This window comes from Lepisosteus platostomus, chromosome 20 (genome assembly GCF_059453375.1).
Source record: "Lepisosteus platostomus isolate fLepPlt1 chromosome 20, fLepPlt1.hap1, whole genome shotgun sequence".
Taxonomy (NCBI): Eukaryota; Metazoa; Chordata; class Actinopteri; order Semionotiformes; family Lepisosteidae; genus Lepisosteus; species Lepisosteus platostomus.
Window position 1 is genome coordinate 17,614,290 of NC_142630.1, and position 136,253 is coordinate 17,750,542.

At 39.8% G+C, this 136,253-nt stretch overlaps 4 protein-coding genes and 1 long non-coding RNA gene across 14 annotated transcripts; 4 read left to right on the plus strand and 1 right to left on the minus strand.

Moving 5' to 3' along the window:
- Positions 1 to 8,791: 8,791 nt before the first annotated feature.
- zdhhc1 (zDHHC palmitoyltransferase 1) lies at positions 8,792 to 25,213 on the plus strand. 3 transcript variants are annotated; one of them, XR_015928758.1, is made up of 12 exons: positions 8,796 to 9,622; positions 10,520 to 10,738; positions 11,389 to 11,564; positions 12,429 to 12,530; positions 13,179 to 13,303; positions 13,685 to 13,840; positions 14,951 to 15,072; positions 17,949 to 18,034; positions 20,609 to 20,723; positions 21,205 to 21,310; positions 21,557 to 24,170; positions 24,822 to 25,213. XR_015928758.1 is itself a non-coding variant. In XM_088614413.1 (12 exons), exons 2-12 carry the CDS (start codon positions 9,620 to 9,622, stop codon positions 22,087 to 22,089), a joined length of 1,743 nt encoding a protein of 580 aa, XP_088470539.1. In that variant the 5' UTR covers positions 8,796 to 9,169; positions 9,352 to 9,619; the 3' UTR covers positions 22,090 to 25,213. The 3 variants fall into 3 exon arrangements, 2 of the variants coding, with proteins under 2 accessions (XP_088470540.1, XP_088470539.1); XM_088614413.1 differs by having other exon boundaries at positions 8,796 to 9,169; positions 9,352 to 9,622; positions 21,557 to 25,213; XM_088614414.1 differs by having other exon boundaries at positions 8,792 to 9,622; positions 13,194 to 13,303; positions 21,557 to 25,213.
- Positions 25,214 to 31,292: 6,079 nt separating this feature from the next.
- Positions 31,293 to 39,584, plus strand: tppp3 (tubulin polymerization-promoting protein family member 3). 2 transcript variants are annotated; one of them, XM_088614419.1, is made up of 4 exons: positions 31,293 to 31,553; positions 35,260 to 35,459; positions 35,821 to 35,974; positions 38,931 to 39,584. In XM_088614419.1, exons 2-4 carry the CDS (start codon positions 35,272 to 35,274, stop codon positions 39,120 to 39,122), a joined length of 534 nt encoding a protein of 177 aa, XP_088470545.1. In that variant the 5' UTR covers positions 31,293 to 31,553; positions 35,260 to 35,271; the 3' UTR covers positions 39,123 to 39,584. The 2 variants fall into 2 exon arrangements, with proteins under 2 accessions (XP_088470545.1, XP_088470546.1); XM_088614420.1 differs by lacking the exon at positions 31,293 to 31,553 and adding an exon at positions 31,560 to 31,697.
- A 145-nt stretch (positions 39,585 to 39,729) lies between these two features.
- Positions 39,730 to 51,949, plus strand: LOC148644705 (uncharacterized). 4 transcript variants are annotated; one of them, XM_088614415.1, is made up of 9 exons: positions 39,730 to 45,467; positions 45,745 to 45,937; positions 47,192 to 47,285; positions 47,664 to 47,761; positions 48,214 to 48,329; positions 48,438 to 48,489; positions 49,532 to 49,890; positions 50,822 to 50,986; positions 51,122 to 51,949. In XM_088614415.1, the coding sequence occupies exons 1-7, from the start codon at positions 45,222 to 45,224 to the stop codon at positions 49,600 to 49,602; spliced, it is 870 nt and encodes a 289-aa protein (XP_088470541.1). In that variant the 5' UTR covers positions 39,730 to 45,221; the 3' UTR covers positions 49,603 to 49,890; positions 50,822 to 50,986; positions 51,122 to 51,949. The 4 variants fall into 4 exon arrangements, 3 of the variants coding, with proteins under 3 accessions (XP_088470541.1, XP_088470543.1, XP_088470544.1); XM_088614417.1 differs by having other exon boundaries at positions 49,580 to 49,890; XM_088614418.1 differs by having other exon boundaries at positions 39,730 to 45,937.
- A 5,023-nt stretch (positions 51,950 to 56,972) lies between these two features.
- On the plus strand, positions 56,973 to 61,168 carry LOC148644706 (uncharacterized). Of its 2 annotated transcripts, XR_015928762.1 has the most exons (5): positions 56,973 to 57,123; positions 57,255 to 58,260; positions 58,533 to 58,614; positions 58,723 to 58,767; positions 61,069 to 61,168. It is a non-coding gene; the product is annotated as an uncharacterized LOC148644706 (long non-coding RNA). The 2 variants fall into 2 exon arrangements; XR_015928761.1 differs by lacking the exon at positions 57,255 to 58,260.
- Positions 61,169 to 62,218: 1,050 nt separating this feature from the next.
- Positions 62,219 to 117,756, minus strand: plekhg4 (pleckstrin homology and RhoGEF domain containing G4). Of its 3 annotated transcripts, none has more exons than XM_088614433.1 (24): positions 117,604 to 117,756; positions 108,446 to 108,643; positions 104,483 to 105,425; positions 99,622 to 99,840; positions 98,929 to 99,052; positions 98,680 to 98,773; positions 95,195 to 95,281; positions 93,584 to 93,700; positions 92,971 to 93,069; positions 89,506 to 89,654; positions 84,847 to 84,985; positions 84,327 to 84,449; positions 83,831 to 84,022; positions 73,077 to 74,062; positions 69,074 to 69,323; positions 67,621 to 67,710; positions 66,971 to 67,195; positions 66,526 to 66,696; positions 66,212 to 66,392; positions 65,807 to 65,923; positions 65,199 to 65,447; positions 64,044 to 64,243; positions 63,385 to 63,446; positions 62,219 to 63,235 (listed from the first exon to the last, which is right to left on the minus strand). In XM_088614433.1, the coding sequence occupies exons 1-23, from the start codon at positions 117,604 to 117,606 to the stop codon at positions 63,408 to 63,410; spliced, it is 4,995 nt and encodes a 1,664-aa protein (XP_088470559.1). In that variant the 5' UTR covers positions 117,607 to 117,756; the 3' UTR covers positions 62,219 to 63,235; positions 63,385 to 63,407. The 3 variants fall into 3 exon arrangements, with proteins under 3 accessions (XP_088470559.1, XP_088470557.1, XP_088470558.1); XM_088614431.1 differs by having other exon boundaries at positions 103,061 to 105,425; XM_088614432.1 differs by lacking the exon at positions 63,385 to 63,446 and having other exon boundaries at positions 103,061 to 105,425.
- Between the last annotated feature and the right edge of the window lie 18,497 nt (positions 117,757 to 136,253).

Consider the following 136,253-nt stretch of genomic DNA (forward strand, 5'->3'; position numbering starts at 1 on the left):
CTGTCTTGTGAAATTTTCTTATTTATTGTTGTAGTCTTCTTATTTATTGTTATTGTCATCCTGTAAAGCGCTTTGAGAAGCCACCTTTAAAGGCACTATATAAAATAAAGTTTATTATTATTATTATTATTATTATTATTATTATTATTATTATTATTATTATTATTATTATAACATTTATATCAGACTGAACCTCACACAGCTGGGACAGGTTGACTTCAGAAGAATAAAAAAAATATATTAAAAAGAAGATTGAAGGATTTTTACTGAAAAAGTAGAATCAAAGCAGACTTTGAGCTCAGTTTTTTTTAACAGAGAGCCAGAATATAACCATTGAACTATCATATGGATTGCTTTGGTGTCGTATTACTTAGAATACAGAATACTGTTCTGCCCTGGAATGACATCTTGTTCAGTTTATCTACACATTGGTCTCCTGGAATGTTTAATAACTCGACACAGTGAGAGTCAGAGAAGGGATGCTCACAACATTTATATCTCCCATTAACAGTAGCAACTGGCAATTGAAAAAGGATCTTTTATGATAACCATTAAAGACTTGGAAATTAAAAACATGAATCACACATCAAATACCAAATTCTGACATACTGTATGCTTCTCATTTTGTTTCTTAAATTGTTCCATTATTGCATATTAATATGTCCTTTTTTTGGCTGGCTGATGTTACATTTACTCTTCAACAAGAGAAACCTTTTATGTTTTTAATATGTTTTGTGTTTTATTTTAATAATGAAAAATTGGTAGTGAGACAAAGATTTCCAAAAGTCGTTATAAATCTTGTCGCATACACTTGAAAATTCAGAGAGAATAAGCTGAAATCCCTCAGACATCCCTTTCTAGGGCTTAGAGATAGAGATAAACAGTTGCAGCCTCAATATGTACTGTAGAGAAAAATGCAAAATTGATGGTCTGCATATCTTTTATAGAGGCTATAATTAGCATTACAAATTATATCATTTGAAAAAAAAATGTTTTTTGGGGCAATTTTAAATCTTGCCCACCTAAATTCTATGTTCTAGATACATAATTCCTTTGGGCAGGCCAGTATATTATAATCTTAATGACTCCTGTGTTGGAGTATTGACCTCTAGGTGAGTACAGTTGCCTCTGCTTACAACATGGGAGTTCCCCATGGGCTGCCTTGCTTTGTGAGGAGAGTCTGAAGGGTTGGAAACGAAATGTTTACATATTTGCAAAAACTCATAGCAGTCAAAGCTAAAGTAGCCACAAGAGAAAAAAACTACATCTGCAGGGTGAGGAGGTACTGTACTCATTATGAGCACTAATGTCCTGCATCAGCTACGGTGTTTGAGCCATGCTAGCTTGATCTTAGATTGCTATAGTGTGACGAATGGGTTTAAATTTGTAATGGATCAAAAAGCAAGACCTCCAGGAGGTTAAATCTTCTGTGCGAAACACCCAGTCTCACCCAGTTCTGGTGAAACACCCGTTCTTTGACTGTCAGATGAATTGAATGTGCCCTGCTTTCAGGATTCCTTTGGCCAAGGCTACTGGTATTTACAGACTGTAGAGGGTCATTCAAGGGTGCCACACAGCCAGAAGCATGATTGGTGAGGAAAATGACTAAGGAGAAGTTCTCTGTGGATTCTCAAGGGCTTGACACAGTCTAGGAACTCAGTTTCTACATTGCAGACATCAGCAGCGGAAACAGTAAGGCCCAGTTACACACCATGATGTGGCTGGCAACAAGACATCCCACAGATGTTCAGGGGCAGTGAAAGAGCACGACCCAACAAATGATATGTGATTCTTTAGTCATCACGACTGTTAAGAACTGTTGAGAAATCCACAATCAGTTAATTTCATTGTAACATCTGATTTCATTTTCTTTAATTTTTAACACACATCAGATATTCTTCGTCTGCCTTAAAGCTGTCATTATAACTACAATATTTTGCATTACAGAGACTGTAAAAGGAAGGGATTTTTTAATGTACTGTTTTAACACTGTGCCATCATCACAGTGTTTCCTCTGCTTCCCCTGGCTGGCTGGAGCTGTTCTAGTTTGTGTCCCAGACATACCACATCTCTGTCTTTTACTATAGTTTTATTATGATTTCACCAAGCTTTACTGCACTTTACTCTTTTATCATTTTTATTTGTAGTGGTATACCAAGCTCTTCAGATTTAATTGAAATGAATGCTTGTTGTTTGTCTAGGAATGGTGGTTCATTTTCCAACTCCAGGGAGATAAATGACATGATGGAATTTTTTATAAGCAATGAGACAAAGAGCAGACAACAAGAGTTCCTTTTCTGCAAAGTTGCTTATTTACTTTGCAGTTCCACAAAATGCTTATCCTTTGTTCTTCTTTTTGTATATTATTAATAAAAGGACATTTTACTGTATTAGATGCTTGGATGCCACTTTGTTATATATGTTAGAATCTATATACAGTACATATTCTTAAAACATTTTAAAATACAAAACATATTAGTTTTACCCCCTAGTTACTTCAAAGAGGTTAAGGAGGATAGCCAAGGGCTGCAAGGCTAGATTATTATTTTTTACCCAACACATGGCATACTGATGAACATCTGTTAATTTAGTCATGGGTTGCTTTCAAAACCAGAGAGCGGTGCATAACAGCTCTTGAGAACAACTTGGCGATTTTCTCCTTCACCTCAATCCTGGAACATGCTGCACAGATACACAAGACAATCTTTTTTACAGTGGCAAAAAGCCTACTTCCCATCTTATTGGCCTTGTATGACCCAGTATTAATCTGTGGTTTAATTAGAAACACAGGGAGCAGCTGTGTACTCTTTGATTATAATGAAAGCTAAAAGTCTGCGATGAGAAAAATAAATCAATGATTTAAATGAAAATACAGCCCTATTGGACTTTTATTAGGTGCAATGAAGTAAATGCAGAGTAAGCAAATGTGAGCATGTTGCTGCTATGATTGATAGCAATGCAGGAGGGGGAGTTAAAATCTGTCACACATAAATATTGGTTAGATTTATTTATTTAAATCCTACTTTGATCTCCAATATGCGGACATTTCACAGGAAGCCACACAATTTCCATCACAAATTCTAAAATTGAAAGAAAATTTTGCTGGGAAATTGGTTTTGACACCACATAAAAACAAACATGTTTGTTTAATATGCATAGCTTGCACTTACACAATCTCTGTCACAATAGCAGGTCACTTGCACAAGCAAGTCAGCACAGCTGCTAGAGCTGCCAGAAACAGAGGCTGTAATGAACATTCAGGAGGAGCGCTCCCCAAATGTCCCTCATTTCCATTCACCTAAGCAGACCTTTCAATATCAGACACCATTTCCAGTGCGTGATGCTTTTTTTCTGCACCCTCTTCAACTCATAGAGGCTCCTTGGCTCCTGCCAGGAGTGTGAGAGAGCCTTGTCCCTCCTAGCCAGGCTGCTGTTTGCCCAGAATCTAAATCAAATCTCATGGCTTCCATCAGCCTGTCGTATTGCGGATTGTGGGGAATGCTGGAACCATACTGTATTCGTGTGACTCTACAGGTGGCAACATCACTTATTTATAAGTGAGATGAGCCTTTTCTTCCAGATTCTGGCTGTCAGGTTCTTCGTTTTACCTATAAATGCATGGATTAAACTAATCACATCCAGCACCTGGAGCAATCTGATTGGGAATATAACTCACCAGGGAAATTCAAATTGTTCCCTTCGATAGGATGACTGGCAGGGCTATTGAGGTTAATTAGATTTGCATTGCACTACTGATGAAAAGTTCTGGGACTGCCAAAATGTTAAATTTGTTTAAAATCATTGATCATAAACTTTGAAAAGTTCCAAAACTTCCTGGGCTTCCAGAGAACCTATAGCAGGGTCCTGCTGCCAAACATATCAGTTGACAACATATTATTTTTTCATATTCAGCAATTGGGGAAATTTTGCTGCTTGGCTCAGGAGCAGCTTCTGAGGCACAGAGGGGACAGTGAGACCAGTTTTCATCTGTTAAGAACTCAAGGACGTCATGTGCAACAGAACACTTTTCACAAAGCGGTTTAGAGATGCTTTAACAAACCCACATAGTTTTAACCAAGCATTTGTAATACAGTGGCCACCAGTGATGCTTGCATAATCTCTTTTGTCATGCACACTTACCCTACGAGCCGCCTTAGTCCACCTTATTGAGGAATTAAGAAATGTTAAACTACTCTTCTTTAATCTTTCTTGCTTCTCGGCAAAGAATTAAACTGTTCACTTCTTGTGTTCCTGCAAGCACCACAGGATATGTGCTGATTTAGCATGACTAAACATCAGTTAGAAAACTGATCAGCAACACCAGGAGAGTGAATCATGGCTGAGAGCAGGACTCCACACATGTCCAACTGGTGCAACTATGCTCAACTTGCCTGCCAGCTCCGTTTATCCACCAAGAAATGGAATCAATCCCAGGATTAACTGTATAATTGAAAGGAAACACGATGATGTGCATCCAATCTTTTAGTTATATGAACTATTCTATTCCCAAGCTATTTCAATTTGGGGGAATTTTTCAGTCCCCTCGGGAGGCTGTGTTTGCTGCTGTTAAGAAGGTCACAGCAAAGCTGCAGAGGACAGATGTGTGCACATCACATGTCACTCATCACATGTGACTCATCACACATCACTCATCCCACGTCACTCCTCGCCCCTCACCCGATAACCATAGCACGGCTCTGACGAGTGTGCAGCACTGCATGATTGCAGCCTTGAGTTTCACAGAGCTGATTTCGCCATACCAAAAGGGAAGGTGGATGTATAAAACACAGAATCATATTTATTGCAAATGACTGGACAGATATCGTGCTTAATACTGTTTTAATATTAAGCATTAAAACATTTCTGGTTAAACAGGACAGGTGCAGGGGGGTCTTTCTGGAGGCAGAGGGTCCAGTACAGACATAAGGGCCTCACACACCTCACAGTTTCCTTTCTTTGCTCTCAAACTGCAACTCTTGCTACCAGGATTGTGGGATTTCTCACATTTACCATCAGAGTTCCAGTCATCTAAAACAGCTGTAAAGGTGGTGACATCTGCTGGTGACACCTGTGTATTGCAGGAAAGGTACATCGAAGGAATCCGTCCCATCGTCTGTCTGACTCACCTACGCTCTGTCTGCCTGACCCACCACAACACAACATTCTACATCAGTGTCTCTCAACCTGGGTCATGACAGACAGCTGTGTCTGTTGAATATCATTCCAGTCAGTCTAGTTATTGGCACAAGTGGGCCAATTTAACCAGCTCTTCGGGTAGAAAACATCAGCCCTGGAAGAGCCGTGTTCTTAAGGAAGTATGATGAATTATAGGCATGTAAATCACCAAACAAATTTAAAGTATACCTGTTCACCTAATTTACATACATCACAGTGGGTAATCCAGTTAATTTATCAGTTTAATAATGCGGCACATATGTGTGTATATATTGAAATGTCCAATTTTACTGTTAGTACCAATCGATATTAAGGATGAACTCAAGTTTACTGAGAACACAGATGTCATTGTGAAGAAATCCCAGCAGCCCTTATATGGTCTGAGAAAACCAAGTTCCTAATGGAGTACAAAAAGAATTCTTTCAACATTTTATAGTTCTTTTATCAAAAGTATTTAAACTTTTTCTTTAGTCTGCTGGTTCAGTTCAATCAGTCAAAAAGACAGAAACTGCCTTCAAAATGTTGTGACCCTCAGCTCTAAAGTCACTGGTGAGCCTTTCAGACCCCTGGCACAGCTGTATGCCCAGAAGACCCTGAGGAAGGCCTGTGCCCCCATCAAATACCCATCTCACATCTTCCATCAGTCTTCTGGGCTTTTGCTTTCAGGAAGCTGGTTTCTCTGTCCACAGTGCAAAAAAAATAGCAGGAAATTTAGCTTTGCTCCCGAGGCCATTAGGCTCACAGACAATGACTGTAACTGTTATTGGACCGAGCCCACCACCATAGATGTGCCTGTACTAATACCTTCCTAACACCACACACTGATACTGTCAACCACTTGTATGATCCATTTGCTCTTACTGTATGTGCACTGAGGCAAGAACTTGAATTCACTACAATATAGCACATGCAAATACGTGTACTGTGTACAGTGTACAGTGTAATGCAACTAGAGAGCAAATAGAGGTCTACTGGTCTACAAGTATTCAAGTCAGCATGGACTGACAGCCTACAACAATATAAGAAAGCCCTATATAGAGCTCGTTCAGTCTACTACTCTGAACTTATTGAAACCAATAAAAATAACCCTCGCTACCTATTTAAGACAATAGCTAATCTTACAAATAAGACCGATTCTATAGTACCATCTAACTTTAGTAGTGACAATTTCATGAACTTCTTTAACAATAAAATTAACAACATTGGACTTCAAACACAATCAAATAAGCCACAAAGCAGTCTGGTACAGAAACAATATGTGCACCTCTTTAGTGTTTTTCAATTAGTTCATGAACAAGAATTAATTATTAAGACAAAGTCAACAACCTGTCCACTAGATCCCATCCCCACTCAACTAGTCAAAGATTCCCTCGAAGTACTGGCAGGACCTATAATTAGTATGATGAACACGTCCCTTTGATCAGGCGTTGTATCTGATCAATTTAAGGTAGCGGTTGTTAGACCGCACCTTAAGAAGCCAAATTTGAATCCACAAGTTCTTAACAACTACAGGCCTGTCTCAAACGTCCCATTTCTATCTAAAATTCTTCAGAGAACAGTTGTGGCCCAACTTCAATCGTATCTGGATTCAAATAAGATACTTAAGAAATTTCAGTCTGATTTCTGCCCAGGCCACAGCACTGAAACTGCATTAACATGAGTCGTAAATGATATTCTGTTAGCTACTGACACAGGGAATGCAACAGTGTTTGTGCTTCTAGATATTAGTGATGCCTTTGACACGGTTGACCACTCTGTTTTATTACACAGGCTTGAGTTTGAGGTTGGCCTATGCGGAACCGTCCTTAAGTGGTTTACTTCTTTTTTTCACTAATCATTTTCATTCTGTTCAAATATCTAATAATTGTACTGCTTCATCAATGTCGCCAGTTCAATTTGGGGTACCACAGGGATCAGTGCTGGGACCAATATTGTTCTCTCTCTACATGCTTCCGCTAGTTAGGATAACATGAAAACATAATATTAACTTTCATTCATATGCTGATGACACTCAAATATACATTTCATTTACACCTAACGACTATTATCACTTTAGTTAATTGCATTAATGAAGTAAAGACTTGGATGTGTGAAAACGTTTTGTTACTCAACTCTGTTAAAACTGAGGTTATGTTGTTTGGAGGCAACAATACTGATAGGACTACTATAACCAGCACTTAACTCAGAAGATTTAAAAATGTTCCTCAAAGACTCAGCACCTACCCTAGGCATCATACTAGACTCTGTTAAAACTGAGGTTATGTTGTTTGGAAGCAACAATACTGATAGGACTACTATAACCAGCACTTAACTCAGAAGATTTAAAAATGTTCCTCAAAGACTCAGCACCTACCCTAGGCATCATACTAGACACAAGGCTCTCATTTAACTCTCATGTTAAAACAGAATCAAAAACATGCTTCCTACAGTTAAGAAATATTGCAAAACTAAGGCAGATTCTCTCCACTCAAAGACAGAGAAATTAATACATGCTCTTGTATACAGCAGGTTAGACTACTGCAATACCCTACTATCAGGGAGCACCCATCACTCTTTCAACACCTTACAGTGAATTCAGAATGCAGCAGCTAGAATTGTTACTAGGAGCAGAAAGTACGACTATATAACAACTATACTTAGCTCTCTTCATTGGCTTCCTGTCAGGTACAGGGTGGACTTTAAAATCCTTCTACTTAGAAGGCTCTCAGAGGTCAGGCACCTGTCTATATAAAGGAACTTTTTAATGTATACAATCCAAGTCGCCCGCTTAGATCACAGAATGCAGGTCTTCTTCATATTCTATGCATTAACAAGAAAACAGATGGCAGTTAAGCCTTTAGTTACAGTGCCCCTGGCTTATGGAACAGTCTCCCACCCCATGTTCGGGATGCAGAGTCAATCTCAGTATTCAAATCCAGACTGAAAACCTATTACTTCAGGCTAGCCTACTCCCACCTTACATTATAGCCTGCTGCAACCATGGCTGCTGGTACTGCTGTACATGCCATTGTGTGCCTCTGTGTTGGTCCACCAGGTAGATACATCTGTTCTGACCAAACTATCTTATTCTCAGGCTGGGCACCATCTGAGTTGGATGCTGCATCACTGCCATGGATCCAAGAGGGACATTGTGGATATAGCTGTCATTCAGGAGGATTTTGCTGGTCTACAGAGATCTGCATGGAGTACATGATTCATTTCCAGAGGACATGATGGAAGGTTTATTACCTTTATTCATTTTTTCATTGTATAATGTTAGCATACCCAAAGGGGTTGGGCGGCCAGTTGACCTTGGACCCATAGAGTTTTTTTTCTCCTTATTAAGGACTTTTTGGTTCCTCTCCTCCTTTGTCTTCTGGTCTTTCTGTTCTGTATTCACAACATGTATGGTCACTTGCTTTGTTAAGTGCCTTGGGGCAACCTTGTTGTGAAAGGCACTTTATAAAAATAAATTGAATTGAATTGAATTACTGTATATAGATTGTTTACAGACTTATCTAACAAAGGAAAAATAAACTCACCAATACATCAAATTAATGCTACCGCTTCTAGTAACTGTATTCCTGCTCTCCTCTTTTTCCTAAATTTGGCCTCTAGGCTTTTCCGTAGCAGCTGATCCGCAGCATCAGCACAGATATACTGTAGCTCTTTCCTTTTTAAATGGACGTGTTACCATAGATATCGTGACGCTGCACTATTGAAGACGCGTTTCCCGGGAGACAGGGTGGTGGAGGCTGGAGGGGTTCATACGGAGAAAACGGAGATGGAGGCCTGTTGCGGGCCATTATGACGGCCCTGCCGATGGAAACGGTCGTCTGAATAAAAAGCCCACGTCTGCACATCAGCAGATCACCGAGGGTGAGACCGGGAAACCCGAGAGTGCGCAGCCAGAGGGATTTCGGGGGGTATTGTCTTAACGTTCAGAAGTAACTGCTAAAACGAACAGGACGGCAATGCTGTAGCTTTTTAGTGGAACGGGGAAGCATTTACTTAGGTATGTGCTTTTATTCACTAAATACCGTGCGGTCAGCGAGTGACACCCCGCAGTCCGGGCCAGCTCCGGCTCTGTGACATTTCATGCGTACAGTGTGATCTTCAAAAACAAGGGGGAGCCCTTCCCCTTTTAGATGTAGCCAGCAGGGTGCGTCAGGATGAACTGAGATTTATTTTCCTTAGTGAGAACAGCGTGCAATGGTGGGATTGTAAAAAAAAGCTACAGCGACGTAGGATGGTGAGAGCCCGACACTCGGCCCTGTTCTCCTGCGGATCCCGAGTCGGACTCCACAGCAAGGTGTCGTAAACCATGCGCGAAGGCCGCTAAGAAGAGGAGCGGAGGAGGAGAAGCGGGGTGTTTCGGGAGTCAGGCCTTGATGAGGAGCCGTGAGGTGTCGTGGGCCGGGATGCGCTCCCACCCCCGTCCCCCGCCGTCCCGCTGTGCACCCTGATGGTGAGTCCAAGCGCCGAGAACCATCTTTAACACAGTGTCGCTGTCGTTTACGAGTACAGTAAATCCAATACTGTTGTTTAAACCTACGAAATCACATCTGAGTTGCATACAAGACCCTTGTTTTTCCACATTAAAAAATTCGAAGTCCGATAGTGTGTTGTAACAGGGCCGTGTTCAGAAGAAGCAGTGAGGATTGTGGACTGGTACCTGAACTCATGTCGTCCGGACCCAGAGATTAATACTGTTCTGTGGTCTGCAGGTTAGGAATGAGACTGGTCCCCGCTATATTCCTGTGAATTGATTAAATCGAAGTTTTATTTTTGTGTTCCAAGGTTTTAGTTGAGTAAATGCTACATTTGGCTTCTCTTCGGTTTGTACACCCCAGTGCACAGTGATGCAGTGTCTGTTTTATATCGACAATCATTCAGATTCTAAAAGAAATTATTGAAATTATAAACGCCCGTGTATTTTGACTAAAGCAAGAAACGGATGCATTTTGAAGAATTTGAATGGTTTCAGCCCATTGGCCTGGGACCCAGATGCGCTCTGTTCTTCAGGCTGCTCTGGCAGAACTGCGAGTTTTCATCATTAAGAAACTGCTGTCATTGCTTGTACTGGGTCTGCCTGCCTTACAGCAGTCTCTAAACAGTTATGCCATAGAGAATAATAATTTAAAAAAATCTCTCCGCAATAAAATTTAATCCATTTATTTCTGAATCCTGTTGCTTTACAATTTCACAGTCAAAATGCACTTTTGAAAGGTACTCAAGATCTCTACTCTGAAATTAACCATCTTAATTCTTAAATAATGTAATAAATGAATGCAAATAAGCTCCACCCAGAGCAGAACTTCAGGCTGGTAGCATTAGAAGGGGACTCTGAGCTCCTCCTCTCCAGATGAACATCTGCAACAGGAACCCCAATCGCACAGCCCCAGAGAAGGAGGGGGGGCCGTCTTGCCCCGAGCTGCCCCAGTGCTCTCGCACCAATGGCTGGAGCTGGCCCCCCCACCCCTTCCAGCTGCTGGCCTGGCTGCTGTACGTGTACTTCGCCGTCATCGGCTTTGGCGTCTTCGTCCCTCTGCTGCCCTCTCACTGGATCCCAGCGGGCTACATCGTATCCTTCGCTGCTCGGGCCGGGCCCAATCCGCAGTCCTGTTCATTGCTGCACCTGGAGATTGATTTGTAAGGAAAAAGGTGCTGTTGTATACCCTGGACCTGAGAGCAGTTACTAGCCTGTTGCCCTCGGGATGGTGCTTGAGGGTGATGAACTGTGGTAGACCACAGCAGCAAGGAAAATAAAACTTGTATGCCATCATTAGAGGAACAGAGTAAAAAGAAAAGCATGAAATACAGATAGAGTTTTCCTGAGATTAATGTTTTGGAATTCTTTGCATTTCTGGAGCCCTAAAGATAATAGGAAGCAGCAGGACTGAAATCCACACCCAGTTCGCCAGTACCTGTTGAACCAACAACAGACTGGAAATCTGACCTCAGCTCCAGGACACTAAGGTCAGATTTCCAGTCTGTTGTTGGCACCAGAGCAGGTGCGTTAGACTGAGGTTTGCAGTCAGTCATGCTGTCCTATGGCTTTGGCAGGTCTTCGCTCTGTAGAAGGATGAAGAACTTCAGGCGATCATAGAGATAACTGATTTTGGTGGAATTAAAATACACAATTTGCTAAACAAAATTTAAAAAATTTAAATTGAAGCTTTGGAGTTGGAAGGTCTCCTTTAGAGTGTCTTTCCTTGACCAGTTGTTTTCCAGTGTACGGGTGTGATGTTTGTTTGCCACCTGTGTGTCCATCTGACTGCTGTCTCCATTGACCCTGCCGACCGCAACGTTCGTGCCAAGAGCTACAGAGGTCCAGTGCCCGTGTTTGATCGCAGCAAGCATGCCCACGTCATCGAGAACTGCCATTGCTACCTCTGCGAGGTCGACGTGTAAGTACAGGGATGCAGGTGTGTTATATTTACATGTGCAAGGTTTGACCCCATCTTATTTCCCTAGGTTTCTTTTCCCTTGTGCCTGTTCTGTGCTGTGTGCTTGGGTACAACTAGACACCCTGGGACAGAGAAAGGAAACCTAACAACTTTTAATAGTATAAGATGGCAGGCCTTCACTGCTGGAACTTGTAATTCCAATGGTGGAGTTGCAGTGATTATTACGTTTTAACAGATTTGATTATAATTAGATGCTGGTTGCAGAAAATACAACAATTAATAGTTCAAAAAGTACCGTGGATGCAAGATACAAATAAAATGAGCTGTTATGTTAAAATGATAAATTACAAGTAATTAATAAAAGATTTAAGTAATGCTGTAATATGAAAAAGTTATTGACTACTGAGCCACATGACAATAACATAGCACAATTATTATTTTTTTTCCCATATAGTTTTCAAGAAGTGGTTGAATGGACAATGAGTGTCTTGTTTAGTCGGCTTACTGTACAGAGCCTAGTTTTCACATACATTGTTTAAGTTTTGCCAAAGAGATGTAGCCTTTGGTAATCTATAGTGCTACTACTTGGGGGGAAAAAAGTGAAATTTGAGTTACAAGAATAAGGGTTGCAAATGAGGAGGTTATGTAACTTTCTAGCTGGGTTAATTCACCTTAGTTTTGATTAAATCTTATTTTTCTTTGTCAGAATAAATGGTGATGTATTGATGAAATGAGGAAAATGTGACATATCAGTTTAATACTACTTTTGTTGACAGAGAGGTACTACATACTACATGTTGTCCTGTTATTGGGCTAGCTGTGTGTTCACAGACTTGCTATATTCTTCTGTGTCCTGTTTTGCAGGAGTCCGAAATCCAAGCATTGCAGTGCCTGTAACAAATGTGTGGCCAGTTTTGATCACCACTGTCGATGGCTCAATAACTGTGTGGGCAGCAGGAATTACTGGTAAACAACTCCCCCAACCACTGTTTGAATAAGAACCTTTTATTTGAAATACTCCTTCACAGGCCCCATCTTACATTTTTCACTGCCTGAAATTTAACAATTCAAATTTAGATCCAGCTAATAAAGCACTGCAGAGAATTAGAATTATAGGAATTTACTGAGTTATTTTTCCACTTAATTTAGATGTCTTTCTAATAATCGTATTTGAAAACATCTGTTTCAAATATTGCAAAAACTCATATTTTAGAAAAAAAAGCCCATCTGTTTGGCATACTGACACTGGAGAATTGCATTAAGCCAGGGAGTGGCTGACTTTCTTGGGAGGATTGCGGACCGACCTCTACTCTGAAAGAACCTGGTCACACAGCGGCTGCTGGGCAGTGTGCAGAGTGTCCTTGCACTCTTGTTATTGGTCTGTTGATTTCATCCAACAGTGTCTTTTGGTATTGGCCTCTGAACAATAACCAGAGGTATTTATTTGGAAAAATATGGAAGGCGCCAGTTGTTTTAAGACTTGTCCAAGTTTACATTTGCAGTACCTTTTCTTGTATTTTTTTTGTAGTCTGACACCAGTTTGTGTTCAGTAGCCCTTTTACCAGACTGCTCCTGTACATGTTTATTTACATCATCTGCACATGTTTATTTCAGGCTCTTCCTCAACAGTGTAATCTCGGCCCTCCTGGGGATATCGCTGGTTGTCATTATTGCCTTTTATGTGTTTGTTGAGTTCTTCTTGGACCCTTCGCAGCTTCGCTCTGACAAACATTTCCAAGGTATGCTTTTGTGATGGACAGCCCTCAGTTATTCTTGGTCATTAGGTTGTTAATGAAACTGGAAGAGAATCTCTGACAAATACATGAAAGACGGGCTGTTTCCCACAGGCTGTTAAATGGATATTATTTATTTAGAAAGCCAGGTAGATATGAATTCCTTTTTTGAGCATTTTTTCTTATTTTTAAGTTTATTTCTCATCATTTTCAATAGTGAAAGACAAGAAAACAATGAATACCAAAAGCAGCAGAAAGTGGAACATTACATATTCATAAAAAGGGAGAAAACATATTTCTAGCTCTGTAGTTTCCGTGTATCCTAGTGAATGGGAGTCCAGTCTCTGTGCTCTGACAGCTGTGTGCTGCTGTGTGTCGGCCCTGCAGTGCAGAACGAGTCCGTGGTGTGGTTCGTGTTTCTGCCCGTGGCTCCTGTCTCGACAGCAGGACCTGCCATCCCTGCCCTGGCTGCCATCACCATTGCTGTGGGCCTGCTGTCCGTGGTCCTGCTGGGACACCTGCTTTGTTTTCATATCTACCTGAGTGAGTGCGCAGATATGCATACTCCAGCAGATCTTGATAGTGTGAGGGTCCTGGGCACAGTTTGCACAACACTCTTAATGTCTTGTGTAATTGCCCTGTCAGCTTTAAATAACTACCGATAATATCAGGTATTGACGATATGATATTGTTTCTAAAAATCTGTTGTTAACCAGTCTTGTAACATTCTTCTTTAAATGATTTTGATTTTGCACCATGCTAGATAATTTATATAATATTTTGGGAAGTGGAAATAAAAATACAAAAAATGTTTTCCCCCCGATTAATTCTTATTTGCTGGTTCCTCAATTTATCCCAGGGTAATGAATGTCAGCTAGACATTCTCTCTAGCCACATGGTGGAGAGCTGCTAACATTAAAGTTGAAGGATAGGAACCCACAGTGCAAAGCATGTCCACAGGGTGGCAGCATACAAGCAGGTTAACAATGAAATTAATAGGTTTTCAATAAGAGACAGTTTGAGGATAAAAAATGCTTTGCCCATCATAACACTTCATTCTCTGACTGCAGTGGAATCCTAGGAAAATCTCTTCCAGCCATGGATGCAATTGGGAGAAGGTGTTTTCTAGGTTTCTTACACACTGCTGAGAGAGTGCAGGGTGGCACAGTAGATTAAAGTAGGGAGCTGAATGGCCCCATCTCATCTGTAAATGTTCTTAGTGTTTTAGATTTAGGCATCTTATCTTGTCACCTTGTGTGGGACTGTGTGTAAGTAAAGGAACCACAGGTCTGTTTCTCTATAAATTAGTGTGGAGCAGAGATGGAACACTCCCTCCCTCTTCTTGCTGTTTTTGCGAACTGTCTTTGCTACCCATTATTAACAATGCTAACATTCTTTAAAAATCTTCATCCCATTATATACAATGTAGACTTAAGGTCTGCAGAAAATAATTACCATAAGTGTGTTTTACTTCTAAACTCTTAATATTTCAAATGAAAATGATAAACAGATTGGGGGTGCACCCTGATTGGATTATTTTTTAAAACATTAAGGTTAAGTAAGAATTTTATGGTGATAGTAAGTGTTAAAGTAGACATGATATTTTATTGGAGAGGCAGTGAGAACATCTGTATGATTTATTTTCCTGCACAGTGTGGAACAGGCTGAGTACATACGAATACATTGTTCGTCAGCGTCATCGGCAGGAGACCAGGGATTTGGACAGAGAGCAAGTGGGACAGGACTCTGTGCCTCCAAAACTGCAGCCAATCAAGGTATGAACCTGGCACTCGGAGTGGAAACCAGGCATCATAAAAACAAAAATACTATTGGCACCAGGTCTGAACCTCCCTGTGTTCCTGTAGTGACAGGGCATCGTTCCTCCAATATGCAAATTTACCAGGCTTGTTATATTTCAGATAGGGAACAGAAGTAGCTTTAAGAGATGACTGTGTCCTGGTGGAGTTTTGGACTGAAAGGGTTTTTCTGACAAATACTACTTGTTAAGTCAAAACCTTTTTGCAGTGAAATGTCTGCAGCACAACCTGTTTTTGTTTGCTCATACATCACATTACATTAGTCATTATGGATACTAGTGAGCAGGAAGGGCCACATCTCGTCACAATTTGTGGGATGTCAAAATGCGAGTTTGTTACAACATGGCAACTTTCAGGACTTTCAGTTCATGATTTTGTGTTTACTTTGAAATTTTTACATTTTTTTTTCTTAACGTCAATGAATTTGTTTTGTTACTAAGATTTAATAACTGGTCCGAGAAATTGGGACTGCAGTTCCTCTTTAATGCTGACAATGATAGTATTGCAGATGACCTTATTCAGTTACTAAATGACTTCAGTGTTATCACTTCTGCAGTATGCAGTAATGTCATGTATTATTTAGCTGTGGTCCTTGAGATTGAGTCGAACTGTAATAAAGCAGCCCTTTCTGAAAGAAGGGTTCTCACCTGGAGGACATGCAACACCGCTGAGCCTCCTGCTCTACTGTGTGTGAGCTACATAATACTCACATTCTGAAAACCCTTTCTCCACATCACTGCAGTCTATTGTAAAGATGAAAGCACTGTTACCTCCAAACACATCTCCTTTGAAGATAAATATTTAGCTTCTTGCTCCTCTAGATAGAGTAAAAAAGATAAAAGTAAAATATTTATATCCAGAATAGACCCAATTAAAATTTCTAAACTGTTTCACATTTTATTCTTAAATGTGACATTCTCTGAAATGTTGAGAATAGCTTGCTGTTGAAAAGAGGTCACTATTTCTTGCGGATCAAGTTTCACTCCAATCCTCCAAGCCACAGCTTCACAGAATTCATATCATTGCTGTTTTTTCATGTGTGATCCTGCCAGCTGTCATCTTCTCTGCTTTCTTCAGCTCATCACAGCTGACTTGAAGAAAAATCAAGTACAGATTAAAGTGATCGGATTTTTTAATCTGAGCTGAGTTTGAGCTATACTGAAATAAATGTGAAATTGAATAGCCGGCGTCTTGTTGGAGCAGCAAAGACTGTAAGTCTGTAAGTAATTAGAATAAATAATACAGTAAACTATACAATCAACTGTACAGTCTGCCAGACGTCAGTGTCCCCTCTCTGCACTGGCCATAAAGGGCATTACTGTTGAATGATTTTCTTCTGAAGATTTTTGTTGAGTAATGTACAAAATGTTCTGTGAATAATTTGATGAGAGTATAAAGTGTGTGGTGCCTCTCCAACAGAGGCTAGTGATTGAGAGGCTTTTACAGACTCATGACTAGTTTGGTGTAATCTCTGGTGATTTTGTGGTTATGATCTTGGAAATGAGATCCTGTGGTCTTCAGTGCTCTAGCACCTGAAGTTAATTAACCGTCTTCCTGAAGCATTTCTGTGGAAGCCCAGCAGTTTGAGGAAAACCTCAAATAAGCGCCAAAAGCAGAGCTGTTGAATGTAAATGCAGAAAAGGAGAATTAAGTAACACCATGAGCTAATTTCCTTGCCAGGGGTTTGTAGGCTTACTGAGCCGGGCCACTTCCAAGACCTGGCCATCATGGTTTCCAAGTGAGTGTCTGTCCCGGTATCTTCAGCTTTTATCAAAGGACAGCTTTTCAGACACTGGAGCTACAATTCAAGGAATATTCATATTAGGTCATATATAGCTCTGTGTATAGTGTTATTCACTCTTGTCCTTTTCATCAGATAATGAATTGAGTGTAAAGATAGCTACTTTATATTGTGAAGTTTGTATACTTCACAAAATGATGACATTTTAAAATTGTCCTCTTCTTTGCACCTAGTCTACACACATACTATAAGTTTTTCAGTTACTCCGTGCTACTTACACTGCAGGTAAAAAGGCAACTTCTTCTGCTTCACATGCATTGAACTAAATTATTAATCAGGTCTAGTTTGCATCTATTGGGTTAAACAAGTGACTCTTTAGGTTCTTGTCTTCTCCATTAAGAGAATCAGTGAGTTGGAATTTTTGGGTTTGTTTCGATTACCTCACTGTTGGCCTCAACAGCTGTCATGTTTATTTTGGCATGCTGAGCACATGATTCTGTGAGGCTCAGCAGAATCACGTGTGAAGGTGTGACAATGCAGGGAGTTGTCATTGCTAATGTAGTGTTTACCCTTCTTTCTGCCTTCTGAATCCAGGCATGTTTACATTTCTGCGAGTTGTGCTTGAATAACTTACCTGTTGCTGTAGCAACTCACTGTTGGGCTTTGTCTAAAACAGTTTGTGACAGAAAGACCTTTGAAGTGAAAAGGGTACCACATGGAGAGCCACCTGTGCTTGTCATGTCCACGGCTTTACCTATTCACAAAAGCATTGTATTAACAACAAAATCATGAAACTGACATAGATATATTAAATTTATATACTGATATTTAATATGATGTATAAAAACACAGAGTACATTATTAGTACTCTAATTCTTTTACATTCACCACATCTGTCACAATTGTTTTTATTTTGTTAGCAGAGTGTTCCACATTATTCATGCACTTTGCTACTGCAGATATGGGACATTGTTTATTTTTTATTGATTGTGTGACACTTGTTATTGATGGTGATGGTGTCACTGGAAGACACAGAAGGCAGAAAGATGCTGCTGTAGGTTTGTATTTGAAGTTTGTCTTCTCTCTCTGCCAGGACATTGTTTACTCAGGGACATTGGGGTACACAAATCCTGAGATTGAAGTGGAAGACCCAGCCACCATGGTATCCACAGAAAAAGAGTAAGCAACTTCACTTGAGTTGGAGTCAGATTGTCCCGAGTGTAGGGAAGAGGCAATATTTTATGGCTGAATTATCTAACTTTCTAAACTGAGAAAACAGTTATGAAAATGTCTAGTTTATCTAAGCTCGTAACTGGCAGAATATATTTCCTCTTTCCTTTAGCTAATGACTGAAATAATATTAGTGTGTTTGGCTATCTTGGAATCATGTCCTTTCCTGTGATTGTTTGATTATTTTATCCATGTGCAATTGTAGGGTCTCTCTGTGTGACATGCAGGAGCCATCCAGTGGTGAGACCAGCTGTCGTAGTAGTTTCAGAGAGGGCAGCATGTCCGGGCCAGCCAGGGTGCCAGTGCGTGGCAGGATGTAGTGGGGCCCTCAGTGCACAGCCTAACCCAGTGAACCGCACGGAAGAGCAAGCACGAGAGGCAGTGCAGTGAGCTGCAACAGTGAGATAGCAGGATAGAAGGAAGATATTTGGACCAGCCATGTTGGGTTCCCTGACTTAAACACATGGGGCAGAAGCATTCTCCTTTTGTTGGAGAGGTTTCAGGGATGTTTTAAAGCCTTTCTCTGCCAGGGAATGTAAACACGTTCCAATTTTCTTGGGTAGCAGGAATATATATTCACAGTCGGTCCCTCATAAATAGAAATAAACATTAGAAAATTTAATGTGGTCTTTGTGTAAGGTTAGATGCGAGCTGAGCATCAGTGGTGCACTCTTGTTTTTTTTAGAAAATAAATTGTGGCCAAGCAGTGACAGTTGTTCCACGTTTTTAACTTCCTGACATTTTTTTTTGCGAGTGCTTAAAGTGGACTCTTGACTGGTTCTACAGTCTTTGGAACCTAAATCCAGTGCACAGAAAGCTAGTTAGATCTGCACAGTAAGGGAAGCATATCCAATGTACAGCTAAAAATAGGATTTCTGTCCTCCCTGATGCTTTTCTGCTGTCTCTAATTCCAAAGTATTTCACTGCATTATAATTAAATTTCAATTTTGCAAATCCATTTTGGATTTTGGGACTTAAATAAAACATTAAACCACACCTTTTCACGGTGGAAGCACAGTGTAATGCATGGTGTAACAGTTTGATGTTTTTGTGAATTTGACTTTGTTATTTTCAAGGGGGTGTTCTAGGTTTTTAAACCCAGTGTGTAAATTGAGCACAAATACAATCTTTCTGTCCTTCAGTGAACTGCACTCTCTAGACTAGTTTGAGCAAGTTGATTAAAATGTAGTAAACAGTAATGTTTAAGCATTCACAGTTATTTTGTCACAGTGATTAAAAATAGTTTCTTTGTTGCCTTGGTGACCGTTTTCTTTACAAAAACAGCGCAAGCAAAATCAAATTCTTTTCCCATGACCCGAAAACACAACTAAAGAATAGAGGCTGCACTATTTCACGTGACATCAAGAATAGACTATTGTTTCTATTATTGAAGAATAGACCCATACAGAAATTTAAGTTATCTTTTGCAAAAACGCAGATTGTACAAAGTATTTGAAACCCCCGTTCTGTCACACTGTGTCACACTTCATGTTTGGTTGGTTTTTTTTCTGGGGCTTGTGAAACATACTGTATGTAACTAGCGGTCCTTTCTCTGCATGCAGAGAATAATTGACCAGTCAGTCCAGCCTGTATTGTGCTCATCGTAAAAGTGAAGCATCACTCTTAGTCCCATTTGCCGCAGTCAGCTTGGAGTGAGAAGCTCTGAAATTCATATTCAACTGAACTGTGGTCTTAGGTGTGAAGAGCAAGAGTGCCAGAGAATAGCTGTTGAAACTCAGCTAGAACAAACCTGGCCAGAATGTAGAGCCCTACTTAGACTAGTGCAATACAGCCAGGATTTACTACCCTGTTTGGTTTGGCTGTTAAGTGGGTTTACATTACAACACTGGGAGGCAAGCATTAAGAAGGCTTTCGAATCCTCGTGCTGGGAAAATATTGGTGTTCAATGAAATAGAATTCTGTAGTCTACCCGCCCATTCATGTGCTGTATAAACAATTGAATGTCTTGTACAGTATGGACACAATATACAGCACTTCTTTCTAACATAAAACCCTGTGAAAAATTAGGGGTTAACAGTTTGAATTGTAAAGCTATCCTGACTGTGGGTCCACATCTGTCACTATACAGGGACTGGTTTTACAGGTTCCTACAAACAGTGTTTTTTGTATCCAGAAAGAAGAGTCCTTATCTCAGCACAGTGCCCCAGAGTTGACAGGAGGCCTCTGTCCTGAAAGAGGGTGCTTGCCCTCCCCAGAACCAGATTAGACAGACAGCCATTCTGCTTTTACAGTCACATCTGTATGAGACTCTACAGTAGGTTAAACCTAAAATAGGGCAGCTATTCTAGCTACTTGTTATGTAATGCGAGTCCAAATACTGAAACTAATTCCTGAACCTGCTTACTGACTGGATCAGGATCCTAGTAAAGGGATTTTTTTATTCTTTGGAATTCGAAGACTGGGATTGGGATATAGAAGCACTGAGCTTCCTTCCGAAAAGTATTCTCGCCTGTCTTTTCCTGTTAATATTCTGCTGACTGTCACTTGGCTTTGGCTCTCCAGGTTTTATGGAAATGGTGTTGTAAGGACCTTGGCCAGCAGGAAGGCTGAGGAGGACCTGCTTCCTACCATCTCTGTGGAGCACCAGCAGCCCCCTTGTTCTCACAGACGCTCTCAGGTGAGAGGGCTAGAACCCACAAGCAGTTGCTCCTAGGCTGTACAATCCAGAATTCAGCTTTAATTTGAGATTGTATTGGAAGTGTTCTTTTGTCAGTAGTAAGAGGTACAAATTGACCAATGCAGTTCTTTTTTCTCCATCTTTGAGACAGATCAAACAGCACTGCTTACCTATAATGTAAAAGTACAAGTATTGCATGAGCCTAGTTTCGAAGTGTTCATTAACTGAAACCACAGGCCTACTGTTAGATAAGGAATAGGTATTCAAATATTCTTTTATTCGGCATTTCGTCACCTCTTGAATGTTGCAAATCCAGCCACGTTGTAATTCCTCCAGGGAGGTATTTGAAAATGTTTGTTGTTCAAAGCCTTTATTGTGCAATAAAAAGAAAATGTGTTCTTTGACAATGAAATATAAAATATGATTACACTGATTTTTAGAAATAATTGAATTGTACATTATTTCTCTTTTTTTTTCCTAGAAAAAGACAAGGAAGAAAGTGCACAGAGTCCCAGTAGAACTGGCCAGTGACAGATCTGTGGAGAACAGTACAGGAAGAGCCCCAGCCGGATCTCCATCGGAGCCCGGTAAGACTGTTTATTGTGAATAAGGCACTCAGCCAGCATGCTCACAATTATCGCCATTAATGAAGGGTGGTGTATTCCTCTTTAAGTTTTACTTAAACCTCCACAGAATGGCACTTTTGTATTTCAGTTAACTCTGCAACCCTTGGTTGCTTTGCTGTGGAGTGTGAGATTTATTCCAGTGTGTAACTAGTGTTCGATGGAATCCCAGTAGCCTGTGTTGTGTGTATCCCTCCTATTCTCCTGTAGAGCCCTGTGTTGGTGCCGCCACTGTGGTTACCCCCCTGAGCCAGCGACTCCCACTCCCAGCCTTTCCCCCGCGGGCTGCCCTGCCTCTGCTGGCCCCGGTGCAGGCAGCCGGCCCTCCTGCTGAGTATCACTCTGACTCTGCAGAGTCTCTGGAGGAGATTCCTGTGGCACAGGCAAGGCTGGGCAGCGCTGCCATGGCTGGCTACAGCTCCCGTGGTGACCCTGGTGCCACCTCCTCCCAGCAGACCTTGCAGCCCAGCATCGGTTCCCACGCCAGGCTGCCCTCCCCACAGCCCAGGAGCAAGAGGAGGGAGCCAAGGAGGCCCCTTGCTCAGCAAAGATTTGAGCTTTTGCCTCACACCCCCAGCATCTTCATGAGCAGGAGCAGCGGTCAGCCCGGGGTCCCCCCTGGCCCCGTGGAGGCCCCCACATCCCATGGGAAACGCAAACGGAACAGTAGGAAGGGCCCTGAGGGCCCTGGAGATGCCTGCAGCAGGACAGACGCAGCCCTGGCCCGAGGCAGCGCAGGCTGAGATAGTGCAGGAGTAAGTGGGGCTGCAACAGCCAGCCCTCTGGGGGATTCCTGCACTAGGCTGGTGATGTCACTGAAGTGCCAGGTCCAGTGAGACTGCCACAGCCTATGCAGACATGAGTTCATTGTGCTGTTGTTAATTGTGAAGATGAGGATCTGAACTTTGCTGTGGACTTCACTGACAGCTCTTCTTCTTCTCTACTGAAGGACTGAACTGCAGCCACCTGCTGTGATGATCTGAGTGACTTTTGTTGTTAACTCTTTTCCTTTTGTTACCTCACACAGCAACATTGTATCAAGACAATATTTTTAATAGCATATATTTTAATGATATATTTTTATTTTGTTGATTTTTACCAGTTCAATGCCAAAGGTTATATACTGTGCAAAAGCTTTTGATAAAGGCACTACCCTGTTGTGTGTGAAGTAATAATTTACACTTTAATTGGTTGGGAAAGATTATGCCATGCAATACAAACTTTATTTAAAAATATTACCTTAAACCTTAATTTACTTCTCTAATTGACTATTTTACTCTTCTAGTGTAGCAACGTATCTCCTTTAGTGTCTATAACTTTTTTCCAGGGAGTGTTTTTTAATATTTAGCCTATTTAGTTAGTCTTGTGCATCCGCGTCACAGTTCTGTGTGCTATTCTGGACAGGTAAGGCAGGTCACTGCTGTTTCAACAGGTCTGTTTCATTGACAGTTTATGGAGTATCCTTCTTTCACTACTGTGACAACTATTGCACTGGAAGCTTCAATTCAGTATTTAAAATGTTTGAGAAAACATGCCTATTTGTTTTTAGCACTTCCATGTTAATATATATGTATACTAGCCGAGAAATGTTCAGGGCTGATAATGCAAACAGATGGAATTAATTTAAAAGAGTGGCAGGTGCCTCATTCTTCTGTTTAGTCAAAACTTTGTCCACGTGGTTGCAGTGTCTGCAGGCTGCCTCTGTTCTTGTAACACATTGCCCTCTGCCTGTCTCTTAGCACGCGTTCCTTTCTCACTCCAGGAAAGACAAAGGCTGTTTCCTGTCCAGAGAAGAGGTCTTCTAGAGTCCAGATAGAGACATGTTCTTAGAGACTGAACATGGGTTAGAAAAGTTTGCTGTGCAATGTAGTAAAACTTCTACCTCTCTTGTCCAGTTCACACAAACCCGTGTGCTCTGTATTCTGACCTGAAATTGAAAGTTATCTGAGTGTTGCAGATACATGCATGGTTCAACACCATAGCGGATTTTCATTTTTGCTTGTTTTTCGATAAGTCTAATTTGTAAGTGTGTGCTGCTGCCCATGTGCACTAAGTCCCTAAAAGGCCAGAGTACTTTGTACTTTGTACTTTGTTCCAATGTAAGTTCTTAACTGCTTAGTTTCTTAATTGGTCACAGATTGTCTCACTTGGTTTCTAGTAGCAGCTGGATGAACAACACATATAAAACTTGAGTAGACCTGTGTTCCAGGTCAAGATATTAGGTGCCTTTATATACAGTAGTTACATAATTTCTGAGGATGTATTTAACCACTGTATACAAAGGTGTGGCGACATAAATGTTTGCTATACTGTAGATCCAAACAAAAAGAAAATCAATTGTGATTTAATCCAAGTAGTTTCTTACTGCTGTATATTTGTATTTCTACAATATTAAAAAGTAAAGCAATATTAATGACAGAAAGACTATGAAGATTCATGGAATTGTTTATCATAACTGAGCATAAGCAAAATCCAAACCAGTAAATAACAGTTGTCCATAAATAACCAGAAATATTAATCTCATCTTGTGGCGAAGGCCATGGAGACTGCCTGAAGTCTGTGAAAGTAACAGGATGTGTACATTATTTCATTAAAGGTGTTTTCTTCCTTGTAGGAGCTGAAGGTAGATCAGGGAATGATATCTGTTATTAACATGAGTTGTTTTGTTTGGGTCCTTTTTGGCCCAGTTGTGCTGGCTGGCTGCAACAGAACTGCTTAGCATCATGGGAGCACAGTGCGTTGCCATGGCAAAGAAACACCAGGACATCATAACAGCCTCAGGTCAGGATGCATGGAGGATCTGCTGTTACAGACTCTTTGGAAGGTATTTTAACAGCTATCGATAACCAATGTGTTGAGAGTCTATAACAATCCGTTAAATACCCAAATGTGAAGTCATTAACCACTGCTAGCCACGTGTTGGGAATCATTTTAATATTCTGAAATTGTGTTTTATATTGTTGTACTTTAACCTGAATTTTGTAACTAAAGATTTTTTTATACAAAACAGCAGAATATTTGTAATGTCTGGTACCCTGCTTTTACAGGATCCGGAGACAAAGGAACCTTTTCTTTCCAAAGCATTCAGCCTCCTTTATGAATAGGTCCATTGTTTAATGATTTTAAACATTAAAATGAAATGTCTTAATAAGATGTGAAGAATGAAATCATAAAGCTTAAAATATGCTTTTCTGCCCCTGGTGTATGAATAAAATTTTAAATCCTTACAAGGAATATGTGTGCAAAAGCAAACATAGTCCAGAGATGTGTGTCCTCTGTTGGCAAGACAACAGGAACACTAAGACATTGTTCTTGGTTGGCTTTAAAATGGATATTTCATAATCGATAATATTTTAAAAATTCCTATCAAAACCACTACTTTTTGTTTTATCTACCTATTTGTACAGATATAAGCTATTTAAATGACTTAAAATACTGTAGCATAAAGGTTTTAATTTTTTTCTATTGAAGCAAGCAAGCAAGCCTGGAAGCTGTGGAGATCTGAAGAGAGCTGTCTTGGATTACTATGTTTATCATGTTCTTAGTAAACATTGGGTCAATAGAATTTCGGTGGTGTGTAGCTGGGCCTCTCTGCTCATTCCCTGTAATCTCCTGTCCGTCCAGTCGAGGGCATTGCGTTGTTCCTGTCTGCCCAGGCAGGCTGTGACCCTGACCTCTCTTCTTTGAGGCTCTAGGGAACTTCAGTACGAGTAACATGTTTCGTAATGTCAAAGACTTAAGTTTTAGGTTTCAGTTGTGTAATTTACTTTATACTATATTTGCACTATGAAATGTTAATGTAAATATTTTTGTATTTACAGTGTAATCCTCACAAAATGTTAACAACAAAATAAATTTGTATTTGTATGTTTGTCGCCTTCAGTCCTTCATGACATTATCTCCAACTTTCCGAACAAAAAGCTTTAATATTACCAATGCACATGTGTTTCTAGTCAAGGGAGCATATTCGGTCAATAACTTTCTAGTTATGTATCTGATTAGTGTACCTATTTGTGCACACATAGTAATAGATGTGGTAATTGCAAATGTTGTTGCATGTTTCTTCTCTTTAACACGTTGATGATCTCAGTCCTGCCAGAGTACCTACTCTCCTTGTGTCCCCCAGGGTTCTGTCTTGGATACTCTATTTGTTCTCAATTCAGCTGATTGGATCTTAACTAAAACTAAACTGCACATTTCTTTAAGCTCTCTTGCACAGGCTCACTCTGGTTTTCAGAATAAAACTGAAAATCAAATTGTGGCTCATCTTTAAGTGCTTGAACGGTTTAGCTCATATTACACCAGGCAAACTATTTATTCCCTGCTCGTGTGCACCTTGTTTTTGCTCTTTGGAATTATTTTTTTCAGTTGCTAAAATGAGACTATGAAGCTTAGAAGATTGTGCTTTCTGTTGAGCTCCAATCCTATGGAGTGATCTCCTAGCTCATCTTGCAAGTCTGTCAGAGCTTTTAAATCCCATCTCATTTTGATTCTGTTTAATTTTAAATTGCATACCCAAGTTTCTTATTGTCACTTTTAATGTTGACTGTCCTCAGTTCTTGGCATGTGAGAGTGTTATCAAAATAAACATTTCTTTGTTCATTCTGGTTCTGACGGCTGGCTTTTGACATGAGGATGACAAAGACTACAGGTGGCGGCTGTGAGAAAGAACTCATTTAGTTTGAATTTTTAACAAAACAAAACTACTTTTGCACATAATGTGAATGCCAGCCTAGACATGGACATAAAACTGAAGGTCATTCAGGAAGTAAGAAAGAAATCATCCGTTGTCCCCATGTGCTGCAGTGGAAGAGATCCTGGTAAATACAAGAAACAATATCCTGCTTTCGTGCAACATTCTGTCACTGCTTTCAAACCACAGACAAGTATGTGAAATTGTTTTTTATGAAAACTATACTTTACACATGCATGCAGCATACTTTCAGGATTAAACAAAATCAAACCAGACTATTCAGTGCATGTTCTATTAACTAGCATGTTTTCTTAGAAACAGCATTTGTCTGGAGAAACTGATCAGTGCTAATTGTTTTCAAGGAGCAGTTTCATACAGTTGAAAATCATAAACAGAACTTCGATTCTTTTTCCCAGCCCCAGAGAATTATTTATCATTACAATAGAGTATAATTATAATTTTGATGGATCTAAACCTGCAGTCAGGTTTTGCAGTCTGAGTTCTGCACCTCGTGTTGCCTGAAGGCAGGTACTGTAAATGTTCCCTCTGTCCCGGGTGCTTGCTTCTTTTGCTTTGTGGTACGGAGGTAAAGCTGCTTACTCAACTATACAAACACAGTGTGAAGATCCCTTGCAGTCTCACAATTGAGCACCTGCAATTAATCACAAAGAACAAAGGGGGGCATTAAGAGCTGTGTGCATATTTCTGTACATTCGGCACAGTAGCGCATACAGGTGGCTCACAGTTGGTATTCCTAGGTTTCATTCATTTACAATAAGATCACAACCTGGGAATCTATCCAAGTAAAAAAGTGTTTTGTTTTTTTACTGATGTTTTTTGGGTCTGTATCAATGCAAGCAATCGGGAGCTGCTCATACAAGCTGCGTCTTACCCTCATACCTGAGCACAGTGTGGAGTGGAGGCACAGACAGGAGTTAGGGTCCTGTTCTGCAGGATAGTGTACATTAGCATGTTTCTCTCTCCAGCCTTTACTGTGTGTTACTCTTCTTGACTTACTGTATATGTGTGAATTTATATTACTGTATATGGACATTTTTCTGAAAAGGAGTTGACTTTTTGGTACAGTATATATCTTAACTGTTCCCACTTCTGATCATTGTCACGTTGAATTTTATTTTATTCACAAGGTTTTCTGTTGCTTGTGTCCCAAAATAGTCTTGTCTGGTCTTTCTCTGTTATTAAACAAACAAAACCAAACGTCCTTCTTGTGCCTTTCAACATTTTACTGTATGTGGTAGAGTTATTTCTGAATGCTATAGTAACCAGTCTTTGGGGATTCACACAGGATAGTTTTGCTTCTGTCTCTGGTTTTGATATCTCCTCCTCCCCCTAATCCAATCTGTATAAACAAGGCACATTTTCAGTGAAATGACTCTTACATTGATAGGCCAGGACATTTCCCATCAGAAAACAGAAAAAACGACAATATGAGATTTTTCAGATCTGAGAATAATCTGAGAAACAAATCACTGCACTTGCACTGTCATCGGGGAAGAGAGCGCTGTACAAATCGTGAGTTTTGTTTCTTTGTTTTCCTGTCAGGAAAACAAATATTTTTTTTTACAGTGAGAGAATTCAGGGACCGCTCATTCACTAGTAGTCACTTGCTGCCCCAGATTTGTGGCACTTTCTCTCTGAGGTGGACAAAGCTTAGGGCTGCGCTCCCCAAACACTGTCCTCAGGGTCCCCACCTTTGAAACTGTGAGCCCATACTGAGAAAGTGCCGAATGCCTCCTGTGGTTTGTAACATTTGCAGAATGTTCTGATGGCTCTTGGCTGGCCAGAGCTCTGTCTGACTGTGGGGCTGGTTGTGAATCCGAGCTAGGGTGTACTGTGGGCTTGGTATGCGGGGTTCTCAGAGGGACAAGCTCCTATCTCCCCACACAACTCTGTAATCGCTCCTTAAACCAGCTGGTCTGAAATGCCCATTTGCGTATTCCTAGTAGTCAGTCCAGGTTTTAAGAACAGTTCATAAAAGCTAAGAAGACAGTATTAAATGGCAGTTTCAATATTATTGCTGTAAAACACGTTGAATGTGTCAATTTCAAGTGCTGTTTGCCTTTCAAGTGTCTATGTGTTTTGCTTGCTGGAGATCCCAGACTGGTTTGTCACCTATATGCTCTCACTGGTAATACGATATGAAGAGGTGTTTCGCCTTGCACTGTTCGCTCTTCAGAAACGGCCGTCCAGGGTTGACATGTTGATATGGCAAAAGGGCTCATGTTTCGAGCCTAGTGAGTATTTTAAGTGGCAACAGGATGTTCACAGTTAAGAATAAACATAACTTTTGCAGGGACAGAACGCTCATGCCTGCACTGCAGTGCAGACCATTGCCTGTGTCTCCAAACCTATGAAACACTTGGTGGGTTTATTTTCCAGGTGCTTTGAATAATGTGCAGTTGTATCATTACACAGCCTCACCTTCTCTGAAAGCATGCTCAGGCATGGCAGTGGGTAAGAGAGGCAGCTCAGTCTCTTCGGATGTTATCAGTTTCTGTTCACAGAGCAGTTATAACTCCACAGTGATCACAGTGGCCTTGCCTTAAAGAATTCAAGGTTTTATCACCCAGCCTGTCAAACACCTCAGGGGTAAAATCAACAGCTCTGAACTGCCTCTGTGCTAGGTTATTTTGGCCTATTTTGTTTTACTCCAAGCAAACTGGCTGCCAAGGGCAGAGTGGACATACCCTGGGACAACACACTGCGTGGGACACAAGAGACGAGGGGATCCTTTATAAGATCAGATTTATAAAATCAGATGTTTCTTCTGAACGTCAGCAACCAATCAGCTGCACCTACCACTGACTTACACTGATGGTGTTTTTTCCTCAAACTGCTTGTCTGACTTTTTTTGAAGTTGTATGTTATTTTACTTCTGGTTGTTGCTGCTGCTGTTCTGTGTTTGATTTTGGTGATTCATTTAATGTCTTTGTATTGGAGCGCACATGCAAATAAGTATTGTACTTGTGCGTATGACAATAAACTTAACTAAACTTTCTACAGTTGTACATGCCATGGCTCTTTAAGGTGAGCTCTCTGCACTATGGCAGCATATGAAGATTGATAATCAACTTTTCTAGTAAAAGTCAAAAGAAATGCCCTTATTATTTTTGTATTGACTGCCTGGCAGTTTCCAGAGACAGAATTAAAATTTAATTTCCTCCCCTCTTCTCCCTAAATAACATTACCAACAAACGAGAAAAGCCTCTGAAACATAAAACTGAGAGCGCCTGGCAGCGATGTGAGCTCTGTTTGTTTTTGCTGTTGCCAGAGTTGTGCCGTCTTGAAAATCCTGAGCACAGATAGGGCATCTGACAGAGAAAAAGGTCGCTGCTGGGCTGCTCTGGTCATCAAAGAAAAATCTGCTCTAAATCCAAACTCACTTCAGAGGTGAGAAAATTCAATTACATATTTCCTACAGCATAAACAAGTAAAAATTACTTTACAGCTGCTGTCTAGATGTGGCAGTATAAGGCACTGTATTTATGTATGACTTTATGGGCTGTTAAGTTGGAGAGAGATTTCCATCCTTTTCTAATTGGATCCAGGGCTAATTAAAATATATATCTATATTACATCAGACATAGTAGGTCAGAGTTGGCTGGTGATTGCTGCTTGTGTGTGCCATACATACAGGGAGAATAGGCCATGGTGAAGATACCCCTAGACCTGGGGGAGAGGAGAGAACCCAGGCTGGTCAGCTGCCCAGGCTGATCAGAGCTCTGAGGTCCTGGGCACATCGCGGTGCTGTCTGGAGGCTGAGGAAGAAACCCCTAGAGATGGGACAGCTCAGGCAGCCCAGAAACATCAATAAGTGATCTCTGCATCTCCGACAGCCAGTCGCAGAGGGAGGAAGGGGTACAGTCCAGCTCCTCATAGTTTCCCTCAGCACATAGTGATATAGTTTACAATGAAGGAAACACAAGACTGAAGAGATTATTGGATGGTAATAGGTCTTTTGTCTGTTGTCTTGCACCATCCTGATGTAAAAGCTGAACTGCTGATTTATACAGGCCAGACAGGTGGGTGGAGAGCTGCTCATATGGAATTAGGATCTCTTTCAACATTCTTTCAGACAGGAAATCCCTAATAACCCTTTTATGTTTTTTTCAGAGACCGGCATCTCAAGTCCTGTTGTTCCTGTTTGTCTTCAGCTGTTTCCTTGTTGACAGATATGATTCTCTGTATATTGATGGAGCTTTAATGATGAAGTATTAGCCTGTTTTGTGTTGCAGCAAGGAAATACTAAGGGCCAAAATGTTACACTTCACTGTACAGAGCTGAGAATTCCTGTGCTTACTTAAAGCCCATGTACAGACAATTTGAAGACAGGAGTAGAATTCCCTTTTCATTGATATTGACTCAATGGTGTTTATACCTTGATTGATTATACTATAGACATTTATTTTTATTATATTCTCCCAAAATAATACGATTGCTGTTTTGTTAATGGTCATTCCACACAAAATGCCAACTGTAGTCAGTGTTATTTGGTCCCCACCACCTGAGACAGTGAGCTGGGTTAAACTTGGGATTGCAGAGACTCTTAGCAATTTGGAAAAAAAAAACATTATCTTCATTATAATTATATTTCTATATAATACGTTAAGAGGCATTAGAAAATACAAGACACGAGTACTGAAACCAAAAGCATTTATTGCAGATAACGCCTCTCATCATATAACCTATCCCATTGCAGCAGGTGTTTTTTTATGGATTAGATCTGAGATTCACTTTGGCCCCAGTGTGCTAGTGTCCCATGGTGAAATTTCTGTATTTTTGCAGCTCTGCAATTGTTTTGCCAGGATCACACAATGTTTTTATTTTGCTTTGCGTGGTTTGTTATGGCCTTTTTCTTGGTTTACCTCTGAAGGTTTTACCATCCCTGTACTTTGGTTGACTACACTCCACCATGCTTTTTTTGTGGGATACAACAGCAGACGTTTACATGACACCTGCGCTGTGCAATTGACATGCACTTAAAGGGCTGTTGACCTGAGTGCCAGCTAGCAACATGAGACAGAGCTGGTTGTTCTCCAGCTGCTGCAGAAATGTTCTCAGCACATGTGTGCTGGGTTACGCTGTTCTGTTAAGATTCCCAGTTGAGGCTATAGGCATGCTGACTCAGGCAGGGTTTTAGTGTGACAATTAAGGTGCAGGAGGACAAGGGAGAACCCCTTGTCCTCCCTTCACATAGGCAGTGCCTCCGATGTCTTTGTTAGCACCCTTTAATCATGCATAATGCACTGAGTTACTTCGCTAAAGAGGCTGCCACTGCTGCTCTGATAAATGACCTTGGTCACTCAGTTGTAGTGAAAGATTTTCTCTTTTTTTATTGCACTCCCTTGATGTTAAACAGGATGTCTCTATGGATACAGGAATAAACAGAAGATAACAAGCCTTCAGCCTTTAAAGCACATTTCAGTATAGAGGACGCAGGCAGGCGCAGAGCAGAGAGAGTTTGTGCAGCCCAGCTGTAGGAGCTTTGCAGAGGTAAGAGAAGCTGCCTGCTTGGCTGCAGCAGTCCCTTTTTCTCTAGTTTGGCTTTGACCAGACACATGCATGTGCTCAATGAGGCTCACTGCATGATCGTTCTGCAAAGTGCAATTCTTTTTTCTTCTTTTGTAATCAAGAAAGGTGAGCAATTTGTGTTCCGGATTTGCAGGATGACTTGATGAGCTGTGCATCTATAAATATGAAACATGGGAACTGTCGTTTCTTTTCGAAGATTGTAAGGCAGCAGCTTTAAATATTGTTGTTTACATTCTCATGGTTTTGCCAAAAGAAGTGTGATTGAGAAGACGAAATTGGGCAATTGTTGTTTGTTATTTTTTGGAGGTCTGGGGTATAGATTTTAAAGGCAATAAATTACTCTTGTGTCTTTATTTTTTTGGTATGATTTTGGGAATTGTCAGAATTTGTTGAATTTTTTAAAATAATATTTAAAAATATTATACTTTTTTATTTGAAAAATATTAAAAACAGGACTTACTGGTTTTTAGGTATTACTCTATGATGTTTGTATAAATGCTAGGAATGTTTATGCAACTAAACTTCATTTCATAAAATGTTCTATATCTGATACAATTTAGTGTTAATCCTACTTTCCCAGTCCTGATATATTTCTGAGCCAAGAAAATAGCTACTGTATATGAAGATTTTGATAAACTCAAACAATATCAGCAGCAACAGAACTGTGTGTTTTGGTAAACTATATGAAAATAATAATTCATCATAGTTTAAATGACAAATTAAAGTCCCTTTTGATCTTCAATTGTTTTTCATGTCTTTGTTTTGCTTACATGATGTGTTATCATTGATTACCAACTGGACTCAAACAACAGCAAAATATTTTTTGCTTGATTTTCTAAATCTTTCTTGTGGTTCTACTGGGAGGCTCCCTCTGCTCCACAGAGAGGATTAAACAGATATTGGTTGTTACATATTGAAAATATACCGAAGCTCTCCATTATGAAAAATACTGAATTTTAAATAGTTTGACCGGCCATAAAAAGTGCACTGTATATGTTACCATGATTATTTTTATTTTTATATGTTTTCTACTCCAATTCACAAAGTGGTGAGGGTATCTTGTAAACATCTGTATGGATGTTTTTTCATCTGAAATGTTATTAAGAGTTTGTGCTCAATTGTGGAATTTTGGAGTTAAATTAGAATTGTGTTTTGTATAAGAAGGCTGGCAGGGTGAACTATGCGAAGACTTATGCTCCAGAATATATGTGCAGTGCAGGTGCTGGTGGCAACTACCACTCCACTACTACTCCACTTGAGATTATCCAGGTTATTTTGGATAAAATAAATACTACTCCACTACCACTCTGCTGCCACTGCACTACCACTCCACTACTAGCCCACTGCCATTCCACTACCAGTCTACTACTACTCCACTGACACTCCACAACTACTCCACTACTAGTCCACTACCACTCCACTGCTACTCCACTACCACTTCACTATTACTCCACTGACACTCTGCTGCCACTGCACTGCCACTCCACTAAATGTCTACTACTACTCCACTGACACTCCACAACTGCTCCACTGCCACTCCACTACTCCACTGATACCACACAACTACTCCACTAGCACTGCACTACTACTCCACTACCAGTCTACTACTACTCCATTACCAGCCCTCCTAACCCTGTAACTTGCAGTGGGAATGTCAGTTTTTCACTGATATATTCTGGGCAGACATATAACACCATAGGAACAGAAATGTTCGAGTGCTGGAGCATAAAAAATGACATTCACAAAAGAACATTATAAGAAGAAGATAGATAGATAAGACTTTATTGATCCCGAAGGGAAATTGATGTGCATGGATTCTTACTCCTCACAACAATCTGCTGTATTCCTGGAGGAAATCTAAATTTAATCTTCCACGTAGATCGCCATGATGCCATGAAAAATGAGATGAATGAGAATTGTGTAATGGGCCACACTGTGAACTTGAACCTGCAGACAGAACCTTGCACCACGTTACACGTTACGGAAGCCCAGACCCCCCCCCTCCAATACAAATTTACTGAACAGAATGACGAATGAACAAATCCCATTTAAGATCCATAATAAAATATTCAAATATAATTTGAATACTGAATAGAAGATTTTACACAGGCCCCAGAATGTGTAAATGAGGGTTAACAAACATTAAATTGATGTGCAAGCTAATACAGTGCCTTACAAACAATTTCCCCTTTCAATGATGTTCCATTTTGTTGAATTACAAAAAATGCCTACACAGTTTTTTAAAGTGAATATTTTAGTTAAAACTTGAATGCTCATACAGAACTCTTTAATGGGTGAAAGCAAAATCTACAAAACTAAAACATGTTACTTGCATAAGTATTCACCTTCTTTGCTGTGGCAACCCTACATTAGTTCAGGTGTGTAGAATCATTGTGACCAGTCACACAACTAGCTGGAATGACATCTGTCTGTGTACAATATTAATATACCGTACAACTGTTCCAAATAATCTAATTCTGTATAAATGTAATAAGACTGATGAGCAGGTTCTTTATTCTGCACCAAAATATTTCAAATGTTTACATGTTCTTTCCTTACTAATTCGTATGTTTTCCTTGAAAGGCAAGCAATTTGAATAGCAAGCAATTTGCGGCTTCACAGCAGAGTGCTGAAACAAACCACATTATTGCTCTATTTCTACTTTTTTGGATAGAAGAGAAAAAGTCCCTAATGTTCTAAGGCAAAATTACATTGATAATGGTGATCTTTGCTTTTCTTTCTTTTATGTGCTTTAAGTTAAAAAAAATCTGAGTTCCCTGGTGACCTGGGATAGGTGTGGAACTGATTTGGAGTAGATTTCCTCAGGGTTAAGCAGAAAAGACCATCAGCGCTGCCTTCATATAACACTACATGCTACAAAGTTGCCTTTTCCTATGCAGAATTTACTTCTAACATTTTACCTGTTGTAAGCTTTCCTTCGGTTCACTGATGCATGTTTGAAATAAAGAGTAGGATTAAATATTATTCATATGTTGGCCCACCAGGTAGATACATATGTTCTGACCAAACTATCCCAAACTATCCTATTCTCCTCCCCACATGTCTGGATGGTGCCCGGGCTGGGTACCATCTGAGTTGGATGCTGCATCACTGCCATGGATCCAAGAGGGACATTGAGGAAATTCTCTGAGTAATTCTTCTCAGAGATAATTTGCTGTTGATAATCAGTCTTCTCTGACATCTCAAGGCACAGGTCCTTATGAAACCGTCTTAGCAATGTCCTCATTGTCTAGAGGGATTCTTTGGATTCTACTGGAGCTCTCAACATGAGAGATAAAAAGAGATTCCAGAGAAAAGGCAAACCCTTAACCTTATCTGATTATACACAAATACAGGTATCCTGCTCCCCGGTCCCAAGATTCATCACTGCACATCCCTCAATCCTCTCCAACATCACTTTTTGCAGCTTCTCCTTGGATCCATTGGCCTTATCCTCATGGCCAAAATGTTGTTCCCTCACCCATGTGAGCCAACACCATTTCCATGATTGCCTCTCACTATGTCACTGTATGTTACATACAGTTTCTCTCAAGATGCTGGGTATTTTCCTCATTTTTCCTTTTTGTGATGTGGAGCAGAGACCCTTGTCATGTGCAGTATTCCAGATGTGGTAGTAATTATTCTAAATGACTGCCTTGTGTTTCAGAGTCAACTCAGGATGGCTGAAAGCACGGACATGGCCCTGCTGCAGGAGGCCTTCAGGAAATTCGCCATTCATGGGGATACCAAGGCCACAGGCAAGGAGATGAATGGCAAGAACTGGGCCAAGCTGTGCAAGGACTGCAAAATCATCGATGGCAAACACGTCACCAGCACAGATGTCGATATCGTCTTCACCAAAGTGAAGTAAGTCTGGTGCTGGGATACGGACAGCAGTGAGCATCAGGATCAAGCAGTTTTTACAATGTTTCAAGGAAGCCCGGTATACATTACTTCCAAAGGATAATCACGCTGTGACACTTACAGTAGGTATAGATCATAACCTCAAAATAAAACCATCCATACGATTATATCATGAAGGAGTCTCTTTTGTAATAATTTACTGATATTGTTGCAGATTAATGTAGGAGTTGTACCTAACACCATGGTCTTATTTCCACGGTGTGCTTTAATCCATTATTGTTGAAGGAATTTTTTTCACTTTTTGCTGCTGTGTTAAGTGGGATCAAGGCATGAGGAGTTGTTGCGTCCTCTTTTGAACTGGTAGGGCAAAGACAGCCCGGGTCATCACCTATGACGAGTTCCACAAAGCCCTGGAAGAGTTGGCCCCCAAGAAGTTCAAAGGTCAGAGCAACGAGGAGGCACTGAAGTCCGTCTATAAACTGATCGAGGGCAAGGAGCCAGCCAATGTGGGGGTGACGGTGAGTTGGCAGGTTTCTCAGGGAAGGGTGGAGATCATTGCATTAGTAGCAAGTGTTATCCACTTGTGTTTCTTGGTGCCCTCTCTCTTCTTCTGTACTCATTGATATTTGTTCCCCAATGTCTCCTCACTGTACCAGTTGAGAGCTTGTTGTACTTGACATACCGTGAGTGAGCTGCCTGACTGCTCTCTCTACACTCACTGAGAGTTCATGGCTTGGAACTGCCACATGCTTCAACGAAACAACAGCTTGACACAGATTTCAATGCATTTTACTCCTAAAATGAGGTTCTGTTGTAGGAAAGAGATAATTACAGTATATCTAAAGAAAGCAACACTGAAATATAATTATTGTAATAATGTGACTTGTTTTCTGGATTTAATAAATCAATGAATAACAATCAAGATTATTTGAACTGTGTGTTAGTGTGGCAGAAGCTCTTCCATTAATATTCAAGTGTTCTGGAGTCGATTATTCTACACAGTACGATCAGTTTCTAATGAAATGTGCACATGGAAGAATCAGCCTCAGTTCCTCAGGGCCCCTCTTTCATACTTCCTTACTTGCCTTGAATATGAAAACAGACTTCACTGGGTAGGTGCTAAAATCCAGACTTTCAGACAGTTATTTTTCTTAGTGCTCTACTGACTAAATGAGATCATTATTTGGAAATAAGTGGTGCTAAGGTCTCTGTAAACTGAAAACAGTGTGGAAATGAACAAGTATAAACCTACATTAACCTAATTGTGGTCATGAAATTTGGTGCTACACACAGCAGTAATCTTCACCAGCAAAACCATCTGTACCTCAGCAGGAGGGTCAGTTTACTAGATTGCTGAAGGAGCCAGAGGATCTATGCTCCCACCACAGACAGTGCTGTCTCTTCCCGGCTAACTGTTGGCACAGTGTGTGACACCAATACTAACAAAGGGCTTCTTCACTATGACCATATGAATTGTTGCTCTTTCAAAGTTTCACTATTTAAACATGCTCTACAAACTTTCCTAATTGTTGTTTCACATTTTATTGTGTAACAGCTAACTAGGAGAGTTCAGATGAGGATTGGGATGAGCTCAGAACTGCATTCTTAGTGTTTAGAATATTTTGGTATTCTGACAGGTGTAAGGAACACCTTAAGCAAAACCTTTTCTTTATTTAATCTAAATCCAGTGCTTAAGTTTTTAAGTGGAACAAGTGTTCAGTAACAGAGACTTTCATGTCATTTGCAAAGGTCATAAAAGGCGCTATGCTCTTAATCCAGTCACAATGCAATGAAATACTGTAGACAACGTGACATTAAAGATGAGTGGAAATAAAATATAGACTGACAAGTACGACTGATGTTAACAGGAGGGTGGCACTCTTGATACTCTGAGTGGGACATTTCAGTTTGTACACATCAGTATACAGTATATTCTCAATACAGAACATTGTCAAGAATAAACTATAGAATTATAAATCCATTTCCAATCACATTTCAACACAACATATGTGACAAGATGATGGTGCATTTACTTCTGCTTAATGAGTCCTTGAATTCGTTCGCCTCTGCAGTTTGAGTTTTCTCCGGATGCAGTGGGACATGCCAAGACGCTTGTTGATTTCACTTCATACCGCTTTCTGCCATTGTAAAATGATGATTATTAAAACAAAGCATGATTAAATAATGTACATTTGCTATTATAAAGAAGGAACAGGAGACAAAGGCTTAAACAAAAGTTTTTTTTAAAGAGGTTTCAAGGACATGTGTTTATTACTGGGGGTTAAGCTCTTCAGTATTTTGCAGCTGTTGTTAAGTATTTTCTAAAATGAGATTCCAGCAGATCAGAAACAGCTGTTGTAATAAACACCTCTCATATACAGAGCTTCATTGAGTGTTCTGTAGGGCTTGGATATACCAGCAAACACAGAATCTGCAAAGGCCCGGAAACACAGGCTCTCACTCTACAGGACCAGACAGAGCTCTATGTCCTGAAGTGTTTTGTGTGAAGCTTTCTGCCTCTGTTTTTCCTTTCAGTTCATTGGTATAAAATAAACCAAAAAATTGACAAAACTAATCATTTAAAAAAGGAATATTTGGCACAGGCTGGGATTTGCTTCGAGCTCAGCATAAGTTCCGTAATTGCAGGGAGGAAATTCTGGATGGTTTTATGTCAAGCAGTTAGAGGTGTCTGCCTTCTGTCTTCCTCTTTGTGCCTGTCTCTCTGTCAGTATGGTTTAGGATTGTTAGCTGATGCTCTTCCTTGTGTAGCCATATGGTGATGTCGCTCCTCTAGGGTTCTGGCTGTGTAGGGTGGGCTCAACCCCACCACCTCCATCAGAGCCTTGGAGTTTCACCTCAGATTAGAACAATGTCAGCAGCACAGCTGTGCAAGGTGGTTTCCTTGTTTCCCAGTGTGTTAAGGCTTGGCAGCAGACCTCCATTGTTTTTCCTAACTCCCCTTGGACATGTTTCTCATGATGGCTCTCACACCCTGGTTTGGTGTGTCTTCAATTCAAGAAGAGGTTTTTCTTGAGCTCTTTGAATATGATACAAACATTGCAGTTTGTGCTATTGTTTGCAAGTTTGCAAATAATTGCTGCAGATATACAATATGGCAGGAGGTAAGTGAAACTTAGCTAAATAAGTAAGGGTAGTAAATGTTTTTTTTAGCCATTTTTTATAAGCACACCTCTTTCAAGTCTATTGCACCCTCATAACCCCCAGGTCAGTTATAGTTAGGGTGTACTGTTCAATGAACTAATTAGCTAATCTCTGTACCTGTGAATGCAGGTGAGCAAGCAGGTGATCATACTTCTGTCCCCAGGACAGGTGCCTGGTGTGACGGCTGGTTCTCTTGTAATTAGAGCCAGGAGAACAGAGAGCAGGCAGCCCTCTGGGAAAGCCTGAGATAAAAGGTGCTCTTTTAAAATAAACAGAGAGTCACGACAGCCCACCTCTCCGATGTTCCTCCAGAAAACGACAAAGACAGGCGCCGTGGACAGGCTGACAGACACTTCGAAGTACACGGGCTCCCACAAGGAGCGCTTCGACGAGAGTGGAAAGGGAAAGGGCAAGAGCGGCCGTGAGGACCTGGTGGAGAAAACGGGCTACGTGGGCGCGTACAAGAACGCAGGCACCTTCGACGAGAAGACCAAGGCCAAGTAGACCGAGCAGAGCCCAGTAACACCTCCTCGCAGGGGCAAAGCATTACTCTCTGTGTTGTCATGACAGCTCTCTTATGGACGTTTACTGTGGTGAATCTGGCATGTCTCAGTTTTCCCCGTGGTGCATTTGCTGTGCTCCATCGTGATTTCTCCCCGCAAGGTCACTCTTCACCATCCCTGCTGCAATTCACTTGACTCCTGCTTCTCTGAGCTGCATCTCAGTAAACTCTGATAAGAGGGCAGAGTATTTTCTGGATATGTCTTAAGAGATTTTTATTGTACTGGGATGCACATTGATTTTTAACAAAATATTCTGCCTTCATAAAGCTTTCTTACATTTGTGTATTCTAACGCATTTTTTCTTTCAAGCTTTACATTATATTTTTGTAACATGGGTGGTAAAAGAGTACTGGAACTGGAACAAATAAAATATCAATAAAATGAACCTGTTATTAAAGGTAAAGACTTTTGTAGAAATAGCAATATTTTCATTTAATTTACCATTTATATATACAGTAGAAGTCTTTAAATTAAATTTGTGGAGGCAGTCAAAGAATTAGATGATTCAGAAATTGAAATGCTGAATCAAACACAATCCCAGAACCTGGGATAGAGAAGGCTGAAACCACATTGCTGAAGAGCTCTAGTCAGAGGACCAGATGTTATTTTTAAAAAATACATGCAATCTGAAGCAGTAAAAACAAGAAATGAGTGCAATTAGGCAGCAGAGCAAGCCCACTAATGACAAGATAATTGGTTAATCATGCAGGTCTGACTTTGTCCACAAGCTTTTTTCTGTTTTAATTTAAAGAAGGAACTTTCCACAGACACCAATAGTCACGCTCTTGTCTGAACGTTTTTTAGTTTTTTGACATTTGAATCGCAATAAAACAGCCTCCGTATTGTAGTCGTACAGACCTGGCAGCTGCCCAGTAGGATTGCTGTGTGTCTCCCAGCCTCAGTACACTCACACACTGAGGGAGGAGAGGCTGAATGTGCAGCTCTAAGGCTTAGGAAACACCACAATCTGCTTCACCTACAAAAAGATTATCTCTTATATAAACTTGGTTTGTAGCTTCAGTTTTTCTCCATCATTGCAGAATTTGGTATTCTGTCTGCATTCTGTTTTTTTATCATTTTGTATATTTTTTGCATGTACATTTGTGCAGCTTTTTGTTATTGGGCATCTCTGATTGACTGTAGAAACGAGGACAGATCTGCTGACATCCTTGAGCAGAAGGAGTACAAAGGTCTGTCTTCCTCACAGGCCTATCAGAAGCGCTGTAAATGGAGTGCCTGCAATGGGTGTTGCGACTAGCAGCCCCATCACCTCACACACTCTGGCAAGAAACAGGAAGGCAGTGTGGGTCTCTGTTGCCATGGCACCAAACGATTCACAAAAACACTCCAGCACCTGGCTCCAGCAGGCTCTCTGTTTGTAACCAAACACACAACCTCATGGCAACGCTTGTTTGGCCCATCTCCCTGGAAGCCCTAATCAAAAACAGATCTATGCTAAGGCAGCTCTTTCAAGTTCTTTCTTCCAGCGTTTTCTGAAGTGCTGTCACAACTTGATGAATGATATTATAGAAGATCTACTGTGCTCTTGTGGATTCTATTCCTAGTTTTTCATCAGCCCTTCAGATTTGTCTACTAGGTGGTAGTGGTGGTAAATTGTTTGATAAATTACATGTTAGATGTACGGGGCCAGACAGGCTTCCCTAAGTGCACAGAAATAACCAGCTCCACATGTCCACCACAAGACACAGAGAATAGACATCAGAATGTAACACTAGCCATTTAGGTCACTTAGACTAGGCTGCCAGTGACCTTCTCTGTTTGCAGTGGAATAATTAAATCTAGTCACTTTTGGAAAACACAGAGGCACTGGATTGGCAAACCAGGAAGGCGTTTGGTGATGGAGAATGTGTTTGAGTGAGTGTGCATCTACTTCGTAAGGTTTTGAGTGAGTGTTTCAATTATTTTTTCTTTGTATTTCCACCTTGCACCACTTTTTAATTATTGATTCCTAATCAATTGGAATCACCAAACCCTTGACCAGCAGCAGTAAAGGGCAGCTTGCTCTTGTTGTTTGCAACATGTCTCAGAACTCAGGGTTCTCTACTTCATCAGACTGTGTCCAGACGGCACTAGCAGAAGAGCTGGAGTGTTGGTGTGCGTGTGGATACTGCTGTGATCAACATCGCAGGCTTGGCAACTCTGCTGCAAGGTAGAGTGAAAGCAGTGTGGCTGACGAACCCAAAGTTATACACATGCTGCCTGGGAATCTGGTGGGGGGCAGTGGCAAATCTTGATTATCTGGCTCAAGCTGCACTTCAGACAGGCTACCAGACGTTAAACCGCACCACAGCAGGACGGCACAAATCCCTATAGTGGCAGCAGTGTTGTTGCAGTGCACAACCACCTACCTCCCACATACCACTGTCTCAAAGTTGATTTACATTTACATTTATTATGGTATGGAATGTCATGCTGGAATGACTGCAAAACCTCTGTGCATAACAACTTTCTTCTTGTGCAAATTTCATCTGAGTCTTCTATCGGTGGTTTTCCTGCTGCCTGGGCATGATTTCTTTCCTTCTGGAGTAAATGCTGCTAGTTCAGTGGATAGTTACTACCAAATACAAAGACTGTGTCCTTCCTTCAACTATAAAAGAGAATTCAAACACACAGAAAAACAGAGTATGATAAATGGTTTTCTACATCTTAAATTTGTGTTCTAGATTGAATTTAAATAATAGGAATATTATCACACATTATAATAGTCTGATCCTCACATTGTGATTTTTTCTCTCTCTATTTAGAGAAGAAAGTTTAACATTACAGTTAAAAATAAACTTAAGGTAAAAATAAGAAACAGTATTTTCCTAGTTTTATATCATAATTAAGATAAAGCAAAATCTTATTGCTTTCTAACTAGTTAATGGAACAGTCCAAGTATGTATCAAATGACCTAATTGGTTTTTACTTACTTCAGCCTTTTCTTATTTATTCTGGATAAATTTATGATTAGAACATCAAACTGCAGTGATTTAAATTGTGCCTCATAATCGATCGTCTCAGAATGAAATCAGCTCATGGCCCAGAGCCTAATGGCCTAACATTATAAGGATTTTTTAAAAGAAAGGATTTTTAATGTGTAATTTGCTTACATTTTCCATATTTAATTTTTACTTAAACAAATCTTTCGCAACTAAGGAGTCAGTACCTTAAGTGTTTTCCCCCACTAACCTGCTGAAAGTGTTTTGGGGGCACAAGTACATTTCTGTAGTGCAAGAGCTGAAAACGAATGGTTCACAAGACCATTTGAAATGAACTTTTTATATCATATATGACAACTCAAATCAAAAGTTGTTAACGAGAAATAATTTGGTATGTCTGATATCACACTAAGAGGCCAAGTAAGTTAAGAAAAAAGGTTCCCTTTCCATCCTTAGTGCAGAAAGTGGAAGATAGTTTAGTTTAGTGCTTGACGCTTCATGTCTGGTAGCCTTGCAAGAGCAGAACCCCTCACCTGCTGTAGTGATGAGCCAGACCGTTGAGTGCTTCTCTCTCAGAAACTGTGGAGCAGTGGAGTTACTGAAAGCCCACACTAGCTCACACATGCTGTGGCTCTTGACTGCAGGGCTAGTCAGGAGGAAAAAAACATTAATAAACAGCAAAGAAAGGCATTTGGAAGGCTTAATGAAATGAGTCTCTGTAAGGTGGTCTACGATTCAAATTCATCTCTGTTTTCTTAGAATTTGAGTTCTAAGGATGATAATCCTGCCAAATGTATCCTAAAGGGTGGAGGCTGCATGAAACGTATGAAAGAATTAATTTTACTGGCAACACAGCCTGCATCTGAGATTAATAATAAATATTCCCAGGGTAACTACTCAGAGCCACATCTGTAGCCACATCGGTCTGGAAGGGTGGGAGATAATATTTCCTTCAAAAGACCACCCATGCACACACTACATAGACCATAGTATTGAGGTATCTATGATTTCAAAACCAATATAAGAAATTCTTGTTTGAATTTGGCTCTATAGCACTGTGGTAGCACATTAATACACTGGAGCTGTCCTGCAGCCGTTGTTACAGTGTACACAAACTATGGCAAAAGCAGATTAACAAAGAGTAACGTGGTTCATCCCAAATCTCCCGAAAACTCCTTCCTGACTCCTGCAAGTGATCCATAAACTCCCTGAAATTGCCCCCAGTTCCCAAATTTTTCTCAAATCTGCTAAACAAGCCGCATCTCTGTACAAGGAAAGCAAAGTGAGATTATTCAACTGGACTGGTGAGTTATAGTATCTGTAGTGTATTGCACATATATTATAGTGTCTATCAGCGAATTATTTAATTATACAGCTGTGACTTTTTTACAAGGGGAACCCCTCCGGTCCGCAAGTTTTCTTTCACGGGAGGGACGACCCCACCCGAAATCAATTTTTCAAAGTTGGGATGTCTAAAATACTGGCCCCAAATTGAAATTTACAAAAATACTTGAAAATACCTTTTACACTTTCTCAATTTCAAATCCACCAGAGCGAGGTCACACGCCTTGTTTAGAATCCCAGGTACCACATCCTACATCCCACATTCCAAGGTTGGTGTGGGTTTCCCAATTTTCCTACTTATTTACTTCTCTGGTGTAGGACCTCCACAAATTTTTAAGACAGGATAGCGACAGATTATCGTCATTGTAGGATAACGGTAAACACATTCATCTCATGTTAGTGGGGAAGAAAGGCTATGAAGTTTGAGTTTATGAACACGCGTAGAACTCGTATTCCGTTGCTCTTGTTTCCGGCTTTGCTAGGGTACTGTTTATAGTAAAACACCGGGCTTGTTTGAAATGATGGCAGCTGAGCTCCTGTGTATCAGTGAGGAGTGGGTGATTGATAAAGCGCATCTTCCTGAGGGAACAACTTTAAGTAACGTAACACCGCTTTCTTGCGCTACATATGCAATCATACTCATCTTAATTTTATAAAGCACTATACGATTAAAAACAAACACGGATACAACGTAAAATAATTTAATTAATATTGTAACGCTCTCGGGTTCACTTGGGTATATGCCCTCACCACTGCCGCCTCAGGTCGGCTGCTGGGGACTCGAACCCGGACCTCCGGCGTCACTCAACAGGGACCCAGCCACATGAGCCAAAGGGAAATCTCCCCTCAGGCTGGCGGCTGCGGTCCCTGCTATTCACAGGGAAGGGCGGTGACTTCACCGCGCTGGTAAGCCGGCTCGAACAACCTGCAGTGTCCGCCGTATGCGTTACAATATATAGTATACAATTTAATTGAAATATTTTAGAGAACGCCATTTGGAATTTAAAGTTTCATATTAATTGGGTCTTTTTTTATATTTTTTTATACTAATCATAGTACAATAACATATTTTGTATATAACATATATTGCCAGCAGCCATATCACTCTGCAAGTCACAACTGGCAACCTACTGAAGCCCAGCAGGTGTGAGCCTGGTCAGTACCTGGATGGGAGACCTCCTGGGAAAAACTAAGGTTGCTGCTGGAAGAGGTGTTAGTGGGGCCAGCAGGGGGTGCTCACCCTGAGGTCCATGTGGGTCCTAATGCCCCAGTATAGTGAGGGGGAAACTATACTGTAAACAGGCGCTGTCCTTCGGATGAGATGTCAAACTGAGGTCCTGACTCTGTGGTCATTTAAATTCCCAGGGCATTTCTTGAAAAGATTAGGGGTGTAACCCCGGCGTCCTGGCCAAAATTCCCAATGGCCCTTACTGATCATGGCCTCCTAATAATCCCTATCTATGAATTTGGCTTAATTACTCTGCTCTTCTCCCCACTGATAGCTGGTGTGTGGTGAGTGTTCTGGCACACTATAGCTGCTGTTGCATCATCCAGGTGGGGCTGCACACTGGTAATGTGGAGGGGATCCACATTACCTGTAAAGTGCTTTGAGTGGATTGTCCAGAAAAGCGCTATAAAAAATGTAAGCAATTATTATTATTATTATATTTGTTTACATCCACCGTTGTACTAAAGCTCTGAATCACACTGTGTACATTTTTTATATTCCTTGCAAAAAGTGAAGCTGTATAATAATGAATACACAGTGGCAATGGATGTCTGGACAAATTTCAAAAGTCATATCTCATGCATTAGTTTTGAGGCTCTGCGCCAGCAGAGCTGTTTTGTCGTATGTGCTGATTCCTCTTGCAGGTGCAGTGCAGTCCCTGTCTTTGCAGGGTTCCTGTAGTGAGAAGATTCTGGAGATTAGAGAGGCTTTCATCAATTGCAGGAACCTTTGCTGGCTGGACCTGTCCCGCAATTCCATAGTAAGCCTGGAGGTAAAGAAGCAGGAAATGTCCTTCCAGACTGCAGGCTCCAGGTGCAGACAATAGTCACATCTGTTCTCCTTCAATGCTGAGAGCCAGCTCTAAGCAGGACAGTTTTTCTTGAACTGCATTGGATCTCTCTGTCTGTTTACTCTTAATTTATAGCTGTGCTAATAATTAAAGTAGCTGCAGTAGAACTGCAGTAGGAAAAATAAATGGCACACAAGATTTACTGTATTACTGTTGCTGTTGGAAATCCTTGACCATGACTGTCAGTTTCCTCTGGCAGGGTGTGGAGCACTTGATTTCCCTAGAGAAGCTGAACCTGTACTTCAACAATGTGACCACTCTGGAGGAGGTGTCTCGCCTGCAACAGCTGAGGGGTTTGAGAGAGCTGGATCTCCGACTGAGTCCCGTGACCAGGCCAGGAGAAGAGTACTGGTGCAGGGTGCTGGCAGTGCTGCAGCAGGTGAAGAAGCTTGGTATGGCTCTAGATAAAGCTGAACTGCATGTGAGCAGAGTCTTGTTTCTCAGTCAGCCACCAGTGTTTTGTATAGTGTGTCTTCACACTGATCTACAGGTGTGTCACTGAATTAGGCCTCAGTAATTAATAATAATAATTGCTTACACTTATATAGTGCTTTTCTGGACACTCCACTCAAAGCGCTTTACAGGTAATGGGGACTCCCCTCCACCACCACCAATGTGCAGCATCCACCTGGATGATGCGACGGCAGCCATAGTGCACCAGAACGCTCACCACACATCAGCTATCAGTGGGGAGGAGAGCAGAGTAATGAAGCCAATTCATAGTAAACATGGGAAAGGTACACAAACATCCTAATGAAAGTGGGAAAGGTACACAAACATCCTAATGAAAGTTTGTACAGTAACAGCAGTTTTTGGTCAAAGTGGTTTAAAAAGTAATAAAGCAGGGACAGACAATTGTAAAGCTTTGAAAGGTATTTTCATTACACTAACAATTGCAGTGATGCACTAACCCTGGGAAACTATGGCAAAACAGTGTAAGTGTATAACATACGCATGGTAAAACAATGAGAAAACTGCAGACATACACTTTAGGTATAGTAAGGGTGTCACAAGGGTAAAGTATAAAAAGAACCCAAGGCCCAAATAATTTAACTCAGTATACAGTATAAATGCCATTAGCCTGTTAGGCTATATAAATAGCCATTAGCTGTTCTTTCTGTAGGCATCAGCTAGCAGGAGATCCACTGGCATGATTGAAGCAAACCTTCCTATTGTGCTCCTGATATGCCTTAGTGGCCTCAGTGAAGTGAATGGGAGTTAGTTAAAGCACTTTAACATGTGTAACATCACAAGTCACAAGCATGATTATTACCTATAGGTGATGTAAATGAAATCTTTTAATTTTTTTATTTAAAAAAAACCTAATCCCCTTTGTAAATGTTTTATTTTCACCCATATTTGACTAGGAACTTGTATACTCTAAAGTGAGCACCGGGATTGGTCCAGGTTTACTGATCTCTAGTTTACCTGCTTTTCTACTTGGCTGGCTAAAGCCGTATCCCGTAGCTACAAGGAATGTTATCAGAACTGAAGGGAAACTCAACTGAGCTCTTACTTCTTGGGGTGGATTTGGAAAGACTGATTCTTTCCAAATTCTTCTGATTCTTGCAGTCTTAAGCTGACTGTATCTCACATAGTTTTAATTTATTTCTTTGTTTGTAGACACGTGCTGTGTTGTTTTTCAGATGCAAGGCCAGTGAGGAGAGCTGAGAGAAAGGCAGTAATGTCACTCAGGCAGAATGAGGAAAACATTCAGTCCATTGTGAAGGAGACGGGGAGGTAAGAGAAGTTGCAGGAAGATGGAAAACTGGAGGGTGGATATTTATTATTTACTGTGACAAGTTTATCTTAGACAGTTTTTAGGATTGTAGAAAAATATTTAGATTATACAGCTGCTGATCCTACAGTGATGTGTTACATGCAAAGATAGACCTTCTCTTTTTTGCAAAACAATAAAAATGACACAAAAGTGGAAAAATTAGTGCTGCTTAAACATGTATGTCAGAGTGAGTAATATACAGATTTTAAAGACAAAATGTTTAAAATGATTTGAGCAAGATTTTACAATAAAGCAGTTTTAAATGAATCTTTGTGTGTTGGTTTTAAAGCCCCATAGAAAAAAAACTAATTGGATGTGACACTGCTGTCTGTTTCCAGCACCCAGACAGACACCAACTATCCAGCTGAAGCAGCAAGCTGGAATCCAGAGTTTAAGAACAAAGTCAGATGGAGTTCTGGGCTAACGTTTCATTGTGGTAAGGAATGAGTGTGCAAGTGTGTTCATTTGGATGACAGTAGTAATGAATAACTTTAAATGAGTTTACCTTGTAATGGACAGTTTTATTTAAGTTAAGTTATGTCCAGATTTACACACAATGACTCTCTACACACAAGAGAAAATGTGCATGTGGCTGCAAAGTTCTCTCTTAATTAGGAGATATCAATTAGAAGATAAACATTCTTAACCCATTTTGTGGAAGTTTTATATCATTCTAGTTATCATAAGATGCGAAAAAGATGTCCTTTACATAATGTGCAAAACAAAAGTGGGGGGGAATGCTTCTGGACTATGGTTATACTGTTTACTGCTTCATTCATATTTTTTTATTTTTTTAAAATCTCACAAAGTACTAAAAAATACCCTTCTTCTTTATACTCTCTCTTCAGTAGTGATGCCAACTTGCTGCATGTCATTTCTTTTGATCAGTGTTCAAGGAGAAACCCAGCAGCTCTGGGCAGCCAGATGGGACCCTGAGCTCCTCACCACATTCCCACGCACAGAGCACTGTAGAGCACAGCCTGAGAGATGTGAAACATCACAGGGTACAGTTCTCCCATATTGTCTTCAAGATGGAAAATAAGACTTATCTGTCATTAAATGTAAGAAATCTGTCTTAATTAAAATGTAATGTTTCTGTTTAATTTCCATAGGTACAGGACTTGCAATTTTCTACTGAATTTAAGTGCAGTGATTTTCAAGAGGGTGAGTTTTTAACATTGAATTTAATTCAGTTTATTTTTATATATTTTTATATTGGTGGTGGTGGAGGGGACTCCCCATTACCTGTAAAGCGCTTTGAGTGGAGTGTCCAGAAAAGCATTATATAAGTGTGAGGAATTATTATTAATTATAATTATATAGCGCTCTTCACAACAAGGTTGCCCCAGGCACTTAACAAAAATGTGTGACAGTACATGACATAACATTACAGAAAGAGAAAAAGCCAGCAGACAACGGAGGAGAGGAAACAAAAACTGTAAGGAGAAAGAAAAACCTCAAGGGGTCCAAGGTCAACTGGCTGCCCAACCCCTCTGGGCATGTTAACATTATACAATTCTAAAAAAGTACTAAATGTGGAGTATCAAGTCTTCCATCATGTCCTTCTGTGTGCCAGTACTCATCAACATAGGTCATCTTTTTTTGGATTATTGTCATGTTTTGGATTATTGGCATGAACTGTGGTGTAAAGAATGTGAAGGTGGAGTGAAGAAAACCCTAAAAATGTACTCAACTGGATCTCGAATTACATGCCATCATATGATTCATTGCTGACAAGGCAAAGCTTGTGGATAAGGAAGGAAGGACAATTAGCAACAATCAAAACAGACACACATTTTGCACATTACCATCTGATTTAAATATTGCAATTGTCATGTTTTCTTGCCTGTATTATTCTGATCAGGAGTGAGTGGGAATCTTTTGTGCCGTTGGTGTTACAGACCTCTTGCTTCAGGTTAAAATCTAAACAAATTAAGTGGGAGCAACATTGTGTGTAAATGCTCGTTGTGGCAAAGAATTAGTTAGGAGAGAACGGTGAAGTAATTATAGTGCTTTGTCACTCTGTTGCATTATTGGGTTTTCACTGTAGTTGTGCAACACAGTTGTTACAACGGAGGAGCCACTGTGTTTTCAGTTACCAAAGTGCCTGCAGTGTGATGGGTTGGGGTCTCCTGTGTTTGGGCTGGTATGGTGTCCCAGAGCCTTGTGGCTGGCTGGTAACTGACATATTAATGTTGTGTTGCAGAGTACCGGCCTCTGCCCTCACCCACCCGCTCCTCTCTGCGGTCTCCAGGTAAGTCGCCCTGCAGACCATAGGAGGGGATGCGTTGACCTTCGCTGACAGCCACATAGAGAAGGAGGTGGCTTCTTCCAGGTGTTCCCCCCAGACCAACAGGAGAACAGCGGGCCTCCGGTCACCCACTGCAAATGGACAGGAGACCACGGGGGCCGAGGGCACTCAGACAGGAAGAGCTGCCCCTGCTGGCAGAGGATCCAGGGCTTCTGACAGCTGTGCTGTACCGCACTCTGCCTGCAGCTCCCTGACGCACCACACTATTACTGTGGTAGAGCCAGGTGCCAGCGGAGTGAACAAACCACTCTCAGGTTAGCAAGATATCCCTGAATGTGTTCAGCTGAAATCACAGTGTAATAGAAAGATCATACTGCATGAAAATTGCTTGATTATATTTAGAAAAAGATCTACAGTAGCTTCAGGAATAATCATGTTAAAAGTAGACCCAAAGTCAGAGTGCACTGAATGCCCAAGAATAAAACGCAGTCGGCATATTTACTTTTGGCCACAAGAGGGAGCAATATTGCAGATACCTACAGAACAATCAACCAAACATTTTTTTACAAACGTTTTCTTCTACAAAAACAGTTCGATTTTTTTAGGATTGTATATTTTAGGATTAGTATGTTATGCATTCAATATAGAAAATATACATTGATATCACACTGTTTTTCCTTTTATTTGGTGACAAACAATTAAATCCCAAATTCATATCTGGGATTATTTGAAAATACAGTATATGGGAATGGTGGGGGGGGGGGGCATTGGTGTCCTTTCAGAACTAATTGAAAATATTTACAGCACCTGGTCACTAAAAACCTAAACAACTCAGACTCAATAGAGGTAGCTCAGAATTTGCTAACCAAACCCAAGGCTCACTGACTACAGTTCTTTCAGCTGTCAAGCCTTCTCAGCTCTTATCCAGATCACCTTCACACAGGTCATAGCTAGTCAGATTTTAATTATATTATGGAAGAAGGTAGCTCTTTTGGAGAATAAACTTCCTCATACAATTTAGAAGACTAATGAGATTAGCTCTTGATAGTTCATCTCTCATCTCTGCTGTCTTGAGCTCAGCTCCTGCTCCACAGAGCAACTCTACCCAGCTGCAGAATATCGTGTCAAAACGGGGAGAAGGAGCCTTTCACATTCATTTCCTCTCTGGATTTTGAGCCAGAATATTAATGATGATGTATTCAGAATGAAAAAAGGGGGATCTTTACTTTATTTCTCTTTTTACAGACCTGTATGTTTCCATGCACCTAGAGGATGCGGCTTCTTCCAGGTGTTTTTCTGAAGGGTTGTCCCCGAGACAACACTGGTTGTCCAGTGTGCTGAAAGAGAATACCAGCTTGCGAACTCAGATCAGCAGCACCCAAGTTTCTGCCTTGTCTGCAACTGGAGAGAGTAGGTTATTTTTTTAGTTTTATTCCTGATATTATTAGTATACTGCTTTAGATTACTATTTCTTTATTCAACCTCAATATTGTTATATTAAGACATCCTTATTGTTATCGCTTTCTGCCACCTATGTGTTTGTAGACAAGCTTCAGGAAGCATACAGAGGGCTTAGAGAGCGCGTGGGAACCGTGAGCGAAAAGATAACTCAATCCCACAAGCTGGAGGAGGCACTGTGCCTGCTGCGAGTCAGGTAGACACTGCTCCATTAGAGGGTGCTGGAGCTGAAGGGAGGCCATACTCATCTAACTCTGCTGCCCTTCTGTTGCAGATCTCTGGTGTCCACAAATGACTACCTGTTAAAGCAGCTGGAAAGAGGGAGCTCTGGGCAGGATATAGACCATGTTCAGTCCTGTTTGACCTCTGACCTCAGCAGAGCATCTAATGGACTGCAGTCCTCCTCTGCACAGCACAGATTACCCTCGCCGAGTCAATGTAGCTGGCTTAGTGCCCCTCTCTGACAACCCTCTGCAGTGGCTCTTCCCAGAACACCCACTGTTGTCCTTGTGCTCTGGAGGTGCAATGAAAACGTTTCAAACCTTTAGTCTTTGCAGTTCAGTCTAAAAGTTTAAGAAATGGAACATTGATTTTGGAAGATTTTTATTTATGGAATTTTTTTGATAATGCTTAATCTATGTAAATGGAATTCAACAGTTGTGAGCTATTAACTATTTTTGTACCACTATAGTCCTGAAAAATGGAAAGGACTCATTCTGATTTTGTCAGTAAATGCCCAAGAAATATGATTGGAGTGGGAACAGTGGGACTGATTAATTCATATTCATTGTTTAGTATATTAAACATACAATGAAGTAATACAATACGTTTCTATTTTTCAGGAAAGTTGATATTTTATTTATAACAGATGTAATTTCACATGTGTTTAACATAATAAAATTACATTTTATATTAGTTTTGTGTACTTAGTGCACGGTAGACCCTGCTCCTCTTGCTCCCAGGTTGATACATCACCAAAGCAAACACGATTCACATCAAATGGGCATCTGGAGAAACAACTGAGCTGGATGTAAGTGCCATCACCTATAGAATAGTTTAAGAAGTTTTTTGTTTGTGCATCCGCAGGGTTTTAGCCCTGGAGACTGTAGCACTGAAGTAAAGAAAGCAGTGATTATTCCTCTCTTCAAATAGCAATCAAGATTATGTTTCTAGAGATGTATTTTTAGTTTTCTTGCAATTAAATATATAACGAATCATAGTCACTTGTAAAACTGAAGTTCTGTGAAATGTCAATCACACATCGGTGGGCATTCAATATGGAGTGGTTTATATCATCTGGGAATTGCCGTTTTCGCTAGAAATTATTGTGAAACCAGAAACATTTTTTCTGAGAGGCAAAGCAAGCATTACAGCAATTTCTACAGCAGGACTTCCAGATCCTGCCGTGGTAACACTGTGTTCTGCATGGATTTGATTTAGCTGGGGTGCTATTTAAATAACCCTGTATAACACTAGTGGTATGTGTAATGAGAACTGTTGTATTGGGTGTATCAGTGATTTTAATGTTCCTGCAGAAGTCATTTTTAAGAGGGATTGCCTAAAACATGGATTTATCTAATTCTAATTTTAAAATTATATCTTAAAAGGTGCTGTATAAGAAGGTTCAAAACATCGTAATTGAAGGGGTTCAAGCTTCACAAGTCCTGTGCCATTTATTTATCTTGGTATAAGTACTGCTTAACTAATTAATTGAGCCAAAGAAAGGAAGAGTCTCTATGACATAACATCATAACGTAACGTTTTCGAGTTCACACGCGACAAAGGACAAGGGGAGACAAGATAGTGAAACAAGCAATTGCTTTATTCTCCCATCAAAACCAAAACCACCAGAGCATTTACACACACACATAAGGGGACACGTACACAGCGTTAGGGTGGTAACTCGTTAACAGAAGACTACACACTTACAAAGCTACACAGGACACTTAAACTAATATAACACTATTTACATAAACAGGGTCAGCTGCTGGTCATCGTGCTGACCCTCAGACTCCCCCCGGCTACAACTCCAAGCCTGCTTCGCAGGTACCCTGAGTGCCTAGGTGCGCTTCCTCCTCACCACCGGGCGAGGGCGCTACAACAACATCAATTTATTAGCCCTATACAATTTATTGCATTAGGAATTAGTCTTTTCGCATTATATTCATACTGCTAAACTGGCATCGTCGTGCATCTCGGAAATAAATCTGCTGTCCAAACAAGCAGCATTTCTACAGCTGACGCCCTTGCAACAGGTAAAACACTTCGTAAATAACGAACTTGATTAGTTCTTGAAATCTCATAATGGTCGGCATATGATTTTCCGATAACCAGTGAGAAAGCGACCACCACAAAGATCCATTAAAAACGTTCACTTTGGAGTGATTTACATACCGTTGAAATAGTAATCTCGATCAAATGCCATGGGTGAATAACAATTTTACAGCAAAAGATCTGTAGATGAATTTCACTGTTACGTAAAATAATATCTGTTTAAAAAGGCTTTAGATAACCTGCAGTCTGGAAAGCACTTCGAGCACTGCGTGCCCGTCCGGTGGAGATCCAGATCACAGAGAGAGCAGCTCTGAATTACTGGAAAACCCGCATCTGCAACACCAGGCAAGTGGAGCCCATGCGGAGCCCAGCATCCACAGGTGAGCCTGCAGGGTTCCAGGGGGGCCAGTGCGAGAGCGAGAGATCTGTGCCTGTGTATCTAACCTTTTCAAAATTTCCTTTACATTTCTCTTAAGAACGTTTTTCAATATCAGAACATGATATGAATATTTAAGAGGAGAGGAGGAGGTCTTTTGCCATAACTGTGCTACTTTGGTTACTGGCTTCTTATTGATGTAATGAGAACCCTGCACCCTGGCGTATTGGCTTATTGCAGCAATATCTCTGGACAGCTTTTGTCAGACAAGCATGTGGTAGAAAGTCAAAGTGCAGAGTACAAAGGTGCGTTGAGTATCAAAGCAGTGCAGTTATCTGTTAAGGATGCACACTGCCGTAGAGTAGAAGCTGTTCTTAAGTTAAGTGGTCCATGCCTTAACAGTGCGGTACCGCTTGCCAGAGCACAGAAGGGAGAACAATTTGTGGCTGGGATGGTGGGGATTGGGCTTTATTGCGACAGAAGATGGTATGGATCTTACTGATTGATGATAAATCACATCCTATAATCCTCTGTGCCGTTGCCACAACCCTTTGTAGTGCATCTCTGCCATGCATGGTAGTACTGCTGTACCATACAAGTGATACCACTAGTGAGGACGCTTTCTATGGTGCTGCGGTAAAAGTTCATGAGTGGCTGCTTCCCCATACTGCATTTCTTTAGGCACTGCAGAAAGTGGAGGTGCTGTTGGGCATTTTTCAGACTGGCTATAGTGTTGTGAGACAAAACCTAGTCAGTGGGGATCTGCAGACTGAGGAATCTGAAGCAGCTGAGAGTTTCCACTGTTGAGCCCTTGATGTTGATTGGGATCTGACTTCCTGTGGATCTCCTGAAGTCCACAATAGTTCTTTAGTCTTGTCCACATTCAGGGTTGGGTTGTTGTCAAGGCACCACAATCACTCCTATATGTGAACTCATCTTTGTTATTGATCAGCCCGATAACTGTGGTGTCATCAGCAAATTTTATGATGTACAGTAGTTGCTGCTGTAAGTGGATGTACAGTCATAGGTGAACAAAGAGTACAGCCTAGGGCTGAAATGGCAGCCTTGGGGAGCTCCAGTTAGTGGCGAGTTAGTTTGGGGTAGTTTGGGGTAATGTATGCCTTGTAAGAGCACTCGAGTGAAACATTCTTGTTTGTTTTATTCCTTTGGGTAGTAAATGATGCTGTTCCCCTGGGGCTGGGGGGCACTCCGCTTCTGGACAGTGACGAGGAGGTCCACTTCTGTTTCCTGCTCCTGGACCTGGTGAGACAGCACCCAGGCCTGGTGTCCCAGGGCAGCCTGCTGTGGCTGAGCGAGGACATCGCCCTCTTCGAGTGTGGCAGCCAGCAATTCAGATTCATAGGTTAGTCCCGTCTGTGGCCTGCTCCCCAGAGACCGCTAGGCAAGCAGGGACAAGCAGGGATGCAGAATGGCTTCCTTCTGTTTGCTCACTGTGCTGTGGTTTCAGGGTTCAAAGTTAAGGTGCCATACAGTGAAGATTTAATTTGAAAGGTTCTATACCTATTATAAGGTATAACGTATTTTATGTCTATATAATCTTTGCCTATAGTTTGTGATTAAGGTATCTCAGCCACATTATTCTGAAAATAAGCATTTTTTATGAAACTGTGGAATTCTGGAAGCAAGATTTACTATTGATACTTATTGATATAGTATTAAAACTGGGATTTCAGTAAAATACTCAATATATAGCTGCTAATGTTCTTGCCAAATAAGATCATCGCAATGTGAAAAAAGAACAAATGTTGTAATGACAATGCCAGTGAATTTGAGACTTGCTTTTTGTCAGCAGTCGAATAGGAAAATTCAACTGCTAGTTGAATAGTAGGTTTCTTACAATTTTAATATACAATAATTTTTTTAGTCTGTGTGAAAATGCAATTTGGTTCTCTAACACTCTAGTTTAAAGGTTGCAAAGATATATTTGCAGATATATTTCCCCATCTATGAATTGGCTTCATTACTCTGCTCTCCTCCCCACTAATAGCTGGTGTGTGGTGAGTGTTCTGGCGCACTATGGCTGCCGTCGCATCATCCAGGTGGATGCAGCACATTGGTGGTGGTGGAGGGGAGTCCCCATTACCTGTAAAGCGCTTTGAGTGGAGTGTCCAGAAAAGCACTATATAAGTGTAAGCAATTATTATTATTATTATTATTATTATTATTATTATTATTATATTGTAAATGCATTATAAACAAACCAATAACATTAACCATCATAAAGAATTTCTACAAAAGAACGATTAACTTTTTTAAATAAGATACCAGGAGTAAAAGTTCAGTAAACCTAGAGGAGTACACCAAGGGAAATTGATTTTTTTTATAAACCACGTATAGTTATTCACTTATTCCCTGATATTAAAATGGCAAAGTTAGTTTATTATTATACAAATTATTTTCTTCTCTTTCTGTTTTGTAGAATATTTGCCTACAGAAGGAGACTGGTCTACTTGCGTTTCCCATTTTACAGTTTATACAGTTATTAAAGTTTATGCTGGTACTCACTGGTATGCAACCTGCCTGAAAACACTTTTGAAGGTACACAGCTCAGAACTCTCTAAAATATATCTTTGTCAGACATCATTACTGTTCACATGTTCATTGATGTAGGTGTGAGCATTTGCTTGCAAAAAAGGGATTTCACTTTCATCTTTCTTCTGTTGAGAATGGGCTGATAAAAGTTCAGTGTCATGGTAAACATACTTAAGCATGGATTTATTGATTAAACAGTGTATAGACATGGGTGGTTTTCTTTATGTATTAAGTATAAAAGGAGAACTAAATATGATTTTTTTCTCCTTAAGTATCCAGAGCTGTTGTCAAACTCAAGAAAAGCATTCTGGATTGTGTATGGCCAGAGCCTGTACATTAAGGGGGATGGGCAGATATTCAGACACATTCTCAACTTCCTCAGGACAAGCCAATTGCTGCTGCCAGCTGAATTTATGTACAGTACAGTGTTCAAGAGATAATGTTAAGCTTCTTCATTACCAAGAGAAGGCACCAATATCCTTTAGATCAATGTAATGTGAAGTTTTTTCTATAGACATCTGAGAGAAGGTATCAAAAAAAAAAGTTGCATCAACCATAAAATATAACTGAGTATTAATTTAAGTGTGAGTACTAGAGAAATTCAAGCTTTGTGACAGGCATTAGAAGTTCATTAAAAAATTGATTTAAGGTAGCAATCTGCAGAAATATCTATAATATATCTATATAATATTATAGAAATATCTATTATAAATAATATAATGTATATTATTATTTAAATAGAAAATAAACTTTAGATTTCAGTATGCATCTCCTACTGTATGTGTCTGATCTTGCTCTGAAGGGAGTGGCCTTTGCTTTGCCATGAAGTAGAAGAGTTCAAAATCCCTGCCCTCTCAGAAGTTCTGGATCAGTGCTTTGCCTACAGGTAAGAACAGATTCTCTCACTGCATCACACTCAATAAGCTGGGGAAGTTTGCTGAGAAGTCTGATTCAGGTATTTAAATGCTGATGCCTGCTCAATTCAAGGTGTAACTGTTGAACATTGCATTCTTCCAGGGCCTGGAGTAAAGGAAGGGAGTCAGGGAGTGAATAGCTTTTCTCCTCTGCTGAATCACTTGTGTTTGATGAAGAAGAGCATAAGACGCCAGAGTTTACTTGTGAGGTACTTGGTAAAGAGGCTCTGTTTTCTATGGCATAGCCTGATTCTGTTTGTGTGAACATCTTTAGTAGTTCTTGCTACATTAACTTCAAAGTTTTATTTTCTCTATGGATAATTTTTTTTTATTTATGCTGCAGTTATCATATAGCCGAAAGTCTGCAAAGAGTCATTGATGGAGGTCTGATCTTTTTCTCCTTTGTGGGACTTTGGTCTGTGGGCTGTAAGAATAATGAAATACAAGACGGTTCTGAGTGACTATCCACCCTCATGCTATTTCATGATTCTTTACAGGGAGATTTAAATGACTACAGCAAAACAGAGAAGTGTAATACTTGTGATACTCACGTTATAGTAGATAAAGATGGAAGAGCCAATCCTTCTATCTGCACAGGCACCTGGTAACTGAAAAGCAGCTGTGGATTGGAGAGCCAAGTGTGGAGCCTGTGGACAATGAGCAGCACAGTCCCAAAGAGAATACTTCATGTAAGAGGGGAGGAGAGTGCCTATAGGAGAAGAATTATGATGATCTCCCAGCCCCTCCCAGTTAACTTAAAAAAATAGTTGAAAAAAGGGATCTTAGCCAATGTTTTCCCCCAATGTTTTCTATAATCAGAAGTACCCTGGGTGGACCCTCATACAGAACATTAAACCAACCTGACAAGTGTTTCCCACCTGATCTGGGAGGCCCTGTGATGCTTGGGATTTCAATTCTAATTCCAAAACAGACATTAGAGCAGTGTCCAGGCCGGGGTATTGAAAGCACCGAAGGCACTTATCTTCCAGTGCAAGCAAAGCAGTTCAGAAGGAATCAGAGCTCTGTGGTTGTTCTAAAGACATTGCTGGAACCGCATGAATTTATGCCGAGAGTCTGCAAAGAATAAAATAATGCATCCAAAATTAAAGGTGAGCTTGAAGCTGGTTAAAACTGCCCTCATAACTGAAAGATGTTGATAATAGTCCTTAATAGGAAACACTGACATACTAGTGGAACCACTGTTATTACAGAGTGAGCAAAAATCCAGTTCTTAAGTGCCCTCTACTGGTATTGTAGCTTCTTCATCTGTGCAGAAACGTCTGAAAGACATTTAAGATATTTCACAAACCAGTTTGCCAGAACTGTATCTTACCCGTGTGCACACATGGTTGTTTTCAGCCTCTATTTTTTCTTTTCTCAGGAGATGTTGGCAGGCCAGCTATGAAGGTGCCTGTGCCAAAAGGCTCTGTCCTGCGAGTGGAACACCCGCCTGTCTTATTACTGTAAGACACTGATGTGCATGTTTTTTTAATGAATACATTTTTATAATTGAATTCACCACCGATGTGTTAGTAGCCTCTTTAGCTAATCCAGATTATTGGTTTCTTTAGTTTCGTTCCAACAAAATGGCAGAGCTGTGAAGAAAGACACTGAAGGTAAGTAATGTCTTTTGGTTGGATGTACTTCGAGCAGTTTTCCTGAAGAGGTTTTGTAGGTAATTTCATGGGTCTTTCTGTCCTGTCACGCTTGTTCACTCCATTGTACTTCTCAATTAACCAAACTTTAATCATTAACATATAACATTTATCATAAATAATGATGAAACCGAGTAAAAGAAATAGGTTAAGGTGCCAGGACAACAACCTCTCCCTCAACGTTAGCAAAACTTAAGGAGCTGGCTGTTGACTTCAGGAAGGAGGACACACCTCTCAGATGAAAAAGCATGTCTATTGCCTATATATCATTGGGGCTGCTGTGGAGATGGACAGCAGATTCAATCAGCATTCACATCAGCATCAATCTGACTAATTCCATAAGAGACTCAGGAGATTTGGTATGTTTTCAGACTCACAAATGTCTACGGATGCACTATGAGCATTCTCACAGTTTGGCATGGCCATTGCTCAGCTCATGAATGTAATAAAACTACGGAAGGTAGTGGAGACAGATGAGGTCATCACTGGTACAGAACACGCTTCCATCCAGACCGTCTTCACCACACACTGCCTCAGAATGGCAAACAATATAAGCAAGGCTCAAAACCTCACTGGGTATGCACTTTTCTCTCTTCTTCCTTCTGGTAGAAGTATAAAAGCCAGGTGCCTTCCTTCCTACAGCCATAAGACTAAACCCCATCTCTTAAGTCCTCCCACCTCCACTTACACCCCCACTGCCTTTTGCACTAAACTCAAAATGCTGCCACTAATTGAATTTACTATCTGAATTCAGTTTAAAATTCTAGCTGCTACCATGTTCCTTTATCCTTTATTTGAGTGGCCTGGTAGCACAGTGGGTTTGACAATAGGAGCGCTATTTAAGAGAACTAAGTCCAATACCTACTTAGGGCAGAAGTTTTGGGGCAGTGCGGTGGCTCTGTAGCTAAGGATCTGCACCTGTGGCTGGACGGTTGCCGGTTTGTATCCCGCATCTGGCAGAGGAATCCTACTCCGCTGGACCACTGAGCAAGGCCCTTAACCCCAGCTGCTCCAGGGGCACCGTATAAATGGCTGACCCTGCGCTCTGATTCCAAGCTTCTCTCCTTCTGTCTGTGTGTCTCATGGAGAGCAGGTTGGGGTATGCAAAAAGACAAATTCCTAATACAAGAAATTGTATATGGCCAAATAAAGTGTTATCTAACACTTTGTGATTCCACCTATCATGTGAAGAAAACACCCAAGTAAGCATTTCATTGTACTCGGGTACATACAGTACAGCAGTAAACTTCAATGTACAGTATAGAACTCAGTGGGGATACTGAAGATGTCATTTTGTGTTAGAGGGGGTCTAATGGCATTTTGTGCATAATTAATCAATAATTGTTGAGCATGTTTTTGTTGTTGTAATGACTCTTCTGCAGTTTATCTGCATCTTTATCTCAATGAACCCATCATTGAAAAGTCAATAATGTCAATAAAGAAAATGGTGGTTAACCCACAAGCATGTGAACTGTATCCGATGGCTTTAAAGAAACGCAGAGGTCACATGACCTCTAGTATAAATTGCAACAGGTTTCACAACTTCTGGAACACAGTGGGGGGGTCACATGATCTTCATTGCTCAACACAGCAGAGGTCACATGACCTTTAGAAATTTTAGGATATTAAAAATATCAAATCAGAAATATAATGTATCTACTAAATATGGTTTATACTCTAATAATTAAGCATTTATGTAGAAGTCATTTGAACACGTCTATTTTGTGCAGAAAGTAAAAGCAGCTCTGTGCACTTAACAAATATGCCATTAGGGGGCACTGTTAACCCATTTTCTTTCTCTTATTTTCACCCCTTTATGATAAATTGGGAGCCCCAGCTCTCTTAGAGGTCATATAATCTCTACTGCAGCCACAGAGACCTATACAGTGTCCCATACTGCTATGATGTGTAGTAGATGTTGCATGACCTCAACTGAGGTCACATCTTTAGTTTGTGCTTATCTTACCTTGCAGATATTGCCTTCTTGTGTTTTAATTTGACTTATGAAGAAATGTTGTGTGCCCGCAAATGCCATGCCTTTCTGACTGGAATCATCTTGGATTCAAAAAGCTGAAGGACTCCAAGCATTCCACTATAAATTTTTTTAATCTTGTACATTTCTTATGGGTAAGATCAAATATCAAGAGATCTCCAAAACACTTTAATAAAATTATATTATAAAATTATAAAAATAAATGTAATAATTAGATCTTAATTCTAAGAAATGTGAATAAAATTAAGGCTTTTTTTTCATTTAACCAGACACATCAGATTGACCCAGAGGTGTTTGTAGCTCAGCTGATGAAAATGTCTTGTTTTAAGCAGCAGAGACACAACAGAGGCAGAGTGTTAAAGTGGGTGAAGGTGAGACGCTCCTGTGTTCTCCTTTAGTCAGATAACTGTACAGAGGCTCAGTACAAAGTCCTGAGACTTCAGTTTTACACAATTCAGTTTGAACAATTGCTCTAGTTGCTTAAAATGATATAAAACAGAAGTGAGACTAGAATTTTATGAGTTTTTCACACATCTCGAATGCTAATCACCCTGCAGTAGTAGTGCCTAGGTGATCAGCAACACTCTTGACATACTCCATGTGCACTTACAGTATACCTGTGCACAGGTTTGTTCTTTGGAGCAGTAACTGCAAAACAAATCTTACTGTGGAGTTTTCTGTCTTGCATAGATGTTGCCAGAAACAGAAGTCAACTGCTCGTGTGTTTCTGTGTTGTCCCTTGCATGCTTTCAGTACACAATTCCGTTTGCAATGAAGTATATGCTTGAATGGAGATGGTGAGGAAGGATCACTGTCGTTCAGTAATGCTGTTTCCTGAGGAGGATCCCTCACATACGCACACTACAAGATTGTGGACAGCACCCACCTGCACTTACAAAGCGTCCTGACTGCACAAGATCATTCCTCCAAACCAGGGGTGTAAAACCCAGGTTCTCAAAGCTCTTGTGTCTAATGGTTTTTCTTCAGTCTGAGTAGTCAATTAAGTGCTTAACCTAATTTTTTTTTAAATCAAAGATTTACTGTACTGTATATAGGATTTTTCATAAGGTCTTTTTATAGTTCCTTACACAAGACATTATCTTTTATAAAGACAGTTACATATAATTCACCTCAGAACCTGGATAGAAATATTAAAAGTATGCTGAAGTACAAGTAGATAGCTGCGTCAGCATGCGTAGGCTGCAAAGGAACAGGTAAAGGTTTATTCTATGCTGAAAGGAAAAGTAAAGGGACGTTCAGATGTGATAAACCCTTACCTGTTCCTTAAAAATCTGCAGCTAATTAAACAATGAGGCCAACTATGTAACAGAGAATGTGTATGGAAAAAAAATCATAAAACACCAGGCACACTTGAGCTTGACCCCCTGCTGCAACCCAACTTTGGGCCCAATGAAAATATTATATTTTTTAACTTTGGTACAAAGCAGTTCCTCTTTATTTAACGTCTGAACATTTCATGAGATTAACAAAACTGGCACTTGCGTAAATATTCACGCTCAACTATAAATGGAAATTACATTTATTTTATGATAAAAAATAGCACTTCAGTGATTCCCTGCTTTGCTGTTAATTACATGTAAAAACTGCAGCCCTTTTCTCCCACTCACTAACCCACGAAGCACCACTGGTGCAAATTATCTTATTTCTATTTACAAATAATACATTTCTGAATTTTTTAATGTTGCATTTTTCTGAAAATCAACAATAAATGATAATTAAAGATTAGCCCTTTGTCATTTCACACAACAGTTTTCTCACTAGAACAGTGCGTCACTCTGCTGGAGCTGGTGCTGCAGTTGGACAGCTGTGCTCTGCCTTCCTGCCTAACTGGACCTACAGGAGCAGTGTTTCCAGTCTGAGCTGTAAGGGTTTAATATTTGAAAGGTGATAAACTGTTTCTACTGTGTTACCACAGTATAAACTTATTTACAGTAAAACAAAGGTTTGACCATAGGTCATAAGAAAGCAATCATCATTTAAAAGACCTAAAAAACAGTAATGAAAATGCTTCTTACTAGACAAACTGCCATACCTTCCATAGTCACTGAAGCACTTAAACCCATTTTAATTGGAGTGCATTCCCACCTTTTAAAATGGCAGCCTGCAACACAAGTGGTCAACAACAGGCAAGCAGTTCATAACTGCATTGTAAACAGTTACTATTATTTACAGATTTCAAAACTGTAAAGAATGCTCATTTGAACCAGTTACAGTAAGATAAATTAAAAATATATTTTAAATCAGTTTCTGAACCATACAATAGCTATGAAGCAACTCAAAAGTGGCTTTTTAACAGTGCTATTTTCCAGCTATTTCTGTGTCCATCTGAGATGAGATGTGCAGCCACGATGGGGAAAGAACATTTTTTTTCTCCATAAGGCAGGTCTTCAAATTGAAAGCAGCTGGCGATTAAACCTAAAAAATAAAAAATTAAATTGATATTTGAAATCCAGCACAAAAATAATTACAAAAACATTTAAGTATGAAGAATGTATCAATTAATACATTTGTTACAATACACATGATATAGCCTCATAATAGACAAAAGGTGTGTCCTCACTTACATAATAAAATAGGACAACAGCTCTCATACTATTGTGGATGGGCTTATGATTTGGCCTGTTTTCTGCAGATGGAAGGAGAGAAGCATTAGTTATTAATATGTTATTTGAAGGTTAAGTGTATTTAGGAGGATTTGTAGCAAACTTGGTCTGTACTGGATTTATGCATGAATAGCAGTAAAGATCATTAACAGAAACATAACCTTACTTTCCTTAAGGTTAATCCTTGTAAGTATGTTGATTCAACTCTGACAGTTATTCCTCAGATGTATAATTAAGTGTTTTAGTTGTCTATAATCAAAAATAATTTATTTGGCAGGAAGTGCCTTTGGTTAGAAGTGAATTGAACAGAGACCAGCAGCATTAATTGTTCAGAGGCTTGGGTTTTCAGTGATATGAAATGGTAGACAATACAGCCTCTCTAAAACATCCTGCTTACATCCTAAGTGCAAAAATTACCATTATTCTCCCTTCATGCACTGTGAACAAATGTCATTTACTCTATATACGCAAAACCAACCACATCACGTATTCCACGTTTCAGTTAGCTAACATTAAATATAATGTTGTTACAGTATTAACAGTAATACAGATAACCCAACAGTCAAAAATGCAAGTGACATGTGCCTAAGGTATCAGGAAGTCCCTGGTAGTGGACTCACAGCTGAAATATACTGGCTGTTGGTGAAGTGGGGTTTGTCATCCGCAGGGGACGCCACACTAGAGTTGCAGGAAGGGTCGAAGGGAGAGCCTGGCTCCTCGGACAGGGTCTCGGGAAGGATGTTGGACACGCAGCCACTGTCTGAGCCACTGGAGCCGCTGCCCGACATGCAGTGGGAGGACGACCCAGAGCTCTCTGTGGCTGGAAAAAGATGGAACAGTCGCTGAACCACAGCACCACAGTCACAGAACCATCACAAACAGAACAGGTCCTATGTCCAAACACACTACTTGGCCTTCCTCAATTACTCCCAGCTTTGGAAACAGCAGGTTATACTAGCCATTTTCAAAACAGAGACATTAGACTAGAACTCAGTAGTTTGTTATGCTACTCAAGACAATGCATTTGTAATTGTACATGTTCCTGAATGTGAAATAGATACATTTCTGTTATGTCAAGATAAAGCATTTGTTTGTTTCCACATTACAGTGATAAGTTTTCCCATATAGAGTCAATGAAGGCCCACAGACTCTTCTAACTACTATACCATTAGGTAGTTGATGAAAACCTGGCTTTGGACACCCCTTAAAGAAGAATATTTTTTCAATGCATCCATAAATATTTAACCTAGCTCTTCTTGAAATTTCAAATTTTGCAAAAAGCATTCCTCCTACCCCATCATCATCTTTGAAAAAAATTACTAATCATGAATACAAATTTTATATTTGATTTTGTTTTGTTTGGCTAGTGCACACCATGCAACAGACAATCTTCAGATGTCTCCCCGGGCAGCTGCGCAAGAGTTCCTGCCTTCTCCTCTTGAGACAACAGTGTGCATACTCCTTCCCCCTCCTCTCAAGACGGCGGTGTGCGCACTCCTGTCCCCACTACCGAGACGGCGGTGTCCGCACTCCTGCCCCCACTCCCGAGACGGCGGTGTGCGCACTCCTGCCCCCACTCCCGAGACGGCGGTGTCCGCACTCCTGTCCCCACTCCCGAGACGGCGGTGTCCGCACTCCTGCCCCCACTCTCGATACGGCGGTGTGCGCACTCCTGCCCCCACTCCCGAGACGGCGGTGTCCGCACTCCTGCCCCCACTCCCGAGACGGCGGTGTGCGTACTCCTGCCCCCACTCTCGAGACGGCGGCGTGCGTACTCATGGATGGCTGGCTGCTGGTCTCGTGCTCCAGCTCATCCTCCTCAATGCATGTGCCGATGAAGGGTCGGTCCCCGGGTAGCAGGGTCTGACTGCTGTACATATGCAGGTTGAGGGGCCCTAGGAGGGAGGAAGACGAGGACCCACAGACGGATGGGGGGCTGCTCACAGAGGAGGGCAGAGGAGTCCTCTTGAAAGGGTTGGAGTGATCAAACAAAGATACTGCTATTGATGCCCGTGTTCTGGCTCCTAAAAAACAACACATGCAATATAGAGACATTGGTACGGTCACTAGAACACTGATGTTGGTGTTCAACTGCTGTGTGCAACACCCTTAAATTCAACAAGAACTGAAGAAGACAATGAAGGAAATGTAGTTCAGTGTTTTTTGTTGTTATATGATTTTGAAATTAAATGAGAAGGCAATGCAATATTAAAGTTTAAATGTTAAAATTCAATATTTACATGTAATATTTTACAGAGTACATTTTCTCTATAAAAAAAAGACCAGTACAGACCAAATGCAAAAAAAGTTGACGAGAAAATGAAGCAAAGTGGATCTTTGTGAGCTCGTTCATCAGTCAGGCAACTGCTTATTCTGCACCAACCTCTTCCTTTCATAATGTAATCAATGGCTCTGTCACTAATGGCAGCTTCACTGGGTTTAATATCCAGATAAGGCTTGTTTCCCACTCCCATGGACACCATCTCCTGCATTCTGATTTCTAAAACACATGATAGGAACAGCCTTAGACTCCATAAGCTACAGACACTAATACAGTAGAAATGTATAAAAACTAAAGTATAGTAATATTATTGATTTCAATTCTCATCATTTACTAATCATTATAGTCAAAAGCTAAATTGCAGAATTTAGCCGACATGAATACTGATTCTTCAAATCACTTATTAACAAAGCTTCTCAAATTCAACTGGATTGAAGTTTGTAGCTCATATGAACGGTTAATAGAATGACAACATAAAGATAGTAGAAATTGATTATTGTTCATTACCTTTATTTCTGGTGGCTTGCTGCCAGAGGATTTTGGCGATATCAGAGGTCCATACATGTTTGATCTGTGCTGTAGCAGCCTGTAAGATGTAGGCTTGATTCTTAGAAGTTCTTCTTCTGAACCATATTTCAAACCGCAAGCCGCTGTCTCCAGAGTTCTCAGTCAAACCCACATCTGCAGTCTGCCAGGGATGACATCACAGTCTCACTCAGTAAAATTACAGTTTTGGCACAATTAAAAAACAACAAAAAGGTGTATATGGGGAAAAAACTGTGTGAAGTGCTTTTAGGTCCTGGAAGCGTTAGATTTCTTACTTTAAAAGAATGTTTGTAGATGAAGACATCCAGGCCACCCTCGATTCTTTTGGGCTTGCTGAAGAGAATCAGGTCTTCAAACAAGAACACATGTCTCTGACACTTCTTCCGCCCGTACCAGATAGTAAACTCATCCTGCCGCACAAGCTGGCCTTGCTCCTTCAGATTTACCTGAGAACATATCGTCAACAGGAACTTTGACGATTCCGCCCGATCCTTCCCATTTTAAACAATATATTTTGAGCATGCTTTGCATGCTTTTCTTACAGATAGCTTCATTTAGTAACTGCAGCTCCTTCCTTTGAGCACACTGAATTGTGAAAAAGCTCAGTTTAAGAAGAAGACAGCACTGTCAGTCATGAAGAGGAAGTCAGTATAACCTTGAAAGACCTGCAGACCTCTGGCCCTGTGCCTTTTCCCTCACTGCTCAAGGGGTGTTACTCACATCGCAGTCTCGGATGGCATCCATGGCCAGCAGGTCATTGCCATGGCGCAGCTGGAACTTGACCATCTCGGCTGCAGCCCTCAGGTACACCAGCTCCTGGTCCTGTGCCTCGCTGCACTCCTTGATCAGGTCTTTCAGCAGCAGCGCGTATTTACTCATACGCTGGATGGGCTTCAGCAGGTACGACGCCAGGTCCATCTTGTCCTCTAGCTGCAGCTGTTTATTCTGCACAAAACACATTCGGTGAGTCTGAGCATCAGAGAGCACATCCTAGCGAGGCTGCAAAACACACCCTTCCATACAGAACATTTCTACTGTGAATGCTTATTAATGTCACTACAGAGAACAGCAGTTACTTTCAGCTATTACTCATAACTTGGTACAACTTAATAATGCCACACCTGAAGAAGGCTCCTGTTTTCTTCTCTTTTCAGTATGGAATAAACCTATTACTTGTTCCTTTGCAGCCTACGTAGCTACCCACCTGACTTAATAATGCATACTCTTTTGTCATAACTCAAATAAAGAAATAAAAAACAACAAAAAATATTATATTACTGATGTGCAGAAAATCAACCTGAAAGTTGTCGCAGTGTTTTGCATGTTCTCATCAGCGCGCCGGCTGATGACCAGGTGCTCTCTGCACTCACCCTGAAGAACGTGTTGCCATGACTAGCCAGCAAAGCATCCGATTTTGGTTTGTTCTTGCTGTACAAGGCATACATCCCAAACTGGTCTTGCTGGAATCAGCAGAAGATGACAAAATATTTTCATGATGTATACAATATCTGTTGGATGCTTTTTATAAAATAAAAATAATCAAGACAACAATATGAAATTTGTTTATATATTCTCATTATTCACTAATCTACATTACAACTACCCTGCAATTTGAGTCATAATGAACTAGAAGATTCTAAGCAATTTCACAGAACAGCACACCACTCCCATATTTCTGAAAAATAGGCCCTGCAGCGAAGTTTGTGGATTTTTCTGTACTGTTGCACATTAAAATGTTTCAAAATTGTACCCGTGGTTTGAAAGCACCACAAAAATAATGAAGCACAAGACATCAAACAGAAACAAAGCAACTCTAATTTACTTAAACTGCAAGCTTTCATGTGGGTTCCTTGAATTACATTCGTTATATGACCCATTAACTCAACTTCTGGCCTAAACAGACAACATAAAGATGGAAATTTCACATGAATCAGAGGATTTGTAATTTGCTTGGGGCTATACCACCTAGAAGGTCTGGTCTGGACGTAGACAGCACAGTGCTTTGCAAGGAAACACCAGAAATGTATCACAAGAGGGATTTTACAATTTGGCAAAGTGAAGCAGGAGTATGGAATGTTAAGATTACCTGTTTAAACTTCCAATTAAAACTAACCAGTATGCAAATATCATGTCTTAAAGGACAAAAGCAATATTTTCTTCATAAATGGTGCTTTTTACAATTGTTTCTTAGAAAACAAAAGCCAGCCAGGCTGGCTGGGCTATCGTCTGATGCAGTGATGCAGTGATGAACCCCTTCTTCAATGCAGATGGGAAGAGACACTCCAGACTTCCTGCACTCTCTCCATTCTGGTTTGCTATGCTAGTTCTGCTAACAGTGAGGTCTGGAGCTGACAGAGTGAGGTAGAGATCCTAGGAAACTGTGCAAGTGCAACTCATGCTTCTTAGTGCTATCTATCCCCATGTCAGGTTTTCTCTGCCTGGCAATACTGTTCATAATTACTCTGTGCTCAAATAGCAATTTTGGTGAACACAATTCAAAAGCACACAGGCCCAGTCTGCCACAGGCTTGTCCTTATACTTGTAATTGGATCCTGACTAGCATAATAGGAAAAAAATTGGTTTGGTTTAGAATTTCACACTAGACTGAAGGATCATTTAATGGCTTAAAGGTTGTTTTTTTTCCCTTGCATTAAAAATTACTATCACCTCTTTCAGGTGATTTTCAACTAATGCCATTTTGAATGGTTTCAGGGAAGATTATTTAATTTCCCATGTACAAACAAAGCCTGTTCTTTTCAACTCTAGATGTACTTAGGAACTTTCTATGTGCCTATGGGTTTCCATGCAAATGCAGGGCCTTACGTGTCTGAGGAAGCAGTGGCTGACGCGGAGAGGGTGGTTGCAGCAGCTCTCCAGCTCCTTCAGGAAGTACTGGCTGTGGAAGTCCACCAGCTTCTCCAGGTTCCCAAAGATCACGCTCCGCTTCCCACGCAGGTCCTGGGGTAGGTCCTGGCGCTCCATCTCCGGGAAGTAGTGATCGATGACGTATCGCAGCGAGCGCACGTACTCGCGCTCGGTGGTGACCATCTCATCCACAATGTGCCTCAGCTTGCTGGGAGACATGAGCAGTGCAGGGAGAAAACTGAGCCTCTGTGCTCGAATGATGCAGAGCTCTGCAGGAAATTGCAGGGCAGCAGCTCCACAGACAGCACAAAGGCCTGTATCAATCAGGGCCTTAAATACTCGGGTTTATTGAACAGTGAGTGCTTTTCCCCCCATAAAATGCTAAAAAAATCTTCCAGTTGCCATATTCTTAGCAGAGAAACACAAACCAGAGGACAAAAAGGAAACCTATGGGAAAGTTAATTTACTTACAAAAAAAGGGATCCCATTTTGAGGATGTTGAACAAGCTAAGCAGCAATGTTATTAATACTCTGGCCTCTTCAGCTGTGATCACTAACAGGAGTAAAAAACCAACTGTATTTAACCTCACTTATACCTCCATGGTAAAAAGGCCAATTAGGGGTACTGACTGCATGTACAATTAAACAGATAAATAAATAAATTAGTAACATCTGCATTCAGGCTTCTTTCAGAATTAAGCACAGCATTATTCTGGTGTATTGCATAAGTATGTGTTTTTTACACTAAAAATAAACCATTCAAGAAATATATTATTCTAAGTTTATATGATATCTAAAGCATTTAATAAAGCTGTATAAGTAACTAACAATATTTGTGAATTAACAGCTATAAATGTAAGAATATAAAGTCTTTCCCTCAAAAAAATGTTTACATAAATAACTGTCAAAGCAGATATACTGTACATAATTCACTTTTTTAACTGAAACAAAAACCAATAATAAACCAATCCTCTCCATCAAGCCAAGGGGGATTAATAGTGTTTTGCCCAGCTGCATCAATTAATCCAGACAAGACTGTAATTGACATTAATCCTGCCCTGTTCTGCTGGATGGCCAGGTACCCTCCATAAGAAAACACCAGTCACTGAAGACAAACCCACACACCCTGGCCAGTATCCACAGGCTGAGTAAGAGGAAGTAATGGGAATGTTTATGTTTCACATCTTAGCAAAAATACTGTAGTTTAGGATTCATCTCCAGTCTCCATATTCATTCCGTGTGATCCCTTTGTCACTCTTCTAGTAGATCAGATCATCAGTCTGTCAGTCAGGGTAACCAAAAGCCCTGCTGTCTGCTTGGCCTGCTCTCAGTCGACTAGAGCGCCTCTCAGTACACACAGCCGTCCTATTGTGTCATGCTGCAGCACTGGCCAGAGCAGGGTCCTTTCACACTTTCCACTTCACTGCCACTGTCTTGGTCTGCTCAGGGGGCTAAGGGCCTGAGCATGTGGCAAGATCTTCACATTTCTACCCTGTTAGTGAAAAGCTTCCTTCTGTAGAATAGTAACAGATAATACACAAACACAAACAATCCCATATACAGTTTACACCTTACTCTGCAAAATTCACAGGCATATCCAGGACTTACAATATATGTATGTTCTGAAGATTAACAATTTACTGAACAGCTTCATTAAATATAACAACTTGCTTATTTATACAGCTTAACTTGGGCGAAAAGACACCAGTCATATTCATCAATCTTTAATTCACATTGATCAATCTTCAGAAATGTGCTTACAATTCTAATCTAAACAGAAGCACCCAATCTAATATGTCTCCCCTAACCAATCACTTTAGAATGTTTATTATTGACATAATTTACAGTATTCCTCTCTTCATTCATAAAGCTAACAGACCTTTGTCATCAAAATACTACCAAACAACAAAATCTGTACATTTCAGGAGAAAGTCAACACAGAAAGGTGTTTCTGTTTAAGGAAAGAAAAACATTGAGTGAAAAGTGCAGAACCATGCAAACTGTCTAAGACTCTAAGAAAATTGTCCCTTAGAGCACTGGATTTCTTGTGCTCTCACGTTGGTTTTTATGCAGTTTGGAAAAACTTTCATTTCACTCAATATAAAGGACTGGTGTTTGGTGCACTAGTGACTGAAAACCTGAGGTCTTAGCAAACACACTTATAAACCAGTAGGTCTTTAATAATACAGATATCATTAATTCAGAAATCAATCACCAGCTGTGACATGAAATCACAGATAATCCTTACTTTGCAGCATTGAAGACTAATTTCTCAGTCTGATAATTTAAAATATTTCTTGTGCATATTGTGTTCACACACATGATCCAAGACCTTTCAATGGAAATGCTGAATAGCAGATACTTTAAAGGAAAGAAAAACCATGAAACTGTGTGGCTTTTTAAACTAGAAACAAGCTGTGAAAACAAACCCAGTCCAGTCCAATAAGTGTCGAGATGTCTGCAGCTACAAGATTTAGACACTGAAGTGTTACCATTCCCAACAGACCTTGAAAATATCATTTCCTAGTCACAGACTGATAATCACTGATAACCAGGGGGCTGTCCTGTCAAATCAGCACTAAGTTCTGTTAGTCTCCTATACATGTGTGTATACAGTGACTTCAGAGAAATATAAATGAGGAATCTCTATCAAATAACTGGTAAATGCCCTGGTTGCCCATTCCAGACTCTGGAAGATGTGTTCTAAGACAGTGGGGCCTCCAGATCCTCCAAACTGCTAACATTAAGAGTACAGTATGTTGAAACAAGCTGTTAGTATCTCCTCTGGTCCTTCAGCATGAAGAATACCAACTGATGTCTTCAAACATTTTATTATCACTCAATGCAGATGTAACAAAAGGAGGAATTATCTTCTCCTACACTACATCAAAATATTTAGTAAAGAAATTGGTTCACAGTAAAGGAGTATTGGTTTATGGCATCTGTGCAGTTATAGGGGCTTATTGTGATTGTGGGACAGTAAACTTACAGGTTCTTGTAAACTGTGTGGAGTCCTGAAGTAGTGGCTGAAGAAGTGTAATGACTTTGTATGGGTTGATGTCTTTTATGTAATGAAGTTCAAGTGGGTAGCTGCATCAGCATGTGTAGGCTGCAAAGGAACAAGTAAAGGTTTATTCCATGCTGAAAAGAAGAAAAGAAACACAATGTTTCAGCTCTGGAGCCTTCTTCAGGTGCTTTGGTGTACTGTATATTGAGCCAAAACATTGTTTCTTTTTTCTCTTTTCAGCATGGAATAAATCTTTACTTGGTCTTTTATGCAACGTTATATTTGTTGAGACTGTTTTGTTAAACATTTGTTAATTGTTGATGTACCATTTGTATGTTGTTTTAAGTCTCTGTGTGTGTAAAACATACTGTAGCTGTTTAGACACAAAACTAATTTCTGAGAAATCTGACAATAGTGTATTATTGTATTGTATTCCTGCTACCTGAAGAACCGCTCTACAGTGAAGTCGGGTTCTAAACTCACGCTTGGTCACGGCTGTCAGAGACGCACATGCCAGGGACCCATAACAAACTCACTGTAACGGTAACAAAGCAGGGTGGTGAAAAGAGTTAACACAATAAACTTTTTTCAGAATATTCCTTTCATCTTCTGCAGATTCTGCACTCTAAAGCATGTGGAGTTGTTTTTCATGGCATAATGCTTCATCTAAAATAGCTGGAGTGGAAAGACTGTGTTTTCTGGCAACACCATTAACTCTGAGCACAGTGGTTCCACTGGGAGCTTCATCCCCCACATATCTTAGCAATGACACTTCATTGGAACCTGCCTGAACCTGCCTTTAGAGACAAAGTTCTGTAACCACATTAAATGGAGAAGGAAAATTCCTAGTAGGATACATATTTATTTTTAAATCTTAAATTCCTACCACTTTACACAACTTTTGTGGTGTAAACATTTCAGTCCTGCCTCCCCACGCTCTTCCCTGGGACTCACCTGCCCTTGGCCCGGACTTCAGGGAGGGGGGTGCTGCTCCTCTGGCCCTGGCCCTGGCCCTGCCCCTGCCCCTGGGGGGCTGCAGTCCAGCTGTGGCCCGGAGAGCGCGGCCCGCAGGAGCGGTCTGTGATCTCCGTGCTGCTCACCTCCAGCCCCTTGATGAAGACGCCGGTGTTGCCGCGCCGCGCAGGCTCGCTCAGTGTCCTCTGGCAGGTGCCGTAACGGGTCCCCTCGCTGCAGGGGATGTCAAAGCTCTGGGTTTTCCTGAGCACGCGCCTGCCCTTTTCCAGCAGGGGCTGCCCGGGGCTGGTGGAGCAGGAGGCGGCTCGGGGATGCAGCTCCGGCTGCAGCTCCTGAGAGGACTCCTCGGAAGAAGCGCTGCGGTTCAACCTGTTGGTGTGTGTAGGGGTGCTGGAAACCCAGCTGGCACCCTTCAGCTCAGAGCCAAACAGGTTCAGGGCGGGGGTCTTGGTGACACCATAGTCTGCCGGTCCGGCCTCCGGAGCAGCCCTCGCCGGTCCACAGGGACTCCCTGTAGAGGGGATGGTGGGTCTGTCTCTTGGCCAGCCGCCAGAGAAGACCCTCCTGCTGCAGAAGGAGATGCTGTTGCTGCGTTCATGCTGCAGCTTCTGATCAGAGCTCTCTGAGTACCGCCTGCTTCCGGTCTCGCCGCAACTCTTCATGCTGCCTTGCTCGGAGGGCAGAGACCGCCGGGTCCTCAAGGCTGCTTCCAACTTCTTCTCAAACATCTGTGTAGTTTCCTGGCACTTTGACCAAGCAAATTTCCACTGTTTCAGCCCTTTGTCATTCTTTAATTCTCCAGCCAGGTCCTTCATCTCCTGAAATTTGGCCTCGGGAATCTCGGGGTGATGCAGGGTATAGCTCTCTAGACACTTGATGACTGTGCTGCACTTCTCCGGCATGCTGCAGTCTTCCATGGTGATGCACGCGAGGTGGCGCATGCCCTCCAGTGCCCACTCGTACGCCTGCCACGGAGAGGGAAGTAAATCAGATCAAGTCATCTCTAGCAGAAAAGAAAGGAAACATTCAAACTCGCTGCCTTAAAGCCCATGAAAACAACACTGTATGACACAACTGCTTGCAGCCAAGAAAGCGCTTCTGTGTCACAATAGAACTCTTTAACGCAAATAAGAGGACAAACAAGGGGCTCTTTATTGGTTCAGAATCATACAGACTAAAAGCCGATTCTTTTTTATTGTGTGGGTAAGAACTGGCAGTTTGGTCCCTTGGTCTTTGGGAGAAGGGCTGCTCTTATCTAAAAATGATGTGTGCTTTGTTTAAGGGTAATCAGCAGAGATGTACAAGGGTCCTCTACTAATGGTGTGCTGAAACAGTTTTAACACAAATAAATAAGGAATTTGTGAAGGTGCTATTCTCAGCATTGAGTGCTTTTCATAAAAATCAAGAGGAGAAATACTTCATTTTACCCTGCTATTTTTAATTGACTCAGAAAGACACTTTTTTGTTCCTAGTGGAGTTTAATGTCTTTTAAGGTTAGCTTCACTGGGACATTAGTGGGTATGCAAAGAGCAATTCAAATAATTTAATTAAATTAAAATTTAAAACAAATCTTCATAAGCTTCATGGTGGTTTTTCCAAAGCATGTTCAGCCAATATTTCATATCACTAAAGATTCTTTTATGGCACATATACAGTATTTAGAAGCTGTACTCCAGCCATACTGCAAAACTATTTCCAAGACTTCAGGATTTCAAAGATTCTATTATTATACAAAACATCATCTGACTGTTTCAAGCTCAAAACACAGAATGGACCTACATGCATCAAAACTTATTCTAACAGCCTCTGAGAGTTATTTCTTTCCTTGACATCTAAGGCATTCCTGTGATTGTCTTGACTAGAGAAAATGCCTTGAGTCACCAAAATGCTCTCTGCTGACAGATTTTTTCTTTTAGTTTATAGGTGACACTTCTCTTCTCTTTTAGAGCTTTCAATCCCCACATACCACACATGACCTTCCTAGGAGGGTGTTGTGACACCAGTGCCACATACCAGCATTTCAGAAGACCTGTGCTAAGTTACTGAAGTTACCAGCAGTCTGTAGGTCACATACCACAAACAATAGGAGACACAAACATGTGACAGCACTGAAACCACAACAAAAGACAAGGGGAAAAAGACCACAAGATATAATTAATGACTCTAGGCTGTCTATGACACGTTTAGAAACTTCACAAACAAACCTTGAACAGAACAGTTGCACTTCACCCACTGTAACGCTACAGCACTGAGGTGGATTTTATGCAGTAATGTTTTTCTGTGTGCAGTTTTCCAGATGTATTTCTCATTTTCACAGTGCCTGGTGCCTCCTTACAGTGTATACTGAGCCCCAGAGATGTGAGGTGCACTTTGCTACTAAATCCTGAGCTGCAACACAAAGTGAGCATGAAATGAATTACTTTTCCAATCTGCTTCAGTAGCCTCACTTCAAATAACAGTTTAAGGCTCAAAGGTCTCAAAGTTGTGCTAAAAACTACACTAGCACAGTAAAAAGGCAAATTGGAATGATGTTCTTACTGCACTTATAAGGATGAGATATTTATTAGTTAAATCTGTAAGATGCAAAAAAAGGCTTAAAACCAAGCTGATGGAGGGAACAGATAAAAGCTTAAAAAGCAGTTTGCACAGACTCCCTAAAAAGCCAAGTTTATAGTTGATTTAACACCAAATCTAAAGTGAAAAACTATTAGACCACTACAATTGGCTGGCTCACCATAGGATTGAAGAATTTTATTTTTAAAAGAATAAAAAGCTCCTATGTTTTTTCAGTTAACCTTTGAAAGTGAATTACAAAGTTTTGTGAAAACATGGAAGAAAGCAATTTAATTATCTTTTTCAGAAAAATAAGTTCATATCCATAGGGTTTTCGGGAACAATTATTAGAACAATAATTCTTTCTTTAGCATACTTGTGAGCCTTCAAATAGTGACTTCTTACTAAGAGTGGAACACAGCACAAACGTTTTCGTAAAAAATGAATAAAAAGACTTAGAACACTGGTAAAGGCAGCACAGATGAGAAGCTCAGCAAACCAGCTCCTTAAAATATGAGGCACCTTGCCCTTACATTTCACTGTCATTAGTGTGAGAAATAAGATCAGGAGGAGGACCTGGACACAACACAATAGGGGGCTAAAAGCGGACGGCTCTGCCCTTCAGTAACACATGGACCACACATGGAGAGACACACCTTTATCACCACTCTGGACACACCAGCTCACCCAGATTCATGTTCTCTACTTAAATGTTATTCTGAAATGCACAGAGAGGCAGAGCAGTCCTCCTGAGTGCTGCATCCTCATTCACCTCATTGAGTTTCTTTCAATTTTAATGAAAATTAAATTGACTTTGATAAAGAATTATCCTGTCCTTTGCGATGTGCAGCACCTGTTTCCATGTATGGTCACTTAAGCATTGCAGCAGTTTCCAGGTGCCTACTTGCCGGGCCACTCTGTAAGGCTGACCTCCTGGGTGCCCATCTTCCTCTCGGCCTACAAAGATGTAACCTGACTCTGTGAGCTCTGCGATACTCCACCCGTGTGTGGCACTGCGGGTGAAGAGGAAGCATCGACAGATGTGGGGTCTGGGTTAAGGGGGTGTACTGTGCACTTTGTTGGTGAAACGTCTGATTAAATTAAGTGTGCTTTAATAATCTCATTAGATGTGCAGGACATCAGGAGTGAGGTTGACAGGTCCAGCAGCTGCTGTGAAAAAAACAGTGATTCTCCTGGCGTTACGGGCCAAGAAGCGTCTGGTGAGCCACGCTTAAAGTGTGCCTGGCTCTTCTTTCATTCAGTCCCCCGTTTCACAAAAGACAAAGTAAAAATGCAGACTTGACTTCCTCCTTGGACTGCATTCTAAAAAAGGCTTGTTTCCTTTCTTCCAGCCAGTAGCCAGACATGAAGCAATACAGAATAGACCAATTCAATTTTCTATTTTTCCAACTTTTCCTGCTTCTTGAGTGTGAAGATTAGGAACAGATGTTTCTCTTTTAAAAGCCAATTCAAAATTTCATTTAATTTCAAGCATTGATGATAAGTGAGATACAGGATGAAAGGGCATGGCCTCAAGTCCACATTATGTTTTCAAGAGTGAAAAGGGTTAGTTAAATGTGAATAATTCTCCAAATTCAAAGGCTGATTTGAGGTACTGCCTGAAAATCTTTTTTTTTGCTTAACATTCCATTAGTTCTATGTACATTAAAACACCTTATTTGTTAAAGGTGTCAAAAACAAAACAACAACAACAATAATAATAATTTAATTTCTAAAATGTCAGAGATATATCCCTACCCTTTTCTCCCAAAGAGAAAGGACAAATTATGCTAGAAAACGTGTTGAATGACAAATCTTTAACAGTGCCAGTCTCTAACATATGCTGAAATTACAGGCAAATATTTAAGAGAAATGTTATGTCCTTTTAAAAGTTTGCTTACATGACAAATTCAACAAGCAAGTGCATTAATATGTTACTTTGTCAGGGCACTAAAGCTGCAGCACTGTTGGCCTCCCCCAGCTCTGAATATGACCTCTGAATATAAACCTTTGGGTCCGCACATCATTTACAGATCTGTACGTATCTCTCACATTGGCCTGGGAAGCTCAGGCAATTTAGAAATTCTCTAAGCCTATTTTTGCATGACCCCTCTGTAGTGCTCGCCTTCATGTGTATTGGAAAGACAAGCTGTGCATAAATCACCTTCTGCTACAATTTGAAGAGTCACTGGGGAAAAGGGAAATGAGTCAAACACAGTTAACCCATCACTGTCAATTAAACTGCTGATCTACAAAGGGAATATTCAGATGTTCAGGAGGCATTAGAACTAAAATCCCTCCTAAACTGAAGTACACAGACCAGAGCACTTTAGAGTACTACCCTTAATGTTTACTGTTTAGTTCACAGCAGTGCCCAGGGCATGTTGGTGCTGGAGGTCCCTGTTTTTTACTCTGTTGCCTGCAAATCTGTAAGTTTGAAATCAGGAAAATCAACAACAGTACAAATCCACTTCAGCATTAATATAATGTTTAAATATTATTTAACAATATACACCTAAATAGGCATCAGATAAAAATTATTCCAGATTACAAGACCAAATCACAAAATTAGTTAAATGTGGAGCTGCTTTTCAAGCAGACATTTCAAGAACCAGTCAAAAGATGAAAGACCTGGCAGATGTATTGCTGTTTCACTTTAGTAAGTACAGCACAGAGGCCTGGAGAGGTCAGCACAAGTCCAGACTGTGATGAAGACTGTCTGAGGGCTATATAGTGGCCAGTGACCCTGCACAGCTCCCTGCCTGCAGCCAAGTCAACCAGCATCATCAGAGGCATGTTAATTCTTCTACAGGAATTAGGGTTTCCAAAGATGAAAAGGACTGGGAGGGGATTAATTCATTTCTCTTTGAAATTCCATCTGTAGCCTGTCCACACCTATTACCATAATCAAAATGGCTTAATGACATCAGGACTTTGTTTCTGAACAAAGCATTGAAGCCCTCAAGATTCCTCTACAAGCACTTTGAACTATATTCCAAGTGTAACTTCAACATACATAAACTACACATGGTGTTCTTAATCACTTTGATTTCAGGGTTTTGCTGAGATCTCTAGTCATATGAGAGTTTGTGCACCTGGCACCACTCTTCTATATTCTTCTCACTGCATAATAAGCTAAAGCTTATGAACGGAACAGCTGCCCTGCCTTCTAGTTCAAGAGAAACTCATACAAACAGCTCTTACACAGCAACAGGAAAACAAATGCTATCCCCATGCAAGGGGGTGAAAACTTTATTTTTCACAAATATACAATGTACTACTGCAATTGTTACTCAAAATACCAAACTGCTTCATATTTGCAGGTTTTGTCCAGCTATGTGTAAGTAAATCCAACACTGTCTAGCTCAGCCTTCAACAGTCGTCTCTTCTGGCTCAGTGTGGACGTGGTGACGAGTGGCGGGCAGGCAGGCAGGCCTCCATTGAGAAGGGACAATGCAGTTAACATCACCAAAAGCCAACAGACCAGTGGCCCGGACAGCTGCCTCCCTGCCTGCCTGTAGACCACAGCATCTCTACCTGCAAAGGTCATTTGGCCTACAGCAGACACAGCCTTAATGCTAATATTAAGACACTAATTTGAACTAAATGCATCCTGACTGAGGTGCAGAAATTAAATTTTACATTTTAAATGGCATAAAGTCTTCATCAGAACTGTAGGTTTTCTGGGAACAAGTAGCTATGGTGTGTTAAGATCATGTTGTAGAGACATATGATTTCCTCCTATTATTTTAAAACCTAAGAACCTATAAAAGGACTATGCAGCAGTTACAGTGCAAAGGCAAAAATAAAATACAATAATTAAAAAATGAAACATTCTAGCTTTAAATCTTTAAATCTATAAATCTTCCAATGTACAAACATTTCCACAATCACAAAGGTGTGGTATCCTGCCTGCCTCCTGCCCTACCTTGCTGGTGTTGTGGTCAGAATCCTGTTCCAGGGGGGCTGTAATTCCTCGAGCAGCACACTGTGCTGTTGCAGTTATCCTTCTCTGAAACACACTGAGCCTCTGGCGCCCACAGCCCGCTCCCCACTACCTCACACTATTCACAGGCAAATACTAGGCTAAATACCAGATGGGATACCCCCGGTAACAGGGGGGATGGGGGAGGAGGGGGGTGTCTGTCGCTGGTACTACAAAGCCGCTGGAGTGTAGAAAGAGGGGGAACACAAAACTTGGCACTGGAGTGCTACCTGGATTCAATTAATCCACTGACACAAAACAAAATACCAGGCTTGTTTAATGGTAATAATTGATCCTTTGTGGTTCTTACCTTCATTTCTGTGTATTTTTCATATTTTTTTCCCCACAATGCTCTTACAAAACAAGCATTTAGGTTGAAGATTACAATCGTTCACAAGAAAGAAAAAGAGGCTCATCTGAACAAATCCTCTCACACTGTCACAGGTTATAAACTATCTATATGGAATCTAGCTGTACTTACATTTTTATGATTGCATTAAAACAATTAAAAAGGTTGCTTTACTTAGTAACTGCAGTGTTTTACTGCATCTGACATTACCCCGTTAAATCACTGCTATTCAAAACCACAGCAGGCAATAATGTATTCAGTGTCGAATTTCCTTCAATATTCATTTTAAAAACCAGTGGCCTGGAAGCTCCTGTGAGAGCAGGACAGAGGTCCAGATGCCTCAGCTCTTCACAGCTCTACAGTATTGACGTCTGGATCAATTCACAACAGGCAGACACTTGAATGAGTTAACTGGAGCTCAAAATATTGATATGCCCTTCCGCCAGATTGACACCTACCCGTGCAATTAAACCACCATAAAAATTACAACAAAGTCATAACATTTGTAGTTTGTGAGCTAATTTTCTAAAAGGATATAAATGTTTTTAGATGGGAATTAGGACAATATGTTCAATCTGTTTTAGGACTGATGCTAAACTAACTTATTTGGACACAACAGCTATTTTCCTTCTATTGTCCATCTCATGTCCAGGTCCTTTAAGACCTCTGAAACGCTCTTTTTAGTTGTCATCTTCCTTTGTGGACATGTCAAGAATCCTGGCTGAAATCTTCCCCGATCCACAAGAATTTCCACAGACTCCATCTGCTGCCCGAAAGAGGTTAGTCTGCACATGTGCTGGGAAACAATAACACCTCCCCTCAGGACATACCGTAGGAAAATCAATATACTGCGCTGAATTCAACATGCTGGGACTCTTTATCATAGGGCCACATTTTGCTTTTCTGTTTTAAGTATTGATTTTTGAGACAACGGACACAGGCTTTCCAATCTAGAAATATCAATATGAGGGCTTTGCGGGACTTTCCTATATGTGCCAATGTACTGCAGCTGTTCTAATACAGAGCATCTGGGAAGAAGAAATATCTGAATAAACACAATGCAACCACTGGGCATTAAAATGACTCTCTGAAATTTGTGCTGACTGTGACAACTAAGACACTCAAGCTCGGCAAAGACAAGTATAGTACAACATACTCTGTTTCTAAGCATAAATTAGTTTCCAGACAGATGAAGAGAGACAGATTAAATGAAAAAAAAAAATCTTCCTTCTTTAGATCCATCCAAGTTTCCCACAAAGTGGAAAGAAAAAAACATAAGAAAAAAATTTCTTAAGCAAAAACTTCCCAAAATTTAAAACCCATTATTAGCTTCTTTGGGCTGCTTTAGACACGCTGCTCACAGTTTCCTTCTTGCATGGGTGCTGCCCCCTCCCTGAGCCAGCTCTCTTCTAACTGCTCACAGCTCCATCAAAGCGCTGACCTATCGTTACATCTCAGGTCAGGACAGGAGAGGCTGCAAAGACACCTCACTGATGGAGAGATAAACCACGGCACCTGCCAAGCTATTTTTAAAAAGCAGGTTGTTGCTGTGCTGGCAGCTGTCAAAAGAGCCCAGCCCTTTACAGGAGTCAGATACAGCTCGTGCAAGCCTCACCAGAACAACACCATTCCACACTGCTAGGAGGAAGTGAGCAGGCACATGTACCTCAATATTGAAGATCAAAGTCACTCTAACCTATTCTACTTTAATACACTCTAATCATCTTATCATACATGTAAAACACAACTCTTAATAATCTAAACAGCTATAGAGAGTAATTATTCTAACCATTAGTAAAAAAGCATCATAAGAAAATGGCTTATTAATGAATTTCCACCATCTAGACAGTGGTTTGATATTGTGAATGAGAGTTATACATTGGAAAGGATAACTTTGTCTCAATAACAGTCAGAAGGGTTTAGCAAATATGGTTAATACATATTAAATGAATGTCCCTACCTGATTTCACTTTCTGAAGAAACTATCTGTGTAGACTGCTGTTTTTTGTTTTCTATAATGACCAAATAGATCTGACTAAATATATTTCTGTATTTTAGCCCCCATTATTGCTGTCACAATGTACAGGTAAATAGTTGTAATAAGTGCAATTGTAACCTAAAAGAAAAGGTGAAAGAAAAAGCTAAACATTCTATGTATATTTTACTAGCAAACCTTTTCATCAAGTAATAAAAAGTAAAAAAAAAACAAAGATAGTCCTTATGAAAAACAGTTATACAGAATGCCTCAGTTTTTTGATGCAGTAAGGTATCTATGTTTTCATTACTTTGTTAATTTTTTAAGTACTGGACAAAAAAAAAAGTTTGAAGAAAATCAAGAGCAAAACCCCAATAAATAAGGAAGAGAAAATGTACAGTTAAAACATTGCTGTATTATTTCTTCTACAGTTTATATGCTTGTAACTGTAATAAGATAGACACTTCTGTATAGAGAGACCTGTAAGCTGAAAGAAGATGCTAAATGCTAACAGATGGTTTGTGTCCCCATTTAAACAGACTGCAGCCGGACCATTGTCAAGGTTAGTAGGGTAAATTGCCTAATGGGAAAGAGTTGTAATTATGCTAATTTCAGATCTGATCCTGGTTAACCTCTCTGACAGCTGTCAATATGCAAGACATGCTTTCTGCTGTAATTAGTGTATTTTAACAGCTGTAGTTCAAAAACACTCTGAACCTACAGCAATGAAGTAAATGCACACAGATTCCTCACACAACAAAACCTTGTAGACTAACCTTATTATTTATGTTATTGTTATGCCAGCCTGTGACCTCAGTCAATCTTTCATACTAAGATCACTGAACACAGGCAGCTTGGATTTAGAAGCAAGTCTGTAAATCAGAGTATCTGAATAGGCCCAGGATAGTTTTTGTGAAAGGGCAGTCAACAACACACTTATTTCTGCCAAAAACCCTCTGTGAATCGCAGCCATATGGAGCAGATTACAGTAGTGGGGTGATCTCACTGACACAAGACAGCCACTTCTTTATTGAAAGCATTTTTCTTGTATCCTCCACTCCTTGTGCATAAATTATAAAGTAGATATCTAGAGTACAAGTCCCATTCTTCCGTTCACTTGATTTTAAGTAAACGCGCACAAAGAGACAAGATCTTTTTCTGTTACAGTATTTCAGATTACAGTACAGTATTTCAGATTTTATATTCAGTCATGCTTCAACATGCCATTTATTTTAAAATGGATATCAGTTTAGCAATTAGTGCAAAAAACATTGTAACTAACAATTATAAATATTTAATGGTAATAATTAATCCTGTTTGGCAACAATCATTTCTTGCGTGTTTTATGATGTCAGAATAGTTTATTCTCTGTCCTTGGTGTTTTGATTTTTTTAAACACCTATAGTGAATTTTTAAAATTATACATAAATATTATTTTCTCAGTACTGCAAGGTTTCAACGAAACCTAGAAACAGACAATAGTACCACACAGTCTCCTCCACAGGCCCACATTAGAGCATTCATTGTTACCATTCAACAGTGAAATCATGCTACAGCAACAAAGCAACATGACACTCTATAAGCCTGTCAAAAATCTTTAACTGCTGTTAAATAATCTTATACATAAGGAAGCAAATCTTTCACAGCTGAGCAACACACCTTATCTAATAGCTCTATTTCTTTGCTTATACTATATATTTAAACAAATTAAACCAGTTATCAATTTAAACTCAAAGACAGCAAAAAGTACCTGCACTTGGATAAAGATACTGTAATGTATGCTGGTTTTAATTCAAACTCGAATGCTCTTTTATCATTCTCTTGCGGTACCACAATTCCAAGAATAACATGGTACTGGCTCCGTGCCTCACCTTGTCAAAGAACTCATACAGCTTCACAGTCTTGTCGATCTTCTCCTTCGTGTCTTCCACTCTCACGGAGAAGTCCTTCAGCCGCTCCCAGAAAGAATGGACCTTGTCACCGTAGATCTGCAGCTCTGCAGAGGACATGTCCTCCCAGCGCTCCAGCCTCTTCAGCAGGGCCTCTCCGCTCTTACAGTGCTCCTGGAACCACATAGCCAGGGCCTGAGACACAGCCTTATCTTTAGCAGCATCTCAACTGCAACTTATTACAACTTATTATTAACTATAACTTTCCAGTTCTAATGCTCCAAACAGCACTTGCTGTGATTCTGTTTGTAAATCCAATCCAAATCCAATAAATCCAAATTATATTTGTTAAATCATGTTTGAACTCTATCAAAGAAAGATATAAAAAGGCAAGAGCAGATGATGTTATGGACAATAGTAACACATTCTGAATAGCTTCAATAAACAGAAGACTTTGTTCAAGAAAGCTCTATCATACATATGCAGCTGTGTAGAAGTCCCTGAAGAGGGTCTGTTTTTTGCGTAGCTGTTCCAGAGAGTCTTCCAGTTCACTTAGCATGTTCAAGCGGCTCTCTCCCACCTCCTCAATCCAGCCTCTCACCTGTTGAGGCAAACACACAGCGTGGGAAAAAGGTTCTTTCAAAAAGTAAAGGAATCATTTTTTTCACAAGTTGAAGTGAATGCTTTTTATGAAGTATTGTATTACGTTACATGGTAAAGCTACATAGATCACTGTAAATGATTGATTTTCAAAATTATTTCCCCCAATATTTTGTTAATTTAGAAAAGTAATCCCTGACAAAGAACTTGAAACTGTAATGGATAACTTTTAGAAAGTCACTTTCCCAACCCTGATTACTGATCACCTATACTTTATTCTTTTCAACAGATACAACCATTGATTCAAAATAAAAAAAATATTTTGAAACATTATGTATAAAACTAAAATGAATTCAACAACAATTTGACTTTGGCTGACTGAAAGAGAAGCCCCACACCTCATCGAAGCCCTTCTCCAGCATCCGGAACTCCATGATGAACTCCAGCTCCTGAGTTCGCTTGTTGGAAAGCATGACCAGCTGGTGCACCAGCTCATCCACTTTGTTATAGAGACCAATCACAGTCTCAATGGCATTTCTGAAACACACAGGGCACCTTCTGTAAGTAACTCCAGGCAAGTCGCACTAAATATTCATATTATATTCACAAGAGCTTGGATAATAATAACCAAAGTCTAGGTATTTATTAGCTGTAGACTGATTAACAAATTAATAAAGTCTGAAAGAACAGGTAACAGTAAGCAAGGCAGTAAATGATATGCTGTGCAGTACTTACCACATTCCTGATATGACATAGGATGCACCTTTGTCTGATAGGAGGTGAACACCACGCAGTGTGCAGTGTGACAGGGAGAATGTGATTATAAATGTGCAAAGGGCTACAGTTTGCAGAGAGAGGCAGTGCCCTCTCCCTGCCTGGCTGTCCCAGACTCACACAGGCATGCGCCAGTGCCGGCACACAGTCAACTTGCAGTGTCCCACGCAGAACTGCAGCAGGGCTGCAAGGCGACTGGGTGCAGGAGAGAATGTGTCTTTTTGTGAAAAGTCACTACTGAATGCAAACTCCTAGAAAGGGGATTTTTCTTAGAAGCTCTTTAATGGCTCCGGCAGAGGAAGTACTGAGATCTAGCTAACATGCACCACAAAATGCAATACAAGTGAAGCTCTCTCCATTTTTCTTGAAAGTCTGGTATGGTTGCAGTACCAGCAAGAAATTATCAAAATAAATACACTACTGCACTACAAAATAAAACAATTATAAAACGGTACACTGTAAAAGGATCTGCTAGGGCCGCTTAATTAGAGTGATTAATACTTTTAAATTATTTTATAGCTGACTTCCAAAAGATGCATCGGATATCATTATGAACTTTTATATCCATAAACCAACACCACAGTACTTGCGTTCCACACTGGAGGTCTACAAACCAACACCATGGTGCCTGTTTGAGCATGAGAGGTCCAGAAACAGTAAATGTGTTCTTGATTTCCAGTGCACAGGCTACTCACAGACTGTCAACTCATACAGGACACCATGTGCCCCCTGCTGTCCACAGACACACCAGAAACTGACTGGATTTGTGGCTACAGGATAAGTTAAACACTGTGCTTTTCAGATTGTCAGTAGGTATTCATTGTTCTGTGCTTTTCCCATCTCACAGAAACATATTTCTCTTTGTGGCTCGTATACAAAGGAACATATTCATCTTTATTTCATTAAATTTAAATAACTTCAGTTATTTAAGTTTTACATTGTAAATCTGCACAGCATTTTGGCAGTATTCCAGTTTTTTTGCTGCATGCTTTCCTATTTTTTACACAACCGGCTTTTTCAGAGGTGGTAAAATCCTTTTCCATGCAGCTTTAAATTCTACCATAATCTCAAAGTGCTTTACACATTATTTTACTTTAACATTATATCCCAAAGCCAACTTTTAGAAAAGTCTGTAATGATTTCTAACATTTCTTAAATTTCTGTTTAAGAAAATGTGACTCTTTTGCCGTCATAGACATTTACCAATGAAAGTATGTTCAGCAGTTAAGCTGTTCTTGTTATCAGAAGCTACTGGAAGCTTCAGAGTTATGCATGATGCAGAACATTAGTATCCATAATAATAAACACCCATTCCTCAAAAGAAGAAAACAAAAATTATTTTGTACATATAAATTATTAAAATTTCATAAGTACTGTTTTAGTCAAGTTGTACCCTGGCAACAGCTTATGGGTCTAGAAAACAACAGTCTATTGATGCTAAGCACATTCTACTCAATTATTATGCAAATTAGTGCACAGCAGCAGGGCAATTTTTTAAAAAATAGGAGCTTTGTCCACAGTTTGTGCTATGAAGAATTCCTAATATTTTTCTATCTTTAACCATGCTTATATCAAAACTGTTTTCTCTCCTTTTCCTCTGTTCAGTCCATTTAATTGTCTAATAAATTCATGAGTTTAAAGACAAAAACATAACCAGACTGTGGGGTGTGTTTTGTCATAACCGCTGTTCACATCTACTCTAATCACTCACGAGGAGAGAGGCAGACTCAATCTATTTGTCAGGGAGACGTGCCCACTGGTCTGAAGACCATGCCCAGAGCACATGGAGGAAAGTGGCCTGTGCCCGTCTGCAGCAAAATAGTCAGACTCATTTTCTGAGTGATTTCTAAGTCTTCAAATCATATGCTAAAGGAAGAACATTTAAAATGTAAAAATAAGTTAATGGAAAACCTAGGAATCTAAAGTTTTGAAGCAGCAAAGATTATCAATATTCAAATGAAGGGACCTGAGACCTATAACCCGTAAACTACTAAATAACAGAACAATAAGAATTCATCTTATGCACCAGAAAAACGATGTACTAAAATATTGTGTAAAAGAAACAGCAATGTTACACCTGGGAGGTTTGGAGGCAATGACTGCAGTGACTTCATGTTGTGATTTTTCTCCAGTTCCAGGTTTCTCTGTGTATTCAGTTCGTATTGTGATGAAGTGATAAAAACTGAATAGCCTTATTGTGCACTGAAACAATGTGTTTCCCTGCCAGCCTACACCCTTTCATGATTAACCAATTAGTCATGGTTCACACCCCAAAAACACACTGGGCTACATGTGCAGAGTCACGTTTCATAGGCATTCCAGTACTAGGCAAACAGGAGATACACACTTGAAGCTGAACTTGTTAAAAATGCTACTGAGGAAATATTTACATTGAAAAAAGAAACACTCATAGACTAACTTTGTGACCATTCAGGAAACAACAGTTGTTGTTCAATAGTTGTGCTGAAAAGGCAAGGCAGAAAATCTCAATATTTTATCATAAAGTAATGACTGCTAGATGCAGTCAGACATTTCTGTACTGGGAAATGACTAACATTTTTCAGACTATGACTCATTCTTATTTAATCTCTTTCTTTGTAACAGGGCTAATCCTCACCTCATTCTATTTGCAAAAACAAATACAACTCTAATAATTAGTGTAGGAAACAGCTCAATTAAAAGTATCTTGGTATGAAGCAGAAATACAAATTCTTGCACACTGATCTTGTGCCATATTCCTCCACCTTCTGCTAGTTAGTGCAACTAGAAAACAAGAAGGACAGTGAGTGAATGAACTGAAAAATAAAATATATATGATTCCTACTGGATTATTATTCTGATCAAACTGCTTCAAAAATCCTGTAATGTTTAAAAATTGGGCTGCTGCTCTGCCTTTCTGACAGCTACTTTCACAGGAATGAATTAACAGGACAGGACAGAAAAGTAATCTCGTCAGGGACATCAATTATACAATTATCGATTTTGGGGTCCCCCAAGTAACTCAAGTTGAATCTTCCAGCCAAGCATTAGTCTCTGGCTACAACTTCTCAAAAAAAGAGCAGGTCTTGTATGACAAGAGTCCAACATTTCAGAAGAGCTCCCCCGTGCCACCCCAAACACAGGGGAGAGCCAAAAAAAGTTTTGACAAAAACAGAGTTCTGTCATCACTTAAGAATGGAACTGCTCGTCCTTGTGCAAAAAAAACATGTTGACAGACTTCAGCCAGACTCCAGAAAGATAAAGCATTTTACTAGTAACATACAGTACAAAGCCTTGCAGGGATGCCAGTTTAAACACAAAGAAGGTGAGAGGTGGGGCTCCTCAGGAAGTCTGCTCCACAAAAGGGGAATATAAATCATCTATTTAAAAAAGAAAACCCTGATCAAACTACAGCACTCACAGAAAATAAATTTCTAAACATTTCTATAGTTCCTTAAGACACAGACACACCCATGCCTGCAATCCTGTAAGACTGCTACTAGGAATATGTACTACCAGCTACTATGTCAAATTCATCATAGTACATTTCTTTACTTCAGTGAATCTGAACTCACAGGGAGTGAATTCTTCGTAATTACACAGTTGGGACATTGAATGATAGATCTACTGTCACAGTTCACATTTGCCTTTTAAAAGTACTTGGAACTATACTGTGCCAAAAAGTTTATCAGAGCATGGACTGTGAAAGGATGAATAATATGACTGTGTAAGAGTTTATATAAGTTTATATCACTGGGCATTTTAATTAGAGCTAAATACTAATGCTTTACAAATCTGAGGTGTGTAGGAAAACAGGCTAGTGATCTAACACACAACTGCAACCTGAGTACGTCTACAAAACAGCTCAATATCTGTAATATAAATGTAGTGCCACTTGGGGCCGTGCGGTGGCTCTGTGGGTAAGGATCTGCGCCCGTCACTGGAATGTTGCCGGTTCAAATCCCGCAGCCGGCAGAGGAATCCTACTTCGTTGGGCCCCTGAGCAAGGCCCTTAACCCCAACTGCTCCAGGGGTGCTGTACAATGGCTGACCCTGCGCTCTGACCCCAAGCTTCTCTCCCTGTCTGTGTGTCTGTGTCTCATGGAGAGCAAGCTGGGGTATGCGAAAAGATGAATTCCTAATGATAAAGTGATGATATGTTACCAGATCTGCATGTCACCAAGGACTGTTTTCTCCACACAGCTACAGTGACACACTACTGTGTAAAGTAAAGATTAGGCACATTCTGAGAGCAGCTAAGTGGAGAATGAATTCAGGAGCTGTCCTGAAGGACCTCGACATACCTGTAATCCTCAGTCAGACTGACGCTGGACTCCTCCTTCCTCAGCCGCGACAGTGTCGCCCCGCCCTCCAGCTGTAGCCGCACCAGCCGGCAGTCCTCCAGCACTGACCTCATCAGGCTGCGGTACCTGTCAAGCAGGGCTGGTGCCTCCTGCAGGCCGAGACACAGCAGACTACTGAAACCACCGCGGCACAGATACAGTACTTTCAGAGTTAAGAAATAAATTTAGACTAATTAAAAGAAACATAATATCAATTTAATTTCAGTCATATGAGCTCTACAAATACTTTCTTAAAATGTGTTAATCAATGGAAGTTATAAATTCAAGTTGTTTAATATACGGGTAGTTACATTTCCTTTACTGCTTGATACATCCCAAACATCATTAAGCTGAAGACTAGACAAGAGTGGTCTAAATGTTTTTGACAGTTCAGAAGCAAAAAAAGTTACACAAACACACTTGTCAGACCTTGCTTAAAATTCTGTAAGGTACTGTCAAAGTCAACCCACGGGGATATTTAATCATCATCACTGACACAAGAACACAATGGAATAACTTAAAGCTGAAAATAATATAAATTTACTGTAGGACTGAGAGCTTCAGTCATTTTATTTTACATAAAGGATGGCTGTTGTAGACAAGGAGCAAAATCCTGTTGTTGAAGCCGGTTCCCTAGAAACCTCGAGGAAACATCTAGATAAACCATTTGGATCAATGAGCTACTAGCAGACAAACGAACAATGGGTTGAAATTGTAACCTTCCGATTTTCCTCCGAGTTTGCCATTAACGCCACCAGGCTGTGGTTACAATCAGGGCCTTCTGATCCCTAACTGATAGCACTAGGCTCTGATCAAGGGCAGGAAATGCTGGGGAGGGAGATAAATCCCAGGGAAAAAAAAAATGCTTTGTGTCAATGGTGTGTCCACCTGTATTGAACATTCTCCAATTTGGAAAAGGGCTTGGCTAGCACTTATCCTTGCAGTTAAAGCAGTAAGAGAAATCAATACCCCATCAACAATCATTTCCCATGACACCGACATCACATGCTGTTTGTCTACCCCCATTATTACGAAGATTGGCAGAGGAAGATACGTATACCCTCAGGGATTTTGACAAGGCTCCCCTGTTAATGCTCGGTTTACCAGGGATTACACCATGTCTTCATGTTTCTCAGTGACCCACACTGAGTCAAGTCCCACTTATCAGAAAACTCACTGGCATTTAAAGGTCATCTTAAGCATTTTGTTGCATACGCAATACAGAGCAATAGATTAAACAATTCAGAATTCTGTTAAACTACATACAGTGGTGTGAAAAAGTGTTTGCCCCCTTCCTGATTTCTTATTTTTTTGCATGTTTGTCACACTGAAATGTTTCAGATCATCAAACAAATTGAAATATTAGACAAAGATAACACAAGTAAACACAAAATGCAGTTTTTAAATGAAAAAAAAAATCCAAACCTACATGGCCCTGTGTGAAAAAGTGATTGCCTCCCCTGTTAAACATAAATCAACTGTGGTTTATCACATCTTTGGAAAGCTGAGTTCAATTTCTATAGTCACACCCAGGCCTGATTACTGCCACACCTGTTCTCAATCAAGAAATCACTTAAATAGGACCTGCCTGACAAAGTGAAGTAGACCAAAAGATCCTCAAAAGCTAGACATCGTGCTGCGATCCAAAGAAATTCAGGAACAAATGAGAAACAGAGTAATTGAGATTTATCAGTCTGGAAAAGGTTATAAAGCCATTTCTAAAGCTTTGGCACTCCAGCAAACCACAGTGAGAGCCATTATCCACAAATGGCAAAAACAGGGAACAGTGGTGAACCTTCCCAGGAGTGGCCGGCTGACCAAAATTACCCCAAGAGCGCAGCGACGACTCATCCAAGAGGTCACAAAAAACCCCACAACAACATCCAAAGAACTGCAGGCTTCACTTGCCTCAGTTAAGGTCAGTGTTCATGACTCCACCATAAGAAAGAGACTGGGCAAAAATGGCCTGCATGGCAGAGTTCCAAGACGAAAACCACTGCTGAGCAAAAAGAACATAAAGGCTCGTCTCAGTTTTGCCAGAAAACATCTTGATGATCCCCAAGACTTTTGAGAAAATACTCTGTGGACTGACGAGACAAAAGTTGAACTTTTTGGAAGGTGTGTGTCCCATTACATCTGGCATAAAAGTAACACAGCATTACAGAAAAGGAACATCATACCAACAGTAAAATATGGTGGTGGTAGTGTGATGGTCTGGGGCTGTTTTGCTGCTTCAGGACCTGGAAGACTTGCTGTGGTAAATGGAACCATGAATTCTGCCATCTACCAAAAAATCCTGAAGGAGAATGTCTGGCCATCTGTTCGTGAGCTCAAGCTGAAGCGCACTTGGGTTCTGGAGCAGGACAATGATCCAAAACACTCCAGCAAGTCCACCTCTGAATGGCTTAAGAAAAAAAAAATAGAGACTTTGGAGTGGCCTAGTCAAAGTCCTGACCTGAATCCGATTGAGATGTTGTGGCATGACCTTAAAAAAGCGGTTAAGGCTCGAAAACCCTCCAATGTGGCTGAATTACAACAATTCTGCAAAGATGAGTGGGCCAAAATTCCTCCACAGCGCTGTAAAAGACTCATTGCCAGTTATCACAAATGCTTCATTGCAGTTGTTGCTGCTAAGGGTGGGCCAACCAGTTATTAGGTTTAGGGGGCAATCACTTTTTCACACAGGGCCATGTAGGTTTGGATTTTTTTTTTCCCTTAATAATAAAAACCTTCATTTAAAAACTGCATTTTGTGTTTACTTGTGTTATCTTTGTCTAATATTTCAATTTGTTTGATGATCTGAAAACATTTCAGTGTGACAAACAAGCAAAAAAATAAGAAATCAGGAAGGGGGCAAACACTTTTTCACACCACTGTAAATTGGTCATCACTACATGGATGTCCATTTAAAACATAATTCTTATAGTACTATACAATAAGCTACTCTTACCATGTTGTGATGCCAATAACATGGCTTCCTTCAATAAACAGATGTGATATATTCACTGGATTAATAAGGTACTAAGTACCAAAGTGGCTAGACTGGCCAAATGGCCTTCTTTTACTTGTAACCATACTGATGTTCTTAAGCGCTTTTAATTTACTTAGCAGATGTCGTTATCAAGGGAGTCTTATAGAAATAACTTCATAAAATTGCTAAATGTGGTGTTCATGCTGATAATCAGATTTGTTTACTGAAAGTGTCTTTAGGGTTAATTTCCAAGGTGGTAGAAGCAGTCACTGAACAGGAAGCAGAACAGCAGTGGCTGGAAAGTCACTGAAATGATACACAGGAAACGATAGGAGCAAGGCAGCATGCTGGTATGGAAAAGAAGGACACTGACCCAAAGGCCCAGGTGAACTAGAATCTTAGGCTAAAGTGGAAGGAAGTATAGCCTTTGACAACACATTAAATGTCATTCCTACCTCTGCCACGGTGGGCAGTGAGCTGGACTGCAGGCTTGCAATGGTCCCTTGCAGGAAGCAAGCTGCATCCCTGCAGTTCTGAGCCAATTGCTCCACTCTCTGCAAAAGGTAAGGTAAGCCATGTCAGAGGAAAGTCACAGAAAGAAAGCATAGCCTCAGTCTGTCACATAGACATTCATTTTCTTCTGAATTTCTCTCTCCCTACATGTATAAAAAGTGACTGAACAATTTTTTGCTGTAGTGGCAAAAAAGACTGTACTAATACCACTACAACTATCAATAAATCTATTGTTACCACTACCACTGTACATGTTAATGACTCGCTAGCTCACTTCAAGAGCAGTTATGCCATTGTCTTAAGCAATTCAGTCACTCCACCTTAAAAAATCAATCTTGCAAACTGCTTATGTCCCTGTGACAACCTGTATTCTTTCTCATGTAACGCTTAAAAACTCACATGATAAGTCAGCTATATTAGCGGCTTCAGAAATAACTATGGTTCTCCTCCTCACATGCTTAGCATCCCCTAGTAAATTCTTTTTGGAGCCAGCACTAGAGCTACTCGTAATAATACTAATAACAAAAAAGCTATATATACACAGAGTTTGCTTACTTTTCGGAAGCTGACCCAGTTGCTATGGCAGAAAGGAAAGCTGCCGTCGAACTCCTGTGGCAGCTGTGTGCTGTCGATATGCTTGTGAAGAGACTTGAGTGAAGTGAGGAGTTCAAACTGCAAGGCAGAAAAGGGATTGGGTTAACAGTGCTTACACATGTTCCAGGTAACATCATCTTGCCACACCAACATGGAGCCCTGCCTGCACAGATCCCAGCACAAGGGGTCAGTTCACACCTGCCCCCACAGCACTGTGCAAACCTGCAAAGAACACTTCCCTAAAATGGTATCTTCCTTAAAACAGATCACTTCTATGTTCTTTCCAAAGCTTATTTTTCTGTGAAAATGAAAGAATACAGTGACTGAAAGAGAGAGGTGCCCCTATAGGCAACGCATGATGTCTTATCTGTAAGTTATCACTTAATATGTATTATACCTTTAACCTAGAGGGCAACATTTTCATTCAGATGATGATCACACTTATGACTTTCATAAGTTCATACCGCTGCGAATTTTACAGAAGCCATCTGAAGTACACTGCTCAAGGATATAAAAGCAGTTTCCCACCTGGGATTTAAGCCAACAACCTTCCAGTTACAATTCCAGAGCCTTAACCACTGCTCCACACAGCTGCCGAAAACAATATACTAAATATCAGCACTATTATCCCCAATGATAGCAATGACAAAACAAGTAAGCAACAAAAAAATAAAAATTAGTTACACCAAAATTTTGTGAATGCTATCAACAACTAGTGGTTTTATAATGGTACCAAATGCAAACTACATGTATTTTATCTGGAAATATCTTGAGTAGCAGGTGGAGGGTTTAAGTGGGTTTTAAAGTTGACAGAATAACTGTCAGAGCTGAAAACAATGTTGCTCACAATCTGTTTCCAGTTTGTCTACATCTTTAGACATTCTTCTAAAGCTTCTTACTTTTTCACTGCATTTATGGTTAAATAAAGTTTAAGACTAACAAACAATTTTAAAAGCAACAAACAGAAAAGGCAGTACAAAAGCTTTTGTTCTTCTCTAGGAAGGCAGGTGTTTAATACTGAAGATTGCTTCCCAGTTAAGAGCTGAATCAGGAGAACCGATTCCTTGTGCTGCACGTTACCAAGGAGGTGCTGGACAGCTGCTGGATACAGGAGGTCCCTTCACAATATTTTCAACTCCGGGGAGTGAACAACCCTTTATTTCTGATAGCAGCAAGATGATGCCTTTTAAAGATTAAAGTATGTGTTCATAGGTTATTGTTTCAGCTCAGCTATTAATTACATAAATATATGAGTTGCTTAATGGTAAAATGTTAAGTTGTCACCCAGCTCATAAGGGTCTGGTACTTCATCAGAGACCAGCAAACCTGCAGACACAGCAGGTCTCCAGGACCAGTTCTATACAAAAGTCATGATGATTGTGTTAACTCCCTAATGTACTGTAATGATACTGCTATTGAATGCTGCCTTTCTGATGCTTTGGACATTTCTAATTTACACAATTTAAAAGAACCTTCTTCAATGGTCTATTAAAAGTTGATAAAAATGTACAACTACAAAGGAGCCTGCTTGAGGCAAAGATATACTGTAAGTTCTTTAAAGAACTGAATTACCTGCATAGCAGAGGGTTTCTCCATACGAAAGGTGAGGTCTCTATCAGCCAGCAGCAGTACAGTGTGAATACAGTTGGGAACTGCTTCCTATCAAAGAGTAGGAAGAAAAAGTTAAGAAAATGTATTTTTCTATTTTTTACACAAAATACATAAGCTTGCTTTTCAGGAGTTCATTATCATTTGAACCTTTAGTCATCTGTGCTATGTGGACATACTGAAAAGTGGCCTACCTCAGGTTCACATCTCCATTTCCAAAAAACAAGATTTAATCTTGCTCACAGCTTCACACTGAGATACACTGTAACATCAATTTCCAAGTTGGCTTAAACACAACTGTACTAGTCTGCTCACCAAACTACAGTATACTATAGTTTTGCTATCAGGGTTTCAATGGCACTCAAAGGCTGCTAGCATGAATTGTGCTCTGAGGAGCACGTTCTAAAACTCTCTGATGCATGTAGGACCAATGCTGAACTGCATTTACTACAGAGGTCTATTATTTCACTAGGGTGCCTTAGTCATCTAAGAAGTTCATGACAAACGATGTCATGGTGCAGAGATAAAGCTCTGTATCGAGAACCCCCTGCATGCTGCACGTCTTTGTTCAAGCACCATGAGAAGTGACAACTGAAACAGCAGCCTTCTTGGGACTGACAGACAAAAGAATGTGCAATCCGACCTGTTTCCTCTGGGGGGAACAATCCCATTAGCCCTGTCAGGTGTCCTGCCATTCTATCCTGAGAGACACTGCCTGTGAGCAGAGATTAGACTTCCTGCGCCAACCTCACAGAGAAGGGGGGAGGAGAGCTAATTTATAGCAAACAATTTACATCTATTAAGAAATAAAAGCTCATATTACATATTACTGATACCTTAAATAATGAACATACTGTATCTCCTGCTCAGTTCTCAGTTAGTTCTTATATATAACTCTATATAATTTAAATGTTTGAATTTCTCTAAGGCAATATGTCCTCAATTTAAATTAAAACAACACATTTTCTTTAGGTGGTTGAATTCTATTGTTTTTTTTAATTTATTCCTAACTGAATACATATGTATAGTACATAAAATTATATTTGAGAAATAACCATCTAACAGTCTTAAATTCATTATCATTTTCATAAAAGCATATTTTTCACCTTTTAGTGTAGTCCTATTTAAACAAAAAATATATAAAAACGTAGCCCATGAAACAGTTTGACTTGTGGTGAGGTAAATAAGGTAGCCCACTGCACACAGACTAATCAAGTACGGAAAAAGAGTCTGTCTAGGTACAGAAGTAAAGGCTACATCAGGTTTAATTCCGAAAGAATGCAGTTCAGCAATGCTCAAGTGTAAACATCTCTGTCATTCATGAAACATTTGAGTGTCAGTGCAAACAATTAAGGACAACGTTTACTTCACAGTCATAACACTGATAACACTGGGACACCCAGCCTTGATGAAGAAAGCCTTATTAATAATTATTTTTATTTGCCTTATTAACACCATAATAACAGAGTGTAGCTTGTGTTTTTCAAGAACACAGGTTTCGTCATAATAAAACTTACTTAAAACATGGAGATCTTAAAATTAACAGCTACATTGTGAAGACAACAAAAGTAGGGCTTCTGTAACGTACTGTAAAAACAACGGACAACTGCAAGGGCCATCGCAGCCCACTTTGAAAACCCTTGCAGTTTTGCCTGTAGCATATTGCGCTGCAGGCTGGACTGTTTTTATTTTCTTCCCAAACAGTCAAACCTACACTTTAAACAATGTCTGCAGGCCCCCAGACTACTTGGTTAGATGCAGGCAAGGAGACACCTTGGGTGTTACACAATTTTTTTTAGCCAAAGTATATTAAACTGCATACAGCTGTATAAAGGTAGTTATCAACACAGCGTTCCTATTCTTGAAATGTTGAAGTTAGTGACTTGATATTGTATAGGAAAACAAGAATTAAGTTTATCTATATAACAGGACTGAAACATTCTGATTACCCAGTCAACGTGTTTGCACATCTGAATATCAAGTCCACATTTTTAGGAGAAAGTGTATAGTTGGATCTCAGCCCCACCATGGTAAAATAATTATTCTCATGATGTAATAATACATTCTGTTGTTAAATTTGAGTGTTTCATGCCACCACAAAGACAATATCATGTGCAGGACCCGCTGTACAAAAGCCACTGCTCATGTGTTAGGTATTTGTCCTTGTGAGGATAGATGGAAACACACTGCAAAGAACTCAAGACAGCGAGTAGTTGCTCTCATTTTGATTCATTACATTATTTATTCACAGTGACTCCACTACTATTGTCACAACTGATCCTAGTGCTGTAAGGGTCACTGCACCATCTGAACACCTATGAGTTTTGGTAATGAAAATAAGCGACATGAACCAAGCTATATCTAGTTTGCAAACACAGCTCAGATTAGATATAATTTCTCAAGTCTCATATTGAGTACAATCTAAAACCCTATTGACCCAAATAGAAAGTTATCAACAGCTGATATAGACCTGTATGTCAACAATGAAATCCAGGCTAGGCTTTATCTCACTAAACCCTGTAAGTACTGTACTTATTCCTATGTACACATCTGATAGTCTTGTCTGAACTAAATGCAATAACATATTGAAGATATCAGAAACGTATTTTGATTGTGCTTCCCCCCCCTAAAGAAAATCTCACATGATTGCAAATACAGAAATGAATTTCAATATCATCACCTGAAAGAAAACAGAAAAGTACAATATGATTTTCTATTTTCCAATCACTGTTGTGAATATGAAAAGTTTTGTTAGCCATATAATATAAGGCTGTTCATTCCTGGCGTAGAACACATTCATGTAATAAAAACTCCATGTCTCCTTCCATTAGTGATGTGCCACAAGCTACTTTTGAATTTGACTTTCTCGCATTTACAGAGGGCCTTTTTTAATTATCTCTGCATTTAATTTGTCAAATACGGCTGGCACGCAAGGCTCTGTGGTCCAAGCCAGGGCTTTAAATCAATCTCCAAGCTAAACTGGCAGCAGAATAAACAGACAGGAATAATTAGCTAGGTCTTTCAGAGCAGGGGGTGGAGCCCATTCATCACACCCAGCACCCAGCCCTAAGCATGCAGCCTAGACAGAGCAGCAGCCTTGTGTCCCTGCTGTTAACTTTTACTGAATTGTAAACATTTCATATTCACAGAGAAACACAAATACTTAACACACAATCAGGCCCCAGCTACGAAACCTCATACTCCATAAGCTGGGGTATGCAGATATTCATAAACAAAAATACAAAACATTAGCCTCTTCACTTTATTGTATGTTTAAAATCCAGTGTTAAAAATCTTGTTTTTTTAAACTAAAAAGAAGTCAAAGAGTTCAAATCTGTGTGTATATAATCTTCCAAAATCACTTCAGTTTTGGAGTGAAATGTAGGTGGTGGCAAAGGTGGCTTTTAAGATGGGATGCTCTGTCTCTCCACACAGAAAAAAAACTGTACCTGTAGGACGTTAAAAGCCTTGAAGAGTGCAGGTACAGGTGAGCATCTACGAGCATCCACCAGCACAGTCAGGCCAAGGGAACGCACCTCTTTTCTGTTAAAACATCAACACAGTGACAACAGTATCACCCACACAGGCACACAGAACATCTCTGACACATCTAACTCTTCATGCCCTTTCCTTCAAGAGGTCTGGTGCTAACTATATTACACTAACATACTATATTATTAAAGTCTGTATTGGAGTACCTGAGAATGGAGTAGAAATATGCCAGAATCCGGACAAGTTCAGTGCTGTTGCAGTTTGGGTTTAACCAAATTGTATGTCTTGTTGTCACAGTCACTACTGCACGTCCACTTTTATCTCTGGTACCTATAATATGAAAACATAAGGAAAGACATGAAAGTGGAGAGAAGGAAGCGAACCTAGCTCAATGAACACCACACACCATTAAAAAAGCTTTTTTAAAAATAATTCCATAGGAATTGTTCTTTTCTATTAAAAAGCAAGGATGAGGCTATAGCAGGAAAATCGGCATCTTTTGACAAATTGACATTATAACAATAAAATGCTGCAAGGAAAAGCTTTTTTGTAGAAATGCAGAATATTTACTTACAATGTCATGGAATGTCATTTCCTAAATTAATATTATTGATTAATTTACACAGGTACAAATTAAGGTTTTTGAAATGACCTACAATTTAGAAGTTTACTTGGTTCTTCACTGTCACAGAAAGATAAAGAATTATATTTTAAAACCCCAAAGAAATTAAATTCTGCTTTTAAGTGGTTTTGGCAGACTGAAAGAATTACACACAACTAGCTGAGAGACATTTGCATTCTCTATATCATCACTCAAAAGATCATATTCCAATGACAGAGGGAGAAGCTGCACTCTCACACCCCATTCTTCCATCTTGTGAGAGATGCATTTTACACACCAGGTAAGCACAGCACTCCAGAGCATAGCACGTCTGCATTGATGTCATGGGCCCGAGAAGGAACATGCTTGAGTTTGGAGGAGGCTGCTAAGAAAGACAGAGGTTCCTGCTGCTTCACTGCTGGCCCTTCATCCTTTCCTGACACTGGACAGTCCAGGTTTCGTAAAAACAAAGACCCCTCTCTGCCTGGCACTGTCCTCTCCCTTTCCAGACAGTCTCCTGTGGGCAGAGACACAAATACTGTAGATTAACACACAGAACCAGGGAGCTGTAGAGCAGAAGCCACTACAATGGTTTAGTAAATCACTTAATATAATTCTGCAATACTTCATATTTTCAAATCTTTAGACTTTCAAATTACAAAAAACGGCACATAAAACACAAACCATTTTCACAAGTTTGTAAATAACTGTACCGCCCTTGCCAGCACGACGGCAATGCGGCCAGCAAAACAAGGCTGTGAGTGCAAAGAGATTTCTGCTGTGCATCTTTCCTACAGGGAGCATGTCTTTATACTGTTCCCAAGACTGCTGCCTACTCAAACCATGAAAGAAGTTCACGGTCTTGAAAAAAGGTACAGAATGGGAACAGAACTTCTTAAATACTATTTGATGGCACAACATTCTCCATTAGAAATTAATCCAAGCTGCTATTAAATATGTTGACAGACAGTTGTAAGACAAGTAATTTCAGGACAAATACATCTTATAACTGATGATCATATGAAATCCAATATTACTAAACAAGACTGGTGACAGAAAACAAGGAATTTGAATATTAATTAAAAGGGGAATTGTCTTGGTGCATGGCCCATTTCTGCTTAGCCAGAAGAGGTAAACACACACAACAGCACAACAAAGCCTTTTATTTGTAGCTGCATTTAATTCCTGCTCAACTCCTTGCTTTACTGTACTACTGCATCTCAATCTGTCAAGTGAACACAGAGTGCACTATTTAAAGCACAGTTTGAGAAAATAAATCCTCCCATTACTGACTCTCCATGCCTCCAATTCCTTGTTTTATAGAGTGTTCCACTGCTGCTGAGCTCCAAACTGTGCCTTTAGCCCCACAAAATGTGCAATGCCGTACAGAAAGTTATTTCAGTCATGTCTATGAAATCTCTGCACCCAGCTGATTCACTTCCTGCTACTCAACAGCTGGAAAGCCAGATCAGCCAAGACAGCCCTCCACCTTGTTCAGGAAGAACACAATCAAGTCTGCTGGCCATCTCAGGTCAGTTATGCTGTGCTGCTATTAGGAACAACTGTTGACTGCAGAGAATCAATATAAATTAATCTGAGTACCAGGTACAGGCTTTCCAAATTCAGTGGTGTGTTTTGGCTGTGTGTGACTGATGATATATACAGTATATTGTACATTTACTAGCAATATTACAGCAATACTATTTAACTGTTTGGAGCATAAGACTGAGAACTACTTCATGTTCATGCTTTGACTAATCCAGTAAAGTCAAGGGCATTTTCTTCTGTCCAACAAGTCAGCACTCACTTCTTTACTTGCAACTACTTTTAACACTCAGGGAGCAAATCAATTTCACCTTAGAGTATATTCTGCCAAAATGTTCAAACAATTAAAAGCAGAAAATGTGCTGAACCACAATATGCAGTAAGCATATAAGAAATATGACAAACGGGAGGAGCCCAGATAGCAGATAACAAATGAGGATCTCATACTGCCATTTCCAATTATCAGTTTTGTCAACATGACTGGTTGTCTTATTCTAGACTCCTAGAAACCTTTATGTAATAAATAACAACTCATGTTCTCAGTCACAAATGGAAAAAAAAGTTAAAAACATGTTTAGCATGTAGCAATGTTTCCCAATATTTAATTTCAAAGAAATAATTCTGAACCTGAAGCTGAAAACCTATGTAACATGTGATTATTTTAATTACTAAAATTTTCCCAGAAATTACAACATATTTTTGCTTATGTGATTCTAAAAAATGCAATGATCATAGAAGACTTTGCCTGCAAAACTAAACATTAGTTAAGACACAGGACACATCTTACCTACAGTATTTCAACCATCTTTGTAAATGCCTGCCTTTTGAAATTTGTTTTTGTTCTACATACAGGTAGCCAACCACCCACTTGGATGGAGAGTCAGTTATCTCTTAGGCATTTGAAAAGCAGCCCACCCTGGTATTGGCCTCAGTGAAGCCTCATGCAGTTCTGGTCCACTGATACACACTGCAAGTCACCTTTACACACCTCTGCTATTAAATTAACCATTCCTATACAGACTCATCAATCTACACCTTTTGAAGACACCTCTAAAGGGGAAGAAAACAGCACAATGCTTCTGTCTTCAGCCCATTTTCTTCTTTTTTGCATCAATTCACTGTTTACTCAGAGCTGTTACAGGATCTTCTTCTGTGAAATTCTTTATGTAGAACACCTTGTCAAGATGAATAATGTAGGCCTACATCTATCAAGAACTTAACCACTGGCCTGTTTCTCGAACACAGCAGCCTCAGTGGAATAATTTAATAATTTCTTATTCAAGAAATTTTGCCTTTCCAAATGTGTTCTTGATGCCCCACACTAACCTTACTGAATAAGGCAGTGGAAAAACTGTTAAGAGCTCTGTAACACAGAGAGGAAGTAAAAAATACCAAGCAACCCCCAAAATTTAGAACAATTAAATAAATTTGAAGTGATACCATAAACTATAGGAGTTGGCAATGTAACCATAAATTATGAGATTATGAAACCAACTATTTTAATGCAGGAAATGATTAATGTCAAAAGAGTTGAAAGGTCTTTAAGGGATCTTAAGTTGATTTTCAAAGGTCCGAGGCTGACAAACAAATGAAAGGATTATATTTTGCATTAATTACAGGTATGAGCTGGAATAACAAGTATTATTATTAAAGTACTAGACATTGCTGCTGGCTACTGTAACACCCAGATACATTTGACTACTCCGAACAAAAATACATTATTTGAAGACACCAAAGTTTCAATTTAAACTTCTTTCAGTGCAGCAAATATATTTACATAAACTCATCTGAAGCATTCTTTACAGACATAAATCTAGTCAAAGCCATTAAGGTAATTTTTATATGGCAGTGCAAAGTTACAGAAACAAAACAAACTCACGGAGGACAATGGAGGACAGGAGGAGGTGGGTGAAGACAGAAGGAGAGCATTTAATTGGAAATCAATCAAAACTTCACAAGATCTCTTCTAAAAACAGGATGCTTAAGGGATTTGAAAAGAATGATTTGTGTTACTGCCAAGAAATAGCTTCTGTCTGACTTGGCAGTAGGATTTGTCATTAAGAAAGATAAAAAAAATAATTAGAAAGTGAATCACTGAAGAATGGATGTGAGAGATGAAAAAGTGGAAAAACTGAAGACTTAAAGGAATGAAGCAATAACTGTGTTAATTTTTTGTAAATTGAAAGAGCTACCTTTTTCAGGGGATTCCATTGATGTTTCTTGATCTCCATCTACAGAACTTGTAATTACGTTCCAAGTCATTTCAGGCCCGTTCCTTTGTTTTTCTATCTGCTGGGCACGCCTCTCAGAGGACCCTGTCTCACCCATGCTTGTTTCCTCCTCCTGCCTCTGCTCCTTTACTCTGGCAGGTAGTGAATGGCCATCCTCCCAAACTGCCTTATTAGACACATCAACGCTGGAGCCCTCATCCTGAAGCTCTGTGTGCAATCCAGCAGAACAGTCCTGGCTCGTCAGGAGCGCAGTGCTTTGTGATCCTCCTGACTCGGTACCAGGAGCACTGTTATTAAAGAGGATTTGTCGGCTCTCTGCTTTGCATTCCACATTCCCGTCATCACTTTCCTCCCTGCTGCCTTTCGGCTCTGTTTCTAATTTATCCAAATCCTCCTTGCTACTCACACCCTGTAACAAGCTCCCTCTCTCCCCATTGCAGTTTGCTTGTGGTGCGTCACCTGTGCTGGCAGGTGAGATGCACTTTTCCGGGGATGTTCCAGAATGCTGGAACGTGGTTTCCAATGATTCTCTGTGCATAGTCTTTATAAGCCCTGTCTCCTCAGCATCCACTAACAACTTTTCAGTCACTTTCTCTTCCTTACCTTCATATTCTACACACTGTAAACTAGTGCAAGCTATGTCCATACTTACTGCCTGTTGCTTGATCTCCTGGTTGAGTGAAACCTGACCCTGCTCTACAGCTGCACTTCTTTCTAGCTCTTCGGCAGATCTAAATTCTACCTGCTCCACAGAATTACTTTTCAACTTGGTGGCACACAATTCCGATTCATTTGTTCTGCTTTTCAATTGATCGCCCACAGCCCTCTCAGAAGACAAGGCAGTGTCAGCAATGAATGGGGGATTAGCGTTTTCACACAATGCTGTCATGTTCTGAAGCTCTGCGTTAGAAGTGTGTGAGGGGGCAGGAGTATCAGACACTACCTCCTCACACAGAGCCCCACTGTCCTGCCTTTGCGTACTTGACTGCTGTTTGGAGCCTTTAGTGACAGATGCAAGTTTTGAATCTGTCACCTCCCCATCATGCCCACTGCTGACCCTGTCAGTACTGTCACCAGAATTGAGTGTCCTACCTACTGAGCTTAATGGATTACTACTGGTGCCCTCAATAGCAACCTCCTCTTCTCCTTCTAGAACCTCTCTGCATTTTTGTAAGACATCAGTGTCGCTGTCATAACTGAACTCTGGCTCCCTGAAATTTGTAGGAATTCCAAGGCCCTCCAAATGAATGCCACAGGCACCAGTGACACCAAGGAGTTCTTTATCTAAACCTGAGCTACAGCTCACTACATCAGAACCTGAAGCTGTGGTGGGATCTAATCTACCACATTCCGGCTCATCAGCGATAATATCCAGGGTTGTACCTTCCACATTTTTTGAAGTACTGTCCTTTGATGCCAGTGAATCAATCACAACCTCTGCCAGAGGGGATGTTAAGATTACAGGACAGTCTTTTGAAGAGGAACTAGGTTTGCCAGCAATGCTCAGGTTCTCCTCTATGAGGCTGATACAAACCATGGTCTGAGAGCAAGTGCTGCTTTTAACGGGTGGCTCAGACATTTTGGCTTCCAAATGCCTGTTAGTCCTCATTTTATTTTGGTTTTTATAATTCAAGCTTATGGACTCAGTCAGTGATCCTTTTTGTGGAAAAAACCTAGGGAGAGGAATGTCTGCTAGCTCCACGTATTCCCCCTCCAGATCCTGATCTGATTCCTCTGACACACTGTCAGTAACCTTCTGCCACCTGACTTCTTCCCTGTGTGGTGGCAGGGACTGGTTTTGGAGCTTGGCCTCCTGTTCTTTACTCTCTTCTCCTCTGTGCGTCTTGTTAGTGCTGACTGAGGGGTATGGGCCTTTCCCAGAGGACTGGCTCTCCTGTGAACCCTTCCATTCAGTCCCCTCGCTCACTAGCCTGGCAAGACCAGCGTCAATCATTTTTGGTTTGCTGATGAACTCCGGATGGACCACGTCCTCCCAGGGAACCCGGAATATGTTGTTATCTGTAGACAAGAGACAGTGTTCCAAGTTTGTTCCCATCCGCTCCCTGTTAATGGAATCTAGCCAGTCCATAGTGAAGATGGAGGTGTAGGTTATCTCTGGCACCTCCAGCTCCTCCACATTATGCCTGTCTCTGGCCAAGCACTTCAGCACAATGCGTGGAGTCTGCTTAAGGTATGGCACCACCTGCAGGTAGAAGTCTCCTGGCCTCAGGGCACGCCAGTCTAGTGAGGCCAGCTGAATTATAATCCTTTCATGGATGCACAAAGGCCAGCCTTCATGACGGAAGAGAAATCCACAATACTGAAACTATAAAGGAAAAGGAAAAATTACAGGTTATTATTATTATTATGAACAGACCATCAGTACGATAGCTCTCAATGCTTTCACACACTCACAAAATGTTAAGCATTTAGTATATAAGCTTCCTAGATTTGTCAATCTTTTTCTCCAGTTAAAGATTAATTTGAAAATAATTTAATACACAGAAGTGTAAAACAAACAATGAAAACCTAAAGAATTGGCTCTTCTTCTCCATGAAACAAGGAAGGTGAGAGATCTAAAAATACAATATAAATACTTAAATGTTATCTTAGTGCTGGACAGGCTATGGTTGATTTTCCACAGATATCATTTATATTCATCTTGCAAAACACTCCATGCTGTAATGTGAAAAGGATTAGGAGGTTTAATTAAGGGCTAACACAGAGCCACACAGAGAAAAGATTCTGGGACAGTCTCCAGTTTAGGGTTAAGAGATTAGAAGAGTGCAGTGCTTTAGGAAAGCCTGATTTGCACACATGGGAACTTGCAGCGGCAGGCAACTTCATTCACCTGAGATGAAAAACTGGCTTATTAACCAGAAAATAGACGTGTTTTGAATAAATAGTTTGCTTGGCATTATCTATAACAACAAACAGCATTCTTTTCAGCTGTTACTTCCGATATGCCCATAATGTGAAAAGACAAAGTTTCAGACTCAGAACGAGTCCTGCGATTCCTCCAGCAGGAGCAAGGCCTCCTTTGTGCCTCTGACACTGAGCCCTCTCTGGATTCAGCCTCCTTGCGCAGACTCACAATGCACAGGGAGAGCTTAACAGTGCCCTGTAAAGACCAGGGTTAACATCAGAAGAATTAGCTCAAGGAAGGGTTGACTAATTTTGGTTAACTTAATGTGCAATAATAATAACAACAACAACAATGTTGTTGTTGTTGTTGTTGTTGTTGTTGTTGTTGTTGTTGTTGTTGTTGTTGTTGTTAAACAGAGAAAAAAGTCTGAGGACTTGGGGGTATATGGATGGATGAAAGACATTTTCTTCCAATATTCTTGGCTACTGTTTTCAAATGCACCCTGATTAAAGGAAAACCTGTGATTAAACCAAGAGCCAGGGTGGGAATCCGACGTTAGAGATGGGTTGTGTTTCTAAAACAAACCAACTCTGAAACTCAAAGCCTTTACAGGCTCAGTGCACAAAGCAACAAAGAAGAACTGTGAGCAAGTATCAAATTGTTTCTGGGAAGGTTACATATCAACTAAACCAAAACACTGAATATTTCCAGAACCTGCGAGACTCGGAGGGAACAGTAATTCACACTGCTCCCACTACTGAAACAGACCTGTTTCAGTTTCTGTTCCTTTTTATTTTAACTCAATGGGTTGAGGGCTGGAAATGCTCTTCCTGCATGTCAGCATGACCTAAGTCACTTGTCTCCTCTATCAATCACCCTCTCACAACTCCCAGGATATAAGCTTTTCACTAAGACTCGATACATTTCATATTCAAGAGACGTACTTAGGTTTATCAATTCAGAACCAACACAAAGGATTAGTAGAAAACTGATTTCTTTGCATTTCAGACAGCCCTGGATGGTCTCTTGCATGCTACACAATAGCACCCTTGTCAGATTACCTGCAGAGAAAAAGTCAGACAGGCAGATGCCACTGAAAGGTCCAAAAGGGTCTGACCATTTCCTTTCACTTAGAAAGTCACAGTCCAGGACTAATTATAATTCATTATGCTTCAGCTATCACCGACTGTTGCAAAAATGCATAATAATGCACAGCACATATCAAACCTATTTAATATTGTATTCAAAATATTTTAAGAGGTTTATCAGCAAACTATTTGAAATAATTCCAGAGGGAAACATATTATTATTCAAAAGTAATCCCTGAATAGATAAGTCATAGAACAGAAAAAATATAAATTTTAATACACATTTAAAAGGCCCTTTCTGACTGTTAAAATGGTGCTCTTGCACACTTGAAAGGATGGGTTTATGAGCAATGGGTTTATTGTACAGCTGGCTGAAGCTTGAACACAGGCATCTGATCATGTTTCAGCCTTTTAATTACATAATCCTATCAATTTACTTTAGGCCTTCATGCCTGAAAAGTACATATTTGAAAAAACCTTCATCAGTGCCGTAAGCAAACTATAGGCAGATAAGATGTAAAAGCTGCTATTGTCCTCAAGCTGAATGAAAAGACAGCTGAGGACAGCAGCAGTGGGGATATTAAAGTCCTGGCAAATCCTTTGCCTGGAATCCTAAGGATACAGTCCATCACCATGGCAAATAGTAGGCCTTGGCTTTGGATGAACGCAATCAGAAATGTACCAAGGGTGCAGTAATATACAGTAACAGACTGGATTCGAGCAAACCTAACAACTGCCATGTTATTCTGCCACAGTGTCAAGACTGCAATACCCTGAATTGAGCAGGAACACTTTGACACTGTAGTGGAACCGAGAGCTGCAGCAACTAGAGATGTCATTATCAAGGTATCTATTCAACACCGATGCAGAGCCTTGCTACTAAATAACAATAACAAAACTGCTGACACAGTTAAAACATACCATACTACAATCAAAGGGAGTACAATGAAATTAAAAGCATGGCGAAGGATTCATAGAATAAAACACAATACAAACTTGAGACAAGTAAAGAAAAATGCACGGTACAAATAAAGTAGGGCAGCACAGCGACGCAGTGGTTAGCATTGCTGTCTCGTAGCTTCGGGGTCCTATTTGCGCAGAGTTTCTATGTTCTCCCTGTGTTCAGCTGGGTTTTCTCCCACACCCCAAACTCACACTGGTAGGTTAATTGGATACTGGGAAAATTGCCACCGTGTGTGGGTATATGTGTCTGTACCTTGTGATGGACTGGTGTCCCATCTAGGGTGTAGCCTGACTTGCAAGGAACTATAAGAAATTTAATACACTAAACTTTAGAGTCAGCGCTGATAATAATGTTAGACATCTCAGCACACTTGGTGTCTTATACAGTTTTCTTCAGGCTTTAGTTTAGTTAGGAGCGTGAGTACTCACACAGGAATCCTGCTGGATGCACTGAAGAATGTGCTTGGCTGGCACCAGGAAGTCAATGAGGTAGCGTAGCCCGTCACCACGGTATGTCTTCTCCACCACATCAAAGACCTGGCACAGCACCGTGGCCGCAGTGGCCTCAAATGGCGGGTACAGAGCAGCGAGGGTATTCTGGATACAGCTGTCCAAGGACTCAGAATCCTGCACAGACCAGGAGAAACACAAACACAGAAATCACACTCTGTACTGTCTGGGAATGCAAGAGAAATGTCGGGCTTGACTGCTCACTACAGGTGTCCTTTCCAGTGGGAAAGCTTTAAAAAAACACTTGATAGATAAACTCCTTTTATTGAACTGATCTTAATAAGGTGTAACATTTGAGTGCACTGTTAAAATCAGGCCCCGTCTCGAAACGTGATTCTTGCAGGATCAGAGGAAACCTGAGGCCAGAGTCTGTTAAAGATATTAGCTGTGGTCTGACTCATAAAGGAAGGCAGGAACTGGCTGCTGGCTCGCCTCACACACTCTATACACTAGACTGACTAGACTGTGTGTCGTGGGGCTACTCTCTGTGCTGAATATCAGTTCCCACGGGATACTCTAGTAACTGAATGACAGGTTCAGCTGCACAGATTGCTCTTACTCTTGTGTCACTGTTTTATAATGCACAGCGCTAGAGGAAGAGAGGCACAGAACAGCATGTCAGCTAAAATAATACTGGAATGAACTGCAGCAGGAACAAAAATGCATTCCACATTATTTTTCAGCACACAAGACTTTCTCCATTGTGAAACAAAAATGTATTTGAATTGAAGACTTGAATGCCTTGTATTCTGATAAACTACATTTAAACTGAAACCATAATATAATAACCACCTTTCTTCCATGAGAAATATGTGTTAAATCCTGCTGATTGATGATTACTGGTGCTGCATTTCAGGAAGCGGAAATAAAACTGGAAATAACTATTCTATATGCTTTCTAATGTACACTGAAGGGCTCAGAAAGCCCTGTAAAAGCATGCTTATTAAGACATGCTTATTAAACAAATTACTTCAGAGACTCCTCAATCACTCTTTATCTCAAAAAGTTTTAAGTTGAAAACCCTTCCCCCAGCCTCTACTGCTTTAAACCTAATTGTACATTTAATAGGAAAAAAATCAATAGTTGGTCCAGGTTCCAAAAAAAAGCAAAGCAAAATAATCCAACAGCTTTATTTTTTAACACAGCTGGGGTTTTAAGCTGGGATGACCTGTTCCAACACACGCAAATGGTTGGAAGCATCAGTGGTAATACCCTGCCTGAGCTCTGCTTGCAACCATCTGTACTCTACTCCCTCCGGCGACTCTGCCCTTGCCTGTGTGCAGACAAGTACAGGGACCCTAATGCATGGTTTATACATGAGCTGTGCACCTGTTTACACCCAGGTGTAGGGAAAGAAAAACAATCATTTACTTTACCTGGATCTTGAAACTGATTTTTAAACAAATGTACATGTTTAAGACAAAATCAAAACATTTGGTGTAAGTCACTGCAGTGACTGAAAAAACAACAGCCATTTTCTAGGAGCTGTCCACTAACCCCAGGGGACTAATTCACATTTTGAAGTGCTCTTTGACAGGAGCTTGAATTGGAGAAACATGTCGCCAACGTTCTTGTTTAATAACAGCTCTGTAACAACTCCGAGCAGCACCAATAAAAAAGCTGCACCAGGCTTATTTACCGGATAACACTGCTCTTTAACTGACCTGAAACAAACCTTCATACACTAGCTACCCAAGGTTCTCCCAAAAGCAATTTGGTTTTCCAGGAACAGCCCATGTGTAAAACACAAGAAAAACACTTAATTAAATTTAATTTATCAGAGCAGCTTTAAACCACAGTAATGCTATTAAATTAGCGGACTAATCCTGCTTTTCCAGCTTCCATTTAAAAGGACAAAGAATCAATACGGGCTTCCCCGGGGAATGGCACCCAAAACATTATTGACATACTGTAACATTAATACAAGAAAAAAATCCCTATACAGAATTCACACCAAGAAAAGAACACTTAAATAGGGGAGGAAAAGATACCCTAATCAAGATGCAATCTGAGAGATCACAGCATACTCCTCTCAGAATGCCAGTCAGAGCTCAGGCTGATCTTTCAGTGCTGTCTGCACTTCAAAACTGCAGTGCCCAAACCAACCCATGGCTTTACTGTACCAGAAAACACCTGGTCAAATTGTCTTTACAATCCATGTGAGGACTGTGCAAGCTCTTCCAATTGAATCCTACAGGGACCAAGCATAAAAGAACATGCTTGGTAAAGAAAATGAAAACCTGAACCTGGACACTCAAGGGCTATGGCAGCAGAGTCTAGACATGGAGAAGGATTGAGCAAAAACTACCACTTTCCAGCCACTTCTAATACTATCCAGAAGACAACTGTCCACGCACACTGTGCTGCAGCTGCAGGGAAAGTGGCTGACAAGCCACACCTAGCACAAGAGTGGAATATCTCAGACAGAAGCAGGAATATCCTACACTGGCATCTGACTCTTTTGATTAAAGACTATGTGGGGATCTCATTTTGAAATGCAAAATTCTCAGTGACATTAAAGTTAAAGGGTTCATAATAAACAGTGAAACACGAACCAGACAACTCACATGAAAACAAAGGAGAAATAGCATCCATTATTTTGAAGGTGATCCTGGCTTCTTTCAAGAAACAAGTAAATAATACCCATTGATTAGCCATTAATTGATCAATCCAAGTGAATCAGATGGGTTAGAATTGCCTTCTTTCATATGTAACATTCCTAAAGTCTCTTTAAATTAAAATATGTTCTATAATGTACTGAGGAAGGCTTATACTGTACTTGAAGTACAGTATAACTCTCGTAAACAGGCAGCTATAAAACCTCCTTGAATTCAGCCAATGTTTTCCATTTCCTTTCAAAAGGGAAAAAGTATTTTGTGGTTGTTCAGTAAGCTCAAAAACCCACTATTTACTGTTCTGGATAGGTCTAGACTTTGCAGTCGGGGAACTGGTGCAGAAGGTCTGTACTGTGTGCACACTCTATTGGGACAGACAGGGGGGATGGAGGCGGAGAGAGGTCAGTGACAGCAACCTACTGCTGTCTGCCTGCACAGCTTCACGACTGATCTGGCCGAGTCTCTGTGCCAGGGAAGCCCCACACTCGCACAACCTGCCACTCTTGTTTAGCTGCGTGATAACAAACACACTGTGTCTTACTAAAGCAGTAGCCAACAGTTTCTGCAGTTCACCATCAAGAAAGGCTGCAGCCATTCACAGCATCCACTCATCTGCTGCTGCCCTCCAAAATTAATCCCATGGAATGGTAAACGAAGTGAAAAGGAAATCAGCTGGCAAAACAGCAAGTGTGCAAAAGAGAGAGATATGCAATTATCTTTGTTCTGCAAACAGTAATATGCCCCTGCACAAGTGTCATAGTGTATGGACAGGGGGTAAATGGGATGGAAAAATCCATCTCCACCCTTTTTGGTTGAGAAGGGGGTGAGGGAAGCTAGCTTCAAACAAACCAGTCATCAGTGAGTCATCAGTAAAGTTAGCACAGTTAGGAGCTTGTGCAAACCCAGTTGATAAAAATGAGCTCTGAAGTGCTCTCCTCAGAAGCCTTTCCTGCACAGCTATACAGATTTACTGCTTTCAGCAATTCAGCTTCTAATCAACTGCACCACCAGGTTTCCGTTGTTACAATCATCCCAGTCTGCAACCGATAATAAATAGTGATTTTGGAAGACCACACCATAACATGTAGCTTTCTCTTGCCAGAATAAGCAGTCCGACTTATAAATGTACCCTGTTATGTTGCAAATCCATTTCAGAAGAATAAAAAAACAACACCGGCCAACAACTCTGCAGAGACTAACTATTGTACCAAATATTACATCCAAGATTCTGGAACTGAAAAAACTCTGCACAATGGAAAGCTTAAATTATTTTTACAACGACCAAAGAAATCTCTGTAATGAAAAATAATAATAATATTCATAAAGTTTATTATTCACCAAAAAAGAAAAATATTAGAACATCTACTTTTTGAAATTTGTTTGCTCCATAGTGAATGGATATAAAAACACATTCTCATTATATGGGATATCAAAACAAAAGGTTAATTACATAATATATTCTTAGTCATGAATAAAACATTCATTGCTCATACAATGTCATAGTTGTATATATTGTCTAAGGTTTCCTTTTAATAAACAGAAATTATGCAAAAATGTTGATAGCCTTTTGTGTTGTACATTTCCAGAAAGAATCCGCTCCTGGCATTTGTGTGCATTCCTCAGGGGTTTGACACTGAAGACAAGGAGGTGGGTGATATTGGCCAGAAATCGTTCTCTTCTTTCCCTTCTAGGCCTCTTTTGTCTTATATTTTTGCAGGATGTCACACTTAAAGCAGCAGCTTTGTACAGTCATCTGCAAGTGGAGAGGTGTCAGGGAGGTGCCACCCTGAGACAATGGGACCACCATGTCTGCAGCAGCCCTGGAATGCTATCATTACACACTCTCAGAAGAGAGTAACAAAAGGAAAGTCAAGGACGTTCTTCCTTCTAAAACTAAGACTAAGGGAGCATCATTCCTACAGAAACCAATGTTCTTTTTTCTTAAAAACACTCACACCTTTTATATTAACAGCATAAAGGCCAGGAGAAGTGAGACAAATCAATACATCTGGAAAGAGCAGAAGCAGCAGTCATGAGACCACATAACACCAGATGCAATTCTAGTATCCTATGCAATACTGTACATACGATCTTTCTGTTCTGCAGAGACATTTAGAAAAGCTTATGTTTCCATACTCCGCACACATAAGAAGGTAAACCTACTGTACTATAAACAATCAACATAATCCTCCATTCCTAGACACTGAAAGGTATTAGAAAAAATTTGCATTGTACAGCATTTATGATAATGTAGAAGAAAGAGGGACAGAAACAGTGCTTTTTATTGCTATTTTTTTAAATAAAAGTTCAAAATAATACACAACAACAGAGAAACTTAATCACTATAACAGCATTTACAAAGAATGAACACAATCCTATATAAACTGAACTGATTTCAATCAAACTATTGTACACAGTTTCACCTTTCACCTTTCAAAGCATTCACCTTCACAACTGATGTACAACATAAAATCAAACACAAAAGGAAATATCTCAAATGCAACAGAGCTAAAGGAGCTTTCAACAGAAGACGGACTTTGGTATAACAAGTGGGCCAGAACAGGGAGATCTTAAGTTATTACAGGACGGACAGGTATTCAGGTCAGGTTTGTAAGGATTTAATGCCAGAAGTAGTACCTTAAAAGTTTATTCTTCCAGCAGCTGTATTTCATACAAGATGTGGAATATGACAGCATGTGTCTTTGTCTGAAGGCCAACAAAGTGTATTTTGTAAAAATATTAACAAGGAGAGAATAAAATGTTCAGTAGGTCTGTACTTTCATGATGCCACAAATGTTTGGACTTTAATACAGATTCAAATAATACATTTAATTACTGTTTATTTAAAACAATTCACTGTACAATTTATCTGTGAATGTTAGGTTAGTATTTGCTAACTTGCTACTGATCTTTAGCTCTTTCATGTAGACAATTCCTGAATATATAACTTCAGCAGGTGTTAATCCACTTTAAATTTTAAATGTAGATGTAAAAAATGTAACACCAATGCTCAGTAGATCCATTGTCTTAAATGTCTGGGCTGTCTATTTTAACGACACACCCATAATTTTATGAATTAATTGGTCTTAATGGAAGGAAGGCTCCAAAAGGTCTCACTTCTACCCAACATTTATGGACTTGTAAAATGCACTTTAAGAGGAGGAAAATACACAATTAATCTATGTGTACTAGTGCTTCAGAATTAACAAAATAACTCATGTGGACTATTTCTTTTCAGAAAGCAGCCATATCACCCTGCAGCTCACAACTGGCAACCGACTGCAACTAAGCAGGTGTGAGCCTGGTTAGTACCTCGATGGGAGAGCCCTTCGGGAGGAAAACTAAGTTTGCTGCTGGAAGAGGTGTTAGTGGGGCCAGCAGGGGGCGCTCACCCTGCGGTCTTTGTGGGTCCTAAAGCCCCAGTATAGTAACGGGACACTATACTGCTGCAATGCTCCGTGGAAAGCGAAGGGCATGACAAGGCACAGAAAGGCGTCGTGGCCATCCACTGCAACTGAGGAAGTCTGTAGTCGTGACGACTACTCATACCGCTGGACCCAGGCTTCTGAGGTCGAGAGAGTGGGACTGCCCCAGTGCGACAGCTTTCCCGCTTCTAAAAGCTCTCCCGCACAGGTTTCTTCACGCAGCTCATCTCCCAAACAGATGAGCTGCACAAAGTACAACAGTCATCTTCGGACATGACGGACAACCATAATTTATTTTCAGAGACTGGAACCTCAGATACTACAGTATATAAATCAGGCACACTTAGGGGCACAGTGTCTGGAAAAAATCCCTAAAAAAAATTATTTTCATTCTAGATAGTTTAATGCAAGCCTTTTCAATAGTAGTAAAGGCAATAGAGTTAAGCTATAAAAAAACAATGTAATGTTTATGTTGCATTAGAAGCCATTTACCTTAAGGTGTTAGAATTTACTCGCCAAAAATGTTTAGTTACAGCATATCTTTATCCGTATAGGAATGTATAAGAATACATTTTAACATTTCAGCACATTTTTGTCTGTCATAACAGAGCCAGCATTACAAGGTAATTTCAATCATACATGCAACAACATTACACTCGGTGCTTGGCCATTAGTAGAAGTCAACATGATATCAAGTCTGCTGAACTTTTTCTGATTTCACACTACTGTACAACTTGAAGGAGATCATGAAGTTGGCAACATAATATGAATGGTAAACAATCCTAAAAACACATACTATAGTATGAATTGATAGCAACAGTATTTTGTGCCCATTATGTTTGAACTGACTCATTTTTCAGCAATCCTTTGCATCTGCAGCTTACAAATGAATGAACAGAGCAGACCCACACTCTGTGACTCTCACATGTGCATCAGTGCATTTCCCCTACTGTAGCTGCTGCAGTCTGCTACGAGGTCCTCCACTGGCACCTACTCACTGCAGGCCTGAGAGGCATAGTGACTCCACATTTCATGAAAACATGAGATCTTTTTCCTTCAATAGAAAATGAGTCTAGTAATTCTCTAGTAGCACTTCAGCTGGCAAACGGCATTAAACCTAGACTGAAAGAGTATTAGTATAGTGTTCCCAGTGGGGCAAAGGACTCTTCACACTTCCTACAGCTTCAAATGAGGTTTTAATCGAGTACTTCACCTTTACTGAACAGACTTGCTGACACAGCAGCAACAGTTATAGGAGAATAGAAAACAGGTCATACTTGGTACAAGCCCAACCCTGCAGTGTGATTTTTAAACTTATCTGAAGAATTCAAAGACAAATGATAACCCACACTTTTGAAAAACTGAAGTCACTAAAGCCTTGGCAGTTTAGGAATTAAAGAACAAAGCTGGTGTTGCGTAAAGCCTGCATTTTTCCTTGCTTTCTATGATAGAAATCTGTGCATTCCATTTGTCAAAAAGGATAAATATCAATGGCAAGGATGAAGACCATTCCAATAAACAGCTTTGATGAGCTAAGAGCACTTTTTAAATCACTGATCAGCTCAATATATATAGAATTAATTTGACAAGGTGTTTGCCTTCTCTCTTAAGGGTCTGTATCCACTCAGCATGTGCTGGATGTTGCATACAAGTCACCTCTCACACAACCTGAAAGCACATCATCCTGAGGTCGAGGCCCACAGCTTTCACTGTATGAGAGAAAGAAAGACAGTAATAGCCTTAAGGCAGCCAGAACTGAACTTGTGTTTCTGCCTTGAAAAACAGCACAAGACTGAAAGATAAATCATGCGGCAGAGCAAGTTCTGTTTTTTCCACCAGTGAAAACAAAATGCACAATTCAAACAAGATTAAAACAAAAATGTCTAAGAGGTAGTTCTGTAATCACACATCTATTAACTGACCCAAACAGGAATGGAAAAAAACTGAACCCAGTGAACAAAAGGAACCTATTTAAAAACACTTACATCATAAGCTTCAAGTCTCCATTTGAAACTGAGTCCCAAAACATTTGCTTTTAGTTTTCTCACATCAGCTTCAGTTTATAAGAAGATGTAGACACAGCTGTTCCAGAAGACACCAATTTGAGGAACTGAACTTCACACGGCCTATGTTTATTGTGAGAATGCTAATTGTAATGAACAGCATGTGCTCCACTATCCTATCAGTTGCTATTTAGTACTTACATTGTAATTTTCAAAGACGTGTAAACAATCAGAAAACTTATATATATTTTCAGACTTTTATCCATAGATATCTGAAAACCCAAAAGATGGTTAAATTACTGTGATTTTGTTTCTAGACTCCCACAGTTCCGAGACTCAATAAGACCCATTCAGAAAAGAAAAAAGCCACAGTGTGTCTGAATATTCTGGCATGCTTGCTTTGTTAGGGTTACTGAACCTCATAAAATTAGGAAATTACAATTACTGATGCTCATGGTGGGAGACATCTAAAAGCCAACTGCCTCAGCCATGCTGGAGTAATTACCAGAGGAGCAGTAAAATATATTCTTAGTGCTTCTAAATTCTTTGCCTCAATAAAGCATTATCAGTAATGCTCTTCACCAACAGTTGTTACAAAGCACAGAGAATATCATCTTGATTTCAGAACCATGTCAACAAGGCCTATGAAACACAGCATGTAATCAAAACCCAGAACTGAGAACACACATACTGTGGAACTTTCTAAACACAGTAGCTGCTGAGCTCATTAACACAGCTCAGCAATGTGCAATTGCTGGAATACCCAGACAAACACCCCACTACTCCCTTCATGGGTCACAGCTGTTTTCTAAATCTTTTCATTCAATGACAAGATGAGCCTCTTTGAGCAAAAACAAACGTCTGCCTAGAACACTGCGATTAACTTGTCATCCTAAGACTAGTACAGCAGAAATTCAGATCAGAAACAACACCCTCCTAACACCTCCATCACCCCCCTCCACTGTAGGAGGAAAACTTTTAACCCTGTAACCAACCCAAGCAAAAACGTAAGTCATCAGTCTCGTGCATCTTACCATTTTCTGCAGAATTTGTCCTTATTCTTTTGTGAAATTCCTCCAGGTTGATCATCATCTCCTTTCCTGCAATATACTGGGCTGTACGTCCCCCTTTGCTCTGCTGATCTGCTTCAGTGATAGCTTATTCCAGAGCACACTGCAGCAACATTCACAGGTCTGAGCCCAACCCCCTGCCCGCCCCCTATTACTGCCCCAGCTACTCTGCCTCCCTACACACGGCTACAGCTAGGGCTCTGACAGGGGGGGTGCTGACTTACAACACATATTTACAAACAGCCTTCTGGTTCTACAAGTCACTCCAAGAATATTTTATTTTCTACATACGTTTTGATTTTTCTATGACAACAGCTTTAGCCTACAGTAAATAGAGGGAGCTGCTTATCTCACTCATTGTGCTAAATTAACCACAATTTCCATAGTTATTTTCTGTTTTATTACTGTAAAATGACTCCAAGAAGTGTTTAGACAACTACAATCGCTTATTTTTTTTTATATATGTCATGCATAGTCCTGGATGTAGCAGATGCAGTATGATTTTTTTAAACTGTTACATTAATCACAATAATATTTTTGTGATGTGATTTTTGTAACAGTTGTGATGTAATTGTTCCATTAATCCCTTTTTAAAAACAAAATTTATAACATTTTGTTTCTTACACTAATGATTTGGCCATCCTGGCCAAATTTCCCATTGGCCCTTACCAATCATGGCCTCCTAATAATCCCCATCTATGAATTGGCTTCATTACTCTGTTCTCCTCCCCACTGATAGCTGATATGTGGTGAGTGTTCTGGCACACTATGGCTGCCTTCGCATCATCCAGGTGGGGCTGCACACTGGTAGTGGTGGAGGGGATCCCCATGACCTGTAAAGTGCTTTGAGTGGAGTGTCCAGAAAAGCGCCATATAAGTGTAAGCAATAATAATAATGATAATAATAATAAAAGGTTTGAGGTCACAGTCTCAAAGTATGACATGTTACCCAGCAGTGATGGAACAATCCATTTTTTAAACTCAAATCCATAATTTAAACACGGCGCTCATTTACCTGTTTCCTCTGCAGGAATGGAATACAATTTTTAACACACGTTGCAGGTGTTGAAGGCCCAGTCTCAACAATAATCTGAAAGAATAATTATCTTTTCATACAGAATGCATGCTACAACACTATTTCTTTTAACTCTGCACAAAGCAATTAAATATATGGCTGAAACAGTCCAATGGTTTTTCTGAAGCCTGATGCTTTGATCTCCAGAGCATTAAATGTGGTTGCTGCACACTGGTTTCCCACTCCCAAGTGCTCAGACAGAAGGGTACAGTGGGCATGGGGTCTCCTGCTGTGTGATCTCTAGCATTAGGACCTGAGGGTCACCATAGCGTGCCCGACACCCACAAACACATAGAGCAGGAATAGCTATACTCTTTATTTTTGTGAATTCTAAAAGGGGACATTATTACAAGCCCTAAATTAAGAGAATCTTTTACACAAGACACAAGACAGACTCTAAGGTTCACTCCTCTTGAGGAGACTATGCAGGAGATTTTAAGCCCTGTTTCTGGCCTGGCTTTCCCATGCCTGCTGGCAGCACAGCTGCAGAATCACTCTGGAGGCTGGACATCCCTGTGTTTTATTGCAAACTGACAACAAAGCCATGCTTGTTACTCCCTCCACAGCCTGTTTCGGATCTCTTTCCTTGCCAATCTAAAAAACCTGTGATTAAGTGGAAATTTTACTGGTCTGTTTACAATCCACAGCTTTAAGTGATCTTAAAAGGCCTTAAAATATTTTACATACCAAACTCAATAACATATGTACAATACTTTCCCAAATTCTAGGAAAAAGGGAGTAAAAATAGAATTAATTCCCTCTCACAAAGGCACAGTTTAATGACCAAACAACGTCTGAATGAGGCCAAGAAGGAATAATCCCTTTTTCCTTCTTGATATCTACCTTAAACTATCACTTTTTTTAAATGAAACCGAATAACCACAATTGTATTCCCTCAAACAGTAAATCTTTATTAGGTAACACTCAGGACCATCTTTTTTAATTTCAGTTGAATAAAAATTCCTTCTTTCGGTTTTTTTATTTTCCTCCAGTTTCGATGTTCCAATATTTCTGTTAAAGGCTCCTTACCATTATAAATAGTTAGGGTCACAGAGTTCACTGCAGAAGTTACCAATTACTTCTTCTGAATTTCTATGTTCTAGCAAAAGAGAAATCAGGATGACAGCACAGAAGACTTAACATCACAGGTTTTCTCTCAGTGGTCCCATTTCTTTCAACCTTCTGAAGATATTAACTAGGACAACTACTGTATAAATTGTCCTTTTGTGTGTGTGCCCCGTGATGGACTGTCATCCTAGGTTTAGTCCCACTTTGTATGCTTCTGGAATAAATAGGCTATGCATTGACAAAACAAAATAAGCAGCTTTTCTGATAGTGAATGATACTACAATTCTGTCCATCTTATCAAGGTCTACTAAATATTCCCTCCTATTCAGCCCAATCTGATCCAACAGAGCAAGACAATAGGTACGCTTACACTTGCATTTTGGAATGCTTTAGATAAGAGTCTAGGAACATTCTGTTACAGAACAGCAAGATTATACTTGCAAGGAACAACAGGTGGTACTCTCCAGACTTCTGTACTTACTGTATAACAGTTAAGTATGACTACATTTGAAATTATTTAGAAAAGATTAAACAATTATAAATAAAATAAATGCATATAATTAAAAGTACATTTAATGTTAATATCTATTGTAAATTATAGGGAAAGGGCATGATTTTTCTATTTAAAAGGGAATAAGACTTCATGAATCCATCATCTCTGCTTTATTCAAACTACTTAGTCCCAAATTCTGATAATGAAAAGTTACCAAATTGCATGATTCCATCTTTTTCTAATTAAATTTGGCCATTTTTTATTTGTTTAATTTCCTGCTGAGTGAAACCTTTCACAACATAAATCTCAAGAGCTGAACACAGCACTGCTCTATTCCATCCCACTTCCTCACTCAAACGTTCATTTCAGAACTGACTTTACTGTCTGCAGTTACCACAGAAATGAAAACTGCAAGTGATCTGCATGGATGGTCATTCTCTTCCTATTCCTTATACAGACTGTGTCAATGAGCAAGCTACTGTAGTTCTTTCAATATTCACTTACAGCATGCCGCTTTCACTGACTGTTGTTTTCTTTATTCTATTCAATTCTATTCCATCAAACCAAATTTGACTGTTTTTTCTAGTCAAAGGGGTATTAAGGTAAATGGTTGGAAGAAGTGTGTAATTTGAACAGACCACACTCTGGTCACCTGCCCCCTGCCGCAGTGCGAATCCTATATCGGCCAGCCGTGCCCTGCTGGGAATGCACTAGAAATACCAGAGCCTGCAGCACTTGCCAGAGCTTCTCAAACACTTTTGATAAAAACACATTTGAACTTCTGTTCAAAAAGGATTTCTTGAGCAATTCCAATTTACGTTCCAGTGTTGGCAGACACATATACACATAGCTGTACCTAACTAAAACAAACAAGGAAACACTAACACAGTGTTCTTTCACATAGAAAGAAAATAAAATGGTGAAACTCAAACGATAATCAAAACATAAACCAGCAATGAGTAACATTTAGCCAAAGAATGCAATGCCAAAGAGCATATTCTGACCATGTTGATTTGATGCAGAATAGCAATTGGAGATGGTAACCAAAGTACTGTATTGTGTTACTCTTGTTTAAAGGGTTACTGAGCACTATATCATTAAACTTTAAAAAATAACCACTCTATTACTTTTTCATGAAAAAGAATATGTTTGCTGTATCACATTCAGATTTTAATGGTGAAATAATGGAGTGTCTTACTCCAGAAGAGGATGGATTAAAGCTCCCTACAACAGGCTCTGATCTCCTAGCGATGTCATTCTTCAGAATGCTGCAAATCACAGTACATGTCCAAAACACTTCTCTCGTGCTACAGCCTATACAGTGACATGAGGAATAAGAATCTACCTCTCAAGCCAACAACTAATAACACTGTTAATTTATACTTCAGATATTACACTATGGGCTCCTAAAGAGGTAAAAATCAACAAATGCCACTTCTTAGTGCCAATAAAAGGAATATCTAGCATTGATATTATTTGTCTCTAATGCTTTTATTTATGCTCAACAACTCCCTAAACAAAACAAAATATACACAAAATGTATTACACATTGTGCTGCATTATTTTGATATTTTTGTTAAATATCTTTTTGTCATAGTTGAATAGCAAAATAGTATTTGCATTCACTTGATGCCAGTTAATGAAATCTCATTCACCTCCAAGGACAGCAGATTTAGTTTATGACACATTAACTCAGTTATGGTGAAATGGACATTGTGTTTATTTTATGATGTGGCACATAAAGAATGTGCAACTCCTGTTTCTGATTACACATGCAAGCTGATATAGGGTGTGATGTTGGCACTGTTTAGATTCTGTATAACAGGCTGTATACCACCAGCTACTGATGCTTAAGTCAATGGTGCATAATTTTCTAAAATACAGAAAAAAGCAATATTACAATGCAGCTAACCAGGAAACCAGTAGTGTGAAATCCTATTTTATAACTTAAATACCAATGTGTTACAATGTACCATGCATGTTCAACAGTAATGTGATTTGCTACCATTATTATTTACATAAGGACAGTCTGTCCTTTGGGAAGTAAAGTGACAGTAGTTTAATTTTAAAAAGCCAATGATTTCTAGGCATAAGACTGAAACCATAAACAATAGAACTGAGCTGTTAATTGTGCGCATCACAAACATAAAAAAATGTAATTCCCCCTGCTTAGCATTCTTGCAGTAATGTTTTTATTAACCTAAAATAAAAATTCATTATAAGGTGCAAATGTGAGAGCACAAGTTCTGACCCATGGCTGCAATATACTACATAATTAACCAAATCTTTTCATGCAGTAAATATACCAATTTATTTCCTCCACACAATCCCACTTGTACAATTACTTATAAGCACAGGGCTGTATCACAAACAAAGAAAAACCTTTGTTCTTGTTAAAACTATTTTTAACAAGAGGGCACCAAACACGTAAAACCAAAGGAAAGTTCTTGTGTGCTATACGCAGACTCACCCTGTAGCTGGGTAGCTGCATTACACAAGCTAAAGGCAGAAGCCCCCACACCACTGTGACACACTGATGCCCAGGCAGCAAGTGACATCATTCTGTTAACCAAGTTAAAAACAGGCTCGCCAGAGACATCCTGTCTCCACCCCAGCCCTCAGCTGCTGTCCTCACAGTGACCATTCAGCCGACACAGCTCTCAAAAGCATCCTTTGTGATGGTCACCCACAGGGATTAGACACCACCTGACCGGTTGATTCGTTGATTTGATGACCAATACTGTATGAGTATGAGCCAACAGCAAATGAACTGAACTCTTCACACAGTCTTCATATGATCAAAGAATAATAATAATAATAATAATAATAATAATTGCTTACACTTATATAGTGCTTTTCTGGACTCTCCACTCAAAGCGCTTTACAGGTAATGGGGACTCCTCTCCACCACTACCAATGTGCAGCCCCACCTGGATGATGCAACGGCAGCCATAGTGCACCAGAACGCTCACCACACACCAGCTATCAGTGGGGAGGAGAGCAGAGTAATGAAGCCAATTCATAGTTGGGGATTATGAGGCCATGATTGGTAAGGGCCAATGGGAAATTTGGCTAGGGTTACACCCCTACCACAGAGAGTCAGGACCTTGGCTTTACGTCTCATCCGAAGGACGGTGCTCTTTTTTTTACAATCTACTGTCCCCATCACTATACTGGGGCATTAGGACCAACACAGACTACAGGGCGAGCACCCACTGCTGGCCCCACTAACACCTCTTCCAGCAACAACCTTAGTTTTTGGCAGGATGTCTCCCCTCCAGGTACTGACCAGGCTCACACCTGCTTAGCTTCAGTGGGTTGCCAGTTGTGAGTTGCAGAGTGATATGGCTGCTGGCATATGAGGCTGTTGAAAAAGAATGAGGATTTTTCAATGTAAGCTTAATTATACTTGTGCTCACAATGAAGACATCAATGATCCCTGTACTGAAAACTACACATTTTGGCAAAATGACAACTTCAAACCTGGACCTTAAACCTCTGGTTTGCTTACAATTGTGTAGAAGGAGAATTTCTCACATTTAATAATAACAACAAAATTTATTACTAAGGATATATTTATATTATCAGACACACAGTAACAAAACAATACTGAAACCTTAAAAGGAGTTGAAATAGGTAATTTACGATCAATGTTCCAGGCATCATCAGATTCCTGTACCACTGACAGAGGGAGAACAAAGATTCACACAATTTATCAGGCTCCCCAAAGAGAGTTGACTATACCATAGTGCAACTAATTGTCAAACCCTGCAAGCATTCAGCTAACAACTGCAAGCCCAATGTGGTATCGATGTTATGGACAAAAAGATTTTATACTCCTTTACCCACACTATGAGAGTTCTAGAATGTACCTGTATAGTGCCATATGAACTACAGGGCAATGTACAAAATTCAGGATTGTACAAGTGGGACCATGTGAGGGATTTAATCAAATAATTAAAATATCATAAACATAACAATCACAGAAATAACAAAAATACAGATTGATATTCAGTATGAAATGCGACAAGCTGTCAGAATGAATAAATTACAACTTCAGAACTTCTTGAGCATTAGCACATTCCTAGCAGGGCTGATGCACAGACCTGATCAGCCTCTGCAGAGAAGGGTGTGAGAAGTTCCTCCACTCATCTCACCTCATGTAGGTGCAACCTCGCTAATGAACATCGGCCAAATGATACCAATGAGAAAAAGCTAGGTACAGGAAGACTGCTACATTGTTTTCTTTTCTTTCCTTGTACAGTCATAGTCATGAGAATGTACTTCTGGAAAATCAACAATTACCAATTGGCACAGTGAAACAGAAAACCTTTTGGCTCAAGAACCGTGTCAATGTATTGCTAATCAGTAAGGCAGCCCTCAATATACAACATAGGTATTGTGTTTCCTTTCCCCACTTCACCTGTTTAGTCAAGCAAACAAATAGCCAGCACAATGCTCCTCATAACATCTCCAGAAACATCATCTTCTACCAGGTTTGTCTTCCAGCTCAGCATTTCCTATTTCAGGAAACTCAGGCTCAGCCAAATCTTACCAATGGTACCTCCCTATACACATAATGTCTACTGTACTTCAGAAATTGGAAACAAGTACAACCCACAGAAGGGACAAAGACAGGGATTTCAGTTCTTGGCTGTCAATGTTACTCCTGACTGGACTAGGATTAGATCTTCCTAAAATTTTATACGCTTTAGCTACTACAGTCTAAAACCAACTACATAAGAGGATCAGATGACTATGACGGTCCTGGCCTGGAGAAGTGATCCTCTTGTTTCCAGGAAGGCCCTTCAGAGCTGGTTCCTGGTTTCTCTATATCAGTCTGATGATTAGTGAAATACAACATCTCATTCACTGAAGCTGTCTTCAATTATGCAGCTCGAAAACAGATGATTTTCATTACTTAGACTGGGCATAGTTGTATCATTCACAGTTCTTACACTGATTAAAAACAAGTCTTGTACAATGGGTATTATAAAGATTAACTTCGATTAACTCATTTTGGCAATTTTACTCAAATACCAACCAGTAAGCACCTGGCATTTTTATTAAATCACATAACCTGAGCTCAGCATTGACCCAGTTACAGCATGTTTTTAGCAAATCAACTAAATCACAGCCTCCTCCTCTGTGTAAATATTGATGATTAAGTCAATCTGTTGATTTGGGAAAACATGCTGTACAGTAGCTGGGTATACAAGACAGCATATAGTCTTTTTGGTAAGCATGGAAAAAGTAACTGCCTTTCATTATATTTGCATGCATGAACCACAGTGTACAAAGGAAAATGCTCACTAACTCACAGAAGAAACTGGTTCACTGTTTAAATGCATTAATGTAATATTGCTCATACACAAAGTAAATAATGTTACAATAATCTCCTTAGATTACATAACGTATAAAGGGATGTATAAATCTTAAATCCATACCACGTTCACAGAGACAGGCTGAAACCAAATATTCATTTTTAAGGCACATGGAACAAAAAATAAAATTCAATATAAGTTTTAATAATGAAGCATTGGTATAATGCAAAAAATGTTGTAAAAAAAGAATCCTGAAAGTTTTTTGGAATAGATTCAGCATATTTTCTGAAAATCTAAAAGGTCTAAACAGACGACTAGATGCCATTTTGACATTCATGATCTGTCAGAGCTGATGACTTGCACATGGCAAAGCATCTAATTTGATTTCATTATCAAACAAAAAACTGCACCTGAGCTCAAAGCAAAGCAACAAGACCCATGTGAAACAGCAAGCACACGTTATACTAATACATTCAGAGGGGGCTAAATTAACATAAACCCTGCAGACCTTAACGGGATGGACTACCACATAAAATGATTGTACAAACAAGTGCCATGTGCTCTCTCTGATTGCAACAGTTTGTTTCTGTGCAAAGCAGCTGTTAAAAGTATTGTCTGTTTCAGGGGCTTCTATTCTAGACTGGATGAAATTGACATCTTATTTTTCATAATCATTAAGGCAAATATCTGTAAAAGATGATGAAATCTAGGATAATTAATGAATCTGATTCAAATGTTCAAAGTTGATTCTTCTGTGTAAGACAGTGCTTGCAAAGCCCATATTTTCAGATATTAATTGAAATATGAGAAAGAGATGCACATAAAAAATTATGCATTTATGTGTAGTGAAAACTGCAGCTAGAATTTAAAGGATGTAACACGATTCACAATAACCATCTAAGATACTCTATTATAGAAAAGTCTTTTAAAAAGCAATGTAATCTAAGAAGATCAACACTGTGAAGTGAAGACAAAGAGTAGTTTTTTACTAAATCGAGCCCTCTGAGCTTCCCTACAATTCACGTGTATTTCTTATGAGATTATACAAGACACAAGATTATTAAGTCTCAGACAGACAATGTGCTTCAACAGGTGCTCCTCAATGTGTTTTTGCCTGATTATTTTTTAGGTAAAAATTCCAGCCATTTAAATCAAAAACATACATAGTCTGCGCATCCCTGTATACAACAAAGAAAACGTACACAAACAGACAAATTAGCACAGATTCATTTATCACAAAGGATCTGCAATCTCATAAATAAGTTGCAGTCTTCCAACACATTTCTTACTCGCAAAGTTAGATAAATGTTAAAATGTAGAACAGTGGTAAGAATTATATTTTGCTGTCAGATACAGTTACAGTATAACACCTTTATATCACATCTTTGGACATAAATATACCAGAGTTTTTACCTCCAAACTCACAGTTGTTGCTTACAACTAAATGACAAAGGAAAAAAGAACATGTGAAAGGTCACAATTGAAACAAAGCAATTTGGACCATCAACTGTAGTTCATCGCATTAAAAAATGGGTCATAGAGACATTTTGCTGTGCTGTGCAATGTGTGAACACGCACAGCTTCTCATTTCAAGCTGAATTGATTAAGATGAGCAATGAAGTATTACAATGACTCTTATCACCTGGCTCTGGCACTGCCACTTCGTGCCATCATGTTTAGAACTATGCTCTTCCTCACTGTCTCTTTTCATTTTTTTTAATCTTTTAACAAACTTTAAGGACACTAGGCTTAGACCTGCAATGTATTTCAGATGCTTGACTGTTTATAGCCATTAGCTAAAGACAGCTTTTAATGTTTCAAGTTACATTAAATTTAGTATCTCATGATTTTAATGTATTTAACAGCTGCAATTATGTCTCTAAACTATCCTTTAAAGAGATTTAGAGTTAAAATAAGGAAACATGTAATTCACATTAAAGCAAAAAAAAAAATAACTACCATTTTATGAGGTTTGACTAGGATTTATCCAAAAATCTGTTCTCTTCGTTATTCATAGAACTTTTAATGCTTTTTTTCTGCAAAACGTTTGAGATAAATTAGACTAGAACTAGAAAAATAACATTTATAAATCAAATAATAGAATTTCTACCAATTTTTTTTATGAATTGATCTATATAAATGCAAAACAGAATACAAAAACACTGTTCTAGGTATATTCACTAAACAGAAAAATAATATTTTTTTGTTCCTGGCAATCTTCACTCAGAACATATAGCGTCAAGAAAATGTTTTTGAACTTTGCAGTTGTCAGGTTGAGTTCCTGTCAGTGTAGGACAACCTCTTAAACCCAGGACTGTACCTGGAAGCAATACCTTTTATAACATGGTGACCAAAAACTCTCAATGAGGCCTTACTAATGCACTATACATTTTAACATCCCTTGATTTACATTCTATGCTTTTATTCCCCTTGTTTGTCTTATTGCTTCCCCCAAATTGTTCCGAAGATGTAAATTATGTCAGAAAACACCTTAATCTTTTTCACCGGCAGCCTCTTCTAGCTCAGCATTTCCTATTTTAGGGAACTCGGGCTCAGCCAAATCTTACCAATGGTATCTCCCTATACACATAATGTTCAGAAACAGAAATTGGAAACAAGTACAACCAAACTCCACACAGAATCACCTTGCTACTGTATATGTGACATTATTGATTCAAATACTGTGCCTCTGACACAAAAAAACATGAAAGCAATGACAAACAGTTCTTAAAGACAAAACTGTAAAAATGTAGACAGACTCATACTCACCTTTCCTTTTTGTATATACAAAAAATAATACTGAGTCAAATCTACTCTGTGTGAAATGTGTCTGCAAGTTATGCACAGTTCAAAATCACTTTTGTTTCAATCTGGGTTTTTTCTTCAGAGGTGGTGCTCAAGGTTAGTGTGTTTTTCTTCAGATGTCAGCCATCACATCCTTGTGGGAAAATGAGCTCTGCTCCTCTGCTGTGAACAGCTAAACAGATAAAATATTTGGTCTTCTCATGGCTGGGGTATTATACTTTTATATAACTATAATAAGATGGGTTTCTGAAGGGTTGATATAGAAATTAATCAAGCTAATTGGCCTCCATAAGAAACCAAATATTTTTTTTAAAGAAAAAAATTAAGTCAGACAATTATTATACACTGTCTTGCAAACTAATGGGGGAAAAACATATTTCTGCTACTCAATTTACTTTTCTGTTTTTACAGTAAACCTAGGCTTTATGAATATGAAATAATCCTAATCACACAAACCATGAAGAGAATGGTTATGACACATTAGTTCTCTCAGCTCTTTAATGTCAGAGATACAGAGGTTTGGCATATAGGGATTTTTAGTTTCATAGACAGAGTTAGCTCACATTTACACACAACATTCACAGGAGGAAAAAGAAAAAGACGACACAGACACCAATAAAAAATCATAAAGAGACTGAATTTGGCTGAGGAAGGAATAATAGTATATGAATGTAGGAGCTTTTCAATTCAATTCAAATTTAGGAGGGAAATAAACTGCTATAAAATTTTGTGGAAGGCAAGACAGTCTGTTCCATATGTCTGTCCTTAACCTGAAGAATTTACAACTCAAAGACAAACGCAAGTATGTGGAAATTAACATTAAAATGACAAAATAACACATTAAAATTGAGATTTCTTTCTTTTTCATAGCCTTCATTTCCCCAATTTGCAGAATCTGGATCAGATTTCACGGAGTGAAGCACAGTACTGTGTCCCTGTACCAGCAGAGCAGTGTACACATCTTAAAAACATAAACTGAATGACAGTTCCAGTTTGGGACAGACTCCAGAAATATCAGTTGAAGGGATGAGAATGTACAGCTATTAAGTAAAAATACTGTACAATTTTCTTTTGCATTACAATGAACTGTATTTAAAATAAACTGTAGGGTATTTGTACATCTTCAGTTGAAGGGCATTTCTGATAGATTAGTTATTAGCCACCACTGAATTTTCAAAAGAAGCCATTAACCTGTGCCCTGCTCTTAAACAAAAAGATGAAAAATATAGAGACAAATGGTTCCACCATCACAAGAACAGAACATTTTCATCAATATCTAATGAACATACAGTACTGTATTCTATTATTAAACCACATTATTAGCTGCATGACAAATGGACATAGCTATCACATATTCCAGAATTCACAAAAAGAAACAGCTGCCCATGATGGATTTAAAGGTGAATCATTCTGCCGGAGCTGCACCATCTGAAACTCCACACTAGTCAAGGTCAGCTGTGTGAACAAACCCCCTCTCTCTCTTGCTCAAGGACAGGATCGTTCATAACTTTATCTTGTTAGCTATTTACATCCGGCAGACTACGACACAATTTAATGGACAATCCCTATGCCAGATTGAGAAGAATGTTGAGCATGGTGTGATACACAGCACAATCACATAAATCCAACAGCATTACAGGAACAAATAAAGATGAATAATTAAGTTTATTTCCTGTTTAAACTTGAACCAACTTAAAATGGAAAAAAAGTATTTTTCAGTCACCGTATAACCATTATTTATTTATGCAAGCTTACTTTGAGTTCTAAAAATGATTGTTGCTTCTAATTCATACGGATTTCCATGCAGGAATACTGGAAACATGTAAAAGATGTTTAATGAGATATTTAATTTAATTTTTCAAATTCTGTGATTAAAACTATTAAGAATTTAGTTAAGGATTTAAAATTATGTAAATGTATTTTAAGAAAACTTTGAATAAAATTGATTTTTTTAAATGTATTCCTTTAGTGAACAATTACACTTTCATGGATTAAATATACACTTCTTTCTCTTTGACTTGAAAACAGTAGTGAAGTCAATTCATATTATCAAAAAGCACAGCCATTCAAGATAACTGAAGTCCATCCAGATATAATAATAATAATAATAATTGCTTACACTTATATAGCACTTTTCTGGACACTCCACTCAAAGCGCTTTACAAGTAATGGGGTCTCCCCTCCACCACCACCAGTGTGCAGCCCCACCTGGATGATGCGACAGCAGCCATAGTGCGCCAGAACGCTCACCACACACCAGCTATCAGTGGGGAGGAGAGCAGAGAGTAATGAAGCCAATTCATAGATGGGGATTATAACACATTCCATAATGAAATACAAATTATTCTTTCTCCTCTGTTTAAGTGGGGCTGTGCTTCTACTAGGCGTGACCTGAAGTACTTAAGAAAATCACTGCCTTGGATTTCTCTATTACAAGCAGGTGTGTGAGCAGTACACATTACAGGAGTGAGGGAATCAATATAGTGCAGGCAATCAGAGAGAGAAAAAAAAAACAACCGAAAGCAATTCTTTGCCCTTTAAGACTTTACACTTCAACATTTTTCCCCATACATCTGACATCATAACAGCAAAACCAAAGTAATATTTTACTGGCTTCTGAAATATATAACCAAGTTCTAAGGAAAAAATTGTGACCAAATCAATACAACGCCAGCTACCCCAAATCACAGGGGACTCCATGGAAATAACAGACTTACAGCCGCATGGCTTGAGCCACTGTTCTAAAGGAATTAGAAGATAATTGCTTCCATATTCGACTTGTTTCCAAAACGGAATTCATTATAAAAGTAAACCAGATAACAAACTATTCTGTTCAATATAATTTTTTCCACAGAGTAAGAATCACGCTGAAAATAAAAATAAATTAGCATTTTGGTTCTACTGCATCTAATTGGAAAAAAATAACAAAATCTGCAACTGTGACTATAAATGTAATTATGCAAGTGTTATTATTTTGAATTATGTTCATCAGAACAGGCAAGACAGTAGCACCACTGATGTCAAGGAGTGACGGATAATCTCCATCCATCTCACAGAGTGGACAGACTGCAGTTGATGTGCAGGCTTAGAATGCCTTAACTGTTGACCTCAATGAAAGGCATTACAGACAAAGACCCCTAACGTTGAGCAAACCTAAAAAGTGCTCCAGAGAGCAATGTGTTGTTTTCCATCTTTCTACTTTTTTTAGCTTGGTTCTCTGCTTCTTAGGAGGTTAACTGAAGATATAAAGTGCAGTGCAGTGAATTAGTTGTAGTTCGTGGGCCAGGTGGCGATGTTGCAGTAGAGGAAACGAGAAATGCCATAGCAGTGCACAAACGTCTAGTGTATTGTTCTGTCTAAAATATACTGAAGGTGGTGTAATATCCTGTCACTGTACTACAAGGCATTATTTTTTAGATTCAGCATGCAACATTAAACCTAGTACAGTACAAGATATAAAATGACATTGTAACTCTCCCCAACATTAACAAATAACTTGATTTTTGTCTTTATGACCTTCAAGATGCAGATCATCTGAAAAATCTACCAGAACCACTATAGGGAAAAGTATTTCCCTTTGCAGCAAATAAACAGAAATAACTGCACAACAACTTGCAGTGGCATTTCAAAACACCTTTTATCTCCCCTGCCTTGAATCATTTTGATATTCTGAGGATTTGTACTTTATTGGTTTAATTTACTTATTTTATTTTTCTCTTTAATTCTAAAACCATGACAATTCATGAACAAATACATCTGAAGTTGCAAAATTAATATTAAAAAAAAATAAAATGTCATCACTTCCCTGACCCGAATGACTATGTTGAAAGCTTTACTCAAATGATCTATAAAATACTTTTCATGTAGCAAAACATAATACAAACCAGAGAACAGCGGGCAGGAGCCACATGAGAAACAACAGAATAAAGTCTGTCCCTTCAAACCATGCCATTTCTATTTTCTTCAGGACTTATAACCTTCCCTTCAGAACCAAAAGAACCTCCAAAGAAACCCTTTGCACAACCTCAACACCCCACTCTCACACCTGCAGCAAAAATCAAGTGTTTAATCACCCTGTTAACATTTGCAAAAGTCCTACTACGCTTTCTATAGAGTCCTGCTGAGCACCTATTTGCAGGGATCTGAAGTCCTGCATTCCCAGCTGGGATGAGGCCATGCTCAATCCATTAGTCCTTCCTGCATTATTCTATCCTTAGGCTGTGACTTTGGGGTAAAACAGAGCAGTCAAAGAGAGACTAACAACAGGCATACAAGATTGAGATTTAGGTTTAACAGACACAGATCTCAGGAACATTCTCTCATATTGAGTAATAATTAACATTACATCAGAGTGATCTAGCAGCGTACATAGTGTAATTCACTCTTAATCACACAACACACATTTAGCTTTTAATATTGCGATTTCATTTCAGCACTTATCCACATAAAAAAAATGTTACTCGAGTTTCTGCTTCATCTCAAAATTAAAGAACAATTTTAGGCTTTACAGCATTGTTTCATTTGCAAAGTAAGTCAACCTACAATCTTACATTAACTGTTGGCTCACAAGAAAGGAACCTGATTGCCTCACATACAGTACTGTACATCCCTGCAATAGTCTGAAAGGAAGATTCAGCTACACCTGGGCTATTGTGCATAACTTAGTTTTAACTTAAATTTCATTGTCCAAGACAAAGCTTACAAAAAGAAAGGTGTAGTGTACTGTGCTTTAAATCTACAATATAATTTGCTTAAAAGACAGGCTGATGCCACGATTGGAAGAAATTTGACACCATGAGAGCAGGTCGACAAACTGAGTTCCAGAGACAGGTGAGGAAAGCACTTACCAATGAGAAATCTCTGCAGCCCAGCTACTACCCTCAGGGTCCACAAACAGGAAACTTTAGAAATCCAGTCTTCGGAAAAACTTCAAAAATAAAAGAAAATGGGACAGGTAGTTCAGCTTCCAAAGTCCAGGTAAGGCTGTTTTACTGCTGCTCAATATGACCCAGAGAGGAGGTGTGAAAGAAAGGGGGAGGGAATGTGCACACAGGCTCTTCAGATGGTATTCACTCCCTGAATTTCAGCCTTGCTTCTCATCTGCTGCGCTCCTCCCCCTCCCTCTGGCTTGCTCGCTCTCCTCTCTCTCCTGTCATTTGCCAAAGTTACAGCACGTGAGGCTTCCTATCTCATTCTCTGTGAAAGCAGCAGACAGCTGGTCGAGAGACCCCCTCCCCCTTCAGTGATGGCGAAGCACTTTTTAGGGACTATATTTTTAAACCCTTACTGAGGGCAAAGCAGAGAGCTGCTCGAGTCCAGTTATTGTGCAGCCACTTTAAAATTTAGATTTCAAAGTACCTACACTTTGCTTAGTTATTTTTCTAATTTTTAATTTCATCCTTAGCAATCATGTCATTAAAATGCATTTATTTCATATACTGTACGTCCTGCACGAGAACCTCTAAAACATTGAGAGATGTTATATATTGGTTGAGGTTTATCATATGGACCCCAGTCGTTTTGACAAGGAGGAGTCTCCTGTATCAGACTTTAGAAAATGTTGTCATTCTTGAGAATCCTAAACTTGACCTGCAGTAAAATGGGTTGTGCCACATTCTGTGTGCATTATAATCTCAGTCTGGCAAAGACTTCTCGAAGGTGGAGTTCAGGCAGCACCTTCCTACAACAAATTCCACCAAACACATTTTGCTGAGGTGTATCTGTATAGCGGGGAGTGAGAAAGAGATGGGAGAGGGGTTCCCATTCACAGTTCTCTGTTGTAATACTCCAGATCTGGCGATTTACCATGCTTAGTGCTCATGGCCAGACTATTCAATGTGCTCTACCATTCCTGTTCAAAGTCGACACATAGCCAAGGTTCCAACTCAAAAAAGAAAACAGTGAATCATTACAAAACCACCCTCTTAGCTCTTTTTGGCATTATTCACGTTATAATTTAATAGCTGAACACTGCTTTAAATTACAATCTATACAACATATAACTATAAAGCTTTCTGAAAAAGAAAAAATGCCACATTATCAAGAGGTGTTTATACTTGAATATGAACCGAGCTAAGTAATGGTTTATGGATTGACTGTAATAGCTGTTTGTGTGTACAGTCTGCAGTTCATAGTGATGTAAACTTATTAAATATGCTTTTTGTACAGGGTATAATTTAAATATGCCTTTGCTAAGCCAGCTAACACAAGTCTTCACACTATAAAATGCATAAATGATCAAGCAGTGTCAGCTTTCCTGTTTCATTAAAATCAATCGGTAATAAACAGATGCCAATTAGCCATAAAAATATTTGCACATTTGTACATCTGAATGTCCTGTTTTTCACAGCAGTATCAACTTATTATGTCCCAGTGCTGTCAGTGACAGCATGGGGCAATCTGAGGCTCCTTATGGGACTTAACCAAAAAGAAAGAAATATTAATTTAAAGCTATAAATATTAATGGATATTATCAGGGGAATAGTTAAATATTCACAGTTAAAGAATTCCTTTATAATTAATGAGCTACTGTCAACCTGAAAAATACTAACCTTACACCCATGTTAATTAACTCTATACATAAGATAAATGGACTTTTAGAGCTCCGGTTCAGACAGAACAATTAATTTCATAAAAGATAAAGGGATCCTCTGGTTAATTATCTAACGGGACCTGGCATTCAAGAGAAACGTACACAAGAGGCTTTTGATGGCAGGAGGCAACTTCAACAATGTTACAACTGCAGTGCTTGGAGGTACAGCCTTTAAATAATTATTAAAATTATATATTATATATAAAATAATTATAATTAATATGTTCAAATAAAGAAACAGAGGCTAAGAAAATAAGCTTTACATCTCAAAAACTCCTGCTTTATTTTCAACTGATGTGTTGTTGAGGATAAAAGCAGAAGCACAGAAGGACACGAGAAAGCAGTCAATGTTTCCTTGCTTCACTCATGAAAGCAGGGAATATCCAGAACACCAGGTTTCTCTTAACAGTGACTAAATCACAACCTCACAACAGAGGAAAAGAACAAATTGAAAAGAAGGTTACATATAAAAATATTTTTTTAGAGCTTAGCAAAGAGTTAGCAAATCATCTTCATATATCTTCCAATTCTCTTCATTGACAGCACATGAATTATCCAAAGTGCCAACTGTAGCATTAAACAAGACATTGCCAAATGAATGAAGCATCATTCTCATACACCTTTTCATGCGTTCTCCTGTTAGGAATAGATGGCAGCAGGAGCTGAAGAGAGTTAACACATAATCAGAGAAGCAAAGACCATTTAACGTTACAGTATGTACTTTCATGTCACCTTCATGTTCCCGAACTCCCTCCCAACAAAAGGAAAGGTACAGCTTGTATCTACTGGCAGATCCTCCACAATCACTGCAATGAACTTTATTCACACTCCTTTTCCAATATCAAGAATTAGAAATTTGGTCGCACAAGTAACACTGCTTTAGTCATTGCTGGTGATCTAAATGTGAAAACTATTGCTTGACAGTTTAAACAGATCTATACTCAGGTCTTGGGTATCCTAACATCCTTACCTACATTAATAAGACAAAAGACTACTGGCACGAGTTAGAAGAGAATTAGCACCTACAGATGTTTATTTGAAATGCTTTCTGGAAAAACTTACTTCTTTATGGTTCTATAAAAAAATACAGATATTTTGTTAAATGTAATATAGCTCTGCTACAATGTTATAATTCATACCAATGAATATCAAAAAGCCAAAAGCCATACTTTCTGAATGCCTATTTCTTACATGATGTGAAATTCAATAACTAATGGGGGGGAAGTCTGGCTCACACTGCTATTTCCAGACATTTAA

What these genes read in the sequence shown, in the direction of transcription:
- tppp3 (XM_088614419.1), top strand. Translation starts at nt 35,272, where the DNA reads ATGGCTGAAAGCACGGACATGGCCCTGCTGCAGGAGGCCTTCAGGAAA. An exon ending in ATCGTCTTCACCAAAGTGAA is followed by an intron (nt 35,460 to 35,820) that starts GTAAGTCTGGTG and finishes TTGAACTGGTAG; the next exon opens with GGCAAAGACAGCCCGGGTCA. An exon ending in CAGCCAATGTGGGGGTGACG is followed by an intron (nt 35,975 to 38,930) that starts GTGAGTTGGCAG and finishes ATGTTCCTCCAG; the next exon opens with AAAACGACAAAGACAGGCGC.
- zdhhc1 (XM_088614413.1), top strand. An exon ending in ATGGTATCCACAGAAAAAGA is followed by an intron (nt 18,035 to 20,608) that starts GTAAGCAACTTC and finishes TTGGCTCTCCAG; the next exon opens with GTTTTATGGAAATGGTGTTG. An exon ending in GTTCTCACAGACGCTCTCAG is followed by an intron (nt 20,724 to 21,204) that starts GTGAGAGGGCTA and finishes TTTTTTTCCTAG; the next exon opens with AAAAAGACAAGGAAGAAAGT.
- LOC148644705 (XM_088614415.1), top strand. Translation starts at nt 45,222, where the DNA reads ATGAATACACAGTGGCAATGGATGTCTGGACAAATTTCAAAAGTCATA. An exon ending in ATTGTGAAGGAGACGGGGAG is followed by an intron (nt 47,286 to 47,663) that starts GTAAGAGAAGTT and finishes GTCTGTTTCCAG; the next exon opens with CACCCAGACAGACACCAACT. An exon ending in GTGCAGTGATTTTCAAGAGG is followed by an intron (nt 48,490 to 49,531) that starts GTGAGTTTTTAA and finishes GTTGTGTTGCAG; the next exon opens with AGTACCGGCCTCTGCCCTCA.
- plekhg4 (XM_088614431.1), bottom strand. An exon ending in ACTTCTACACAGCTGCATAT is followed by an intron (nt 84,023 to 84,326) that starts GTATGATAGAGC and finishes ATGTGGTTCCAG; the next exon opens with GAGCACTGTAAGAGCGGAGA. An exon ending in TGTATGAGTTCTTTGACAAG is followed by an intron (nt 74,063 to 83,830) that starts GTGAGGCACGGA and finishes TCTCCGTGGCAG; the next exon opens with GCGTACGAGTGGGCACTGGA.